The 144,179-nt window shown below is 40.3% G+C and overlaps 2 protein-coding genes and 1 long non-coding RNA gene across 7 annotated transcripts; 2 read left to right on the top strand and 1 right to left on the bottom strand.

The window, feature by feature from the left end:
• Positions 1–33,419: 33,419 nt before the first annotated feature.
• Positions 33,420–73,286, top strand: SBSPON (somatomedin B and thrombospondin type 1 domain containing). The gene is made up of 5 exons (XM_010588347.3): positions 33,420–33,743; positions 57,205–57,399; positions 66,128–66,218; positions 69,308–69,484; positions 71,818–73,286. The coding sequence occupies exons 1-5, from the start codon at positions 33,530–33,532 to the stop codon at positions 71,933–71,935; spliced, it is 795 nt and encodes a 264-aa protein (XP_010586649.1). The 5' UTR covers positions 33,420–33,529; the 3' UTR covers positions 71,936–73,286.
• Positions 73,287–73,533: 247 nt separating this feature from the next.
• TERF1 (telomeric repeat binding factor 1) lies at positions 73,534–132,264 on the bottom strand. Of its 5 annotated transcripts, XM_023545791.2 has the most exons (10): positions 131,785–132,158; positions 125,091–125,186; positions 119,082–119,203; positions 116,158–116,244; positions 113,549–113,698; positions 112,688–112,797; positions 109,136–109,195; positions 107,497–107,588; positions 97,668–97,774; positions 73,534–85,748 (listed from the first exon to the last, which is right to left on the bottom strand). In XM_023545791.2, the coding sequence occupies exons 1-10, from the start codon at positions 132,092–132,094 to the stop codon at positions 85,572–85,574; spliced, it is 1,311 nt and encodes a 436-aa protein (XP_023401559.2). In that variant the 5' UTR covers positions 132,095–132,158; the 3' UTR covers positions 73,534–85,571. The 5 variants fall into 5 exon arrangements, with proteins under 5 accessions (XP_023401559.2, XP_023401561.2, XP_010586835.3 ...); XM_023545793.2 differs by lacking the exon at positions 125,091–125,186 and having other exon boundaries at positions 131,785–132,163; XM_010588533.3 differs by lacking the exon at positions 109,136–109,195 and having other exon boundaries at positions 131,785–132,159.
• Positions 132,009–143,613, top strand: LOC135227614 (uncharacterized). Its single transcript, XR_010317782.1, has 3 exons — positions 132,009–132,527; positions 137,437–139,155; positions 141,852–143,613. It is a non-coding gene; the product is annotated as an uncharacterized LOC135227614 (long non-coding RNA).
• Positions 143,614–144,179: the final 566 nt, after the last annotated feature.

Raw genomic sequence — 144,179 nt, 5'->3', positions numbered from 1 at the left:
GACCCATGGATTTGAGACTTGTTAGCCTCCAGAACTGCATGGGTCATTTCTTTGAGATAAATCTCTCTCTCTCTCTATATTTATGCCCTTCACTGGTCTTGCTCCTCTAGGGAACCCAGCCTAAGACAAATACTATGACGCTCTCTTCTCTGTTGAAACCAATGACCAAGTGCCATGCTTGAAGTAGTATAACTTGATGTTTCTGTAGAGTCACAGCTTTGAAGGACTTCCTCAACACCCTTGAGAAGTAAATGCTGAATGAGGGCTCCAACCAGGCCCCCTGACTCATCAAAACCTTGAGTGTGGGGCCTGCCATTCAATAGGGTCATCATTCAGCCAACATTGATTGTCAGCCATGTACCAAAAAAAAAAAAAAAATGTACCAGGAGTTGGAAAATAAAGGTGAGAAAGACATAGTCCCTTCCACACAGGACGTCCCAGTCCAGAAGTGGAGACAGAATACTGAACAGTATTGCCTCACAATGTAGCATGCACTAAAACCAAGAAATAATAGTAATAAGAGCTAACACTTATGAAATTCTCACCAAGTGCATGTCATTGAGCTAGTATTGTACATAGTGCCCAGACAGCATGGAGAAAGGATAGGAGTTGTTAGAAAGATAGAACACTTCATTACATATGAAAACAAATGTAGGCTGTCCACCACGCCACCCCAAAAGGGGGATATATGATGGAAAAAATATGGTAATGTGGTACGGAGAAAGGGCCAAAGTGAGGCTGATTTAATGCCACTTTATTTTTATTACAAATAAAATCTAACATTATTTTATTTTTATTGCAAATAAAACCTAATATTATTTTATTACGAATAAAAACCACAGGTATTTCTGAGCCTGACTCCATCCCTCAGCCCACCCTTGAGTCTTACTCAGCTTTACTCTCACTCAAGCCATCAAAGAGGTGAGGGTCAGGAAGCGGTCAAAATGTTGCTGGTTTAGCACAAACACTGAGAGTTCAATGCTCTTTTTCTCCACAGCAAAATGTTCCAAATCAAATGAGTCTGGCATCACAGTGGATGTTAAAACAGCCTCATCAAAGACATGGTGTTAGAGCCTGTAGAAGTGGGCTTTAAATCCTGGCAGTGTGACCCTGGCTACATTACCTAATTGAGTCTGTTTCCTCATCTGTGAAATCAAACTCAGACTACCGAACCTCCAGGGCTGCTGTAAGGATTAAATGAGAGATTAATAACGTGCAGTATCTGGCCCGCAGGATTTTAAATCCGTAGCTTTTATTATTGTCATTATTCCAGTCATGCTTTAGCCTCTAGATGACAGTCAAACACATTGAAACCCAGGACCCAGACTCAGATTCCTGAATTTACCCTGCGTGTGTGTGTGTGTGTGTGTGTGAGAGAGAGAGAGTGTGTGAGTGTGCGCATGTGTGTGGAAGTGCCTGTATGTGTATGAGTGTATGTATGTGTGTGAGTGTTAGTGTGTTTGAGAGTGTATATATGTGTGAGAGTGTGTGTGTGTGAGTGTATGTGTGTTACAGTGTGTATGAGTGTGTGTGAGTGTGTGTGAGACTGTATGTGTATTAGAGTGTGTATGACTATGTGTATGAGTGTGTGTGTGAAGGTATATATCTGTGTGTGCACGTGTATCCTGGGGCATGGAGCACAAGGGAAGGGGAATGACAGGTGAGCCTACACCAGGGTTTCTCAGCCTCAGCACCACTGCCATTTTGGGCTGGGTCATTCTTTGTTGTTGGGGTCTCTACTCTGTATTACAGGATGGCTAGCAGCAATCCTACCCTTTGCCCACTAGATGCCAATAGCATCCACCTCTCCAGCTGTGAAAACCAAAACTGTCTCCAGATGTTGACAAATGTCCCCTCGGGGGCAAAATTGCCCCCAGTTGGGAACCATTGCTCCACTCGTCACCATTTCACTCCTCCTGGTACCAACCAAACCAACTGTAAAGACTGGAATAACACTTCATTGAGCCCAAGTGGATGAACGTTGTTCTGGGGATTAAAGGTCTCTCATGTTCTATATAGGTTCCTGGGTGATACAAATGGTTTGCACTCAATACCACAGACTACCAGAGGAATGAACAAATCTGTGCTGAAACAAGTACAGCCAGAATGCTCCTTAGAAGCAAAGATGGCAAGACTACGTCTCACATACTTCGAACATGTTATGAGGAGAGATCAGTCCCTGGAGGAGGATATTATGCTTGGTAGAGTAGAGGATTAGTGAAAAAGCGGAAGATCTCAACGAAATGGATTTGACACGGTGGCTGCAACAACGGGCTCAAGCATAACAACTGTGAGGATGGTGCAGGACCGGGCAGTGTTTTGTTCTGTTATGCATAGGGTTGGTATGAGTCGGACCCGACTCGACGGCACCTAACAACAACAACAAACCTAAAGACTGGTGGTTTGAACCCACAAAGTAGTGCCACTGAAGAAAGGCCTGGTGATCTGTTTCCACAAACATTACAGCCAAGAAAACCCTACGGAGCACGGTTTCACTCTGTAATATACGAGGTTGCCATGAGTCCGGATCGACTGAAAAGCAATGGGTTTTTAACATTCTACGTAGATGGTACCCCTGTCTTCCACCTCACCTGCCAAACAAAGCAAGTCAAAACAAAAACTTGCTTCTACGGACAGACCTTGCCACTGCTCACCAGCAGATTTTCACTCATGCCCTTACTAGCACAGCCCTCCCATTTTTCAAGGTCATTTGCTGCTTCCAGAACAATCTCTCTCCAGGCTTTCTGACCCAAGTCCTCCTCTCTTTCCTCCGCACAAGTCAGCTCCCTTCCTCTGCACCTATGCCCAGTGACACTGTGGCATTCTTGTCCTGTTCACCTCAGTGGGCTCTTCTTTCTCATTTCTTTTCAGACATGCTCTTGACCTCTTCCTTGTTCTTCAGGATGTCTCCGCTCCTTCCAGCCCAGCTGAAAGAGCCTCCCACATCCTTCCTGCCTGATCACCTGGTCTCTTCCTTACAGAGCCCTTTCCAAGTCCTATTCCCCAGGGACATCTTTCCTAACACTGTCTAGTAATCTCTCTCCCGCCAGCAACTTTCCCACGACCATTCTTATTTACCCCTCGGTGGAACAGAATCTGAAGAGATAATTCTTTGATAACATGCTTAGTGGAGTGACAAGTAATTTCATTAAACGCAGGGAGACACTTCTTTGCTCTCTGCTGCTCTTTCTGAGCTGCGTTTGCACAGCAGTTGTGGTCAATTTCTTAGGAGTCATTGGGTGGTGCAAATGGCTCAACTACTGGCTGAAAGGTTGTTGGTCTGAACCCACCCAGAGGTGCCTCAGAAGACAGGCCTGGCGATCTGCTTCCAAAAGGTCACAGCCTTGAAAGCCCTATGGCACAGTCCTACTGTGTATACCTGGGGTCACCTTGAGTAGAAATTGACTCGATGGCAACTAACAACAACTTTGATACTTACTTTGGTCTGATATTTCTAGGTCTACTAATATTTCAAAAATTAATGTCTACGATGTCCATAAAGTAGATGACTGGCTGTTCACAAAACCTGTTTACTATCAGATGTGAACCCCAGAATTAAACCTGTGCCCATGGGCACTTTGCTCTCTCTCTGCTTTGCTCCAAAGCATTTTGTTTTCCAAATTCCTCCATTTTTACGGCATTTAGCTCTCCTATTTATAACGGTTTCTTATAGGCCTCAATTCTTGCTATGAAGTTATAAGTAACTTTTAGTGAAGGAAAAAGACTTAAAGGAATAAGAAGCAATCGAATGGCTGGGAGTGGGATGGAGAAATGAAGGTTTGGGGGAATAGGGTGTGTCTCATGTTCATGACACAGTTAGGTTAAAATAAATGAATGTTTTTAGGCTTGTGATTGCATTTCAGCAGGCCATTAACACCTCCATAGACTACTCAGCACACCTTTAGGGAGAAATTTGGGCACATTCTGTGCTTAATGAATCTAGTAATTTAAAAAAAAAAAAGCTTACTCAGTGTAATTAGAATAGCTTTTTGTTCTGAGTTAAAATATAGAATAGACCACTGAGCTTTCGTTTAAAAAAAAAAAAAAAAAAACCTAGTGAGCAAATTTTGGTATTCTGGTTTCATTAAGATTACATCTGGTGATGTTTCTGCTAGCTGTTTAGCACATACCCCCATTTTCCTAATAAAGGAAAATGGATGGTCATAGGTTCTCTTTTTATTATTATTATATTTTAATTTTATTTGTCTATAATTTCAGTGAAAATATACACCACAAAACCAAAAAAAAACCCCAGTGCTGTGGAGTCGATTCCGACTCATAGCGACCCTATAGGACAGAGTAGAACTGCCCCATAGAGTTTCCAAGGAGCGCCTGGCGGATTTGAACTGCCAACCCTTTGGTTAGCAGCCGTAGCACTTAACCACTATGCCACCAGGGTTTCCATCCACCACAAGGTTACACCATTTCAACAAATTCTACACATGTACAATTCAGTGACATTGTTTACATGCTTCAAGTTATGTCAGCATTCTCACCATCCTTTTATTGGAAATAAATTTTCCAATTTATTCTACCACCATTAACAGAAACTCCCTGCCCCCTAAACTTCTCATCTAACCCTTTTGAGATGCTATTGTCAATTTGATCCCACATAGAATATTCTTTGAATGGTCACAATGCTCAAGGCAGACATATTTTTATAATTAAGCTAAACTGTTTGGTTCAAAGCAGACTTCAGGGAATAGCTTCGGTCTGAGGTTTAAGGCTGACAGATTATCTCAGGGCAATATTTTTGGGTGTTTATCCAACCTCAATGGCTCCAGACAGTCTGGATTCCACAAAGGACCTTTCCCGAGCTCTTGCTTTTAGTACTCGTAAGGCTTGTACTCCTATTCCTCCCGTCTTCTTCATCATTGATCCCATTCATAGTGGAAATTCATACTGTTTTTCAGGGAAACTTGTCCATTTCACTCTTTAAAAAACCTGTTGCTGTTAACACAGTTTATGAAGAAAATGTTCTATATTCTACTTTGGTGAGTAGCATCCGGGATCTTAAAAGTTTGTGAGTGGCCATCTAAGACACTCCACTGGTCTCACCCTATCTGGAGCAAGGGAGAATGAAGAAAACCAAAGACACAAGCAAAAGATTAGTTCAAAGGACTAATGGGTCACAAGTACTACCACTGCCACCAGAGTGAGTACAGCGCAACTAGATGGTACCCAGCTACCACTACTGACTGCTCTGACAGAAATCACAATAGACGGTCCTGAACAGAGCTGGAGAAAAATGTAGAACAAAATTCTAACTCACACACACACACACACACACACACACACACACACAACAGACTTACTGGCCTGACAGAGACTGGAGAAACCCCCAGAGTGTGGCGCCGACCACCTTTTTGGGTCAATAATGAAGTCACTCCTGAAGTTCACCCTTCAGCCAAAGATTAGACAGGCCCATAAAACAAAACAAGACTAAATGGGCACACCAGTCCGGGGGCAAGGACTACAAGGCAGGAGGGGACAGGAAAGCTGGTAAGAGGGAACCCAAGTCAAGAAGGGGAGAAGGTTGACATCTCATGGGGTTGGCAACCAAAGTCACAAAACAATATGTGTACTAATTGTTTAATGAGAAGCTAGTTTGTTCTATAAAACTTCCAGTACAATTAAAAAAAAAAAGTTAGCAAAAAAAAAAAAACACTGTTGCCAATGAGTTGATTCGGACTCATGGCAACCTCATGTGTTACAGAATAGAACTGTGCTCTATAGGGTTTTCCCGGCTGTAATCTTCATGCAAGCAAATCACCAGGCCTTTCTTCTGCGGTACTGCAGGGTGGGCTTGAACTGCCAGCTTTTATGTTAGTTGGCAAGCGCAAAACATTTGTACCACCTAGAGACATCACTCTTAGGGGTGCTTATTTTTGTCAACACATTTTCTTTTTGCACACTTTTTTTTCAAGACCCTTAACATGCTTGCCGCTCTCAGGAGAACATGTTAGTTCTGCATATAGCAGTTCCTGTCCCTGTCCTAATAGTTACAGAACTCCGGAGTATAAGTTGACTTGAAAACCACCTTTTAGAGATGATTTACAGGGCAAAAATTTGTGTTGAGAATTCCCATAATCCCAATCTTATTTTATCTCTACTGAAGCTTCTTCAAATTGAGTTCAAATCCCAGCTCCACCACTTTTTTTCTAGCTCTGCTCTTTGGGACAAGTTACTGACTGCCTTTGTGTCTCGTTTTTTGTCTCTGTGAAATGTATGTCACAGGGTTCTCATAAGGATTAAATGAGTTAAGACAAGTAAAAATACATAATACATGAAGCAGTGGCTAGCACATAATAAGCACTCCATAAATGTTAGTTCTATTATTATCTGGGATTGTGATCGGAGAAGAGCTTCAAAGGGAAGCTCTTAGCACATCTCTTGGATTGGAGTCAGGGTGAGAGATATAAAATAATAAGTCAGGATGCTGAAACTGTAAGCCCGAAAAGTTAGAAAATGCCAGCTATGGTTTCTCGAAGCAATAAACATCACATTGTGAAGTGAAATTACTCACTAGCCAGCAAGAGTGATTTTGGGAGGCATTTAGTACTTAGTGGAAATGGAAGGTATATTTTCTTTCCTAAGATATTTCAGTAAACCTAAGGGAATTTTCGGAGCCCTGGTGGCACCAGTGGTTAATTGTTTGGCTGCTAACTGAAAGCCTGGCAGTTCAAATCCACCAGCCACCCCTTGGAAACTCTACGGGGCAGCTGTACGGTGTCCTATAGGGTCGTTATGGGTCAGAATTGACTCGATGGCAATGGGCTTGGTTTTCTGGTTTTTAAGGGAATTTTGAGAAGCAAAATCCCAGAACAAAACTGGTGTTATACTCTGGACTTCGAATTGCCTTGACATGATAGTGCAACTTGGTGAGTATATGTGTTCTTTCTTGTTGCTGGAGCTGTCATAGTGTTGACAGCCCAGGCTGAGGTGTCAACCAGGTGGGTGGGTGTGCACATCCCCCTAATATTGCATATGTCATAAGACATGCTTTATGGAAGAGGAAAACATAACCCAGAAGAGGAAGACTGTTACCATCCTTCGGTCCAAGGAAAATAACTGGCTCTCTTGCTAGAACCTTCAACATGCCTTCAAGGTGCACATTATAATAGACACCTCTGGTGCAAACACTTAAGCACTAGGCTACTAACCAAAAAGGATGGCGTTCAAACCCACCTAGAAGTACCTTGAATGAAAGGCCTGGCGATTTAAAAGCTCACAGCTATGAAAACCCTGCAGAGTGCAGTTCTACTCTGCAGTACATGATGTGTCATACTCCACTTAATAGAAACTGATTTTTTTTTTTTTTCCAGTTTAGCACTTTAATCCAGAAAAGTAACTAACGGGAGGAATTTAAAGCACAATGGCTGGGCAGTAGATAAAAAGAAAGATATTTGTAAGAGCAGAGGTTTCCTCTTATTACAGATCAAAAATGCAGTCACTTATCATGTCCACGGGTACAGTCGGCTTTATTGGAATAGGACTGATTTCAGAATAACCGTTTAGCTGTTCCGAGTGCCCTCTTTCAATTTCAACGTAGAACCTATGAGAGATAGTGGAATCTGTGGTTTTAATCCTCAAAGCCTCCCACTCCCACGGGCCACTTAACTTTCCCCACTATGTCCCATCTCCTACTCATGTGTCACTTCAGTTTAGCTGCCCTTGCCCACATTGTGACTCCACGTGGCTTCTCATTTTCTATCTCCAAGGTTTCTGAGACTGGTTTTTTAATTTGCATGTTTGCTGTCTAGCTTTTTTATCTCACTACAGGCCCAAATACTCTGGTAGTGACTAAATATTCTTTTTCTCCATTATTTGCCCAGCTCAATGAAACCAAATTCCCTTGAGTCTGGCTTTGATGCCAGTTGGCTGGCTTCTTTCCAAGTGTTCACTATTGAGGAACTCATCTTACTATTTAATATTAATTACTTTGTTCAGGCTTCAGTAGAAAGAAATGTCCAGTAATGGAATGTGAGATTGGAAACAGGTCTAAATTCTGAATAGCCTTCCCACCAGACCAGGGTGGGTCGAGCTTTTTAACCTTGGGTAGAACAAAGCAATGCTCAAGGGTACCTTTAGCAGACTTAAAATATGGGAAAGCCAAAAAAGGAAAATGGGAACAGTAAGATGAGTGGGATCAAGGAGAGTGGATGGGTGTGAAGGACACAGGAAGGCAGAGCAATAAATACTCAGCAACTCTTGGTACACCACTGCTAACCATCCTTAATATTAACAAGGTCCACGAACGGCCACTTTTCAAGTAACTGCTCCTGGGAGGCTGTGTTAGTCATCTAGTGCTGCTACAACAGAAATACCACAAGTGCATGGCTCTAACAAAGAAAAATTTATTTCCTCACGGTAAACTAAGCAAAAAGGCCAAATTCAGGGCGTCAGCTCCAGGGAAAGGTTATCTCTCCCTTTTGGCCTTCTCATTAATCTTCCCCCCGACTAGGAGCTTCTCCATGCAGTGACCCCAGGTCCAAAGGACATGCTGTGTTCCCAGCACTGCATTCCTAGGGGTATGAGACTACCCTGTCTCTCTGCTCACTTCTCTCTTTTATATCTCAAAAGAGATCGCCTCAAGACACAATCCATTCTTGTAGATGGAAACCTGCCTCACTAACACAACTGCCACCCATTCTCCCCCTTTAACATCATAGAGACAGAGGATTTACAACCTATAGGTAAGTCACACAATACTGGGAATCATGGCCAACCACTGATATACACATTTTGGGGGGGACATAATTCAATCCATAACACCAGCTAACTTATTCAAAGGTCTGTTTCAAACAAAATTTTGTTTTTTTGTGCTCAGTAAGCATTTATAAAAAATTTTAGTATGTATGTGTTGTTTTGATCACGTGAATCCTAATACTTGCTAACTCAATCCAAAATACATCTTTTTAACACTTACACCCTTAGAAATATAAACATGTGAATTTACATGCATATTTTTATTATAGAAAATTATGATAGGGTTGTTAATTAAAAAAACTTTCAAGTGCAAAGAGATAATAGAACAAAATTCTGTGGGAGAAGTGGAATGGAAAGTTCAAAAGGAAAAGGAACATTGTAAACTTGTCCTGGGGGCTTTTCTTTATTTTATTTTTTTCCGTTTTCTTCTTTTTGCTTTTCTTCATTTCTCAGTTTCTCATTTCTCTCTACTTTCCTTCTTTTCTTGTCTCCTGAATACCTGGTGCTGTGTGCCATCTCTGCCCCTTCTAGATGGGCTATGCTTAAGGCCTGAGATCCACTTCCCCAGCTGCTGGTGGGATCTCTGGAGGCATTTCTTTCTTTAAAAATATTTATTTATTTATCCTTTTCTTTTTTTCGTTTTTGTTTTTCTTCATTTCCTGGTTTCTCGTCTCTCCACTCCAATAGCAGGTTACCTCAGCACTTTTTATTTTCTGGCTCCTGTTTCTCTTTCTTCTTTCCCATACCCAACTTAGCTCCACACATCACTATGTCCCCCCTCCCTCCTTCCTACCTGTACTGTGCACTGAACACCAAACCCCTGACCAGCATAGGTATGACCTACTGGAACCTGTCCTGCACTGACCCCTAGCCCATTCTCTTGGCCCCAGTGCATGCTACGAACTACCCCTCCTAACCCCTCCCCTTAAGCTGGACTGCCCTGCTGCACCACAGCTAAGGAACTGGCCCTGCCCATTTAAAAAGGAGGTGAGAAGTATCATGCCCACAGATGAGCAAATAACAAAGAATGCACAGCCTACCTGCTCAGACATAACCAAATAAAACAAAAAAGCAGGATGAAACAAACAAAGCTACAATCAATAAATGAAGAAAATAACTACTGAATGTCTCTAAGACAGCAGACAATATCAAAACATAAAAAAAAAAAAAGGACAGGATGGTTCCAGAAGTCATCCAAAATAAAACACCAGATGACTTTCCAGTAGAAGAAAAGGCACTGGAACTACCTGATAGGGAATTCAAATCTCTAATATTCAGAGCTACCCAAGGGTTGAAGCAAAAAACAGACAAAAATGAGGACAAATAGATAAATTTATGGAAAAGGCAAAAAATTATGGAAAATACATTTTTAAAAGGAAGAATCCAGGAAAATAATAAGGAACAAAATGTCAAAATAAATTCACAACTAAAAATCATATAAAAACAACAATTAGAACTCCAAAAGATAAAAACAAGATTTCAGAAATGGACAGTGCCATAGAAGCCCTGAGGAGCAGGTTTGAAACAATGGAAGATAGGATTAGTGAAATTGAAGACAAACGCTTGGTTACCACTTTGTTTGAGGAAAAATCAGAAAAAAGAATGAAGAAAAATGAAGAAACCCTGAGAATTATGTGGGAAAAAATCAAAAGCAAAAATTTTCGAGCAATCAGAGTTCCAGAACAGGGGGAGAAAATGGAAACCACAGAGAGAATCATTGAAGAATTTCTGACAGAAAACTTCCCTAATATCATGGAAAATGAAAAGCTGACCTTCCAAGAAGCTCAACGAACCCATATAGGATAGACCCTAAAAGAAAGTCACCAAGGTATATCATAATCACACTCCTAAAACCAAAGACAAAGAATCCTGAGAGCAGCTTGAGAAAAATGAAAAGTCACATACAGAGGGAAAACAATAAGACTATGCTCTGATTACTCAGCAGAAACCATGCAGGCAAGAAGGCAATGGGATGACATGTATAAAATCTTGAAAAAGAAAAATTGCTAACCAAGAATAATATATCCTTCAAAAATGATGGTAAAATTAGGACATTTCCAGATAAACAGAAATTAAGGAATCTGTAAAAACCAAACCAAACTTACAAGAATTATTAAAGGGAGTCCTTCGGTTTGAGAACAAACAACATCAGACCACAGCCTGAATCTAGGATGCAAGATCGAACCAGCCAGATACCATCGTAGGAAATGAACCCTCAAGGACTATCCAAAACTAAAAGATTTACAACAGGGAACCAGAGAGGTTCGTCTGTAAATGACAACAACGTCAGAACAATAAAAGAGGGAATAAACAGTGTAGGTATAGAACTTTCCAATGGAGAGGAAGACAAAATAATATCAAGTAATAAAAGACTGGTTCAAACCTAGGAAGATAAGGTTAAATTTCAAGGTAACCACAAAGAAAGTTAACAAACCTACTCATCAAAGTAAAGAAGAAAAACATAAAGTTTCAGTAAAAAACAAAATCTACAAAAACAAAAAAAATGAAAAAAAAAATCCACAAACAAAAGGAATTCACAATAGGAGTGTAAGAGGAACAAAGAAAACGACAGCACCACACACACAAAAAAATGGAAATACAAAATGACAGCAATAAACTCATTCCTGTCAATAATTTCACTGAATGTAAATGCCCTAAATGCATGATAAAGAGACAGAGAGTGACAGAAGGATAAAAAAAAAAAAAAAAAGGATCCATCAATATGCTGTCTACAAGAGCTACACCTTAGAAACAAAGAAACAAAGATGTAAATTTATTAAAAACCAATGGATGCAAAAATACATTTCAAGCAAACAGCTACCAAAAAGGGCAGGATTGGTAATATTAATCTCAGATAGAATACACTTTAAAACAAAATCCACCAAAAAAGACAAAGAAGGGCATTATATAATGACTAAAGGGATGATCCATCATAAAGGCATAACCATAATAAATATCTATATGCCCAATGATACAGCTCCAAAATACAGAAAACTCTAACAGCATTGAAAAGAGAAACTGCCAGTTCCACAATAATAGTAGGAGACTTCAACACACGACTCTTCGTAAAGGTTAGAACATCTAGAAAGAAGCTCAACAAAGACACAGAAGATCTAAAGGCCACAATCAGAGAACTCGAACTCATAGACATATATAGAACACTCCACCCAACAGCTGCAAAGTACACATTCTCTTCCAACACACATGGAACATTCTCCAGAATAGATCACATCTTAGGCCACAAAACAACCCTCAAAACACTGAGATAATACAAAGTATCTTCTCTGATCACAACGCCATCAAAGTAGAAATTAATAACAAGAAGAGTAAGGAAAAAAAATCAATTACATGAAAACTGAATACCACCCTGCTTAAAAACCACTGGATAATAGAAGAAATCAGAGATGGAATAAAAAAATTCCTAGAATCAAATGAGAGTGAAAACACATCATACCAAAACATTTGGGACACAGCAAAGGCAGTGGTCAGAGGTCAATTTATAACAATAGATGCACACATCAAAAAAGGAGACACAACCAAATAAAAAAATTAGCTATACAACTCAAACAAATAGAAAGAAAACAGCAAAAGAAGCCCACAGTGACCAGAAGAAAGGAAATAATAAAGATCAGAGCAAAAATCAGTGAAATAGAAAAACAATAAAAAGAATTAACAAAACCAAAAGTTGGTTATTTGAAAGGATCAATAAAATTGACAAACCACTGGCCAAACTGACAAAAGAAAAACAAGAGAGGACACAAATAACCCAAATAAGAAATGAAATGGAAGACATTACAACAGACTCAACAGAAATAAAAAGGATCAAAACAGAGTATTACAAAAGACTATACTCCAATGAATTTGAAAACCTAGAGGAAATGCACAAATTTCTAGAAACACACTACCTACCAAACTAAGACAAAATGATGCTGAAAATCTGAACAGACTCAGAGCAAAAGAGACTGAAAACTCCCAACAGCAACAAAATCCCTGGCCCAGAGGGCTCCACTGGAGAATTCTACAAAGCATTCAGAGAAGAGCTTACACTGGTATTGCTCAAAATGTTTCAGAACACAGAAAAGGAAGGGAGCCTTCCAAATTCATTCTATGAAGCCAGCATAATGCTGATGCCAAAACCAGGCAAAGATACCACAAAAAAATAAATAAATAAAATAAAAATTACAGACTAATATCTCTAATGAATATAGATGCAAAAATTCTCAACAAAATTCTAGCCAATAGAATTGAGCATCATACCAAAAAAATAATACACCATGACCAAGTAGGATTCATACCAGGTATGCAAGGATGGTTCATTATTAGAAAATCAATCAACAAAATCCACCACATAAATAAAAGAATCACATGATCATCTCAATCGACACAGAAAAGGCATTTGACAAAGTCCAACAGCCATTCCTGATAAAAACTCTCAATAAAATAGGTCCATAAGGGAAATTCCTCAACATCTATACAAAACTAACAGCCTACATCATTCTTAATGGAGAGAGACTGAAAACATTCCTCCTGAGAACAGGAACAAGACAGGGATGCCTTTTATCACCACTCCTATTTAACACTATGCTGGAAGTCCTAGCTAGAGTAATAAATAAGGCAAGAAAAAAAGCCAAAGGGCATCTGAATTGGTAATGAAGAAGTAAAACTGTCCCTATTTGCAGATGATATGATACTATACATAGAAAACTCAAAAGACTCCATGAGTAAACTACTAGAACTAATAGAAAGTTTCAGTAGATTAGCAGGATACTAGATAAGCATACAAAAATCAGTTGGATTCCTATACACCAATGAAGAGAAGAATGAAAAGGAAATCAGAACAACAATACCATTTACAATAACCCCTAAAAAATAAAGTACTTAGGAATAAATCTAACCAGTGATATAAAAGACCTACACAAAAAAAACCCCTACAAAACAGTACGGTAAATAACCAAAAGAGATCTACATAAATAGAAAAACATACCATACTCATGGATAGGTATGCTCAACATCGTGAAAATAACAATTCTACCCAAAGCAATCCATGAATACAATGCAATCCTGATGCAGATACCAACAACATTCTTTAAAGAGATGGAAAAACTAATTATTAACTTTATATGGAAAGGGAAGAGGCCCCAAATAAGTAAAGCACTACTGAAGAAGAAGAATAAAGTAAGAGGACTTGCACTACCTGACCTCAGAACCTGCTATACAGCTATGGTAGTCAAAACAGCCTGGACTGGTACGACGACAAATACATTGACCAATGGAACAGAATTGAGAACCCAGATGTAAACCTACCCACCTATGGTCACCTGATCTTCAACAAGGGCCCAAAGTCCATCAAATGGGGAAAAGATAGTCTTTCTAACCAATGGTGCTGGCAAAACTGGATGTCCATCCGCAAAGAAATGAAATAGGACCCAAACCTCCCACCATACACAAAAACTAATTCAAAATGTATCAAAGACCGAAATATAAAACCCAAAACTATAAAGATCATAGAAGAAAAAACAGGATCAACACTACAGGCCCTAATATATGACATTAATAAGATACAAACCTTAACGAATAACACACAAACTCCAGAAGATAAGTTAGATAACTGGGATTTTCTAAAAGATAAACACTTACGTTCACCAAGAGGCTTCACCAAAACAGTGAAAAGAGAACCTACAATCTGAGAAAAAAATTTGGGGCTTTGAGAAAGGTCTAATCTGTAAAATCTACAAGAAAATCCAACATCTCTACAACAAAAAGATAAATAATCCAATTAAAAAGTGGGCAAAGGAAATGAACGGACACAAAAAACAAACAAACAAAAGAAGATATAAAAGTGGCTAATAGACACATGAGGAAATGCTCAAGATCACTAGCCATTAGAGAAAAGCAAATCAAAACCACAATGAGATATCATCTCACCCTGGCATTACTGACACAAATAAAAAAAACAAAAGACAAATGTTGGAGAGGTTGTGGGGAGATTGGAACTCTTATGCACACCTAGTGGGAATGCAAAATGGTATAACCATTGGGGAAAAAATATGGTGCTTCCTGAGAAAGCTAGAAATAGAAATACCATAATACAGCAATCCCACTCCTAGGAATACATCCTAGTGAAATAAGAGGTGTCACTCAAATAGACATATGCACACTCATGTTCATTGTAGCATTGTTCACAAAAGCATAAAGATGGAAACAAAGATGCCCATTAAGAGATGAATAAATAAACTATGGTATATACACACAACGGAGTACTACGCAACATTAAAGAACAATGATGAATCTGCGAAGCATCTCACAACATGGATGAATCTGGAGGGCATTATGCTGAGTGAAACATGTCAGTCGTGAAGGGACGAATATAGTACGTGACCACTACTATTAAAACTCATGCAAAGGTTTACACACAAAAAGAAACCAGCTTTGGTGGTTACATGGGAGGAGAGGTGTGGGGAAGAAAAAACACTAAATAGACAATAGATAAGTGGTAATTTTGGTGAAGGGTAAAACAGTACACAGTACTGGGGAAGCCAGCACAACTTGTACAAGGCAATGTCATGAAAGCTCCATAGATACATCCAAACTCACTGAGGGACCAAATTACTGGGCTGAGGGCTGTGGGGACCATAGTCTCGGGGGTATCTAGCTCAACTGGCATAGCATAGTTTATAAAGAATATGTTCTACATTCTACGTTGGTGAGTAGCATCTGGGGTCTTAAAAGCCTGTGAGCGGCCATCTAAGATACAACACTTGTCTCACCCCTTCAGGAACAAGGGAGAATGAAGAAAACTAAAGACACAACGGAAACATTAGTTCAAAGGACTAAAGGACCACAACTACCATGGCCTCCACCAGATGGAGTCCAGTACAGCTAGATGGTGCCTGGCTCCCACCACTGACTGCTCTGACAGGGATCACAATAGACGGTCCCAGACAGAGCTGGAGAAAAATGTAGAAAAAAATTCTAACTCACAAAAAAGACCAGACTTAACTGATCTGACAGAGACTGGAGAAACCCCGAGACTATGGCCCCTGGCTACCCTTTTAGCTCACTAATGAAGTCACTTCTGATGTTCATCCTTTAGCCAAAGATTAGACAGGCCCATAAAACAAAATGAGACTAAAGGGGCACACTAGCCCAGGGGCAGCGACGAGGAGGCAGGAGGGGACAGGAAAGCTGGTAATAGGGAACCCAAGGTTGAGAAGGGAGAGTGTTGAAAAGTGGTGGGGTTGTTAACCAAAGTCATAAGACAATGTTTACTGTTTAATGAGAAGATAGTTTGTTCTGTAAACTTTCATCTAAAACACAATTTAAAAAAAAGGAGAAAAAAACTACAAATGTTAATGACTGCTATTATTAAGGATGAAAATGTCCTTTTTGAAATGTTGGCCTCAGAGACTCGGAATTTAAATTGCACTTCAATAATTACAAAGCTTGTTTAATCTGACCTGCTTGGTATCACTTTATCAGGATCCAAGACATTAAAATAAATTTATATTTCAAAAGAAAAACATAACGACCCTAAGGGATCTTTGAAGTCGTCAGAGAAATAAAATTAAAAGGATTCTTACAAGTCTAAATTATTCAGTGTTGACCCTTGTGAGAAGTCAGCTGTGCCTTAGCTCCCAGCTAGGGACAGGAACTCAGCAAAAAGAAACCAAAAACTAGTCCAATAGGAATGAATTTGTGAATCACTGACTCACACCCCTTGTGCCCACACAACCAGGCAGCTTCTGGTCTTAAGGACTTTTCTTTCCTGTCTCTTGGAAAAACAAAAAAGAGAGAAATAAATCTCTAAAGAGTAAATAAACAGATACAAGGAAATAAGCAAGCGAGGGAAGAAGGGAAAAGAACGAGACAAAGCTGCTCCGTGTTTGAAGTCTCCTCATCTTGATCCCATCAGTTCGATCCCCAGAGAGAGCGGAGCTCGCTCTGCGTGTTTGTGCAGTCCCACCCTGGGTGGGTCACAGTGTGGAGGTGGAGGTGGGGTGTGCTCTCCGGTGACACATCATACTCTCAGCTCCACTTTGAAGTTGACCTGAACGCTCCTTTCATCGAGGTTTCAATATTGCCGTAGCTATAATTTAAACTTGAAACAGGAACAAAGTGTTTTGACTGTTAGTCAGTCAATCCGCGGTGAGAAGAGCAAGTGGCCCTGTGCAGATGGCTTCTCTCTGTTCTCAGTGGTTGGACTGGGCTTCCACAGCTCACACGCCAAGTCTGGGAAGCCATCACACTGGGGATTCAAGTCAACAACCACACACCAAACTGATGGCAGGTGGGAAGGTCTAGACAACGATAGAACAATTGCTAAAAATATTCTTTCTCCCTCCCGCTCTCCCATCCGTCTTTTCTTGCTTCCCCCTCTTCTTTCTTTCTTGGAAAAATGATTTGTATTCTTTCGTTTTCTTATGAATCTAATGCAGTACTATGCAAATATAATTTACTATGCAAATGTAATGTTCATTACAAAACATTAAGAAAAACACAGATAAGGCAAAACAAATCAAAACAAAAGCACGTAAGTCACTTCATCCAGAGATAATCTCGGTTAACATTCCGGTGGAAAGTCTTCCAGGCCATCCATCTGCCTGTTTCTCTCTCTCTCTCACTGTGTGTGTGTGTGTGTGTGCAGGGATGAATTACCCAATAAGCAAGGTAAAAAAGTGCTTACTTGTGCTTACTTACTAATCTGTAATGCACCATTTCACCTGTTTTTCACCATATCATTGACATGGTAAAACCCATGTGAAATTGTGCGCTATAGTAAGTAAACACAATTAAGCCCGTGCATGCCTTGCTTACTGGTTGATCCACCCCTATGTGTGTGTATTCACACATTAAGGGTCATCGTACTAGAAATAAACGTTACTGAGAGTGAGGACTTTCACTCTCTTCAATTTGGCATAATTCTGAATAGAATCTTCCACTTGTTATCCTCAATAGAGATATTTTAGTTTTACCACAAGGAGCTAAATCTTGGATCATATAATACAGCGTGATTTTCAGGTGACAGTTACCTGAGAAAGCCAATACTAAAATTTCTCTTCATGAGAGTGATTAGGGGTTAAAATTTAAGGGGACTGAGTAGATCCAAAATCAGAGCTTTCTAGACAGGGTTATCGGATAAAGCTCTACCCACATGGTGGGGATGAAAAATATGAAGTAAGGCAGCCCTCCAACATGGCAGTTAGAAATAACACCCCCCTCTCCTGGCCCAATCTCTCTGGTCCCTACACCTTCCAACAACCATAATCGTTTTGGCTGCAGGACCTGTGGAAAAATTCTCAAATGGAAATGTGCCTGCTTACAGATATCAAACCCTTTGCAGGCACTTAATAACACGCTAACTTGGATTAGATCGTAAGTTCCTGGAAAGAGAAGAAGACCTTGACAAAGATATGGGGTGGGGTGTTAGGAGTGGGGGAGGACTTAAGGAAAGAGTCTGAGCCTACGGATTTTCTCCAACATAATGGGTGTTCTGATCAGTTAGTTTGTTTGCAAGGACCAGAAATCCATTTAACCTATCATGTGTATGTGAGTGCATGTACATATACACTCGGAGGGAGAAATGAAGGAGTATTATAAAGACCCAAGTTTCCTTGAAATTACAGGGAGAGGATATGACACATAGCAGGTCTTAGACAGTTGGAAATTTAGGCACAGAGGTCCCTCTTTCCCTTCTCTGCCTTGCTCACAGTGTCTTCAGTTCCTCTACCCCTCAAGCACTTTCTTCTACTCCCTCATTTGGCATTTGGCCCAAAAGGGTCTCAAGCCCCCCAGCACCATGACAACTCTGCTCCAGTACTCAACACAGCTGACAACTGGTTCTGTGTCTCTTATTTCAAATTCCCCAGACTGGTACATCCAGAACATGGCTGATCACTGAAAACTCTTCGAGCTTTAAAGTAATACAGATTCTTGGACTCTGATCCCAAATGAACTCAGACAGAATCTCTGGAGAAAGGGTATTAGACTGGTACATCTCTAGTTGAGCAGATTCAGTCATAGATGCTGATTGGTTGCCCTTGGGTCAAGTGCCCACTCCAGGACGGTGAGCTGTGGCCTGGGTGGGTGCTGTTTCAAGTGGCACATGGGGCCCTCTTCCAGGTTAGTGATCAGGGTAAGCACCATAAGACACATTTATTACAGTGCTCGCTTCAATCCATTCTCTCCTTGCCACTGGGGAGTTCTTTTCCAAAATGTAAGTCAGGTTGAGCCCACCTAGGCTTAAAATCCTTGAGTGGATCCCCTATCTTTTAAGATAAAGAGCAAGTACTTAACATGGCTCCCACAGAGAGAGCTAAAACAGAAAAAAAAGATATACCACTTTGAGTTGGAATTGACAGCAGTAGGTTTGATTTATATATATATGTATGTGTGTGTGTGTATATATATATATATGTATGTATATGGAGCCCTGGTGGCGTAGTGGTTAAGAGCTTGGCTGCTAACCAAACGGTTGGCAGTTTGAATCCACCAGCCAGTCCTTAAAAATCCTATGGGGCAGTTCTACTCTATCCTGTAGGGTCACTATGAGTTGGAATCAACTCAACGCCAATGTGTTTTTTTTAAGATACATATGTATGTTTATATATATATATATATATATGAAGCCCTGGCAGTGCAGTGATTAAGAGCTCAACTGCTAACCAAAAAAGTCGGCAGTTTGAATCCAACAGCCATTCCTTGGAAACCCTCTGGGGAAGTTCTACTCTATCCTATAGGGTCACTATGAGTTGGAATTGACTTGACGGTCTGGTTTTTTGGTTATATGTATCAGTTGTCAAGGATTTCATTTTACTTGCCCATGGAAGCAGCAGTCAAAAAATCAAATGACGAATTGCACTGGGCAAATCTGCTCCAAAAGACCTCTTTAAAGTGTTTAAAAGCAAAGATGTCATTTTGAGGACTAAGGTGCCCCTGACCCAAGCCATGGTGTTTTCAATTGCCTCATATGCATGCGAAAGCTGGACAATGAAAAAGGAAGACCAAAGAAGAATTGATGCTTTTGAATTATGATGTTGGCATAGAATATTGAATTATGGGCATGTTATCAGGAGGGACCAGTCCCTAGGGAAGCACATCATGCTTGGTAAACTAAAAAAAAAGAAAGTTCTTCTGGTTATCAAAAAAGAAGAAGACCCTCAATAAGATGGATTGACACAGTGGCTGCAACAATGCACTTGAGGATAACAACGATTGTGAGGATGGTTCAAGATCATTCTCTTATACATACGGTCACTATGAGTTGGAACCGACTTGATGGCACCTAACAACAACAACATACATATAAGTTTTGCTCTTAGTGCTTCCTTATTCTATATATATATATATATATATATATATATATATAAAACCAAAGAGCAAAAAGGAGCATCTAGGTGCCTAGATTCTGGTTCAGATTCTGCATAATCTTGTCAGACCTGTTAACTTCTCCCAGCCTCAGTTTCCTTGATATGAAAATACAGTTGAGTCTTGTTATTCACAATAGTTACGTTGTATGTCATCTTCGTGAACACTGAGTTAGCGAGTACTGAACCACTGCTCCTAGGGAAAATACAGGGTTAGGTTCCGGTGAACCTATGGTCACAACATTTTCACCAACCAACCAACACATACCCTTGCTTTATGTGTGTTTCTGTTTTAAACATATATTATTTAATCTATATTGATGATTCATTAACATTGAATTTATGGCCAACAGCACTATAACGCATGCCTGAGCAAAGCATTAAAGTTTCTCTGTAAGGCTCATCCCAGCCTTCTCGTGCTTAGGAACAACAGACTAAGTTTGGGGGCCATTTCGAACAGCGAAATCACCAACACTAAGCATGAAAATGCAAAAAATGTGACACTAAATAGACAGTGAAAAGAACACTTGTTCGCAGTATGAAAGCTGAAACAAGAAGACAGAGGATCGTCTTGTTTGACCTCAGCTGGGAGCGTGTTGTCAGGCAACTCAGATTTTTTGCTGCTCTGTACATGAAAATAAATGACTGTGAAAGTGCCCCTACTATTGATTTTAGGGTTACATTTTAGCAGGTAGGCGAACTCATAAATATAGAATCTGTAAATAATGAGGATCTACTGTATGTCGTTGAATTAAGATGGTCTCTAATGCACTCAGCTTTGACTTTCTGAGATTTCTTGGTTCTGCACCCAATTTTGGGAACAGGAAGCCATTGCAGGGCAGAGGGTAGGATTTGCTAGCAGCAACAGGGAGCTTGAATACATTTTACTCATGAGAAGTAAGAGTGAGAAATCAGTGGTAACTGGGGACTCCGCATATAAGATCCTAACCAAACCTTGGAGTTATAGACAATGAACACACAGATGTATTCTTTCTGTATTCTGATGACACAATCAAATGGATCAAGTGAAAACAGAGATTCGGAGACTGTTTCTTTCAAAAGAATAATTCTAAAGCCTACTTATGAGCACATCCAGGTTTTAGCTTGGGAAGTACTGAAATGATTCATCAAAAACAAATTGTGAGAATCGGTGCAAGCGGAAATGATGTGAAACTAACTACCAAGAGAAAATTGAAAGTCTCTGTGGATGACTGGCCACATTGCAGCTTATAATGGTCATCCTGTAGGGTAGGTGAAATAGTGAGTCAACAATTCATTGGTTGGATGATTATAATGACTCTGTTAAGCTGATGAATAGCCCTTGAATTGTAACTTTTTTTTAGGCAAGTTCAGAAATAATTCTTTCATTTTCACTGGGCAATGTGCACATCCCTGAGGTCAAAGATGGCATCCATCACTTTCACACACTTGAGGCATCAGCAAATTCAAACTAACCCCTAGCAGTAGACAGAGGCCAGTGGTTGGATGGAAGACTGCTCAAAGACCCTTTCGTGTGATACTCCACTCACTTCCCATCAGGGGCAAATTATCCAGTAAGCAAGGTAAGCACGGGCTTACTTGTGTTTACTTACATATGCTTACTTAATGTGTGAAACCCGTGTGAAATTATGCACTACAGGTTTGTAAGTAAGCACAAGTAAGCCCATGCTTACCCTGCCTACTGGGTAATCCACCCCTGTCAGGGATTGTAAATTTGAAAAGAAGCTGTGATTCTGTAGGAAGGTGCTGTGGGGTTGGGATAGGGAAAAAATGCCAGCCATATCTAGAAGGAGAATCTTTGATGTGGTGAAAAAATGTGAAATTGTTCACTACAGATAATCTAGTAAGCAAGGGAAGCTTACTGTCAACTTTCCAGTTCACCCCGCCTCCCCCCCCCAAAAAGCACACCGGTTGCTGTCGAGTCTATTCCAATCCATAGGGACCCTATAGGACAGAGTGGAACTGCCTCATAGGGTTTCAACGAGTGCCGGGTGGATTCAAATTGCCAACCTCTTGGTCAGCAGCCGTAGGTCTTAACCACTACGCCACCAGAGTTTCCTAGTTTACCCCCAGTGTGCCACCATGCCCTTCTCTTCCACAGGCCAGGCTCTCTCTCTTATCATTCAACTAAGAATGCTAGGAAATTTTACTTTTACCAAGAAAACTGTCTTTTATTGAACCGATAGGGGCTGATGATTTCTAGTCCCTAATGCTTATTCAATCACTCCATACTCTGTGCTGCCATATTACCTTGTAAATATCATGATTATAAGACTTATCGTATTAGTTGTGTCTGTCTGCCCCTAGACTGCATGTTTCTACATAACAGGCATCATGACTCACTTACCTTTGTATCTCCCGCATTTACCACAGTGTCCAGCTTATAGCTGATACTTGATAAATATTTTAAAATAAAACAAAACAAACCCAGCTGCTATTGAGTTGATTCTGACTTATGGTGACCCCATGCATTACAGACTAGAACTGCTCCACAGGGTTTTCAGTGGCTATGATCTTTTGGAAGTAGATTGCCAGGTCTTTCTTCTGAGGCACCTCCGGGTGGACTCAAAACAGCATTTTCAGTTCATAGCCAAGCGCTTAACTATTTTCATCACCCAGAGACTCCTGATAAGTACTTAGAGAATAAGAACTGTAGTGTTGGCTGGGGGCGGGGGGGCAGGGGGTTGAGATAGTTACTATATCATAAGGACTTTATCCGAATTTATTTTATAACAGTTATTATTATACCACACATTGACAATGAAAATAACAGAACACAATACTATTTGAATATTAGTGATTAAAACAAGAAAATGCTGTGCAGGAAATAAATGTCTTGAATGATTGTACTTGAGGGGAAAAACTGGTTTAAATAGAATGAGGAAGTAGGGCCTTCTGAGAACCCCTGAGTGATTTTAGGGTTGCTCACACCTCTATTTTTTTCACACCTCTATTCAGGTCCCATTACATTCCAAAGCACGTGGCTTTCCTTTTCCTAGACATGCCCATTCTTAACACTGCTGTTGTGTATTTCCATCATATTTAGGATAATTTAAGGAGTTTGGGTGGTGCAAGCAATTTGTGATTGGCTGCTAACCCAAAGGTTGGTGGTTCAAACATACCCAGCGGCTCCTCGGAAGGAATGGCCTTGCAATCTGCTCCCATAAAGATTAAAAAAAAAGAACCAAGAAAATCCTATGGGGCAGTTCTACTCTATAACAGATGGGGTCACTATCAGTAGGGGGCTGATTCAACAACAGCTAACAACAAGAACATAGGATAATCTAGAAGTTGGCACGATAGGAAACAGAAGAAGAAAGAATGGGAATAAAAGCCTCCCTGAGCAAGTTGGACGAAGGAAAGAGGAAAGGAGTGAAAGAGAACGTGTGTGTATGTGTAAAAGAAAGACGTCCTGAGATGGAATTGCAGGACTGTGAACAGTGAAATATAGAGACGTGGAAAGGAGAGCTGATGCGAGACAGTTCTGAGGAAGAAAGGAGGTGAAAGAACAGACACTAAGTCAGTTGTGGGAGCCAGCCAGCAGATGGGGCTGTTTATTGGAACAGCTGGGTTGGGGGGGAAAGCATAGAACAGAGTGGGTCTTCCCAGTTTGTGGAGTAGCATGATTTAGTAACTGTTGGACATGCAGACTACTGCTAAGCCATATTCCATTATCTCCTGGGGTTCTTGTCAGGCTATGAAAGCACGGGCTTGTGGGAGATATTTCTGGTGATCATAATCTAGATGGGTGTGCAGGTACAGAGTGAGTATGTGGGCAAGGAATTTAAACTATTGCTACATCTGACTAAAATGCAAACTCCCTGGGGCTTTGTGACTATGGCTATGTCATTCTCTTGGCAGATATCTTACATGAAGTTAGAAAATGCTTTTTTCTTCATGATAAAATTTTATCTTTTTAACCTTACTTAAGAGAGACACATTTTTCTTAAAAGTCACATTCGTACATAGCCTTCATTACAGCTAACTAAATATTTGATGCCTTGTAATACACATACTTGTGGTTTACTTCTTAGACTATTATTAGCTCACATTTTAATATTTAAGAAAAAATATTTGACATCAAGAAAATAAATGAATAAATAAAAAGAATCCAACAGTAACCAGGAACTAATAATGATAAAGCATTTTAAAAGCACTTTCACCTATACTATTTTACTTGATCCTCACAAAAACCTTGTGATTTTATCAGGTTAGATCTTACTGTCCCCATTTTTCAGATAAGAAAAACTGACGCTCAGTGTGTAATTCACACAAATAAGTATCAAAAATAAAACTAGAACTGAGTTCTTCTGACCCCCAATTCAGCATTCTCTATCATTAATTAAATATTTAAGAAATTAAGAAGCTGTGAATAGAAAATAATACCGCATGGTTTAATGTCTTCGGTATTTTAATGGCCTAACTTTGACCTAGTTTTCAAGATATTTATCATACACAGTCTATGACATTTTAATAAAAATCCAGTGGTTGATTAATTAGTTTTCAGAACAGAAGAATTGTGGGTTCTTGAAATCACACAGAGCTGGCCTGAGTATCTCTAGTTTGGGCAAATTATTTAATAACATCAAACTTCGACTCCCTCAACTGTGAAAAATAAATATTAATACTTGCTTTCTAAGCTTCAGTGAGACAAGAGACATTAAGCTTGTAATATATAGTTCCTCCTGATGGTGCAGTAGTTAGAGGGCTCCTTCACCCACCAAAACGTTGGCAGTTCAAACTCACCAGCCCTGTCCCACAGGAGAAAGATGTGGTAGTCTGCTTCTGTTAAGATTACAGCCTTGGAAACCCTATGGGGCAGTTCTCCTCTGTCCTGTATGGTCACTATGAGTCGGGGTCGACTCCATGGCAAAGAGTTTGGTTTACCCAAGAGGCCTTAATATATGGTCGCTCCATATCCTGTAAGGAGCCCCAGTGGCGCAGTGGTTAAGAGCTTGGCTGCTAACCAAAAGGTCTGCAGGGTCGCTATGAGTCGGAACCGACTGGATGGCAACGAGTTTGGTTTATTCCCTATAAGTAAGAAAGCCTTTGGAGGGTTAGTCTGCAAAGAACATGTTTTCTCTGGAACAAATGTTTAGGAGCAAGGTCAGAGTCATATGCAGCCGTGGATGCATTCACACCCATACAGAGCTGCCGGGTGCGTCAGGGAGCACCCTTCCCACTTACTTCTTAGAACTCAAGGGGGTATGAACATTCCTCTCCCTTGGAGGGACACATTTCTCTCTAACTTGTCCAGCCGCGGGCATTTCTTAGGGCTTTGTGCCCTCGTTTCCCTTGGGGCCCTTCCCCTGCCATAGCAGGAGCTTTGCACGTAGGATGAGAGAATAATTTGCTATAAAGATTCCTGTTGTGGTTCAGAGATGGCTATTTTCCCCTAAAAGGAGCAAATTATATGACTTCTTTAATATCATCCAGATGATTTTCTCCTTTTCATTTTTTAAGCTTTACTTATAATTACATGAGCACAGGATTAATTTTGGCACTATCCACGGTTACCCATTGTAAAAAATGTTTGCAAGGCATGTGTTTTCTGGATGTGCCCCTTTAATTTCAGAATTCCATTTTATACTAACCCCTTACATATGGATGAATGCTATATAGTTTACAAGGTGTTTAATGTATATTACTTCACAGAATTCTAGAGCTGGATGCATTGATTAGTGGTCGGCAAACTTTTTCTATAAACATCCAGGTAGTGAATGTTTTAGGCTTTGGAAGCCACGGGTCTCTGTCTGTGCTGCGAACTACTCAACTCTGCCATGGTGGTGTGGAAAGCAGCCATAGACTATATGTAAACAAAAGGGAACGGATGTGTTCCAATAAAACTTTATTTATGGTCACTGAAATTTGAAATCCATTTAATTTTCACATGGCACAAAGTATGTTTTTCTTTCGATTTTCCCAACACCATTTAAAAAATGTAAAAAAAAAAAAAATTCTTAGCACACAGGCTGTACAAAAATAAGTGTAATTTGGCTACCCCAGAGCTAGAGGATTAAACTCATAGAATCAGTGCTGGATCTGTCAGAGACCTTATAGAGCATCTCACAGCCCTTCATTTTATAGCTGAGATTCTGGAGCACAAAGAAATCAAATAGTTTCCCCCAAAGTCATATAGCTAGTAAGTTATGGAGCGAAAACTATAATCCCCATTTCCTGATTCCTGATTCCTAAACCAGTGTTTTTTTACATCGTCATTGCTTCAATGATCCCAATGACTTACAGAAGTCTATGCAAGCATCAATGACGAACTTGCGCTTACTTTATGGAAAAAAATGTCTATCTGTCTCTGAATTAGCTCTCTCACCTCAACCTGGAAAGACTTGGTCTCTGTGTAAATTGACTGACTCAGCTGTGTTACTTGCAGCCTACTACTAGGGTAAAAAGAAAGTCATGTGAGACCTCTCTCTCCATAGCTTAACTACTAAAATTGAATGTTAGAATTTTAAAGCTGAAAGGGCCCTTGGCTCACACCATCAAGTTATGTGGGGAAACTGAGGCCCATAAAGCCTAAATGAATTGTACAAAATCACTCAGTTTCAGGGTCAGGACTAGAAACCAGGTCTTTGGACTCCCAGAGCTCCTTCAATTGCACACTATAGCCTGATACAAAAAAACAGCAGTATATTAAAGAGAATTTTATTACTTATAACTAAAGCATGGCTTTTGCATTAAAGTCCAGAGCACAAATAATATACTTACCATTTACCAACTCATTCTTAAGTAGCAGGAGCTATTCTAGACATGAACAAATTATGGAATTTAATCCTTATATTATAATCTCCATTATACAGATTACAGAACTGAGGCTTGAGGAGTTTATAATATTTTTTTTCCTGTTATACAGCTAGTAAGTGGTAGAGCGCAGTTCAAATCCACTTTTCTCTTTAAAACTCAAGGTCTTTTCATTTTCCGTATCACCTCTGTTGGATGATTTTTTTAAAAAATTGTACTTTAGATGAAGGTTAACAGAAGAAACTAGTTTCTCATTAAACAGTTAGTACACATATTGTTTTATGACATTGGTTAACAACCCTACAACATGTTAGCACTCTTCTATTGGGTGCTTTTGTTGCAAATCACACTGGAAATCTCAACTGGAAGTATAAGATGGACTTATTGGAGTAGGGGATTGAGAAGCAAAAAGTGTGACTTCAAGTGTCATCCAATCGGAGCTCCGTGATTCCCTGGCTCTGCCTTCCCTGGTTTGAGATCTCAGGCTGGTTTCACATGAGCCCCACGCATCCTCATTCACATCCAAAAAACAAACAAACCAACCCAGTGCCGTTGAGCCAATTCTGACTCATGACAACTTCATATGTTACATAGTAGATCTGCTCCATAGGATTTTCTCGGCTGTAATCTTCATGGAAGCAAACACCAGGCTTTTCTTCTCAGGTGCCTCTGAGTGGGTTTGAACCACCAACCTGGAGGTTAGTTGTTGAGCAAAAATCACTTGAGCCACCCAGGGACCTTCTGTTCACATCGCATTCAGTAAGGGCAAAAGATGAGGCAGAATCACCCACTGAAGAAGTGTCCCTACTCTGGGGCTCTGAGTGGGCCAGTACCTGGACTAGTCCATAGACTGAGGATGGAATTAACCCTCAGGCTCCATCATATTATGTGCAGAAGCTGAGGCCAGAGAGCCTAAAAGAACTGTACAAAATCACTCAGTGTCAGGGTCAGGACTAGAAGCCAGGTCTTTGGACTCCCAGAGGTCCTTCAATTGCACCCTATAGCGTGATACAGCAGTATATTAAAGAGAATTTTATTTTATTAGGGGTGAGATCAATCCTACCCAAAATGAACTGCTGTCACGTAATGGAGCAAAGAGGTGCTCCCCAAAGGAAAATTGGGGGCTGTTGAAAAAGAATGGAAGAATGGACATTTTGTAGGCAGCCAGTAAACTTACATTACTACTTCCATATTCATTACACATTTTTTAAGTTGATAGGGTCAAAAATACAAAATTAGCAGCATAAACCTTCATGGTGATATTCTTGACTGCTTGCCATAAGGTGATAGAGGAAGAATTGCTCTAAGTATACTATGCACGCCAACCTTAAACAAGCATCTTTGAATACTTGCCTGTGCATTTTGGCATTATTAAAAAATAGGCACCAACCTATCAAGGCCGGACCTTCCCAAAAGTTGCTTCTCCTGGTGGCAGTCTGCACTTTACAGTAAGAAGGTAAGAAACCAAACCAAACCCATTGCCATAGAGTCGATCCCAACTTTTAACGACCCTACAGACAGAGTAGAACTGCCCCATAGGGTTTCCAAGGAGCAGTTGGTGGATTCAAACTCGCATCCTTTTGGTTAGCAGCCTAAGCTCTTAACCACTGTGCCACCAGGGCTCCAAGAAAATAAAGAGACTACACAATTAAAGGTCCCAGTTAGAATGGGGGAGAAAAATGTAGAACGAAACTCAAATTCATAAAAAAACCATTTACTGGACTGATAGAGACTAGAGGAACCTCCAAGACTATTGCCCTAAGAAAGATACCCTTTTAACCTGGAACTGAAGCTACTCCTAGAGGTCACCTTCAGCCAAATAATAGACTGGCCTATAAAATAAAAAATCACACCCATGAGGAATGTGCTCCTTTAAACAATCACCTCTACAAGACTAAATGGTCAACATTTACACAAAAGCATAGATGAGAAGGAACTGATCACAACATGCGATGATGACTGCATGTCTGGCTCACCCATTAGACTTCAGCATCCTTAGGGAAGAACCATTTTTACCTGTCTTTGATTCTCAGCCTGGAGGGGCTTCTCGTTCATAGGAAGCAAATAACTGCAGCCAAATGAGCAGAGATGACTCTGAAGAAAGGGCCTGGGCTTGAGCCCATTAGACACTGGACAGGTCATTGAGTTCCTGTGAACCTCCCCAACAAAATGGGAAAATTAACAAGCTCTGCCTCATAGGATTATTTGAAAAGTATGTTTTAAAAGGTAAAGTGATGAAACTGTTTTTGTTTTGATATTTCATTGATTCTAAGATGTGTTTCCCCATATTTTAACACCACTGGGATGCATCCTACAATTCCTTTGTAAGTGTGTGTCTTAGTTACCTAGTGCTGCCATAACAAAAATACCACAATGGTGGCTTTAAACAACAGGAATTTCTTGTCTCAGAGTTTGGGAGACTAGGAGTCCAAATTCAGGGCATTGGTAGGGCTTTGTTCTGTCCACTCTAGGGGAAGATCCTTTCTTTTCTCTTTCAGCTTCTGGAAGCCCCAGGCATTTCTCGGCCTTCCTTGGCTTGTAGAGAAATTCCCTCATTCTGTAGTCTCTCCATATCTATTCTGCAGACATCACTCGGAAGAGATTAGGTTTAGGACCTACCCTACCCTGGGTGGATATGTTCTGTTATGTTCTTATCAACATAACAGAAGAAAAATCTAATTTCCAAACAAGGTCATATTCATAGGTACAGGAGTTAGGGCTTCAACATTTCTTTTTGGGAGACATAATCCGATCCACAACAGTATGCATCATAGTTTAATAGGTAGTTGTTTTTTTTTCTTAGTAGTACCAAAAAAAAAAAAAAAAAAGATGCTGCATCTTACAATCAAAAATGTCTAATATTCAATAAAATATGATGTGATCAATGTCCACACAGAATTCTGCAAACATACAAAAAACTGCATAAGGATCCACTGGCCTGTCTGTCCATCTGCAAAAATTCCCTTTACATTGCTGGGTGCCTTTAATAACTCTTTATCCATCTTCCAGGAACCTGGGTGTTGCAAAAGCTTTGCACTTAGCTACTAATCTAAAGGTTGGCGGTTTGAACACATCCAGTGGCGCCAAGGGAGAAAGGCCTAACTATTTGCTTCTGTAAAGGTTACGGCCAAGAAAACCTTATGGAGCAGATTTACAGCATAACATGTGGGGTTGCCATGAGTTGGAATCCATTCGACAGCATCGGTTTGAGGTTTTTTGGATCCATCTTCCGTTTTAAGTGTACCTAAACTTTTCTGGAAATTATTTGTATTTTAATTTCCACATGTACCAGTTGCAATGTTTGCTGCAGCTCTTAATCTTACTTGTCCTTAGCTCTACTTTCCATTACCACCCCTCTCCCTCAAGCTTTAAGTCATGGGAAGAATTTGGAGTGTTCTGGAAAGAATAATTTTAGTCTTAGTCTGTTCTGTCACTAATTAGCTATATGCCTAATCATCTGTCATCTGTAAAATGGGAGTGCTAACATTTTGCTCACAGTTATGCAAGGTTGAATTGAATAAGATCATATATGCGGACGTCCTTTAAAAAGTACTGCATTCTGGAATCTGGCAAACAGGTAGGCCTCCGTGCCCCTCTGTAATTTTATCAATCTTGGACAGCTTCCAAAGACAATGATTTAGAAGAAAGGATGTCTTTTAAAGGCACATTTGATTACTTCCTATACTCACCCACGTGATCACTGGGGTGGTTTCTATTCTCCCAACATCTACAAAGCATGGAAAACAAAGCAACTAATTGTTACATTTGGCTGTGCCCAGTTTTCAGTAAGGACATGAACTCCATTGCCTTAACTGTCAGTTGTCCTCCTGATTTTGCCCGTTCCTGCAGAAACTGCCTCCTGTGCTAGGGCCTGCTAGGGGAGGCTTATCTTGATGTTTTCAAGACAGTACAAGCTTTAACTTGAGTTTATGAGTTTCTTTTAGGGCTACTTACCAGAGACAAGTTCTGTTTTATGTTTGTCATTAAAGTAGTAATCATTTATTGGTAGGTTTGTTTTTTAAACTCTGGGCACACTATTAAAAAAAAAAAAAAAAGTTGCCCTCAAGTCAGTTCCAACTCATGATGACCCCATGTGTTGCAGAGTAAAACTGTACTTCGTAGGGTTTTCAAGGGTGTGAGCTTTTGGAAGCAGGTTGCCAGGCCTTTCTTCCAAGGTGCCTCTGGGTGGGTCCAAACCTTTTGGTTAGTAGCAGAGACTTCATACTCTTTAAAACAGTCCATTTTTCTTTTCACTTAGTTTAGGCTTAAAGTATGGCCTGTGAGTGGGGTGGGCATTAGGACACTAATATGTATTTAGCACCCACTTCATGCTCAATTTGGAGTTCTGGTGGCACAGTGGTTAAAAGCTCAGCTGCTAACCATAAGGTTGGCAGTCTGAATCCACCAGCTCCTTGGAAACCATATGGGGCAGTTCTACTCTGTCCTACAGGGTAGCTAAGAGTCAGAATCTACTCGACAGTAATGGGCTCGGTTTGTTTCCATTTGTGTTCAATCTATACAGATCACTGCATTTCTGCAGGGATCTTACAGCAATCCTAAAAGGTTTAGTACTCTCTGTTTTCAGATGAGCATACTGAGGCCTGATTTGAGAAAGTAAGTGATTGGACAGGGATTGCAGAGGCAGAGCTGGAACAAAGTTCTAATTCTAAAGCCCAAGCCTGCCAAGCATAGACCCCAGGCTTTTTGTTTTTGACTCTGGGTTTTGGTTTCGTCAGAGTATAAGGAAAACGGGAGTGAAAAGCATGATGTTTGAGCAGGCATTTGGAGCAAAATAATATACATTATATTTTTAATTCTCCTAATTTTGGAGCCCATCTTCTTTCACTTTTCTGCATCCCTTCATGTTTCATTCCTGAAAATAAACTTGTCAGTAGATCATTTTCCTTTACATCTTTCTGGAATGATTCCAGATTCTTATGGAGTTACAGAACAGTATCTACCCAAAGGCATTTCACAAAGCAGACAACCTTAGAGAAGGTGTGGAGGGTAAATTACATGGACGGGTTAGTACAAAGTCAGGAATGAAGCCAGTAACACGGGTAAAAGGAAGAGGGTGTAATTTGCTGGCAAAAATTATTTACTTTCAACTACCAACAACTAAAAGAAAAAAATTTTTAAAGTAAAATAGAGGAAAACAGTATTTTTTAACCCTGAGGATTTATTTGTGTTGACTCACAATGAAAGGATTCTGTTTGATTTTTGAGCAATTTTCCTTGTGCAATGAAATAAGATCACCTTCTACACTAGTTGAACTTTATCTCTGATTAGAGTTTATCAGATACAATTTTATAATGTATTGAATTTTTCATTTGACATCTTTTTGACAGTTTATTTTTTATATTTGATTTTTTTGTTCGCTTTACAACTTTGTGGCTTTTCTGTCTGAAGAATAAAGGAAATTCCTCTATGAGAAACAAAACAATTAGTCTCCGAAATTAATTCATTTTCTCAGATTCACAGATGCAGAAAACTTTCTACTCTTAGTTTCTCCCAAAACCCACAAAAGTTGAAATGATTTCAGAACATAAAATGACATCTCCATGATAATTTTTGATTAACAAAAAGAGTGAGATGCAGAAGATAAATTTGGAGAGAAAGGGAGAAGAAAATGTATATAAAAACTTAGAAAACTTAGGCACGCACTTTATTAATGCAGATGTTACTTCTAAAATATCATTAAACGGAGCTTCTTAGGGGAAATTGGCTTTAAGAGAAAGCAAAGAGCACCGTTTAGTTTATATTGATCCCCTCATTAGCATTATGAGTCCTGGTGGTGCAGCGGTAAAGAACTTTGCTGCTAATCAATAGGTCAGCAGTTAGAATTCACCAGCCCCTCCTTGGAAGCCCTGTGGGGCAGTTCTACCCCGTCTTATAGAGTCCCTGAGTGGAATCCACTCAACAGTGACTTTTTTTTTTTTTTAATGCATTCATTAATTGCCTATTTAGTGAAGCCAAGTGGCATTTCCCCGGAGCAGGAAAATCCCATTATAAAATGCAACAGATAAAAAGAACGGCCCTTTGGTCTTATCTCCTTCCCTCTCTGAAGCCTCACTGGCCCACGAGAACTCTGAGGGGTGGCAAATGTGGTGTGTCGGAAAAAATGCAGTGTGGGTCTCCGGGGCGAATTCGGCGTGACCCGCACGCGTTATGCTGGTGATACCCGTCTTGCTACATACACATCAAACGCTATTAGTCTCATAGTTTTATAGTGAAAATACCTTCTCACTAACTGGCCCCCAGACGTTAGGAATTGGAAACAGGAAATGTAGCCACTCTGGCCGGGCTCTGCCGCTGGGATCCGGGTGCACCTGTTTTTTCCGCTCTCGGGGCGGTTCCTGCCGGGTGGGGGTGTTCAGGAGAGTTCGCAGCGGGGAAGGGACTGGTGCCTGCAGGGCTGAAGGGTGTAGGGCGCGTCCTGCGAAGGCTGCGGCCTCCGGGGAGAGGCACCCTCCCCACCTCGACGGGGGCAGCCGCACCTAACCTTCCGGCGCCCCGACGGGCGCGCCGCCAGGGCTGGCTGGCGAGGGGCGGGCCGGGAGGGCGTGGGCCTGGGTGAGCGGCAGGGCCGGGCTGCGCCTCTCCGGCCTCTCGGGCAGCTCCCGGGCCGCCCGCCCTCCGAGGAGCGGAGCACTTACCCCGCCGGGGCCCGTCGCGTCGCAGGTGCACCGGGAGCGCTCGCCATGAGGACCCTGTGGCTGGCGCTGTGCGCGCTGGCTCGGCTATGGCCCGGGGCCCTGGCTGGCTGCGCCGAGGCTGGGCGCTGCTGCCCAGGCAGAGACCCCGCCTGCTTCACCCATGGCTGGAGGCTGGACAGGGTCTACGGGACGTGCTTCTGCGACCAAGCCTGCATCCTCACCGGGGACTGCTGTTTCGACTACTCCAGGGCGTGCCCAGGTGGGTGGCCGGGCCGAGGGTGGGGCGTGGGCCGTTCGCCCTCAGCCAAGGGGCACAGGGCACCGCGCCAAGTGCCGCAACCCGCCTCCATCCAAGGTTATTCCAGCCCCTTCTATCCAGCAGTGCCACAGGCCTCTCCATCCAAAAGCACCCCAGACTCTCCATCTGGATGCACTGCAGCCCCGTCCATCCAGGCCTCCTCAGCCCGCTCTATCCAGCGCACCCCAGTCCCTTTTAAACACCCTTTCCCAGCCTTCTCCACCCAGGGGCACCCCATATTCTCCATCCAGATACACCACAACCCTTTCCATCCATGCACACCCAGACTCTCCATCCAGACATTCCCAAGCCTCCTCCATGTGGGATCTCCCAGCCCTCTCCGTCTAGGCTACTGCTCCAAAGCACACCTTCCCGCCAGAGCCGCTGGAGACGCCTCTTCTCCTGGACGGGTGTGGGCCCCTCTGCCGGATGAAATCTCTGATGTGACTCAGGAACTCTGGCTGGGAGGACCACCCCCTGCCTGGAGAGAGGCACTGACAGGTCTAGGGACACAACCCCGGGCCAGGCGCTGCCACTTTCATTATGTTAATCCTTGTGGATCTCTAGGGCCCCGCGTGTGGGGTGATGAGGGAAGGAAGATGTGATTATCCTGCTTGGTGTCTAGGGCTTGCGCTGGGAGGGCCCTTTCATTTAGAGAGCAAGTTCTTTGAGGTCTGCAGATGTCCTCCCCTCTGAACCCCAGCACAAAGCAAAGCCCCCTCATAGTAAGTGTTCCCTATGTGCATTGAATTCAATTTCATCTCTACAGCATGGTTAGGATTTTTATCTCAGGCTTCCTACTATGTTTTAATCCTGCTGGTTTTTCTTTAGACCAAACCCAAACCCATTTCCATTTAGTCAATTCTGACTCATAGGACCCTACCCAATCAGCCTTTTTTTTTTTTTTTTTTTTATCTTTAAACCTCCCAAGAATCTCATGGTTCCTTGCCCCTGATAAGGGTTCAGGAAATGTTCATTTAACTGATTTAAAAGGTAAAGGAAGAAACTGAGTATAGTCCTGGAGAAGACATTACATCTGAGAGAAGCCAGCTCTGGAAATAAAAGTTTCCTGGCTCTGTTAATCGCATCATCCCCAAAGCCATACCTGTGTTAGGGTTTGATCTCAAGGATCCCAGCATTGTCTGAGTCTCAGCATATTCCTGGGAAGGTCCCCATAGGCTGTATCTTTACCTGGAGAACCTGATGCCCACGAGAGAGCAGCCCCCTCTGCCTCTTGGCTGCTTGAAGAAGCTGGGGTGGGGCAAGAGCCAGAGAGCAGGCCAGCCACCCAGGCCTAATGCTGAAAGAACACAGTTGAAAAATATTAAGATTTTTTGACCATGGTCATAAGCTAATGATTAACCTATGAATACTGATACTGTTTTTGATAAGCTTATTTCCTTTTCTTCTCCAGCATCAGGGTATTTTACTACTTGTATTAGCTTCCTCGGGCTGCTGTAACAAAATACCACAAATCGGATGGCTTATAAGAGCAGAAATTTATTGTCTCAGTTCTGCAAGCTTGTAGTCCGAATTCAGGGTATTGGCAGGGCCATATTCCCTCCGTCTGTCTCTCTGTGTTTATTCTTCTTATAAGGACACCACTCAGATTGGATTACAACCCATCCTATTCTGGTAGGACCTCATATTAACTGATAACATCTTCAAAATCCCTATCCCGGAACAAGGGCAAGGTCACAGGCATGAGGGGATAGGACTTCAATGTAAAATTTTCAGAGGACACACTCTAATCCATAATACTACTAAATGGCAGGAGGAAGAGTTAGTTATTTAGGAAATGCAGTGCCCTCAAGCCAGGAGCCAGGGGTCCTCAGGCCTCTCCTTGAAGCTTCCTAAACTCATTTGCCTCAGTTGCCTGGAAACTCCAGCAAAGCCTGTCTCACTATGGCAGAATCACTGTCTCTTGAGGGGTTTGCCTACACGTTAAAGGTAATCACAGAATTCATTTAGCCTAGGTAATATGCCCAGATCTGTGGTAAGCACAGGGATGCAAAGATGATTAAGACACAATCTCTGCTCTCTAGGAGTTCATAGCTAGCTGGCAAACACACATGCAAAGCACTCACAACATGCTTAGTGGGAGGTTAGGGTAAGAAAAACTAAAAAGGGAGACTTCCCACAGGAAGTAATGGACAAGTCCATAGTTCTGGTGAGTGAGCAAGAGGTCTCCAGATGGCATTTCCTCAAAATGTTAAACATGAAATTATCATATGACCCAGCAATTCTACTCCAAGGTTTATACCCAAAAGACTTGAAAGCTGGGACTCAAACAGATGTTTGAACACCAGTGTTCATTGTAGCACTATTCACAATAGCCAAATAGTGGAAATAACCCAAGTCTCCATCAGCAGGTGAATGGAGAAACAAAATGTAGTATCTACATACAATGGAATATTATTCAACCTTAATGAGAAATCAACAGTCACCGGATCATGCAAACAGTTAACGCAGGAGGCTATTAACAAAAGGTTGGGGGTTCGAATTCACCCAGAGGTACCTTGGAAGGAAGGCCTGGTGATCTACTTCTGAAAAATCAGCCATCGAACATCCTATGGAGCACAGTTCTACTTTGACACACATGGGTTGCCGTGAGTCGGAATTGACTGGTACTGTTACTAAAGAGAAATGAAGCTCTGATACATGCCACAACATGCATGAACCTTGAAAACATGCTAAATGAAATAAATCAGATACAAAAGGACGAATATCATATGATCCCACTTATATGAAATATCTAGAATAGGCAAATGCATAGAGACCAAAATAGGTTAGAGGTTACCACAGGCTAGGGGAAGGAAGGAATGGGGAGTTATTGTTTAAGGGGTACGGAATTTCTGTTGGAGTCCTGGTGGCAAAGCAGTTAAGAGCTTGGCTGCAAACCAAAAGGTTGGCAGTTCAAATTCACCAGCAGTTCCTTGGAAACCTTAAGGGGCCGTTCTACTCTGTCCTGTAGGATCGCTATGAGTCGGAATTGACTCAATGGCAACAGTTCATGGGAGTTTTTGTTTGGGGTGATGGAAAAGTTTTGGAAATAGATGGTGGTAATGGTTGCACAACATTGTGAATGAAATTAATGTCACTGAACTGTATATTTAAAAATGATAAAAATGGCAAATTTTATTTTATATATAGTTTACCACAATAAAATTGAAAAAAAAAAAAGAAAAGAGGTCTCCAGGAGAAGGGGAAAGAAAGGAGAATTCTAGATGGGAAGTGTATCACCCCTGGTTCAGCACTTCCTGTGAATGTCAGCTTGTCTGCACCAGGCACTGTGCTGGGCCCTGAGGCTAAGTGGTGACCAGGGCAGGCAGTGAACACAGCTTGGTGTGGAGAAATTCAAGACACACAAGTGGGATGGGGAAAGACCCAGTGAAAGTCGTGAGAAAAACTTGAATTTTGCTTTCCAGTGAGGGCCAAGCCTAATAGTGCCAAACATTAGCAAAATTCTCCAAGTCTTTATTTGGTCAAAAACAAATCCTTTGCTTAAGTCTAGAAGATAGAAATACTAAAACAAAAAGCCTACCATTTTGCAGGGGATTTATCAGATAAGTCATAGAAAAGATCAGATGACTTGACCATCTTGTGAAGAACTCAGAAAGAATCATAGCAACTACGTGCCTGGGAGAAGAACTGTGAGTGGTGGACAAAGGAACCAAAACCAGAAAAGGAAATGGTATCTGACAGAATTATTAAAATGAGCATATTCAGGAGCCTTAAATGCCCTTTCCCAGGGAGTCCATGGAGGACCTTGCAGGCCTAGAGGAAATCAGGCACCTGGCTGAGAAGGCTGCTCATTGCTAGATTCTCTGCACTTCAGAGTTTCTGGTGAAGGGAGAAAGAAAATAAAGATAATTGGAAGTTGGCCCACTTGGCAAGCCTGAGCCTGTACTGCTGTCAGAGCGGAGGGTGAGAGTGAAGGGCACGGTCTAGCTGAGATGCTCAGTCTCCTCAGCCCTAGACACACGTCACAACTCTGGGCTCCCAGTAGAGACACCACAGACTGCATCTTAGAGTCTGTTTTCTCTGGCCCAGAGCTGACAGCATCTAGGAGCTGGTTGACGGGCAACTCCTGGGACACAGCCTACCCTTATCACAAAGTCTGCTCCCCTCCCAGTTATTTACCTATTTGCATTTTTTTTTTTTTCCAGAAATAACCCATTTTGCCTCTAAAGTCAGAGAATCCTGGGTTCAATCTTGACGCTGTTTTGTGACTTAGGAAAACTCATATTAACCTCTTGGAGCCTAAGATGCCTCATTTTTAAAGGGGGGTTGACAAAGCCACCATGCAGGACTGTTGAGTGGGTGGATTGAGATAATGCCTGGAAAGGTCATCACATAGTACCTGGAATGTGGCAGGAGGCCCTTAGCAGCAAATGTACTGTCAGTCGGCTCTATCGCTGTGGACACTGGTGAACAGTTCATATTTTTTTCTTAAATATTTGTACGATAATTTTATAGTAACATATTGCAGTAATTTGTGCAAGTTAACATTAAATCATTGATACCTTTTATAAAACTGCTACTGTGTGCCAGGTGGATTAAGTCATGTTAATGAGAATTAGGGTGGGATGCAACACCTTTACTCCAATCATAGCCCTGATCCATGTAAGAGGATTTTCCCTGGGTTGTGGCCTGCATCACCTTTTACCTTATAAGAGATAAAAGGAGAGAGAGAGGGAGGGACCTCACTACCACCAAGAAACAAGAGTCGGGAGTGGAGCACATCCATTGGATCTGGGGTCACTGCACTGAGAACCTCCTAGACTCAGGGGAAGACTGATGCCAAGCACATGGAGATCTCCAAGGAATGCCAGGCCCACAGTTACTGAAAGGAGATAAAGACCTTCCCCCAGAGCTGACAGAAAAAGCCTTCCTCTGGAGCTGGCACCCTGATTTTGGACTTCTAGCACCTTAACTGTGAGAAAATATATTTTTGCTTGCTAAAACCTTCCACTTGTGGTACTTCTGTTATAGCAGCACTAGGTAACTTTCTCACTTTAAATTAAAAGCTAGAAATGATCAAGCTTAGTGAGGAAGGCATGTCAAAAGCCAAGATAGGCCAAAAGCTAGGCCTCTTGTGCCGAACAGTTAGCCAAGTTGTGAATGCAAAGGAGAAGCTCTTGGAGGAAATTAAAAGTGCTACTCCAGTGAACACACAAATGAAAAGAAAGCAAAACAGCTTTATTGCTGATATGGAGAAAGTTTTAATGGTCTGGATAGAAGATGAAACTGGCCACAACATTCCCTTAAGCCAAAGCCTAATCCAGAGCAAGGCCCTAACTTTCTTCAATTTTATGAAGGCTGAGAGAGGTGAGGGAGCTGCAGAAGAAAAATTTGAAGCTAGTAGAGGCTGGTTCATGAGGTTTAAGGAAAGAAGTTATTTCCACAACATAAAAGCGCAAGGTGGAGCAGCAAGTGGTGATGTAAAAGCTGCAGCAAGTTATCCAAAGATCTAGCTGAGATAACTGATGAAGGGGGCCACACTAAACAACAGATTTTCAGTGTAGACAAAACAGCTTTATATTGGAAGAAGGTGCCATCAAGCTAGAGAGAAGTCGATGCCTGACTTCAAAGCTTCAAAGGCCAGGCGGACTCTCTTGTGAGGGGCAAATGCAGCTGGTGATTTTAAGTTGAAGCCAGTGCTCATTTACCATTCTGAAAATCCTAGGGCCCTTAAGAATTATACTAAATCTGCTCTGCCTGTACTCTATAAATGGCCCAACAAAGCCTGGATGACAGCACATCTGTTTACAACATGGTTTACTGAATATTTTAAGCCCACTGTTGAGACCTACTGCTCAGAAAAAAAGATTCCTTTCAAAATATTACTGCTCATTGACAATGTGCGTGGTCACTGGAGAGCTCTGACTGAGATGTACAAGGAGATCAATGTTGTTTTCGTGCCTGCTAACACAATATCCATGCTGCAGCCCATGGATCAAGTAATAATTTCAACTTTCAAGTCTTATTAAAGAAACACATTTCTCAAAGCTATAGCTCCATAGATAGTGATTCCTCTGATATATCTGGGCAAAGTAAATTGAAAACCTTCTGGAAAGGATTCACCATTCTAGATGACATTAAAAACATTCATGATTTATGGGAGGAGGTCAAAATATCAAGATTAACAGGAGTTTTAAAGAAGTTGATTCCAGCCCTTATGGATGACTTTGAAGCGTTCAAGACTTCAGTGGAGGAAGCAATGCAGATGAGATGAAAATAGCAAGAGAGCTAGAATTAGAAGTGGAGCCTGAATTGCTACAATCTTATGATAAAACTTTAATGGATGAGGAGTTGCTTCTTATGGATGACAAAGAAAGTGGTTTCTTGAGATGGAGTCTACTCCTAGTAAAGATGCTGTGAACATTGTTGAAATGACAACAAATGATTTAGAATATTATATAAACTTAGTTGATAAATCAGTGGCATGGTTTGAGAAGATTGACTCCAATTTTGAAGAAGTTCTACTGTGGGTGAAATGCTATCAAACAGTGTTGTATGCTACAGAGAAATCTTTTGTGAAAGGAAGAGTCAATCAATGTGGCAAACTTCACTGTTGTCTCATTTTAAAAAATTGCCACAACCATCCCAACCTTCAGCAACCGCCACCTTGGTCACTCAGTAGCCATCTATATTGAGAAAAGACCCTCCACTGGCAAAAAGGTTATGACCCACTAAAGGCTCAGATGATGGTTAGCATTTTTTTTTTTTATCAATAAAGTATTTTTTAAGTTAAGGTATGTAAATTGTTTTTTTTTTTAGACATAATGCTATTGCACACTTAATAGATTACAGTATAGTGTAAAAGTAACTTTTATATGCACTGGGAAACCAAAAAATTTGTGTGACTCTCTTTATTGTGATATTGGCTTTACTGCAGTAGTCTGGAACCAAACCCGCGGTATCTCCGAGGTATGCCTGCAAATAGAACCATTCTGCCTCTTAGAATCTTTCCCCTTCTCGTGTATGTTATATTTTCGATTATGTTATATGACCTATTGGTGTTGTCTGTCTTAGTTATCTAATGCTGCTATAACAGAAATACCATAAGTGGATGATTTTAGCAAACAAAAATATATTCTGTCACAGTTTAGGAGCTAGAAGTTTGAAATTAGGGCACCAGCTTTAGAGGAAGGCTTTTTCTGTCAGCTCTGGGGGAAGGTTCTCATCTCCTTTCAATAACTGTGGGCCTGGTGTTCCTTGGGGTTCTGCATGTGTCTTGGCATCAGTCTTCCCCTGAGTCTAGGAGGTTCTCAGTACAGGGACCCCAGGCCCAAAGGATGTACTCCATTCCAAACTCTTGTTTCTTGGTGGTAATGAGGTTCCTCTCTGCTCACTTCTCTCTCCTTTTATCTCTTTTAAGACAAAAGGGGGTGCAGGCCACATCCCAGGGAAACTCCCCTTACATGAATCAGGGCTGTGATTGGAGTAAGGATGTTGCATCCTACCCTAATCCTCATCAATATGACCTATTCCTGCTTCGTTAACATAATGGACAGCTCACTCCCAAATGGGACCATAAACACAGGCATAGAGGCTAGGATTTATAATACATCATGAAATGGAGGATAATCAGATCAGAAAATGAAGGAAAACCACACAATACTGGAAATCATGGCCTGGCCAAGTTGACACATACTTTTACGGGGACACAATTCTATCCATGATACTGACCAAAGTCTTTGACTCAAATTACATTAATTTTTAGTGGAAAATATAATGGTGTCAAAAAAACTGAACACACTTTATCTTAGAAGCATACCTTCTGATGTTTTCATCTTGATGCAGGCATTTTTTTTGGTGTGGCTAAGAAATGAAGTACTGGAATTTCTTTTTATAAATAGAAAGTTATTTTTTTTCTTTTTACTTAGGCAAAAATAAAAATGAGTTATTCGATCTGTGGAACCATTAGACTGCCAAGGACATCTGTTTAGAAATTAATCTTTTCAGAAAATCTCATAATGATGATGGCATGGGTTTTGAAATATTCCATTTCAACATTAATAATGTAGCTTCACACCTCCCCCTCAAAATAAAGTATGAAAATTCTCCATTGGCTGTGTCTGATCAGGGATGGGGAGAAGTAAAGAGGGGTAACAGACCCAAGTTACCCTGCCCTGGAAGAACTTCTTAGGAGACTTGCTTATCAGGCTTACACTACCCCAGTCTCTAATAAATTGGCTGGGTTCCTTGAGCCTTGAATCCTGAGATCATAGAAACAGTAGATTGCATTAGAACATTGATGAGTAACTTAAGGAAAGAGTGACAATTAACCAAAGTGAAGCATGAAAAAAATCGAATGGCCAGTATCTTCTCCTAGATTTATGGAGAGACTAGAAACAAACTGGCCAAGATCTGATGACATCACACCTGAAGAAGGAAGGGCAACATGCTTGAAAACAGGGGCTCCGAAACTCAGCCAGAGGAGCAATGTCACAGTCTAGCATGATTTGGAAGTTGAGACTTTAACAAAGCTGGAACAGTCCGAGAGATGGCATGTGTTTTCCCCTGCTTTTGTCTTGGCAGAAAAATGAGCAGACCATGGGGTCACTATTAAAAATGACTTGAGTTAGCAGGATTTGGCTGTAGCCCTCAGGTGCAGTCAATGAGCATGTCTTAGTTTCTTAGTGCTGGTATAACAGAAATACCACAAATGGGTGGCCTTAAAGAACAGAAGTAAAATACCTGAACAGAAGACTTCAAAGGGTGCCTCAAGAAGACAAAGTATTATAATGACGTGTGCAAAGAGCTGGAGATAGAAAACCAAAAGGGAAGAACACACACATGGCATTTCTCAAGCTGAAAAAACTGAAGAAAAAATTCAAGCCTTGAGTTGCAATAGTGAAGGGTTCTATGGGGAAAATATTAAATGACGCAGGGGCATCAAAAGAAGATGGAAGGAATACAGAGTCATTATACGAAAAAGAATTAGTTGACGTTCAACCATTTCAAGAGATAGCAGATAATCAGGAACCACTGGTACTGAAGGAAGAAGTCCAAACTGCACTGGAGGCATTGGCGAAAAACAAGGCTCCAGGAATTGATGGAATATCAATTGAGATGTTTCAACAAACATGCAGTGCTGGAGGTGCTCACTCGTCAATGCCAAGAAACTTGGAAGACAGCTTCTTGGCCAACTGACTGGAAAGGACCCATATTTATGCCTATTCCCAAGAAAGGTGATACAACGAAATGGGGAAATTATCAAACAATATCATTAATATTATACATAAACAAAATTTTGCTGAAGATCATTCAAAAGCGGCTGCAGCAGTATATCGACAGGGAACTGCCAGAAATTCAAGCTGGATTCAGAAGAGGACCTGGAACCAGGAATATCATTGCCGATGTCAGATCCATCCTGGCTGAAAGCAGAGAAACCAGAAGGATGTTTTATTGACTATGCTAAGGTATTCAACTGTGTGAATCATAACAAACTATGGATAACATTGTGAAGAATGGGAATTCCAGAACACTTAATTGTGCTCGTGAGAAACCTATACATAGATCAAGAGGCAGTTGTTCGGACAGAACAAGGGGATACTGAGTGGTTTAAAGTCGGGAAATGTGTATGTTAGGGTTGTATCCTTTCAGCATACCTATTCAATCTGTATGCTGAGCAAATATAGCTGGACTATATGAAGAAGAACGGGGCATGAGGATTGGAGGAAGACTCACTAACAGCCTGAATTATGCAAATGCACAACCTTGCTTGCTGAAAGTGAAGAGAACTTGAAGCACTTACTAATGAAGATCAAAGACCACAGCCTTCAGTATGGATTGCACTTCAACATAAAGAAAACAAAAATCCTCACAACTGGACCAATGAGCAACATTATGATAAAACGGTGAAAAGATTGAAGTTGTCAAGGATTTCATTTTACTTGGATCCACAATCAACAGCCATGGAAGCAGCAGTCAAGAAATCAAATGATGCATTGCATTGGGTAAATCTGCTGCAAAGGACCTCTTTAAAATTTTGAAAAGCAAAGATGTCACCTTGAAGACTAAGGTGCACCTGACCCAAGCCATCATATGCATGTGAAAGCTGGGCAATAAATAAGGAAGACCAAAGAAGAATTGACACCTTTGAATTGTGGTGTTGGTGAAGAATATCGAATGTACCATGGACTGCCAAAAGAACCAGCAAATCTGTCTTGGAAGAAGTACAACCAGAATGCTTGTTAGAGGCAAGGATGGCAAGACTGCATCTTACATACTTTAGACATGTTGTCAGGAGAGATCATTCCCTGGAGAAGGACATCATGCTTGGTAAAGTACAAGGTCAGCAGAAAAGAGGAAAACGCTTAAGGAGATGGATTGACACAGTGGCTGCAACAATGGGCTCAAGCATAGCAGCGATGTGAGCATGGTGCAGGACTGGGCACTGCTTTGTTCTGTGGTACATATGATCGCTATGAGTCGGAACTGACTCAACGGTACCTAACAACAACAGCAACAAAAGAACAGAAATTTATTTTCTGACATTACAGGAGACTGAAAGTCTAAATCAGGGTGTCCACTGTGTCGATTCCTTCCATGTCAGTAGCCCTGGGTGTTCCTTGGTTCCTTGGCTGGTAGACAGTCCTTGCATGGCATCTGTCTTCCCTGTTTTGTGCTGGAATCTTGTCTAATCTGCTCTTTTTAAGACTCAGAAGTGATTAGGTTTAGGACACACCCTATACTGATAAGGCCTCATTGACATAACAAAGAATGCCATATTTCCAAATAGGATTTCCTCCACAAGTATAGGAGTTATGATTCCAACACATGTTTTGGGGGGATACAATTCAATCCATAACAGAGGGCAGTCAGTAACACTAGCCTAGCATTTGCTCATGGAGTTCCAGGTTGATGCAAACGGTTAAGTACCCAATTACTAGCCAAAAGGCTAGCTATTTGAACCTACTCAGAGGTGCTTTGGAAGACAGGCCTGGTGATCTGCTTCAGAAAGGTCACGACCTTGAAAACCATTTGGAACTGTTCTACTCTACACACATGGAATTGCCATGAGTTGGAATCTACTTGACAGCAGCTAACAACAACAGCAAAGAATTTGCTCTGTGCCAGACACTCTTCTAAGCGCTTTATGGCTCTTAACTTACTTTGGTCTCACCACCTGCTGAGGTTATGCCTCATTTTAGTCTCATTTTACACACAAGGTAACTGAGGCACAGAGGTTAAGTAACTTGTCCAAAGTGATAGAGCTAGATTTGAACTCAGGACATCTGGATCCAGAGCCCACATTTTAAAATACTGTGTTTTGCTGTCCCAGAGAAATGAGGTTATATGAGAAGCTTTGTACTTTGCAGGGCCAGCCCCAAATAAATACTGGCAGCGTCATCTCTCTCCATCAATTGTGTGTTCCTTGAGGGCAAAGAGCGTGTCTTGCTCCTCTTTGTAACCCTCCAGTAGCTATCTTAGCTTCCCTGGGTGGCACGAATGGTTAGGTGCTGAAAGGTTAGTGGTCCTAACCACCCAGAGGGGCCTTGGAAGACAGGTCTGGAGATCTGATTCTGAAAGGTCACAACCTTGAAAACCCTGAGGGGCAGTTCTACTCTGCCCACGTGGGGTCGCCATGAGTAGCAGTCAACTAGAAGGCAATTAACAACAACAGTGGCTATCACATGCCACTTAATAATGTTTGTTAAAATGGAACTTGTTGAAATGGTATGCCTTTTGTTGTGTATATTTTCACAACAAAATAAAATTTTTCCTTTGGGGGAAAAAAAGATAATGAGCCTTTCATCCCAGCAGATATTACCTGTGACTTCCAAGGACACTGCCATTTGGGGTATATCTACATTTCCTATTTAAAACAACATTTTCCTTCCTTGACTACAAAATATATTGATGCAAAAACTTTGGAAAATGTAGAAATACACAAGAGAAGAAAACAAATCACCCAGAAACCTCCTACCCAGAAGTAAGCATCACTAAACTTTTTTATGTGTATCCTCTTTTTTTCTGGGCTTAGATGGTGGGTAAAATTTTATTTTTCTAACAAGGGAGCCCATGTCATCATCTTGCTGTCATTTCATGAACTTGTCCAGTTAATACCTCAAAAACAAACAAGCAATCAACCAATCAGTTGGGGGCCAGATGACATGATTTCTGCAAGAGGAAAAAAAAAAAAAAAACCTTTGATCATTTTATTGGTGTTTTTTATAGGAACTTGGGCAATGTACTCTTATGTGACTTTCACAGAAGTTTTGACAAGGTTCCACAGAAAAGGATAACATGTGAAAAGAGAAAAGAGCAGATGCTATACATTTAAACATGTGTCACTGTAAGATGTATATATATGTGTGTATTAGGGAATAAAGTGACTATTTTATTTTTCTTCCATAGAATGTCAAGGAACAGAAGTTATATATAAATGGATATCCCTGTGAGTAAAGTGTAAAAAGAATTATTTCCTCAGGAATGATTAGGGCTATTTGGACTGAACAACTCGTGGGAGAAAATGCTTGATTGTGGGTGACCTTAAACTCTTAGGCGGCAAAGAGCCAAGCGGGCAGGGCTAGATCACAAAGGAGAATGCTTGAGTCTCTGTGATTAACCAAAGAGACAGTGCTACATGTTAATAAGAACGAGGCAATATATTACAGAAGAAATAATCAAAACTATCTGGAAAAAATGAAGTGACTCTGAATGCAAAATGGTGGAGTAGCAAGTTCTAAGGGTCAGTCGCTCCGCCAAAGCAAAACTGGAGAAAGCAACGGGAATCAACTATTTTGGAACTCTGGAACCTGACCAGGCATCTATAAAAACTAGGGGAGTGTCTTATGAATATAGAGGCTGCCGATCTTTCCTAAGTGAGGAACAGGTGCAAACCAGTCACTATCCCTTCTTCCACCTTGGTGGGAAAGATAGAAGCCAGTGTTCCTGGAGTGGCTGGCCGGTACCCAGGTGAGCAGTGGGGATCTTGTCCTCCAAGAACTTGGGGTTGTGCACTTGGTTGTTCTGGCAGTACCCTGAAGGACCCATGTAGATGCCTGCTTTGGTTTTGCCCCTCTCAGCAGCAGGGTCTTCTCCCAGCAGCATCTATTGGAAGATTTAAAGGGACAGTGTTGTTGTTATTGTTGTGTGTCATTTTTGACACTTAGCAAGCCCACGCGACAGAGCAGAACTACCACATAGGGTTTTCATGGCTGTAATATTTATGGAAGCAGATTTCCAGATCTTTCTCCCGAGGAACAGCTAAGAGAGTTCAAACCTCCAACCTTTCAGTTAATAACAGAGCGCTTAACCATTTTTACCACGAGGGCTCGTTTAAAAGGCCAGTTACCCTCTGCTCCTTTTAAATGGTGAAATCTATGTCAGGTCCCTGGCTTATCACAGAGGTAATGGAACAGAAATTTCAGTAACCATATACAACTGGGAATACATTCTTTGCAAAAACAGCCTGGAAAAGTCACTAAATAAACGGATAACTGCAGTTTTCATCAAAAAACAACAGCAACCCTTGAGGACTGGAATAATCAGACTTCCAGAGCTACCACATTATAATACTCAGAATGTCCAGTTCAGACTAGGCTGTTATAAAGTTAAGATGCTGATTATAACCCCCAAGGTAACCATTAAGAAAATATCTAAAAATCCTACAAAAAAGAAAAGAAAGGAATCAAAGCCTTTGTTGTTAGATGCTGTCGAGTCGGTTCCAACTCATAGCAACTCTGTGTACAACAGAATGAAACAGTCCCTGGTTCTGTGCCATAATACTCACAATTGTTGCTATGTTTGAGCCCATCATTGCAGCCAGTGCTTCAACCCATCTCGTCAAGGGTCTTCTTCTTTTTTGCTGACCCTCTGCTTTACCAAGCATGATCTCTTTCTTCAGGAATGGTCCCTCCTGACAACATGTCCTAAGTATGTGAGATGAAGTCTTGCCATCCTTGCTTCTAAGGAGCATTCTGGCTGTACTTCTTCCAAGACAGTCTTGTTTGTTCTTCTGACTGTCCATGGTATATTCAATATTCTTCACCAATACCATAATTGAAAGGCATCAATTCTTCTTTGATCTTCCTTATTCATTTTCAGTTTTCTCATGCATAGGAGACCGGTGAAAATACCATGGCTTGGATCAGGCACACCTTACTCCTTAAAGTGATATCTTTGCTTTTTAACACTTGAAAGAAGTCTTTTGCAGCAGATTTGTGCAATGCAATATGTCATTTGGTTTCTTGACTGCTGCTCCCATGGGGATTGATTGTGGATCCAAGTAAAATGAAATCCTCGACAATTCAATATTTTCTCTGTTTATCATGATATTGCTTATTGGTGTAGTTGTGAGGATTTTTTTTCTTTATGTTGAGGTGTAATCCATACTGAAGGCTGTATTCTGATCCTCATCAGTAAGTGCTTCAACTCCTCTTCACTTTTAACAAGGAAGGTTGTGTTATCTCCATATCACAGGTTGTTTTTAAGTCTTCCTCCAAAATTCAGCTAAAAACAACAAAAAGGCAGTAATGGAGGAATCGAGGAACAAAAAATATATATGACATACAGAAAAAAATAGCTAAATGAGAAAAGTAAATCCTTGCTTATCAGTAATTACTTTAAATGTAAATGGATTAAACTCTCTTACTAAATGGCAGAGATTGGCAGATTGGATTAAAAAAAAAAAAGATCCACTGGTATATTGTCTGCAAGTGACTTACTTTGTATACAAAGACATAAAGAGGTTGAAAGTAAAAGGATGGAAAAAGATACTCCATGCAAAAATAATAACCAAAAGACACCCGGGGTGGCTCTATTACTGTCAGACAAAATAGACTTTAAGTCAAAAATTGGATATTTATATATGGATAAAAAAATCAAACCAGCAAGAAGATATAAAAATTATAAACATATATGCACATAACAATAGCGCCTCAAAGCAATGAAGCAAAAATTCACAGAACTGAAGGGAAGAATAGTTCTACATATATAATAGTTGGAGACTTGAACACTCCACTTTGAATAATGGACAGAACAACCAGACAGAAGGTCAATAAGCAAATAGAGAACTTAAACAACACTATAAACCAATAGGCCTAACAGACATTTACAGAACACTGCTCCCAATGGTATTAGAATACACAATCTTTTCAAGTGCACATGGAACGTTCTCCAGAATAGACCATATCTTAGGCCACAAAACAAACCTTAATAAACTTAAAAAGGTTGAAGTCATACAAAGTATCTTTTTTGATCACAATGGAATGAAACTAGAAATCAATAACAAAAAAAAAACTGGAAAATTCACAAATAAAGTGCACATTAAACAATACAGTCTTAACCCATATAATGGAATATTATTCTGCTATAAAGAGAAATGAAGTTCTGATACACGCTACGATATTAATGAACCTTGAAAACATTATGCTAAGTGAAATAAATCAGACGCAAAAGGACAAATATTGTATGATTCCACTGATATGACGTATTTAAAATAGGCAATTCATAGAGACAGAAAGAAGATTAGAGATTGCCAGGAGTTGGGGGGAGGAGGGAATAGGGAGCTTTCGTTAAAGGATACTGAGCTTTTGTTTGGGATGATAAAAAAGTTCTGGAAATAGATAATGGTTCTGGTTACCATTTGTGTGTGTGTACATATTGTGATGTACATAATGCCACTGAACTGTATGCTTAAAAATGGCTAAAATGGAAAGTTTTGTGTTATGTATATTTTACTATTAAAAAAAAAAGAAGACAGTTGCCAAAGAGTTAAATGTCACCTACCGGTTCCTCTGGTCAATGTAGGCAGTCTCTGTGTGAGCAGTCAGAAGAGAAAAATGAGAGTGACTCAAAAGATCACAGATTCAATTATATTTTAGGAGCCATGGTGGTGCAATGGTTAAGCGCTAAGCTGCTAACTAGAGGGTTGACCGTTTGAACCTACCACCTGCTCCATGGGAGAAAATACTTGGTTATTTGCTCCCATAAAACAGCCTAGGAAACCCTACGGAGCAGTTCTGCTTTGTGCTATAGGGTTGCTATGAGTCTAAATCAGCTTGGTGGCATACAACGACAACAACAAATGCAGTTAGAGTATTTTTATTTTCATTAACTAAAATAATCCAGACACATAGCATATTGGTTCTTGCTGTTTAACGTATCTTTCATAATAGCAACTGTGGTAAGAGTTTTACATGAGAAGTTTCACAAGTAGAAACATTTGAAACTCAAGGTTTGTATCTATGTAACAAGGGGTCAGTATCCTCTGATTATAAGGTTAATATTATTTGCCATTATAAAATTTGGTTAATAAAAAGCCAAAAAAAAAAAAAAAAAGAAGGGACTCTTGTTATCAGGTCAATTTGTTGCTCTGTGTACGTGCATATTTGGCATCAAGAAAAGCATTAGAAAAAAATTTTTTTTCTTAAATTACAGCTTTATACCTAAAAACTGAGAATAACGTGTCTAGTTCTGGTTGCCACAACTCACCAACGGTATGCGTGGAAAGTCTAATGGTAACTCAGACCATGGGTGCATGGCAAGATTGGAAATATCTACAGAAAGATAGGCCAAATGGCTGGAGTCTTAACCTGAAAAGGTCTGTGGTTAGGGGGAGAGAGACCTGCTGAAACAGTAAGACTATAAGTGGTACTGATAAGGTAAACAGATTTTTTTTTTTTTTAAATCATGTTCTTAAATTCTTGGATGACGAACAGTTGAATGAGAGAAATTTGGGTAAAATGAAAGGAAATACCACTTCACACCTCAGATAGTAAAATTAAGGAAGTGTGTTACTTTCAAAACATAGTACTGGCAGGAAATATAAATGGATTAAAAAGGATTTGAAGGACCGGTGGCTGCCAGGAGAACTGGGGACTCCTAATTGTAAGGCAGAGAAAGCAATGTTCCTACCAATAGCACACCCCATGGGGCCACTGTTGCCAGGAGAACAGGGACAACTCTGACCCAGGTTAGGAATTTCTGTGTTTTTGATTTTGTTCCTGTCTTTTCCTCTCTGGGGCCTCCTCCAGTGCTTTGGCCTCTAACTAATGATGTGGACAGACCAGAATCTGTTTCAGTATAGAACATTACTAGGGAGGAAAAGGAGGAGGAACTTGCCTAATGCCATTTCATTCATTCATTCGTTCAATATTTATTGAGCACCAACCATGTGTCAAGAGCTAGGGATAAAATAATGACAAACTATCATGGTCCCTATGGGTGACAACAATAAACAGAACAATAAATATGTAATTACAAATTATGGAGGTGCTAGAAGGTCCTACAGTGGCTAACAACAACATCGATAGAAGGCAAGAAACCCTGAGCTCCAAGAGGAAGTAATTGTGTGGGAAGCAAGTAGTAAGGGGCAAGGGGGCTGTTAGACTACATAGATAAGCTGGCCAGAGAAGGACTCCCTGAAAAAGAAACAGTTCAGGTGGGAAGAACATCCCCAGCAGAGAGAATACATGTACAAAGTTTGTACTTTTTGGTGGTGAGAGCTTGGTGCGTTCGAGGAATAAAGAAGACAACATGGTTGGAGCTTAGGGCGGAAGTAGGGTAGGCAACTCTGGAGGGAGTGAAGGGACAGCGGAGGCAGGTCACAAAGGACCTTGTAGGCCTCAGCAGAGAGTTTGGGTTTTATTCCAAACTCAATGGGAAGCCACTGAGGAAGATCTGTGGTACCTCTTTTAAGGTTATCGTATGTGGCTGTGACTGTATATCCCTGTTAGAACATATGAAAATATACCCTTCTCTTGTGTGCAGATTTGGTCATGAAGTTTATGTTACTCTTTGTTTTTATGCCTTTTTCCTGGTGGCTGTGGTAGGGATATCTGATAATCACAAAGCTCTTGAGGAAGGGGGGCTAGCTGGTAAATCAGAAAGCACTTGGTTATTCCTTGAACTCTGGGTTTATCCATTATCTCACACCACAGTGAGGAGGGCCAGAAGTGCCCACTGGGCCTGAAATAGGAACTTAGATGTTGACTTATGGGAAGGGATTCTGAAAGGAAGAGACAAAAACTTCTGTTGTCTGTGAAAAGCACTTGGGGTAGTTTTCCCACCATTAATATTCAAACGGTGACCCATTGCCAGAAGAAGAAGCTGAGCTCCACCAAAGGCGGAGCTGGCCTTCACTATAACCATGGCTACCATTCAGGGTTGGTTACCATTCCTCGAGCACTGAGCCCACTCACATCCCCTGCTCCCACTGCTTCCTACAGGCCAGGGGTTTTTCTGCTACAAGTACCGTGACTCCACCTGAGGCTTTTTTCTGCCCTAACAGGGCAGACTGGAATGCCAGGGTTAATTGCCAAAGGAGCAGCCCTCTACCACTGACAGGAAGGAGATGGTGGGAAAATACCCTAGTTTCCATGTCTTAGGGTGGGACAACTCTGAGATGGGTTCTACAGAGTCTCCTAGAGGTCCCCAGTAGGATTGAGGCCCAATGGTCAGCTGTTCACTAACACACTCTTATCGGCTTCCTTCTCTTCTTTCTGTCTCTGTTTTCCACTCCATTTTGGTGCTGCCAGGAGTCACCTCCCAAATAAATTACTTTCATTCAAATCCACATCTTTGGGGAAATCCAACAAGAATATTACGCTAAATCACCTCTCACAACACAGATGACTCTGGAGAACATTATGCTGAGTGAAATAAGTCATCAAAAAGGACAAATATTGTATAAGACCACTATTATAAAAAGTCCAAGAATAGGCTTACACACAGAAAAAAACAGTTCTTTGATGACCAGGGATAGGAGCGTGAGGGAGGGAGAATCACTAAATAGATTGTAGATAAATGTGATTTCTGGTGAAGGGAAAGGCAACACGCAACATGGGGGAAGTCAGCATAACACGACCAAGGCAAAGGAAGACACTGAGAGGTACACAAGAATAAAAAGCAAGTATGGTAAATGCTATAACATATACAATCCTGCAACAACAGTAATAACAAACAATAATTTGTGAGGGGATACATAGGTAGGTATGTACACTAAATAGGTGTGGAGGCCATATGGGAGTACACGCACATGCATCTATACATATGGTTGTGGATAGTTCTACACACATAATTGTATGTGCTGCATGTATATTGATATATATAGTAGAGCACATAGGGGCACAGGTATGGAAACTTTGTAGATATAACCAAACACCTCATGGAACTGAACTACTAGGCTTGAAGGTTAAGGACAATTGTCTTGGGGGACATCTAGGTCAGTTGGCATAACATAGTTCCTAAAGATGATGTTCTGCATCCTAGTTTGCTGAGTAGTGTCTGGGGTCTTAAAAGCTTGCGAGCAGCCATCTAAAATAAAACTATTGGTCTCCTCCTGTCTGGAGCAAAGGATAGTGAAGAAAACCAATGACTCAAGAAAACAATTAGTCCAAAAGACTAATGGCTGACATGAACCACAGCCTCCTCTAGTCTGAGGCCAGAAGAACTAGATGGTGCCTGGCTACTACTACTGACCTTTCTCACCAGAAACAGAACAGAAGGTCCCAGTTAGAATGGGTGAAAAATGTAGACCAAAATTCAAATTCATAAAAAAGATCAGACTTACTGGTCTGATAGAGACTGGTAGAACTCTTGAAACTATTTCCTAAGATAACCTTCTAACTTGGGAATGAAGCCACACCTGGAGGCCACCTTTCAGCCAAATAATAGACTTTCCTATAAAATAAACAATAGTACCCGTAAGGACTGTGCTCCTTAGAACAATCAACTATAGGAAATCAAAAGGGCAACATTTGCCCAAAAGCAAAAACGAGAAGGCAGGGAGGGGCAGGGAAACTGGATGAATTGGAAACAGGGAACCCAGGGTGTAAGTGAGAGTGCTGACACATTGAAGGGATTGCAACCAATGTCACAGAACAATTTGTGTATGAATTATTGACTGGAAAACTAATTTACTGTGTAAACTTTCACCTAAAGCACAATAAAATGTTAAAAAAGAAATCAGTTGCCATTGAGTCGATTCTGACTCTTGGTGACTCCATGTGTTGCAGAGTAGAACTGCTCCATAGGGTCTTCAAAGGTGGTGACCTTTTGGGAGCAGATCACCAGGCCCTTCTTCTTAGGTGCCTCTGGGTGGATTCAAACCATGCACCTTTTGGTTAGTCACTGAGTACTTAACCATTTGCACCACCCAGACAAGATGAATGTTAGCTTGAGTCTAAACAAAAAGAAGAAAGAGCTTATTGAACTTCCTGGCTGCCATTCACTCTAGGCTTCATTCCCCTAAAAGGGGTGGGGTGATGTCCTCAGGTCCTGACTGATTATGAAGAAACTGGGAGGCTGTGACAAGACTGGAGTCAAAAGAGATTATGCTGCTCACTAGGTAACAGTCTGCCAGGCTCAATTAATAACTAGTGAAGCTAAAAAGTGAAGAGTGAGGAGGTCGGATTGTAAGAAAGGGTATTCTGATAGGCTGTATATAGATTTGAATTAGATTGAACAGAAAGAGCTTTAATGGGAAAGGGGACAAGAATTCTAAGGGAATAGTTCAAAAGGAAATTTGTGTCATGCAGCTGTGCTATAAGACTTGAGGCAATAAATCAGTCAGAAGTTCCCTGTACTTCCCCTAACCTTCGAGACCAAAGGCCTCTTGTCATCTACGATGAATTGCAATCCAAATAATCAAAGGTTCACAAATGGGTCAAGAGTAGAACCTTTGGTGCAGAGTACGAAGAAACATCTCTGATAAATCTTCCAATTCAAAATATTTTGTAGAACACCTTTTTATTCATATCATTTTATGTGAACTTTTTTTCATTTTGCCTTGCAATTAAGTTGTCGAGATGTGTTGCTCAGGGTCCTAGAACTTTCTGAAGCCCTTTATGAGGATTTTAAAGTCATGGATTGGAGAAATAGGAAATACCATTTTTCCAAGGACAGACCTGAACCAATAGGAAAAATTGATTCATGACTCTGTAAGTTGAGGACTTTAACTGTGGAACCAAACTAAATACCATAACAAACGTTGGATACAACATAAATATCCATAGACACGGGTGTTGACGAAATACTGAGAGACTAAATTCAGTTAGAAGACTATCCCCAATGTAATTTTTTACCATATGGATAGAGTCTAACCAAAGGCCACATCACTCAATTTTGAATTAATGCCATGGCAAAATTTTATTTATTATAATGCCCAAATACTGATCTCTAAAATAAGTTTTTTTTTTTTTAAGTGTATTATTAAGCAGTGTTCAAGTCTAATCTGCCAGGGAGCAGTCCTCAGGTGGTACAAAAGGTTAACATGCTTGGCTGCTAGACAAAAACTTAGAGAAACCCTGGTGGCGTAGTGGTTAAGAGCTACAGCTGCTTACCCAAAGGTTGGCAGTTTGAATCCACTAGGCGCTCCTTGGAAACTCTATGAGGCAGTTCTACTCTGTCCTATAGGGTCACTATAAGTCAGAATCAACTCAACAGCAACAGGTTTGGTTTGGTAGAGGTGCCCTGGAAGAAAGACCAGGCAATCTGTTCTGAAAAATGAGCCATTGAAGGTCTATGGAACACAACTCCACTGCGACACACAAAGGGTAGCCGTAAGTCAGAAGCACCTTGATGGCAACTGGTTACTGGTAACACATCACGGCAGAACTAGCTAGACTCAGGGATGAAGAGGGGTTGGGGGAGGAAGAGAGGCATTGAAAGAAATAAAGACAGAAGACCTTCTCAACCAGCTCCCAGTCAGAGTGGGATCTTTTTTTAAATGCCTGTAGTTCTATAGACCAGTAACACCATGGGATCATTGAAATAAAAGGGTGGGGCTGGGTGGTGGGGAGGTCAACAAGAGATGACAAGAACAGGAAGTGATCTGTTACTGATTTTCCAAAGGTTGTGTACATGGCGGATATTGGGAATGAACTCCGACGTGGCCTGTTCTTAATTCCGTAGGTAATTGCCATGTGATACCTAGGGATTTTTAGATGATTAATGAAAGCATGCTTTAAAACAGTATTAAAATCTTTGAATTACTGACAGATGTTTATATTGTTTGTGACCCTTTTCACATCAGGGGTAGTTATGTGCTGCCAAATACCGCTTCTTCCAATTGCCATGAACCCTAAACTAGAGTGCGCTGAGAGGCAAAATAAGTTTTCAAGTACAAGCTGTCAAAAGTTCAAATCAAGGTTTCAGAGAAGTCAGGGTGCTTTGTTGTTGAAACCCTATAAACTTGAAAGCATGAGGGTGATAGGGAAAGTGGGTCACACTTTGTAGAAAAAAAGACTTTTGGCACCCAGATGAGAGGCATGTCTTCTGCCTTCTTGTTCTTCCCTTCCTCTTTTTTTACTTCCATTTTCAAGTCATGAAATAATTCAATTTAAAAATGCATTACAGTCCTTTGAAAAGACTCATTAGGATTTTAAGCTGGAAAGTTAAATGCAAACCCACATTGATTTTACAGTCGTGCCCAGGATATTGAGTTTTTAGTTCCATCTTCAGATTTGGTATGCGAACTTCACAGCCAAAGAGGGGAACAGCTTCTGGCTGGACCTCAGATGATGCTGGCCTCCAGGGGCAGCCTAGCTCAAGGCTGGCTCCCGAGAGAACAGCTGGGCTCCCAGGCCTGGCTAATGTGTAGCGGGGCAGCGAGCAATAGAAAGAAACGGATGCCAGAACCACATTCTCATCTTGACTCTGCCTCTTCATGCGAGACCATGAGGACCATTTACCTCTCTGAGCCCTGGTTGCTCATCCCTAAACTCCATCTCTCATATTCTATGAGTCTACCAGCCAGGGAAGATGAGAACAGACCATTCATGAGAAGCTAAAAATGTAGAGGCTCCTTGGTGTGGCCCTAAGCCTTTGGAAAATCAGTAACAGATCACTTCCTGTTCTTGTCATCTCTTGTTGACCTCCCCACCACCCAGCCCCACCCTTTTATTTCAATGATCCCATGATGTTACTGGTCTATAGAACTACAGGCATTTAAAAAAAGATCCCACTCTGACTGGAGACACCCTTGCTGATAAGATTTGACCTGGGGTGATGGGCTTATTAGTGCTTGAAGTATATTCTTTTTCTCTATACTTTTTTTCCTTCACATTTTCTACAGTGAATACATATTACTGTTACAATAAAAAAATGTATGGGCAGGAAAGAATAAAGTTCACAGTGAAGAAAAAGCAAAGAAGGTCTGCTTTGGCCCCTGGGAGGATGGGGAAGTGCCCTGGAGGCCAGGCATCTGTCTCCTTAACTTGGGTGGGTCTCTGGCTCATACCCATCTTCAGGATGCAGACAGACCCGCCTGCCTCTTAGAGGTACCTGATCAGCAGTTAACCATCAGGGTGGGATGGGCCAATGTCAGCTGGGATGGCTGTGGCTTTGTGCATTTCTCCTGATAAAGGGCCCCCATCAAAGCTAATCTTGACTGTTTATGTTGGCAGGAGCACCTGGCATGTGGCTGGTGTACTCAGGTGAGGTCTGTCGTGCTGTTTTCCAGCTCGCCCGTGCATCGTGGGGGAGTGGAGCCCCTGGAGCGGCTGTGCAGACCAGTGCAAGCCCACTGCTCGCATTCGGCGGCGCCCAGTGCGGCAGGAGCCTCAGAACGGCGGGGCACCCTGTCCACCCCTGGAAGAGAGGGCTGGCTGCCTGGAGTACTCAACGCCACAGGGCCAGGACTGCGGGCATGCCTTCGGTACTGCTGCTGTCGTGTTTCCACCTGTGTTATCTCTGCTGACTCGGCCACTTCACCCCATAAAAGGCCAGGGGCTGTGGAGGGAAAGTTCCATGCACTGCAGGGAGTGGGATAGGCAGGTCTGCCCAAAGGAGATAGGGAGCTCAGGAAATGTTTAATGAATGAATGAACGGCCAGCTGCACAAATGCCTCCCTTCCGGGCTGGCCTCATTGTGTTTTCTAACCGATGACTCAGAGTGCGCACAGACGAGGGGAATAAAGAACCAGTGCCCTGCAGTGTTGAGGGAACTCAGTCAATCTGTCTGGCAATACAGGACTTAGGGTGATATGTCACAGGATAGTAAGTGTCCAATAGGAGCTCTAAAGAGCTCTGGTGGCACTATGAGCTGGGCTGCTAACCAAAGGCAGGCGGCTGGAACCCACCCAGTGGCTCCTCAGGAGAAAAGACCTGGTGACCTGCTCTGACAAGGATCATAGCCTAGAAAACACTATGGGGCAGCTGTACTCTGTTACATGGGCACCTGTGAGTCAAAATCGACTCGAAGGCACCTAACCAGGATAGCTCTATTTTGCCTTCCACTGTAATTTTTTTTTTTTTTTTTAAAAAAACAAACCAAATCTGTTGCCATCTAATCAATTCCAACTCATAGTGACCCTACAGGACAGAGTAGAAGTGCCCCATGAGATTTCCAAGGAGCAGCTGGTGAATTCAAACTGCCAATCTTTTTTGGTTAGCAGACAAACTCTTAACCACACTTCCACAGTCACACATGTTCAGAAAGTACTTTTTTTTTTTTTTAATACTTCTTTGTTTCCTATACATTTTCTACAGTGAATATGTACTGTTAGCTGCTGTTGAGTTGGCTGTAGTAAAAAAAATTCTAAATTCCTCCCCAACGGTAGAATTTTTTCTCTTAAAACACCCGCCTGTCTCCTCAAGCAGATGGAATTGGGGCTGATATGATCAGATCTGTGATTTGAGAAGATCACCCTGGTTGTGGAGTGTTGAACGGAGTCAGCTCGTTAATGAGCCAGGAGCCATCCTGAGCTCACAAATAAATAAGCAAAAAGGCCAATGCCGATTTATTGATCTGGACTGAGGCAGATAGGGCAAAATACTGACTTCTCGAGATAGCAAAATCTTCTGTTTTTCATAGATTTCAATTGCAATTTCAAGCCCACACGATCATCATCAAGCCATTGTATTCATTCTTTTATTCCACACACAAATACTGATTGAGAGACTGGTGCTTGGGCTGGTGTGGGAGTTATAATGGTGAGAAAAGTTGAAGTGGAACCTGCTGTCACGTAGGTCACAGTCTAGTGGGAGAGCGGGATGTTCATCAGATATTAATATCAGGAAATTACTCCTGGAAAATTCCAGCTATGGTCCGTGTACAACTGGTACCAAGCAAGTGAGAGGTGCTTGGAGCTATGAGTGGTCTAATAAGGTGATTTCCCCCGGCCTTGAGGGAGAGCGAAGGGGGGAAGAAGACTTTCCTGAGGAAGCAGTGACTGGGCTGAGATCCAAGCTTGGAAAGTGTAGGACTGCCCAGGCAGAGGTACCCACATGGTCAACCTGAGGGCTAGGAGCACAAGACCCCTTTAAGAAGCTGAAAGAAGCCAGAGAGCAAGGCCGGCGGTGAGAGGGGACACTGGAGCAGGTGAGGGGCCTGGCTGTGCCGGGCCTCAGAGTGTCTGTTTAGGATTCTGATCTTTATCTTCAGAGCTCTGGAAAGCCATTGGAGTGTTTTCTGCAAGAGCTGTCGTGTTCAGATTTGTGATTTGAAAAGATCACTCTGGCACTGGAGTGCTGAATGGAGGGGCCTGGGGGAGGCCTATAGGTCTGCAGTCACATTAAGCTCACAGGGAAATAATTTAGTGCTTTGAAAGTGGTTGCTCACAAAAATGGTCATAGAACCAAAGCCCATTTGGTGTGCGGACTCTGCAGAAACACCACAGGAAAGGCCCAGGGAGGAAGTCACTTTAGGACATTATTGATTTTTTTGATGGCTCATAAGACCTATAGTCAATCTATCAATGAAAGCAACTGCTGCTCTTGTGCAGTGTTGAGCTGCTAGAAAGTATTTCTTCAGCACATTTGACTCCTCAGAGCAGCACCAGGCTGCTGCAGACTCCTCCCAGCCCTGGGATTGTTTACAGTACACCACTGCAGACGGAGGACTGGGGACAGGAAGGGTCAGTGAAGGGGATGCTGTGGACCATGGGCCAAGGGAACCAGGGAGCATGATGGTCACTGGCACCAGGGAGAGTTGTGGTCCTGGGGAAATCTGACCCCTTGGGTCATGTTCTCTGCCTGGACCTGTACCCTCTTCTGTCCTCTGACAGGGCACGGCCCACAGGCCTGCCCTTCTCCAAAAGTCCTCCTGTTCCCAAAGTACTGCCCTTTTCCACTGCTCCCACCAAACTCCATTAAGAGGATTTTAAGAAGCAAGCACTTCTTATCAGACTGTCATAACAAAATACCACAAAGTGGGTGTTATTAAGGAACAGAATTTTATTTTCTCACAGTTTTGGAGGTTAGATGTTCAAATCACGACATGGCTCTAGGGGAGGGTCCTTTCTTGTGAGTAGCCCCAGGCCTTACTGGGCATTTCTTGGCTCGTAGATGATTCCTTACGTGGCCTTTTTTTCCGTGTGTGTCTGTGTGTGTCTGTCTTCCTTTTTTATAAGACACTATTCAGAAGGGATTAGGTCTAGGACCCATTGTACTTCAATGAGGCCTCATTAACATAACAAAAAAAAATCCAGATTTCCAAACAGGGTCACATTCGCAGGCAGGTACAGGGGTTAGGATTCCAACATATGTTTTGAAGGGCACAATTCTATCCATAAAAGATGTGAAAATTAAGAAATTCACTGCCAGGAAATACTGCTCTAGAGAAAAAAGTGAGCATGTGGCTATACAACTTTTTACTAATACCTCAGAAGGTTGGAGGTAACTAATTGCCACAAACTTAGAGGCTTACACAAAAGAAACTTGTTATCTTACAGTTCTGTAGGTTAGAAGTTCAAGACAGGTCTCACTGGGCTAAAATCAGGCTATCAGCAGGGCTGTGTTCCTCTCCAGAGACTCTAGGAAATAACCAGTTCCTTACCTTTTCCATCTGCTAGAGAGCACCCACATTCCTTGCCTTGTGGCCGTGGGTTCAAGCCAGTTCATTCTGTTTTGACCCCTTGCTGAGAATTTTCATTTCCACCCCAGATATACTGAATCAGAATCTACATTTAACAAGATCCCTGGGGTAATTCTTGTTTATATGAGGGGAACTTGTTGACATGGTAAGAATCACCTGGGAATCTTATTAAAATGAAGATTCTGATTCAGTATACCTAGGTCAGAAATGCAAAGTCTCAGCAAGGGGTTGAACCAGAACCAACCAGTTTGACACCCTGCTCGTGGCTTCCTCCTCCATCTTCAAGCCAGCAACATCGCAACCCTATGAGCCTTTCTACAGTCACACTCCCTCTGATTGACTCTTTTACTGATTACATTGGTCCCACTTACGGAATCTGGGGATACTGTTCTGTATTAAGGTCATCTGTGTAGCAACCTTAATTTTACCTGCCACCGTAATGCCTGTTTGTGACTAGGATGTGGATCTCTCTGGGAGGGTCACTATTCTGCCTACCACAGGGAGGTAGGACAGGGTTCTGATCCTTGGTTAACAGATGAGGACAATGGAATTCAGAGAGGTGACAGTGCTGTGAAGCAGTACGGGAACTTAAACCTGGATCTTTTGGTTCTGAGATCAATGGGGCTTCTCCCCTCAGTATTTCTTCGCTGCTAACCATCATCATTAGAGCCAAAATTGTGATTACAGATTCTGGTAGCTGAGTAGAAATATCAAGCCACTGTGAGGCCAGTGAATGAAACATGACCACTGAAGCTTTTTTTATATTCATGATCAAGTAGCTACTGTATTTTTCTGTTTCATTTAATCCACGCCGTGATGATATTTTAATCATAAAGACAAATTTAAAAAAACATATTATTGAGTTTGTAGCCTATTACTGACAGTTGTTTATATGCCTTGTCCTCCTACAAGGAGGACAACTTGATGCTTCCAAGTCACTGTTACTTGTCAAATTTTCGCTCTCTTCTCATCACCATATTATCTACAGACCAGTGATTCTACGCCTGCTTTCGTAACACTCCATTGTGTCAGGGCGTGTTATGAAATTCTGAAAGGAAATTTAATTTACTTTAATCTTCAAAGTAAGTATGTGCGGTGCCATGTGGAACTGTGGTAAAATCAAACAATGGTGGGCTGACAGAACGCCAGAAGTTGGCAAACAGCCCATTAATGAAGAATACACTACATTTGACCATAGCCACCAGGGAGGGGAAGGGAAAGGAAACAAACATTTATTAAGAGCCTTTGTCCTGGGCACCAGGCTACGTGCATCCACACAAAAGCAGAAGTGGAACTGAGGCAAAAATAATTTCTAAATTATTAACCATTCTTCTGTAAAGAAAATTAAATTTGTGAGGAATATTAAAAAGGAATGCTGGTTCAGAGACCTCAGGCGATCTGGCATCTGGTCTGATTAACTGAAGATTCTGGAGAGGGGAGGGAGCCCTCCCACTAGGATATGTCACCAACCAAGCACTATGTGGGGTGGCGTGGGATGGGAGACAAGGTCCAAGGCTACCAGCTTGTTTTTATTATTATTAGGCTTGAAACTGAACATGGATCCAAACCAGTTGCCATGAAGTCAGCTCGGACTCATGGCAACCCCATGTGTGTCACAGTAGAACTGTGGATCTGTAGGGCTTTCAATGGCTAGTTTTTCAGAAGCAGATCACCAGACCTTTCTTTCGAGGCACCTCTGGGTGGGCTCAAACTCCAACCTTTTGATTAGCAGCCAAGTTCGTTAACCACATGCACTACCCAGGGACTCCTGAACGTAGATGGTGGGTCTTATTAACAGAAAATATCTCCTGTGTTGGAGCCCTTGCTCAGTCACTCCCTGTTCATTTTCCCTGCATTTATCCTCTCCAAGTCCCAGTTTCCTGAGGAGTAAGATTGGTATAACACCTCTTTACAAAGTTTTTGTGAAGGTTAGCAATTTATCATATGAAAGTACTTTGCTAATGAACCAAAAAAAAAAAAAAACCCAAACCCATTGCCATCGAGTTGATTCCGACTCATAGTGACCCTATGGGACAGAGTAGAACTGCCTCATAGAGTTTCCAAGGAGCAATCCTGGTGGATCTGAACTGCCGACCTTTTGGTTAGCAGCCGTAGCTCTTAACCACTACACCACCAGCGTTTCCTTGCTAATGAAGCAGGCTATAAAAATATAAGGTGTGTCATACTATAACCGTTAATCTGTGCCTGCTGTCAGCACCCCCCTTCCTGTGGCTCCCACTCCCGCCTGCATCTTCCAACTCTCTTGCATGGCTTGAGGGGACTCAGATTATATGGACTAAAACTTTACCCTTTCTTCTTCTAAATCTGATTTCACGCTAAGGACTGTGATTACGGACATAAAGAAAAATAAAACAAAATTTTAAATATTTCTGGGAAATAGGCTGCATAAAATAGTGGAGCTTTTTTAATAATTTATTTTATTTTTGTGGCTGTGTTGAGAGTATAGAAAGCAGAACATACACCAATTCAACAGTTTCTACGGGTACAATTTAGTGACATTCATTACATTCTCCAAGTTGTACAAACATTCTCACCCTCTTTTCCTGAATTGTTCCTCCCCCATTAATATAAACTCATTGCCCCCTAAGTTTCCTATCTAATGTTTCTAGATGTTGTCGATTTGATCCCGTATAGACAGATCTTGAAAGAGCATAATGCTCAAAGCAGATTTTTTTTTTTTACTAGTTAAGCTAAACTATTGTCTGGTTTTAAGAAGACTTCAGGATATATTTTTGGTTTAAGGTTTAAAGATTATCTCAGGGCAATAGCTTCAGGGGCTTATCCAGCCTCCATGGCTCCAGAAAGTCTGAATTCCATGAGAGTATGAAATTCTGTTCTGCATATCCCCCTTTTGATTAGGATTCTTTTATAGAATGGTGGAAGTTTTTAATCTGCAATATTATAGAGGCAGGAAAGCATGACAAGGAGTCCCTGGGTGTTGCAAATGGTTAAGTGCTCAACCACTAGATGAAAAGTTGTGGGTTCCAACCCACCCAGAGGCACCTTAGAAGGCAGACCTGGTGATCTGCTTCTGGAAGGCCACAGCTTTGAAAACGCTATGGAGCACAGTTCTACTCTACATAAATGGGGTGGCCTTGAGTCAGAATCAACACAATGGCGACTAACAATAACAGAGTGTGGCAATGAAGAACATGGGTTGGAGACAGATTGCCCAGCTCTGGCCCATTCTAGATGTGTTCCTTGAACACATTTCTTAACCTTTCTGTGCCACAGTTTCCTCACCTGTAAAATGGGAAAATAATAGAATCTATTTCAGAGATTCGTTATGAGAATCAAATGAGTTAATACATGAAAAGTCCTTGGCGATGTGCCTGGCAATGTACAAGTGCATAATTATTAATTTCTATTACTATTATAGAACTTTTTCTAAGGATTTTATATGAGAAACTATAGTCATACACTTCCCCACTACTCCCTAACCTCATTTTTTTCTGAGCTATAGATTAAGCAGGAATCCCTTGTGGTGCAAATGGTGACGTGCTCAGCTACTAACTGAAAGATTATAGGTTCAAATTCACCCAGAGATGCCTTGGAAGAAAGTCCTGGTGACCTATTTCCCAAAGATCACAGGCATTGAAAACCCAATGGGACACAGTTCTACCCCGACACATGCGGGGTCGCCAGAAGTCGGGATGTGCTCAACGGCAACTGGGTATTTATTTATTTTATAGATTAAGTCCGTTATCCTTGAACTTTTGTGATAATATATGCAATATGAATTAGGAGAGTAAATAAATGTTTTGAGTTAAAGAAATGTATCCTGAAAATTTTATAGCTTGGATTGTATAGTGCTGTGTGGATTTAGCAGTGAATGTATTCGTCACTTAGTAAATAAACATGTAAGTGAGTTAGAAAAACAGAAATGGAAATAAAATACTGGAAACTAAATTCCTTTAGATGTTTGTATTTCTGATTATGAGGTCTAGGAGAAACAGAGAAGGCTTCTTACTTGTTCTTTTTGATTCTGTCTGCAGATTTTAGAAATCCAGAAGCTACAATCACACTTAGAAAACATGAAATGCTGTATTTGTAAAACAACCAAGGATGTTAGAGCCATAAGGAAGACCCACATAAGGAGGAATTGTAGGGTCTACTCTAGATGTGGATAATTTTCATACTAGAGAGTTTGGGCACCAAACCACGTGAGACAAGAACTTCACCTGCAATTCTTAGAAGCATGTGGCTAGCTGATATTAGGTCACTCTTATATTCCCTCGTAATATAAAAATGACTCCTCATTAAGGAAATCTAAACAAGAATTAAGGCCTGCCATCTTTTGGCGCTAAGGAGCTAGGTAGATTGAAAACGTTGAAGCATCTACTTTGCAGTTGGTATCCTCATGCCATTTTGCTCACATTGATGATGGCTTTGGTGTCCACAAGCCAACATCAGCTTGTACCTACCTTCTTGGGATGGTTCAGTTTCTGAAACAAAAGATGGGATCGATTGTTGAGCCATCTCAGTTGCAGGGCTCAGTATAGGAACAGAAGACCACAGGGAAGCAGGACATGTGCACATTGGTGGCATCCCATTACTTCATTCATTCACTTACTGATCCATTATCTGTTGCATATTTTTGTGTAAATGTGTGAGGGTTACAGTGATGGACAAGGCAAAACCCTGCCTTCCTCAAGTTGATGGCAGAGTGGAATCAAGAGGGTACCTCCGGGTGCTATAGTAACAGATGCTTCCCTAGACTGAGGGATGAAATAGGGAGGATACAGGCAAACAAAGTAAGAGAGAGCAGAGGTGGGAGCAAAGAATCCCTGGCTCCTTTCCTTTTCTCCTACCCAGAGCCTCAGACTTGGATAGAGTTGAGAAAGGAGTGGAAACAGGAGAGAACCACTTGTAACTTTCTTTCCCTGAGGTTGGCATGAGGAAAATGCTGTGCCTGGTGGGCACTGGGCAGTCTCATTGCTGGTTCTGCATGGTGGGTGAAGCTTCCAGACTGTGGTTTCCAGAAGGCTTGCAGAACACTTCACACTTCCCTCCTTTGCTTCTTCTGTTCTTCGCTGTCCCCATTTCCTGGTTGTCTTTTCTTTCTTCTTCCACCCCCTTTTATCTTCTCTCTTTTCTTCTTCATCTTGCTCTCTTCTATTTTTTACTTTATTCTTCTTGTTATCTTTCCTTTTTCTTCTCTTTATCTCACTTCCTTTCATTACTTTATATTCTTCTCTCTTTCTCTTCATGATCTCCATCACCTGACTTTTTTTCTTATTTTCCCTCTATTTCTTTTTGGTTTTTCTTCTGTTTCCTCTGCTTCCTTTTCCCACAAGTTTAATTGCTGTAGACAAATGTGCTTGTCAAAGGCCTGCAGTTCCCTTCTTCACCATCTGCATGCACACACATCTTTATCAAATTTGATTCTCTGGACACGGTAACTTAGCCTCCTTCCCCTCTTTGATGTCCTGCCACAGACCTCTGAACTCAGAAATGGAGGACTTTCTGTAGGTGTGTAACCAACTTTGGGAAATGTTGCTGTGAGTACTTTAGTCTCCAGGTGTTCAACGTAATTCTCCCTTTTCTAGTCCCTGCCTTCATAACTACCTCTGCATTCAACAAGGAGAGAACAAGACAAGCCGCTTCTCCACAGTGGTCTACAGACACACAGGATCCTGGGTAACTTTTTTTTTTTTTTTAAATAATTTTTATTGAGCTTTAAGTGAATGTTTATAAATCAAGTCAGTCTGTCACATATAAGCTTATATACACCTTACTCCACACTCCCACTTACTCTCCCCCTAATGAGTCAGCCCTTCCAGTCTCTCCTTTCATGACCATTTTGCCAGTTTCTAACCCTCTCTACCCTCCCATCTCCCCTCCAGACAGGAGATGCCAACACCTGATACAAGTAGCTCACTCTTCATCCGCATTTCTCTCCTACCCATTGTCCAGTCCCTTCCATGTCTGATGAGTTGTCTTCAGGAATGGTTCCTGTCCTGGGCCAACAGAAGGTTTGGGGACCATGACCGCCGGGATTCCTCTAGTCTCAGTCAGACCGTTAAGTCTGGTCTTTTTATGAGAATTTGGGGTCTGCATCTCACTGATCTCCTGCTCCCTCAGTAACTTGTTTTTTTGACTTATGTGTTTCTAATCATGTGGTCAGGTCAGTGCAAAAGGGTCAATTTGGTTTGACGATGTTTTCCTCTGTTACTTTTCATTGACTTTGGATAAGACATGACTCCTGATCACAGAGTTGTAAAAATAACTTGTCCCTTCCCTGTTTTTTGTGGGACTATAAAGATTTATCTGTCTATGAGGTCTGATCTCAAAGAAGAAAATTCACATGCTATTTAAAAATGAGAAGAAATCCATTTAGCAGTCATGTTAAGGATGTTCCTCTTACAGTCTTTGTGGGACCACCAACTTCAGCATCACCTCTGTTTGGTGAGTTTTCAAGTGAAGCACACATCAGCGCTGAGGATTTCTTACCAAAACCTAATGCCACAGGCTGGCAGGAACCTCCCCCGCTCACCTGCAGTCCAGTCCTCTGCTGTCAAATAAGCAACAACAGACTGATGCAGTTTAGATTCCCACACTGCCCCTCACTAACCATGACCTTGGATAAATTGTCCCTCTTCAGCTTTTCTTCTTAAAAAAATGGGGATATTAATACCTAACACATGGGGTTGTTGTGAGAATTCAATGAGAAAATATCATTGAAGAGGAGATTTCTGAAGTTGATTCAAGCTGCATCATAAAATTTCCTACCCCAGCACCTAAAAAACAAAAAACCCAAACCTATTGCAACTGAGTCAGTTCTGACTCACAGAGACCCTATAGGACAGAGTAGAACTGCCCCATAGGGTTTCCAAAGAGCAGCTGATGGATTCAAACTGCCTACCTTTTGGTTAGCAGCTGAACACTTAACCACTGTGTCACCAGGGCTCCGCCAGTACCTAAAAAAAAAAGGTACCTAATAAATAAGGAGCCCTGGTGGCACGGTGGTGAAGCGCTTGGCTGCTAACCTAAAGGTCGGTGGTTTGAACCCACCAACTGCTTCGTGGTAGAATGATGTGGCAGTCTGCTTCTGTAAAGATTACAGCCTTGGAAATCCTATGGGGCAGTTCTCCTCTGTCCTGTAGGGTCACTATGAGTTGGAATCAACTCTGTGGCAACAGTTTTTTTTTTTTTTTAACCTAATGAATGGCACCTACCATTGTTCCTGGGTGGTGTAAATGGTTTATGTGGTTGACTGCTAACCAAAAGGTTAGAGGTTCGAGTCCACCCAGAGGTGCCTCGAAATGAAGACCTGACTACTTCTGAAAAATCAGCCTTTGAAAACATTAAGGAGCCTGGTCCTACTCTGACACACATGGGTCACCATGAGTCAGAATCGACTCCGTGGCAACTGGTACTGGTACCATTGTTAAAGATGGTCTTTGAAAGCAGACTCTCCGAACACGTTCCATTTAACCTATTACAACTCATCATTCTTATGGGTAAACAATCCATTGTAGCTTAGTTAGAAACAAAAGTACAAGTCTCGTCAGGAACATTCCAGGATTTTTCTATGTTTTGTTTCCCCAGAGAATTGTAAAATTTGTTACTTTAAAGCAGAAAATGCTAAAACTTTCACCTATATCTGGATGTGCTCTTGAGGCCTTCAGAGTTTAGTCACACCCAGAATGTTAGAGTTTCTCACAGCTCAGTATAAGGTGACACTAAGTTTTGCCACACAAAAATGTCTCAGCTTCCCATTTCTGCTTTTATCTCTGATGCTTGACTTCAAGTCACAGCTCATTATCATTACCTATGTCATACATGGGAGCTGGGTGGGGAATGTGGGTAACGCCCTGGGAATATCTGTGGGGCAGAGCAGTACCAAGGACCTGCCTTCCTCCTGCGGCTCAGATTTAAGGGCTCTCAGACCATTGTTTGTTCAAATTATCTAGTTCTTTAAAATAGAAGCAAGAGCTATTTTTCCACTGAAACATGCTTTTATACACAATTTAGTGGTATGATTAGTCAGGATACAGGATATCCAAATTTCTTCAAATTCATCATGTTAACTAGACTATTTAATCATAGACTGAAGAAGAGAGAAAAGAATCATTTTAGTTGTCAATCATAATTCAGTGGATGAGACTTCACAAGGCAGTCCGTGAAAAGGCATTCCACTACCTTCTCTAGCCGGCCAAATAACCTTGGGGACAACAGGATTCCTAAGACTTTCTACTATATAAATAGACACATAGCTGTCATCAAGTCGATTTCAACTCACCGTGACCTTATGTACAACAGAACAAAATGTTGCTCAGTTTGGCATTATCCTCACAATTGCTAGCATGTTCAAGTCCATCATTTCAACTACTGTGCCAATCCATCTCACCAAGGGTCTGCTTTATCCTTGCTGGCTGTCTACTTCACCAAATATGATGTCCTCTTCCAGCGATTGATCTATCTTGATGACATGTCCAAAGTAAGCCAGCCAGAAAATGTTCTGTTGTGATCTATAAGGTTTTCATCAGTTAATTTTCAGAAGTAGATTGCCAGGCCTTTTTCCTAGTGTATCTTAGACTGGAAGCTCCACTGAAACCCATCTACCATGGGTGACCCTGCTGGTGTTTGGAATACTGGTGGCTTAGCTTCCAGTATCATAGCAACACACAAGCCACAACATTTGGATAAGTGATAGATGAGTGGTGGTTCTATAGTATAGGATCTCAAATGACAATGAGTTAAATTATTACTTACCTTTTCTCTAGATACTGTATGGAATTCAAGACAGAGTCACTGACTCATCACTGTGCAATGGAGAACCGACCTCTGACTCGATGGATGCAGTATCTCCGAGAGGGATACACGGTGTGTGTAGATTGTCAGCCTCCAGCTATGAACTCCGTGAGCCTGCGTTGTTCAGGAGATGGCCTGGACACTGATGGGTAAGGGACGGAAATTGATTGAAGAACTTTCTTGTGACTCATTCTTAGACATCTGTCCTCTCCAGGTCCAGAACAGCTGACCAGTATGTGACATATCAAGGCATGATTTGGGGAGTCAAAACAGTAAGTGAAGAGAATCTTTTGAGTAATTCCAGGCTCCAGGGCTCCCGTTCATACCAGGGGACTCAGATGCTCCATGCATCAGAGATGAATGGGTCAGTCTGGTTATTTCAGGTTATCCCTGCCTCCCAAATGATCACCCAAAACCTGATATTCCAAATTTCAGTTCTGAAGGCTACTTGAATCAGAATCTTGGGGGATAGTGGTTTGAAGTCTGTAGATTCCTGAAGCCCACTTCAGGCCAACTGAATCAGAATCTTTAGGGGTATGTTTTTTTAACAGTTTCTTAGGTCAGGGGACAGAAAACTTTTTCTGTAAAGGGCCAGATAGCAGATATTTTCAGCTTTGTGGACGAATGGTCTGTCACAGCTACTCACCTCTGCCATTATAGCATGAAAGCATCCAGATACTGTAAAAACAAATGAGCCTGGCTTTGTTCCTGTAAAACTTTATTTATGATGCTAAGATTGGAATTTCATATCATCTTCATGTACATGAAATATTCTTTTTAATTTTTTTCCAACCATTTAAAAATGCATAAAACATTTCCAGCTCTCAGTGTCTCCATATACAAGCAGAAGGTGAATCTGATTTGGCCCAGGGGCCATAGTTTGCAGACTCCTGCTCAGGTGATTCATACAGCAAAGTTTGAGACCCACTGCTCAATGGAGTAGTCATAAAACCATGACTGAGAATAGTGACAGGCTCTGCTCTGCACGGTCATAAACCTAGAAATCTGTAGATTTTCCAAAAGAATTGACCTGGAAAACATTTTACCTTCCTTCAAGTCTATCCGAGTCCTGTAACTGATTTATCAGTTAAATTGAATAACACTACTAATAGCTAAGTGTAGACTTCATGCTGGGAAGCTATTGGACAAAGACCAGTTTAGATCATACATGGATTAAGGTTTTAAATATGTCAGGTGGAACTGGTAAAAAGGCAGATTAAAAAGTCAAATATGAACCTTTCCAGTTAATCATTATTCCCACAGTATGTTTTAATATTTAATAACTTGAATTTCTGTTTACTAGTCACTTGTGCCTAAAGGCCTCTGTATTGAGTACACTGTATGAACAGTAAAATGGGTAAGGAACTCATATCAAACAGAAACTTAATATTTAGATTTAATATTTTTCTGAATACCTCATCCGTATTTTGATTTTAAATAAATTTATAATTTAATTTGTACCCATAAAGTACCTTAAATCCTGGCTGAGGTACCAGTGACCTTAAAAATAATATTTTTAATAATTTGGCTTTGCTCCTTCTACTTCTCAAGTTTTTTTTTTTTTCATTATGGAATCAAAGAGTTGGAAAGGATTACAAGAGATCATTTGGTTCAGACTCCTTTAATTTAAACATACATCAATAGTCAGCCGTTTTCCTTTTTGTAGCACATCATATACAGAGATCAACTTGGAGGAACAAATACTGTAACCCTAAACCTCATGTGACATCACACAGCAGAACTTGCTATATAGGAACATTTTTTGAAGTGTCAAGTGATGGACAAGTGTTTAGTAGCTATGTGCACATTTATGGGACAGAGGGAAAGCAACTGTCCTACTTTCATGGAGTCTATGGCCCAAGGGAAAGGAAGAGACATGAAAAGCTAAATAAAAGTCCTAAACAAGCACCTTAAGAGAAAAATGGAAGGGATCTCTTAAAGCAGCATTTGATTAATGGCAAAAATATATACATATATATGTATATATAGACAATGACTATTTTGAGAGTTAAGAGGATTACCATAGCTTTATGCTTTCATTCACATATGCTTTAGTATCTATCTATATTCTATATTCATACAGAATACCCTCAATTCTATCCTAGTCCCCTTATCCTTATCACCTATCCCTGGATGATGCAAATGGTTAACATGGTTGGCTGCTAACCCAAAGGTTGGAGGTTCAAGTCAACTCGGAAGAAAGGGCTGGCTATCTACTTTCAAAAAAGAACAGCCATTGAAAACCCCCTTGGAGCACAGCTCTACTCTGACACACATGTAATCACATGAATCATAGTTGACTTGACAGCAAATGGTTTTCAACAGAACCCAGATGAGCTTCTGTTCCTTGTAACCCAAGAAGGAAAACTCAGTGTGTGATCATTGTCTTCAAAAATAAAAAGTCGATTTATAATGCACTTGAAATTCAAATTTTCTTAGGTTTGCTTTTAGTATAGCTAACATTTTCAAAATATCGTTTCAGAAATCAAACTCTCCATTGGCAAGCCATTGGGAATCCTCGATGTCAAGGAACTTGGAAAAAAGTTCGGCGAGTAGATCAGTGTTCTTGTCCAGCTGTCCACAGCTTTATTTTTATATAGACTGTGAAGTACGTATTTTCAAATGTGTTTGTAAGCATGTTAAATATTATTAAGTCAAATTCAACGCTTCATAAACTGTCAAAAACCGGCCAAAGTCCCTGGACACATGCCATGGTTACCCTCTGATGTAGAGAAAGAAAATTTAGGGACCAGTTCTCAAGAAACACTATACCTTTATTTTCATTTTTACTAAGTTGGGGACCCACCCTAAAGACTTCTTTGGTCTTATATATTTGACCTTCCATTTTGAGGTCATCCAACAGGTAGCCTGTGGCACAGAATACATGACTGCTTGCCCTAATATTACCATAATGTGATCCATTTATTGTAAGTTGTCATTTAAGGGTATCCACCCTTTGAATCTTGCATTCTTTCTTTCTATTCTGTAATCTCGTAAAAGCTTCTCACTTAAAAAAATGTATACAGATATTTGTACACTCTCACACATATAATTTGCATATGTTAGTCCATAAGTTCTGAATTAAATAATATCGAGCAAACTGTCACAAATGATTTTTCCACAGGACAAGTTGTTTAAGATTTCAGTAAGCATTTTGTAATGAAAAACCAGCAGCTTTCCTAAAAATACTTTTTTTTTTTAAAGAAGCAATCTTCTCAGGTTGGTTGAAAAGGTCAATCGCTCTTGCTCAATAGGAGTTCTTTTAAATGTTATTCTCATAAAGAGAAATTTTGGACCTAATTAATGAAATGATTGCTTAATTGTGAAAATTCTATCATCATCATCTAAGATTATTTCTGAGGCTAGCAAGCCTGGAGTTGACTAAAAACAATCTTTCAGGGCCCAACGTCAGGTATGTTTTGTTCCACAGCATTGATTTTCTTGTGTTGGGTCCTGGTTCCTGAGAGCCGGGGATAGAAGACAGAGGCATCGATATAGAGGCATGAATTTTATTACAAATATTATGATCTGTCACACACAGAGACATATTAGTCCCCTTACTGTGTGGTTGGAAAGTTAATGAATCAAAGACATAAAATAATATTAACAAATTTTTACTAAATTGCATATTTCTTGGTACTTATCACGTAATGACAGAATGCCCACGGCGAGCTTAATAGGGATAGAAACATTCCCGACATTTAATGCTGTGAGTGTCAGTGTTTCTGACTATACATGGATTGAAATGTCAAAGTTGTTTTTGTAATTCCTCAGAAACTGACAACAAAAAATCTGAGTCTCATCAAGACTGAGAACTTTGTAATTCCAGCATTAACATTTTAAGGCTATTCTAACATTTACAAAGCGAGATTTTTAAAGACATTCCTGGGTAACTTTTAATTTTACTTAAGATTTGTATACCAGTAAATAAAATTTCTGTTTATACTTTAAAAATTGCTCTATTTTTTGACTAGAAAATAACCTAAATTTCCTGGACTTGTCAGAGACTGAACAAAATTTATCAAAACAAAACAAAAAGCTTCAGAATTGATACATAGAGGTACGGTGACTATCAGCAATAAAGCTATATTTATCATTCCAATATGTACTATATAACATTTAACATATTTGAGTTGTATAAAATCAGGTTTCCACCTTATGCATTTAATTTTTGGTTCATGGCCACTAATTAAATTTCATATTGCAGTTATACTTTTGTTACTTCTATTTTTGAGAATTTCATAGGCTAAAGTCCATTAAACAATGTTTTTTGAAAAACTCATTAATTCTAGCAAAGCCCAAGGATAGTTTAGAACTGAAATATGTAGTCCTAAGTGACTAACGAAGGACCAAAAGTTTTTATTTTAAAAGTTAAAGATCAAAGTATTTAAGACCTCCTAGGCATTCCTTTTTACTTAAAACATTCTTTTTTCCTTAAAGCTTTAGAATTAGGGTCCTTTCCACAGGCACTCTACCAATGATTTACCGACTCTAGAATTACCAGTTTTCAAAAATGCCTGTGGAAAGTAATTTGAACAAAGAAATAAATATATCCGCCCATGAAAGAAGGGGAAAAGAATTAGGGACAGTGATCTTTAAGAGTAGGGTAATAAAAGAGAAGGGGAAAAAGAGTAGAAAAGGAACAAGATGAAATATAATCCAAAGAGACTGTCATTCAAACAGCACAAGGGGATACTGTGTGGTTTAAAGTCAAGAAAGGTGTGTGTCAGGGTTGTATCCTTTCACCAGATAATCCCAGAAGCTGGACTACATGAAGAGCAGGGCATCAGGACTGGAGGGAGATTCATTAACAACCTATGCAGATGACACAACCTTGCTTGCTGAAAGTGAACAGGACTGGAACCACTTACTGATGAAGATCAAAGACCACAGCCTTCAGTATGGACTACATCTCAACATAAAGAAAACAAAAACCTGAAGAAAAGATTGAAATTGTCAAGGATTTCATTTTACTTGGATCCACAAACAACGCCCATGGAAGCAGCAGTCAAGAAATCAAACAACGCATTGCATTGGGCAAATCTATTGCAAAAGACCTCTTTAAAGTGTTAAAAAGAAAAATATCACTTTAAGGATTTAAGGTGCGCCTGACCCCAGCCAAGATGTTTTCAATCACCTCATATGCATGTGAAAGCTGGACAGTGAATAAGGAAGACCAAAGAAGAACTGATGCTTTTGAATTATGGTATTGGCGAAGAATATTGAATGTATCATGGACTTCCAGAAGAACACAGGAGCCCTGGTGGCGCAGTGCTTAAGAGCTACGGCTATTCACTAAAAGATTGGCAGTTCAAATCCACCAGCTGCTCCTTGGAAACCCTGTGGGGCATTTCCACTCTGTCCTATAGGGACGCTATGAGTCAGAACCAACTTGATGGCAACAGGCCAGAAGAACAAACAAATCTTTCTTGAAAGAAGTACAGCCAGAATGGCCCTTAGACGCAAGGATGGCAAGACTTTGTCTCACATACTTTGGATATGTTATCAGGAAGGAATAACCTCTAGAGAAGGACAACATGTTTGGCAAAGTAGAGGGTCAGCAAAAAAGGGAAAGACCCTCAAGGAAATGGATTGACACAGTGGCTCCAACAATGGGCTCAAGCATAAGAATAATTGTGAAGATGGTGCAGAACCGGGCAGTGTTTCGTTCTGTTGTACATAGGGTTGCTATGAGTTGGAATCGACTCGACTGCACCTAACAAAAATAACAACAATCTTTTCAGGGTCTTGGTCGGGACATTTTTATTCGAGAATGTTTTAGTTAAACACAGAAGCCCTTGGGTGCTGTAGTTAAGTGCTTGACTAGTAGTCAAAAGATTGGCATTTCAGACCCACCTAGAAGCACTACGAAAGACAGGCTTGTCCATCTGCTCCCCAAAGCTCACAGCCTTGAAAACCCTATGGAGCAGTTCCACTCAGCACACATGAGGTTGCCATGATGTGGAATTGACTCGATGGCAACTAACAGCAACAACATAGTTAAGCATGTTATCATTGTTGTTTCCTGACTTTAAACCACGAATTATCCCCTTGTTCTGTTCGAACGACTGCCTCTTGGTCTATATACAGGTTCCACATGAACACAATTAAGCGTTCTGGAATTCCCATTCTTTGCAGTGTTATCCATAATTTATTATGATCCACACAGTCAAATGCCTTTGCATAGTCAATAAAATACAGGTAAACATCTTTCTGATATTCTCTGCTTTCAGCCAAGATCCATCTGACATCAACAATGGTATCCTTCATTCTGTGTCCACTTCTGAATCCAGCTTGAATTTCTGGCAGTTTCCTGTTGATGTACTGTTGCAATCGTTTTTGAATTATCTTCAGCATAGTTTTACTTGTCTGTGATATTAATGATACTCTTCAATAATTTCTGTATTCTATTGGATCACCTTTCTTTGGAATGGGAACGAATATGGATCTTTTCTAGTCAGTTGGCGACGTAGCTGTCTTCCAAATTTCTTGACATAGATGAGTGAGCACCTCCCGTATTGCATCCTTCTGTTTAAACATCTTAACTAGTACTCTGTCAATTCCTGGGGCCTTGTTTTTCGCTAATGCCTTTGGTGCATCTTGGACTTCTTCCTTCAGTACCATCGGTTCTTGCTCATATGCTACTTCCTGAAATGGTTGAACATCAACTAATTCTTTGGTACAGTGACTCTGTATTCCTTCAATCTTTTTTTTGATGCTTCTTGCATCATTCAATTTTTTTTTTGCCCATAGAATCCTTCAAAATTGCAACTTGAAGCTTGAATTTTTTTCTTCAGTTCTTTCAGCTTGAGAAATGCCAAGTGTTTTCTTCCGTAACTCCAAGTCTTTGCACTTTTCATTATAATATTTTACTTTGTCTTCAGCCAATCTTTGAAATCTTCTGTACAGCTCTTTTACTTCATATTTTCTTCCTTTTGCTTTAGCTACTCTGTATTCAAGAGCAAGTTTCAGAATCTTCTCTGACATCCATTTTGGTCTTTTCTTTCCTGTCTTTTTAATGACTTTATGCTTTCTTCATGTATGATGTCCTTGATGTCATCACACAACGTATCTGGTCTTTGGTCATTAGTATTCAGTGCATCAAATCTATTCTTGAGTTGCTCTCCAAATTCAGGTGGGATATACTCAAGGTTGTACTTTGGCTCTCATGGACTTGATTGAATTTTCTTCAGCTTCAACTTGAACTTACATATGAGCAATTGATGGTCTGCTCTGCAGTCAGTCCCTGGCCTTGTTCTTTCTCCTGATAGTGAGCTTCTCTATTGTCTCTTTCCACAGATGCAGTCAATTTGATTCCTGTGTATTCCCTTTGGTGAGGTCCACATGCATAGTTGCTGTTTATGTTGTTGAACAAGGTATTTGTGGTTAATAAGTCGTTGGTCTTGCAAAATTCTATCATGTGCTCTCCGAAGTCGTTTTGTTTCTATCTCCTAGGCCATATTTTCCAACTACAGATCCTTCTTTGTTTCCACTTTCACATTCTAATCACCAATAGTTATCAATGCATCTTGATTGCGTATTTGATCAATTTCAGACTGCAGAATTTGGTAAAAATCTTCAATTTCTTCATCTTTGGCATTAGTGGTTGGTGCATAAATTTGAATAACAGTCGTATTAACTGATCTTCTTTGTAGGCATATGGCTATTGTTCTTATCATTGTCAGTGTTGTACTTCAGAATAAATTTTGAAGTGTTCTTTTTGATGATGAATGTGATGCCATTCCTCTTTAATCTGTTATTCCCAACATAGCAGACCATATTATTGTCTGATTCAAAATGGCCAATACTAGTCCATTTCAGCTCACTAATGCCTAGGATCTTTATGTGTTCCATTTCATTCTCGATAACTTCAAATTTTCCTTGGTTCATACTTCATACATTCCACATTCTGATTACTAATGGATGTTTGCAGCTGATTCTTCACATTTTGAGTCATGCCACATCAGCAGATGAAGGTCCCAAAAGCTTGACTCCATCCATGTCTTTAAGGTTGATTCTACTTTGAGGTGGCAGCTCTTCCCGTCATATTTTGAGTTCTTTCCAACCTGAGGGGCTCATCTTCCGGCACTATATCAGATGATGCTCCGTTGCTATCCGTAAGGTTTTCACTGGCCAATTTTTTCAGAAGTAGATCTCCAGGTCCTTCTTCCCAGTCTGTCTTACTCTGGAAGCTCTGCTGAAATCTGTCCACCATAGGTGACCCTGCTGGTATTTGAAATACTGATGGCATAACTTCCAGAATCACAGCAACACGTAAGCCACCACAGTACGACCAACTGACAGAGGACTGGTGGTAGTTAAGCATAAATAGCAATAGTTTAACACTATTCTGGCATCAAAATTTTACTTAGTCATCTTTTCTGTCATGCATGTATAAAAATGAGGCAAAATAAATATGGTTTCTGCCATGTTAGAATCAAAGGTCCATACAAATAACTCTGGAAGTTAAAGAATAAAGTCTTGGACGTTATGAGGTATATGCAATCCTATATGCAGGGAAGAAACATCATTCTCAGACTACCATCGATGATCTCATCTTTTCTCCTCTAAGCTGATCAATAAGAGATAGATATAACGGATTTAGGCTTTAGGATAGCTATTAAAAGGGGTGTTTCTTGATGAGCCAGACAAGGTAAGACATTCCATGCAAGGTAATCATATTAAAAGATAAGTGAGTCTTCTAGGTCAAGGTGGCAGATGGATACACATGTCTACCCTCTTTCATCCCAAAATTCCATTGAGATTACAGAATCCATAAAAAGTGATAAGTTCGTAGCATAGTTAAGAAAGTGGAGGGGTGCATTGCCCAGAGATTTTGAAGAATTGTTTCGAAGATTGAAAGCAAATGGGATTTTGATGCTAGAAAAATCAGAGTGGAGGGAGCCCTGCCCTTTCAAAGATGTAAAAAAGATGGTGAAATCAGAGGTGAGAGACATTCTTCCTGGGATGAGGCGGTCCCACTGAGCACCAGACAAGATGAATAAAAAAGACCCCACCTCTGAAGACAAATTTGTGAAATTTCAAAGCAAGGATAAAGAAAATAAATCTTGGAGAGAGAAAAACAGATTGCCTACAAAGAAACAAGAATTTCTAGAAGACAGTAGTCTTCTCATCAGCGTGAGTGAATGTCTGAGGTCTGATACAATAATGCCTCCACTTCTAAGAGATGTAATTTTTAAACTAGCATTCTATACCAGCCGAGTGACTAATCAAGTGTGAAGGCAAGAAACAGAAATGCAAAGATTCAGAAACTTAATTAAACAAAAAAACCAGTTGCCACTGAGTTGATTCCAACTCATGGCGACCCCATGTGTGTCAAAGTAGAAGAGTGCTTCAAAGGATTTTCAAGGCTGTGATCTTTTGGAAGTAGATCACCAGGCATTTCTTCTGAGGCACCTCTGGGTGAGTTCAAACTGCCAATTTAGTTAGTAGCAGAGTGCTTAACCATTTGTGGCACCCAGGGACTCCTAGAAGTCTTATTAAAACCCTTTGTCATCAAGTCAATTCTGACTCATTGTGACTTTATATGACAGAGTAGAGCTGCCCCATAGGGTTTCCAAGGCTGTAATCTTTATGCAAGCAGATTGCCCCATCTTTCTCCCTTGGAGCCACTTGTGGGTTGGAAACACCAACCTTTTGGGTCGCAGCTGAGTGCTTTAACCACTGCGCCACCAGGACTCCTTAGGATTCTTAATAGAGGATTCTAAATAGGACATTTCTTTCAATTAAATATGACAGGCTGAACACACATAGTTACATCCTTTGTCCCCCAATTCCCAGCAAAATGACAGACAGTTAAGGAATTTGAAAAGGCAAATATACATAACCATAAGGAGATGGAGAGAGAAAAAGGTGCAGAGAGTGAAGGTCCCGAAACCTCAGGGGCAGAAAAGCCGACGGCCGAGAGGTAAGTGTCTTAGGAGAGAAAACCAAATGCGCAGAGGTGAAGCTATGTCGTTGGTTAAAGCAGAAGCTGTGATCTAACGTCTCTCTACACTGGGAAGTAGGGGAGGAGAAGCACAGCCATGGGGAGAATGTGTATGTTCTGGGTGCAGGACACATCGACGATATAATCCCTACCTAAGACTGAAAAGTAACAAACAGTTGCCTTTAGGGAGTGATGAAAGGCGGTGAAGGGGAATGACATTTCCGTTTTAAGCCATGTAGAAAAATTTTACTTTTAAAATTTTCATTCCATATGAATGAAAATAAAAACTTTAGGAAGCCAATCCCAAACCAAATACCAACAACATTCTTTAAAGAGATGGAAAAACTAATCACTGACTTTATATGAAAAGGGACGAGGCCACGGATAAGTACAGCACTACTGAGGAAGAAGAATACTACCTGACCTCAGAACCTACTGTACAACTATGACAGTCCAAACAGCCTGGTACTGGTACAATGACAGATACATTGACCAATGGAACAGAATTGAGAACCCAGGTGTAAATCCATCCACCTACGGTCACCTGATCTTTGACAAGGGCCCAAAGTCCATTAAATGGGGAAAAGTCAGTCTTTTTAATAAATAGTGCTGGGAAAACTAGATGTCCATCAGCAAAAAAATGAAACAGGACTCATACCTCATATCATGCACAAAAACTAATTCAAAAATGGATCAAAGACCTAAATATAAAATCAAAACTTATACAGATCAGGGAAGAAAAAATAGGATCAACGCTACAGGTCCTAATATATGGCATTAACAGGATACAAAACATAACAACATACAAACTCCAGAAGATAAGCTAGATAACTGGAATCTTCTAAAAATTCAACACTGATCATCATCAAAAGACTTCACCAAGAGTAAAAAAAGAACCTACAGACTGGGAAAAAAATTTTGGCCATGACAAATCTGACAAAGGTCTAATCTCTAAAATCTACAGGAAAATCCAACACCTCTAAAACAAAAAGACAATTCAATTAAAAAATAAGCAAAGGAAATGAACAGATACTTCACCAAAGAAGACATTCAGGAGGCTAACAGACACATGAAGAAACACTCGAGATCACTAGCCATTAGAAAAATGCAAGTCAAAACCATAATGAGATACCATCTCACCCCCCACATTACTGGCACAAATCAAAAAAACGGAAAATAACAAATGTTGGAGAGGCTGCTGGGAGACTGGAACTCTTATGCACTGCTGGTGGGAATGCAAAATGGTACAACCATTTTGGAAAATGATATGGCGCTTCTTTAAAAAGCTAGAAATAGAAATACCATCCCTAGGAATTTTTTATCCCTAGGAATATAGCCTAGAGAAATAAAGAGTCATCACACGAGTGGACACATGCACACCCATGTTCATTGCAGCACTGTTCACAATAGCAAAAAGATGGAACCAACCTAGATGCCCATCAACAGATTAATGGGTAAACTATGGTACATACACACAATGGAGTATTACACAATGATGAAGACCAGTGATGAATCTGCGAAGCGTCTCACAACACGGGTGAATCTTGAGGGCATTGAGTGTAATAAGTCGTCAATTACAAAAGGACAAATATTGTATGAGACCACTGCAGTAAAAACTCATGAAAAGGTTTACACACAAAAAGAAGCAATCTTTGATGGTTACAAGTGAGGGGAGGGGTAGGGATGGAAAAACACTAAACAGACAACAGATAAGTGGTAACTTAGGTGAAAGGTTAAGACAGTACACAATACTGGGGACGCCCGGACAACTTGTCCAAGGCAGGGTCATGGAAGCTCCATAGACACATCCAAACTCCCTGAGAGACCGAATTACTGGGCTGAGGGCTGTGGGGGCCATGGTTGTAGGGAACATCTAGCTCAGTTAACATAATATAGTTTATAATGAAAATGTTCTATATTCTAGTTTGGTAAGTAGCATCTGGGGTCTTGCTTGTGAGCAGGCATCTAAGATACTCCAGTGGTCTCACCCCTTCAGGAGCAAGGGAGAATGGAGAAAACTAAAGACATGAGGGAAAGATTAGTCCAAGGGACTAATGGACCACAACTACCACAGCTTCCACCAGACTGAGTCCAGTACAACTAGATGGTGCCCAGCTACCACCAGTGACTGCCCTGACAGGGATCACAACAGAGGGTCCTGGACAGAGCTGGAGAAAAATATAGAACAAAATTTTAACTCAAAAAAAAAAAACCAGACTTACTAGCCTGGCAGAGACTAGAGAAACCCCGAGAGTATGGCCCCCGGACACCGTTTTAGCTCCATCATGAAGTCACTCCTGAAGTTCACCTTTCAGCCAAAGATTAGACAGGCCCATAAAAAAGAGACTAAAAGGGCTCACCAGCCCAGGGGCAAGGACTGGAAGGCAAGAGGAGACAAGAAAGCTGGTAATAGGGAACTCAAGGTAGAGAAGGGAATATTGACATGTTGTGGGGTTGGTAACCAATGTCACAAAACAATATGTGTACTAATTGTTTAATGAGAAGCTAGTTTGTTCTGTAAACCTTCATCTAAAATACAAAAAAAAAAAAAACCTTCAGGAAGAAACTGAAAATGAAAATATGATCAAATTATGAATCAAGCTAAAAGGTGGCACGATTTTGAGTCGCTGTGGATTCCCTTGTTTATGTGGGAACCATTTAAATCACTTATTCCTGTTGTCTTTTCCCCAGGCCTTTTGGGTTGTTTGCTGCTTCTCCTCCACCATCCCTCGCCCCAGATGGCTGCAGCCAGTATATATCTTTAAGTGCTTTTGACAAATGCTTCCCATGTGGCCACTCCAGCCCATTTCAGGGAGCAGAACAAAGGCCAAGTCTATGTGTCAATCCAACGGGAAACTCCCAGACAGGTCCAAACATACAATTCTTTGAAAGCAAATTCCATATTGCCCACTCTAGCACCAACAGTAAACCATACCAGTAAAGTGGGATGCCATGCTCAAGACCATCACCAAGCTGGGGAGTGGGGGATGGCAGTCAGGTAAGCAAAAATGTCAGAACAGCCTCTTACTGAAACTCAACACCCTCTTTTATTAAACATTCTCCTGGTTGTTTTAAGCTTATTAGAGTCCAGAGTTCTGGAAAAAAAAAAAAAAGATTCTGACCACTTTTTGACAGCTTAACGGTTACCTCAGTGGAAGGACAGATCCTCGAAGCTCCCTACTCCACCATTTCTGGTGATGTCACTCTGTATGCCACTTTTGTCATTCTGAAATGACAAAAGTTTAGAAATGGAGGACAGATTAGTAGCTGCCACGGGTTAGGATGTGGCACAGGAGAGAGATGTGTGGTTATAAAAGGGCAACACAAGGGACCCTTGGTGGTGTTGGAACCACTCAATATCTTGACTTGTGGTGGTGAATATATGAGCCTCTGCAGGTGATAAAATCGTTTAGAACTTACTACATACACACACGTAACACTAGGGAAATCTGAGTAATATTGATGGGTTATCAATATCTTGGTGGTGGTATTTTTGTTCTGCAAAATGTTACCACTGGGGAAAATGGACAAAGTGTAAAAGGGATATAGCTGTATTATTTCTTACAACTGGATGTGAATCTGAAATTATCTCAATTAAAATTTCAATTAAAAAAAGTAATTCAAGACAGTGCCTAGCTACCATTACTGAATGTTTTGATCAAAGATGCTATAGACGAATACTGATCAAAAGGGGGAAAATGCAGAACTTCAAATTCTCATGGGATCTAGTTTTTCTAGAACCATCAAAGCTGGGTGAGCTCTCAAAACTATTGCCAAGATAATCTTCAAACCTTAATCCAAAAATATCTCCTGAAGTCTTCTTTAAATCAAACAATAGTTTATCTTAATTACTAATGTCTGCCTTGAGCACTGTGCTCCTTTAAGAACTATATGGGATCCAACTGACAACAGCAATTTGAAAGATCAGCTAGGAAGCTTAGGGGGCAGAGAGTTTATGTGAATGGGGGAGGAGCAATTCAGAAAAGGAGGGTGAGAATGGTTGTACAACTTGAAGAATGTAATCGATGTTGCTGAATTGTACATGCAGAAACTGTTGAATTCTTTATGCTGTATTGTGTGTATTTTCAAAATAAAAAAAAATTAAAAAAAAAGTAATTCAGAAGAGTCAGACTATGAAGATGAGAAAATTGTAGGTATACATTATACCACTTATTTTGCTCTTAATTTTCTTTTTATGTATCCACAAGTTGTATAATAAAAATCCAGGTACAAACAAAGCTAAAATAGCTTTTAGTAAGTAAAATGCTAAATAAGAAACCACCACGCTTTAACTGATAGTGATTTTTCATTTTTAGTAATACATAAAATGACAAAGCATCTTACAATTAATGACAATGTAGACTTGATGACTTCTGGTACATGTCTGGAATGAAAGGCAGGTGACTTAGAAGTTCACCTTGACTCATGATGCCAGCTTTGGCTCTAATCATCCAAATGCCTGTGATAAACAGTGACGGTAGCTAGTGGTGTAACAGAACAGTGAGCCAGGGAGCATATAATTATCCACATTTCTGTTTAGTATACATGTAATACCATACAAATTTAGAGACAATGGGCAATACATAAAACTTTAATAGAAAATGAAAGTTTATAAAATATTACCTTTCTTTTTTTATATAACTACTTCAAGACTAAAGTACAGATATTTACTCACTTGTTAAAATAAAGCACATGTCACTAGAAACGCTGGATAATTCTGACTGAATCCTCTAAAGAATAAAATGTTGGTGAAAACTCAATATTGCCTACTAAGTTATGTATGACCTTGTTTATTCAGTATTTATCTGCATTTGACTGCTAATCAAAAGGTCAGCAGTTGAAATCCACTGGCCACTCCTTGGAAACCCTATAGGGCACTTCTACTCTATCCTACAGGGTCGCTATGAGTTGGAATCGACTCGACAGCAACAGGTTTAACAGGCACAGGTGTGCTAAATTATAATTGCCCTCTCACTGTCTCCCTAGCTGCCAGTGGACATACCTGCTAATGGACATAAAGTATGTGGCTTAGGGGGAGATGATTGTCCTCTGAAGAAAGAAGGAAGGGCTGTTCTCTGGCACCAGTAAATTTAGACTAGCCTGAATGGGGCAATAAATGATGTCCATTGCCTACGGATGGCCTTCTACTTTTATTACCCACCCTTTATCGTTTTTTGCCCCCTCTTACTGCCCCTTACCCTACCTATTCTCTACACATGCTGTTTGGCATGTAGACATGGCTGTCCGATTAATGTTTAATACTGGGACAGAACACAGGCGTTCTCCCCAGACATGAACTGGGGCATGTTTGGATGCGATCTAACACTGTCGACAGGAGCCTAACTTCGGGGAACCTAGGCTGCTAATGATGTGTGCTGTTTTACTCATCCCTGTCCTGTTCAGTCTGTAATAAACGCCTGTTGATCACGCCACTAGAAGTGTCTGGTCTGTGCTCGGCTCCAAATGGTCCTTCACTAAGAACTTGTGAATACAGTTGGTATTGCATTATCATAGATGTTAAAGTGATAATGGTTAATGCCAATTTAAGCATTTATAGACTAATTCATATAAGCCCAATATTAGTATATTCAATGAAAATATCAGAGAACCTGGTTTATGGCATCAGGTTATAAAGCAGCTTTATTCAAAACCTTTTTTGTTAAACTTTAAACACTGGAACAAAAGTCAAATGTACTAAATACGACGTGAAGCTCGTGTTGCCAATAGTACAAATTTTGTCCTATGGGTATTATTATTTTCAAATTTTTCTATTTATATGAAAACTTGGTATAACTAATATATTACTTTGTACATTTATCATTCTATAAAACAAAAGCCTTGATAATTAAGTAGCATATTAAGGCCATAAATCAAGTCATGACCTCTATGTCAAAGGCTTATTATTCAGTGATTGGGAAAGTTCATTTTTATGTGTGTTATGGGGTTGAGGTCAGTATACAGAAAGAGAATACGTTAATAGAAATTTTTTTTTTTGAATCAGGTTTTCATTTTTTTTTTTTTTAATTGGAGTAGGATTTGGGAGTGGACACTGAATGAACCAGGGTTCAAAAATTTTACATTTTATCAAAGTAAAAAGTCCTAAGAATATAATGATGGCATATAATTTATAGCACAATCCTTAAATGAATTAAATGACTGTTTCACAGAAAAATACTATAATGCTTTAAATAAAAAATTTAAGATACAACAGTGACCAGTAAAGTCACAACAAATGCAGCGATCAAAATATTTAACTGTCCTCCTTTTATCACACTTTTCAAACATACTCAGTCTTCACTGTCCGAGCAAATCAGTTTTAGTTTCTTCATGGTCCTCCATCTGTCTTTTAACATGACGCTTGTTCGGTTGTTGAACTTATAATGTAATAGTATTTTAGTCCAGTTTCCCTCTCCATATTTCCTTACGCCACATCTCAGATTCTTGTCTTCTTCCCAAAGCCATGCCTTTTGATAAAAAGCAGAATTATTATTCACAGAAACAATTCTTTAAAAAGAGTACACCAAGTATAAATATAACTATTTTTAAGTATTTTCAATTCATTAAAATACTGTTAAAATGATACAGTTTCTTAAGGATGAATAAATTCCTGTATACATTTCTTAGATATATTTACCATGATAATATTTTTAAAGGTTCTTACTATGATTGGCCATTTTACATGTAAACATACTATGGCTCCGCTGCCTAAGAGCAGACAGTGAGAAAGTGACAGAGCTAAGCACCAGCCCAATTTCTCTGACTTCAAGCCCATACTGTCTCTTAAGGTGCTTTTCTACACTCATAATAGATTGGTATTTATTATTCAGTAATTCCTTAACTTCTTGTATATAATTGGACATATTGTTAAGATGGCTAGCTGGTTTTAGGTTCAGTGTTTATCAAAACTAACACTCCACAAGGGATCTGAACCTATGATGTCTTTAACACAGTATTCTATTCAAGTGAATCAGAAAATCTCAGAAAAATGGATGACACCACAGGTCAAATCCATTAGGTTAAGATTCTCAATGGTGGGATAAAATGTAACTTAATACAGAAAGCTTTTGATTTTGGCACCAATGAATGCATATCTCTAAACAGAATCTGAGTGTTTAATACTTTATTAATGAACTCGGCAAAAACCCTGTTCTGCCCACGCCAGGGAAGTGCACACATGCACAGACACACACACTCTCAAATCATCTCTATAAGTTTTTCTAAAACACAAGTAATTAAAAATACAATTTTATTTTGAGTGAAAATCATTTTTCAAAAAAAAAAAAAGGAAAATTTAATATCATATAAGTGAGACACTGGAATTTGCTACAGGTGACCAAATAATTATTCCTTCTACTGTCATGCTAAAGGAGCAATAGAACTATCTGAGTCACTGCTTATTGTGACTAGAGTATGAGTAACTCCCGTGGAGGACTTTTACATTGTCTTTAAAAATTCCAGTTTGGTTGTGTGAAGCAATGAAAAAAACTCAAGGTGTCCTGAAGAAGACAAACAGATGAGAACTGTCTCCATACATGGCTCAATCCCATAAAAACTGGCAGTGACCAGAAATAAACTCTTTGTAGAAGTCTGTTTGAGCTGCCTTATGCCTGATTCCTCTGCTATTGCTATCTCCTGTTTTGTGACTTGAACCCAAGATTCCTGGACTCTTCCAGATCTGCTTCTAATATTGTCTATGAACACCTCTCAGCCACTGTGTTACCCAGAAGCGACCTCTAGACAGGCTGGTACCCTCCCAGGATTTCTGTTACTGTCTGCCCCTGCCCAGTTCCCTCAGCAGTCACCTCTCCTACAAAGCTTGCTACACTGACAGCCGTTAACTTCAGCAGCAAATTACTCTCCTCCAAGCTCATATAAACCTTTGAAAATGTGATGAAAGCTATGGATTCCCACTACAGAAAATACAACTTTCTAAAATTCTATACATAATTTTAAGGAATCCATAAACCAAAAAACCAAACCCATTACCACTGAGTTGATTCCAACTCAAAGTGACCCCATAGGACAAAGCAGACCTGCTCCATAGGGTTCACAAGGCCGTGATCCCTACAGAAGCAGACTGCCAAATCTTTCTCTGGAGGACCCGACCTTTAGGTTAGAGGCTGAGCACTTAACCACTGCGCGACTAAGGCCCATAAAAACTCCCCTTAAAAATCCTAGCCCATCTGTAAATTAAAAATTTCTGTTGCATAAGAATGTCACAGATTTAATCAGCTTTACAAGTAGTCTTCGGTTTATATAAATTCTATACACACATCACTGTTTTCTTGTTTTTACCTAAGTTTATTGTTGTGGACTGAACTTCGTCCCCCAGAATATATGTTGTAAATCCTAACCCCTACACATGCCGTTATAATTCCATTTGGGAATGTTCTTTTTTGTTATGTTAATGAGGCAGTATCAGTGTAGGTGTGTCTTAAATCAATCTCTTTTGAGATATAATAAAACAGCAGGTTAAGCAAACAAGAAAGGACAAATGGAGGGGAATATACAAGCCACATGGCTGCCCAGGAACCCAGGATTAGAAGCTGAAAAGAGACAAGGACCTCCCCACAAAGTAGAAAGACACAGAGCCTTCCCCTAGAGCCACTGCCCTGAATCTGGACTTTTAGCCTCCTGAACTGTGAGAAAATAAATTTTATGTCATTAAAGCCACCCACTTGTGGTATTTCTGTTATAGTAGCACTAGACAACCAAGACAGGTATATTACTTTTTTTTTTCTACAGAGAGAACACAGGTGATATTTGATATAACACAAAAACCCATTTCTCTCAAGAAATAATACTCTCTACTTGAATCCTATTTAGGTTTCTGGGTACAACAAGTTTAAGCTGTATTTTCCAGTGGGTCATCCATAGCAGGGGTTGGCAAGCTACTGCCAAACTCCAGGCCATGGTTATTTTTGTACAGCCCAGGAGTTAAAATGTTTTTTACACTTTAAAGGGCTGTTGGAAACCCCTGGTGGCATAGTGGTTAAGTGCTACGGCTGCTAGGCTGCTAACCAAGGGGTCGGCAGTTCGAATTCACTAGGCGCTCCTTGGAAACTCTATGGGGCAGTTCTACTCTGTCCTATAGGGTTGCTATGAGTCGGAATCGACTCGACGGCACTGGGCCTGGGTAAAGGGCTGTTTAATTAAAAAAAAAAAAAAAAAAAGTGACAAAGTGTATATGGCCCCAAGAACCTAAAATATTCACTGTTTGGCCCTTTACAGAAAAAAGTTTGCTGACCTCTAACCTAGAGGAAAGTTGTAATTCTGTCAGTAAAGATTAACTGAACAACCACTGTTTAGCAGTAAGTATTCCATTTTCTCTTTTTTGGGGAAAAAAAAAAACCTTTAACTTGATATAGTTACTTAATGATTATGCTGGAATTATTCTGGATGATCTGAATGTTTTCATAGCTTTTGCTCAATTTTATCTACGACTGAAAAGTTGAAAGCGCCTTGGAAACTTACGACACAAGCAGCTATATGACAAATAACAGCAACTATAATGTCATGGATAATTTTATGTGCCAACTTGGCCAGGCTATCAGGCCCAGTTTTTGGTCAAACACTGGTCTAGATGTTGCTTTGAAAGTATTTTGTACATGGGATTAACATTTACAATCAGTTGATTTTAAGGAGATCACTCTTGTTAACGTGGATAGGCCTCATTTACTCAGTGAAGGCCTTAAGAGCAAAAACTGAGGTTTCCCAGAGAATTGTGTAAGACTGTAACAAGAAATTCTGCCTGAGTTTCCAACCTACCCTACAGATTTCAGACTCACCAGACCCCATAATAGCATGAGACAATTCCTTAAATTTAAATTCAATCAGTTGCCGTCTGTCTCATTCTCACACACACACAGATATATACATATCTCCTCTATTGTTTCTGTTTCTCTGGAGAACCCTGACTGATGTATGTAATATTACAAAGTTTAGACTTAAAGAAGCCTAATGGTGATTGGAGGGAGCCCAGGAGGCACAGTGGTTAAGCACTCGGCTACTAACTGAAAGGTCAGTGGTTTGAACCCACCAGTAGCTCTGCTGGAGAAAGATGTGGCAGTCTGCTTCCATGAAGATTACTAACAGCCTTGGAAACTTGATGGGAAATTCAACTCTGTCCTATAGGGTCACTGAGTCGGAACCAATTCAACGGCAACGGGTTTAGTGGTGATTGAGATCAATTCATACTTGCTACAGATGGAGTTAAATGAATGATACTATTAGACTATCAACATCAGGTGGGAAAGAAAACCTGTTTCCTAACTCTGGGAAGTACAATTTCAGAAAGTCTGCTTAAAACTTTTCATTCTTCATGTTATACATGTGACTTATTGTACTGGACTCCACTAATGGAACATAATTAAGAATTCAAGATGAAATATTTCAGGATACAATACGAATAAAAGCTATGTCTTTTGTTCTATTATCTTTTGTTTAACTGAAAAATTAAAAATAAAACCCATAAGTAAATATAACAACCTCAGCCATACCTATAATCTGAAAAGACACAGAGAACACATAAAAAATTAAAACACACCAATCTTTTTCTTTCCTAAGTCTAGAGAGTTTACATAATTTATATTTGAAACTTGCATGTCACTCCTGTTTTTAGATAAAGGTTTACAGAACTAGCTTCTTATTGAACAGTTAGTACACATATTGTTTTATGACATTGGTTAACAACCCCACAACATGTCAACACCCTCCCTTTTCAACCCTGGGTTCCCTATTACCAGCTTTCCTGTCCCCTCCTGCCTTCTAGTCCTTGCTCCTAGGCTGGTGTGCCCCTTTAGTCTCCTTTGTTTTATGGACCTGTCTAATCTTTGGCTGAAGGGTGAACCTCAGGAGTGACTTCATTACTGAGCTAAAAGGGTATCCGGGGGCCATACTCTCAGGGTTTCTCCAGCCTCTGTCAGGCCAGTAAGTCTAGTCTTTTTTTTGTGCGTTAGAATTTTGTTCTACATTTTTCTCCAGCTCTATTCGGGACCCTCTATTTTATCTCTGCTAGGGCAGTCAGTGCTAGTAGCCGGGCACCATCTAGTTGTACTGGAGCCAGCCTGGTAGAGGCTGTGGTAGTTGTGGTCCATTAGTCCTTTGGACTAATCTTTCCCTTACATCTTTTTCTTCTCTCCCTTGCTTTCGAAGGGGTGAGACCAGTGCAGTACAAGATGGCAGCTCATAGGCTTTTAAGACCCCAGATGCTACTCACCAAAGTAGAACGCAGAACATTTTCTTTATAAACTCTGTTATGCCAACTGAGCTAGATGTTCCCGGAGACCATGGTCCCCGCAGCCGTCAGCTCAGTAGTTCGGTCCCTCAGAGGGTTTGGATGTGTCTATGGAAGTTCCATGACCTTGCCTTGGACAAACTGTGCTGGATTTCCCTAAAATTGCCCCACTTTAGCTGTCTGGAGGCAGTTTCCAGGCCACAAAGTTACCACTTATCTATTGTCTATTTAGTATTTTTCTACTCCCATCCATCCCCTCCCTCGTCACCATCAGAGATTGTTTCTTTTTGTGTGTAAACCTTTTCATGAGTTTTTATAGTAGTGGTCTCATACAATATTTGTCCTTTTGTGATTGACTTCCTTCACTCAGCATAATGCCCTTGAGATTCATCCACGTTGTGAGATGTTTCACAGATCCATCATTGGTCTTTATCATTGTGTAGTACTACACTGTATGCATGCACCATACTTTGTTTACCCATTCATCTGTTGATGGGCATCTAGGTTGGTTCCATCTTTTTGCTATGTTCGGTATTACAATGAACATAGGTGTGCGTATGTCTACTCGTGCGAGGACTCTTATTTCTCTAGGATATACTCCTAGGAGTGGGATTGCTGGAGCATATGGTATTTCTATTTCTAGCTTTTTAAGGAAGCGCCATATCGTTTTCCAAAATGGTTGTACCATTTTGCATTCCCACCAGCACTGCACAGGAGTTCCAGTCTCCCAGCAGCCTCTCCAACATGTTATTTTCCGTTTTTTTGATTCGTGCCAGTAATGTGGGGGGTGAGATGGTATCTCATTGTGGTTTTGATTTGCATTTCTCTAATGGCTAGTAATCTTGAGCGTTTCTTCATGTGTCTGTTAGGCACCTGAATATCTTCTCTGGTGAAGTATCTGTTCATTTCCTTTGCCCGTTTTTTAAATTGGATTATTTGTCTTTTTGTTTTAGAGGTGTTGGATTTTCCTGTAGATTTTAGAGATTAGACCTTTGTCTGATGTCATAGCCAGAAAGTTTTTCCCAGTCTGCAGGTTCTCTTTTTACTCTTTTGATGAGGCATTGAAGTGTTGAATTTTTAGAAGATTCCAGTTATCTAGCTTATCTTCTGGAGTTTGTTGTGCTGTTAGTTATGGTTTGTATTCTGTTAACGCCGTGTATTAGGGCCTCCAGCATTGCTGGTTTTTCTTCTATGACCTTTATAGTTTTTGGCTTTATATTTAGGTCTTTGGTCCATTTTGGATCAGTTTCTGTGTATGGTGGGAGGTACGGGTCCCGGTTCATTTTTTTTTGCAGCTGGACATCTAGTTTTGCCAGCACCATTTATTGAAAAGACGCCTTTTCCCCACTTGATGGACGACTTTGGGCCCTTGCCCTAATGGCTTTTAGAGGGGGAAAATAACCCTTTAAAAATAACAACATTTATAGTTGGGAAAACATTGTTATAGTAATTCCAGTGTCTTTATTTTTGTATTTATTGTGCTTTATATGAAAGTTTACAAACCAAGTCAGTCTCTCATATAAAAACTTACACATACCTTGCGACGTACTCCTAGCTGTTCTCCCCCTCATGAGACAGCACACTCCTCCTCTCCGTCCTGTATTCCCCATGTCCATTCAATCAACTCCTGTCCCCCTCTGCTACATAGTCTTTATTAATTGGGAAAAATGTCCTTCTGGTTGTAAGACATTTTCTTTTTGAATGAAATAAATGTATAAAAGGCTCTTTTTAGTTGTGATGAGGCAGGCAGAAAAACTGTCCAATTAGGAGTCTGGGTATCATAATAAAAAATCTTAAAGAACCAAAGACCTCAAAAACCAAAATTAAATGAAATCTGTCACTCATCTTCCGAAACAAGCCATCCCAACAAAAAGCCAACAGTGGAAAAGTAAAAAAAACCAGGTACTTTAGTGACCTTTTTTATTGGTATAGGAAACAGTGATAGGTTATACCATCTATATTCTAGAAATTATATTCCTGATAGCCTACATTTTATTTAGAACACAGACAGACTATTTTCTTGATACACATTTATAAATAACATCTACAATACCATTTGGAAGAACAACAGGGAAACAACTAAAAATACATATGACTTCTGGTTGGATACGGTAGCAACATTTCCCCCTTTTCTTTGAGAAATCATCCAGAAGCGGTAAGAAAAGAAATAAAAATCAAAACTCTGATAAAATTAGGAGACACCTACAACCTGAAGCATACTATATGTGGAAGGGATATATAATCCGTGGAAACTGAGAAAGGGTATGCACAGAAGCAGAGCACAGCCACTTTGCCTACAGATCTCAAAATGCCTTCTATAGGATGATCTTCTACTTATGACCATGAGCGAGTAACAGTGACCAGATTTATTTCACCTGCTGTAAACAACTAGAAAACCAAACAAGATACACGACACAATGGTTTTCAGACATCGGACAGAAAGCAGAGGACTGTAATTACTCAGAAGGGAAAAAAAATGAAGGGAGCCCCCTAAAATTGTCCCACCATAGCTGTCCAGAGGCAATTTCCAGTCCACAGTGTAGGAGAGAGGAACCCAAAGTGAGTCTACTAGTCCCACTCAATTAAACAGAGATCAGAGTTTGGGGAGATCAAGAAAACTAAAATTTGCAGGGCAGAATACCGCTCTCTAAAGCAAGGAGATACACAAAGAGAGCTCCAGAGACTTACAAAGATGTCCCCTGAATCTTTGGTTGAATACTGATCTGAGCATGTATGAGAGGGAACCACGCAAGGATAGGAGAAACCAACCACTGGAGAGCAGTGGGACAGACAACTCGTGGCGCTCACACAAGACTAGGGATAATTCACATCTCACCAGCTACAGAGAGATCTTGTAACACATAGAGTACCGGGCAGGGTTGTCAGGTGTTGACAACCCTTTTAAAGGATGCTCTGGTTCTTTTTTTTTTTTTTGGTTCATCCCAAGAGGTGTAAAATTAATCTAATAAAAAATTACCAGGCATGCACAGAATCAAGAACTTATGATGCAAATAGAAAGAAAAAAATATCAATAGAGAAAGACCTAGACACAGAATTACCATATAGGGATGTCAATAATTCTGTTCCATATGTATAAGGGGGTAAAGAAAGACATAACAACTAGACAAACTGAATCACAAAGAGAAAAAAAAAATGGGGGAAATAAACAGAGATCAGTGACCTGTGGTAGTCTGACAAAATGGGGTGGGAGTCGAAGCCAAATAAAAATAATGGCTGAAATTTTGATGAAGACTATAAACCCACAGATCCAAGAGGGTCGATAAGCTCCAAGCAGAACACACACACACACACACAAATCACATAACATGCATAATCGAATTGCTGAAAAATAATGATAAAAAGGAAATCTTAAAAGCAATCAGAAGAAAAAATTACATATAGAGGAATAAACCAATGTAAGTCAGGAGACAAAGGAGAACCTTTGCAAGAAAAAAATGTTAACCTAGTATTCAGCAAAAACATCTTTGAAAAATACTTATCTCATTTTACCCCACAATATAAACTGCTGAGTTGTTAGAACTATGCTTAGAATAATAAAATAGCATACTATTTCTAAAAGGACTTCAGAGATTATTTTGTAGTTGTACCTTTACATAAATTCAATTTTAGGCATGTGTAAGATGACCATAAAACAATCGTGGTAATCTAAATGTTTGATAGTTAATGTTATGTGTCAACTTGGCTAGGCTATGATTCTCAGTGATTTGGCAGACACCAAATCACTGAGTGGCGCAGTGGTTAAAGCACTCTGCTGCTAACTGAAAAGTCCTCAGTTTGAGCCCACCAGCCGCTCTGTGGGAGAGTGATGTGGTAGTCTGCTTCTGTATACATTTATAGCCTTGGAAACCCTACGGGGCAGTTCTACTCTGTCCTATAGGGTCACTATCAGTCGGCATCGACTTGATGCCAGTTGAGATTGGTTTTGGTTTTGGATGTAATCACCTTCCATTTTGTGATCTGATGTAAGAAATCAACCACTTGAAAGGGGAGTTTCCTCAGGGGTGTGGCCTGCCTCCAGTATATAAATGGATGTTCTGGTAAAACTTGTTCTCTCTTTACCGTCTACTCTTCTTGTCCCCTGACCTCCGGTTCTTGGAACTTAAGCCTGCAGAATTTTTCAGCCTGCCACCTGATCTACAGATTTTGAATTTGTCAGCAATCCGCAACCCTGTGAATCAGCCTCTGCAACTATGTGACCCAGCAGAGGTCTTCAACCTGCAAACTAACCCACGGATTTAGGACTTGCCAGCCTCCACAATTACACGAATCATCTCCTTGAAGTAAATCTGTCTATATATATTTATATACGCTTCACTGGTTTTGCTTCTCTAGAGAACCCAGACTAGGACAAAATAGAATTGGCAAGTTAAGTACAATACAGATCTAGTAACTAAACCAAGGTCACACAATAAATTGGAAGCAACGCCTGGGTTAGAGAAGCAATGTTTTTAATATGCCATCTGTGATGTGCTGATTGCTTTTGTGTGGCCTTTCTAGCCATAGTCTTATAACTCCCACCCAGGTGACTCGGCCAGCCTGTGCAGATAGGATATTGTGGCTCACCAAGGGGATTGGTCAGTTTTACTTTAAGAGACTTAATTCTAGACAGAAAGAAAACACCCCATCACCACCAAGGAAGGAGACCAGCAGTGGGGAGATGGCAAAGTGGGCTTCCAGCCCCACAGAGGGAGAAAGCTGAGTGCCTTTGGGCAGAGACTAAGGGCCAGGAAGAGGCATGTCTTAGATAGAGCAAAGGTGGGAAAAGGCTGTCCTGATGAAGAACTGTATCCTTGAGTATTTCTGAGCCTGAAATGTAACCTGTTAACTCCCTAATAAACCCCATAATCATGAGTATTGTCTGTGAGTTCTGTGTGGCCACTGCAATGAATACCGAATCCAGTGGAAAAGTAGAGAATGCTGTGGGAGGGATGGTTGGTGTGATGGTTAAGATTGTGTGTCAACTTGACTGGGCCATGATTCTCAGTGTTTTGGCAGTTGTATAACGTTGTGATCATTTCCCTGTTGAAATCTGATACATGATGATGGAATCTGCTGCTGAGTGGTACCGGTGGGGGTAGGACCTGTGGTGGCTCACCACCCCCTAGCCTCCATTTCTCCGCCTTCTGCTGCCTACTGGCTTCCTGCTCGCCTGGCAAAGGTCATTGGCTTGTTCTGGATGCAGCAGCTGTCTCTTGTCTGACCTCTGGTTCTTGGGACTTGAGCTAGCAGCTTACCTGTCCATCTTGGGATTTGTTGATCTTCACGGCCTATGAGCAAGAGTCCTGCTCTCTGACCTGCCTATCTTGGGTTGGCCAGCCCCTGCAGCTACGTGACTTCGGAGAAACCTTGTGGTCTTGCTGCCAAACTTGGGGATTCCTTGACTGTCACAGCTCCAACCTGCTCATCTTGGGTTCACCGGCTTTTGCGGCTCTGTGAATTGGGAAAGGCTTCTATCTTGATCCAAGAACTTGCGACGTTCCAACCCCTACAATCGTGTGAGCTGTTTCCCTGATATAAATCTCTCTCTATATATTTATACACTTCACTGGTTTTGCTTCTCTAGAGAACCCAGCCTAAGACAGTTGGTGTCAGAATTGGTAAAGACTGCAGAAAGAGGAGGCTTGTCTGGCCTCCACCTCATGGAGTCGGCCTTGCACTGTTGATCTTGGTTCTCTTCCCCTCTTGTGGGGTTGGAGGAGGTCAGACACCACCCCCACACTGTTTTTACACTATCTTTCAAATGCATAATGAATTAAATATGCTTTGGTAATCCTTACCAACATTCGTAACATTCTCTCTAAAGGAAAGCCTTTATGAACTTCCTAAATACTGTTACAATGAATTTTTAGAACATGACTTTTTTATTAAGTTGGCTCCCTGCCTATAATTTCTTCAAGTTTTATATTTGTTTTACTTTCCTTTTATTCAAAATACTAAGTAAAAGAATATTTCTAAATAATTGCAATTATGTAGAATTACTTCTAAGTTCTTAATAAAAAAACCAAAAACCAAATTCAGTGCCGTTGAGTCAATTCCGACTCATAGCGACCCTATAGGACAAAGTAGAACTGCCCCATAGAATTTCCAAGGAGCACCTGGCAGATTCAAACTGCCAACCCTTTGGTTACCTGCTGTCACACTTAACCACTACGCCACCAGGGTTTCCAAGTTGTTAATAACGTGGAAATATTCCCTTCTCACTTTACAAGTATGGTGATTTTCATTTTTATAGTGCAGCCTTGTCAAATTTTCACTGGGTAACAACAATAAAAGATATCCTCTAAAGCAATCAATTACTAAATAATTACCAATGACACAATAAGGTATTATAACCTTATGCATTTTTCAAACATTCTCTAGTGTTTTAAAATTGTATTTTATTGCAGTTACACAACCAAAAAGTCACTTTTACCAAGTTATTGTACTTCATGAATCAGAAGTCTGAATACTTATCTGTTAAAGGGAAAATATAAAATGCTATGTATGTTGTTGTTAGTTACTGTTGAGTAGATTCTGATTCATGGTGACCCAGGGTGTGCAGAATAGAGCTGTACGTAAGGTTTTTATGGCTACGACCTTTTGGAATCAGATCTCCAGGCGTATCTTCCAAGGGGCCTTTGAGTGGATTCTAACCACCAACCTTTTGGCTAGCAGTCAAGTGTTTAAACATCTGTGCCACCCAGTTAGTGATCTGCTAGTAGTTTTATGATGTTACCAAAAACAATTTCTAAATTAAAAAATTCCATATCAAATGGTATCTTTTAATTTTTTTTTTTGTACAGAAGAATCTTATTTAAATTGGTTCCCTGGTAGGAAGACTTGACTATAAAGGCTTATAATGTGGATTTAACTCCTACCTTATATCCAATGAGCAGACTTTACGGTAGTATCACAATAATTTTAAAAAGATGTTGGTATCAATGCCTGACTTAAGACTATTTTACTATTTTAAAATGCAGGTGAAGTGTTTTCTTGATACTATAAATAGGCATATTAGGCAGTTAACCAAAGATGGCAAAGTGCAAATATTTTATACTCAAATCTTTTCGAGTTGAAGAGAAATAATTTGAAATAGTTATGACTTTTCATATCCATAAGACTATTCCATTTAATAAGAAACAAATACCTGTTTTTTCCGAGATCGATGTTTTTCAGAAGTTGCTGGCTGATTGTTTAAAACATCTCTTGTCTTGCGTTTACTGGATCTTCTACAGTCATCGTTCTTTCTTCTAACTGAAAGTGGAATATTATCATCGAATATTATTAATTCACATTAATGGAAAACAGGAGTTCTATTTTTAAAGGTTACAATGAAATTCCTATTCATTTTCTAGCTGTTTCTAAAGAAAAATAACTCTAATTGTTTAATTTTTGTGTTCTTTAAATCTGGAAGCAGTTTGGTATGGCACAAATATCACACACACACACAAAAAAAAAACCAAACCCATTGCCATTGAGTCAGTTCCAACTTACACCGACTCTATAGGACAAAGCAGAACTGGATTTGAACTCCCAATCTTTTTGGTTAGCAGTCGTGCTGTTTAATCACTACCCCACCAGGGCCCCACAAATATCACAGTCTTTAAAAACCAGAAGGACTATGTTTGAATATTGCTTCTCTTGAATGTCTTTCAACAAGTTCTCTCACCACCCTGAGTCTGCCTTTTCACCATCTGCTAATAAAAATAATATTTACTTATAGATATGTTAAGGAGTAGTTCATGGAATTTAAGGAGCATAACCCTTTCCTCATTCCCTCTATCTTACTCAGTTTAGTAAGAAAAGAAACAAAACTGTAATTACTGAAAGGTAACTGCTCATACAGAAAACTCAAAAGAATCTACAAAGAGAATTAAAAAGGGTTTAGGAAAATGGCTGGATGTAAGATTAACACATTTCAACAATAAATAAAACACTTAATTAAAACTTAAAGATACTATATATACTGGTGGTGGTGCTGTCAGGTGCCGTTGAGATGGTTCCGACTCTTAGCGACCCTATGCACGACAGAACAAGACACTGCCTGGTCTGCGCCATCCTTACAATCGTTCTACTTCAGCTCACTGTTGCAGCCACTGTGACAATTCACCTCGTTGAAGGTCTTCCTCTTTTCTGCTGACCCTGTATTTTGCCAAGCATGATGTCCTTCTCCAGGGACTGATCCCTCCTAACATGTCCAAAGTATGTAAGACACAGTCTCGCCATCCTTGGTTCTAAGGAGCATTCTGGTTGCACTTCTCAGACAGATTTGTTTGTTCCTTTGGCAGTTCATGGTATATTCAACATTCCTCGCCAACACCACAATTCAAAGGTGTCAATTTTTCTTCGGTCTTCCTCATTCACTGTCCAGCTTTCACATGCATATGATGCCACTGAAAATACCATGGCTTGGGTCAGGCGCATCTTAGTCCTCAAGGTGACATCTTTGCTTTTCAACACTTTAAAAAGGTCCTTTACAGCAGATTTACCCAATGCAACGCATGTTTTGATTTCTTGACTGCTGCTTCTATGGCTGTTGATTGTGGATCCAAGGAAAACGAAATCCTTGACAACTTCAATCCTTTCTCCTTTTATCCTGATGTTGCTCATTGGTCCAGATGTGAGGATTTTTGTTTTCTTTATGTTGAGGTACAATCCATACTGATGGCTGTGGTCTTTGATCTTCATTAGTAAGTGCTTCAAGTCCTTTTCACTTTCAGCAAGCAAGGTTGTGTCATCTGCATAACACAGGTTGTTAATGAGTCTTCCCCCAATCCTGATGCCCTGTTCTTCTTCATATAGTCCAGCTTCTCAGATTATGTGCTCAGCATACAGACTGAATAGGTATGGTGAAAGAATACAACCCTGATGCACATCTTTCCTGACTTTAAACCAATCAGTATCCCCTTGTTCTGTCCGAACAACTGCCTCTGGATCTATGTAAAGGTTCCTCACGAACACAATTAAGTGTTCTGGAATTCCCATTCTTCGCAGTGTTATCTATAATTTGTTACGATCCAGATAGCTGAATGCCTTTGCACAGTCAATAAAACATAGGTTAACATCTTTCTGGTACTGTCTGTTTTCAGCCAGGATCCATCTGACATCAGCAATGATATCCCTGGTTCCATGTCCTCTTCTGAAACTGGCCTGAATTTCTGGCAGTTCCCTGTCGATACACTGCTGTAGCCGTTTTTGAATTATCTGCCACAAAATTTTGCTTGCGTGTGGTATTAATGATATTGTTCAATAATTTCCACATTCGGCTGGATCACCTTTCTTGGGAATAGGCGTAAATATGGATCTCTTCCAGTCGGTTGGCCAGGAAGCTGTCTTCCATATTTCTTGGCATAGTGAGCACTTCCAGCGCTGCATCCATTTGTTGAAACATCTCAGTTGATATTCCATCAATTCCTGGAGCCTTGTTTTTTGCCAATGCCTTCAGAGCAGCTTGGATTTCTTCCTTCGGTACCATCGGTTCCTGATCACATGCTACCTCTTGAAATGGTTGAACATTGACTAATTCTTTTTGGTATAATGACTGTATTCCTTCCATCTTCTTTTGATGCTTCCTGCCTCATTTAATATTTTCACCACAGAATCCTTCACTATTGCAACTCGGGGCTTGAATTTTTTCTTTACTTCTTTCAGCTTGAGAAACACTGAGCATGTTCTTCCCTTTTGGTTTTCCATCTCCAGCTCTTTGCACATGTCATTATAATACTTTACTTTGTCTCTTCGAGAGGCCCTTTGAAATCTTCTGTTCAGTTCTTTTACTTCATCAATTCTTCCTTTTGCTTTAGCTGCATGATGTTCGAGAGCAAGTTTCAGAGTCTCCTCTGACATCCATCTTGGTCTTTTCTTTCTTTCCTGTCTTTTCAATGACCTCTTGCTTTCTTCATGTATGACGTCCTTGATGTCATTCCACAACTCGCCTAGTCTTTGGTCACTAGTGTTCTATGTGTCAAATCTGTTCTTCAGATGGTCTCTAACTTCAGGTGGGATATAGTCGAGGTCATATTTTTGCTCTTGTGGACTTGCTCTGATTTTCTTCAGTTTCAGCTTGAACTTGCATATGAGCAACTGATGGTCTGTTCCACAGACGGCCCCTGGCCTTGTTCTGACTGATAACATTGAGCTTTTCCATCATCTCTTTCTACATATGTAGTCAATTTGATTCCTGTGTGTTCCATCTGGCGAGGTCCATGTGTATAGTTGCCGTTTACATTGGTGAAAGAAGGTATTTGCAATGAAGTCATTGGTCTTGCAAAATTCTATCATTCCATCTCTGGCATTGTTTCTATCACCAAAGCCATATTTTCCAACTACTGATCCTTCTTCTTTGTTTCCAACTTTTGCATTCCAATCACCAGTAATTATCATCATCTTGACTGCATGTTCGATTAATTTCACACTGCAGAAGCTGATAAAAATCTTCTGTTTCCTCATCTTTGGTCCTAGTGGTTGGTGCGTAAATTTGAATAATAGTCGTATTAACTGGTCTTCCTTGTAGACATATGAATATTATCCTATCACTGACAGGGTTGTACTTCAGGATAGATCTTGAAATGTTCTTTTGGACGATGAATGCAACACCATTCCTCTTCGAGTTGTCATTCCCAGCATAATAGGCTATATGATTGTCTGATTCAAAATGGCCAATACCAGTCCCTTTTAGCTCACTAATGCCTAGGATATCGATGTTTATGCGTTCCATTTCATTTCTGATGATTTCCAATTTTCCTAGATTCATACTTCATACATTCCAGGTTCCTATTATTAATGGATGTTTGTAGCTATTTCTTCTCATTTTGAGTCATGCCACATCAGCAAATGAAGGTCCCGAAAGCTTTACTCCATCCACATCATTAAGGGTGACTCTACTTCGAGGAGGCAACTGTTCCCCAGACAACTTCTGTCTTCCAACCTGAGGGGCTCACCTTCCAGCACTATATCAGACAATGTTCTGCTGCTATTCAGAAGGTTTTCACTGGCTAATGCTTTTCAGAAGTAGACTGCCGGGTCCTTCTTCCTAGTCTGTCTTAGTCTGGAAGCTCAGCTGAAACCTGTTCTCCATGGGTGACCCTGCTGGTATCTGAATACCAGTGGCATAGCTTCCAGCACCACAGCAATACGCAAGCCCCCACAGTACGACAAACTGACAGACACGTGAGGGCGATATATACTAGCATACATGTAAAATTAGAAAAGTGGTACAAGGCCTATATGGAATAAATTATAAAGCTTTATGTATATGTGTGTGTGTAAAACATGTTATAGGAAAACTTAATATAATTCTTTCAGTTCTCTCCAATATGATTTAGTGTTTCAATGTAATTTCAATTAAAATTCCAACAGGGTTTTTTTGTAGAACTTAACAAGATTATTCTAGAATTATGTGTTGGGAAAGGTAGTCTGCCATGGGTCCTGAGCACCCCTCCGGCTCTTGCTGAATGTACAAGGCTTATCCCTCTTTTAATACTAAGCAGTTTCTGTTGCCAGTCACATAGGCACTTAAGTCGGTCAGGGCACCACAGCATGACTACCTTGTAGGTGTTCTTTTGAGGGCTGGGGACCAACTTTTTTGCTGCTTGCTATAGTGTTTCGCTGTTTATTCAGTAAGTGCTGGGCCCTTGGCCCCGGGCTCTTCAGCTGCCATACTGTCTGAATAGCACCCATCTTAGCCCAGTGTATTACCCATGGGACTTGGAACAGGGGAATCAGCACAACTACACTGATCCTCATGCTGTCTGCTAACCTAATAAACTATCTTACTCTGACCCAGTCTTTTGGCACCTATGGAATATTGGAAAGTTTACTCCTTGCCATTCTCTTGAGGCTGGTGTTCTCCCTGATATTGTATAAGCCAAAAACATCAAGAATAGCCAAGAAAGTTGAAGAAAAGTAAGATGAAAGAAACTGATCCACCACATATTCCATCACTGTAAAACTACAGTAATTCAGACACTATGGTATCATCAAAGGAATAGACCAAGATACCTAAATATACATGGAAGCTTGATATATGTCTTGGCTGGGCTGTAGCCAGGAAAATGGAAGCCACATTAGTTATGAACAGAAAATTTTAAGGTAGGGAATATTTACTACAGGTCTACTATGTGCCTAATATCAAGATGGTACCTTATTAGCATTGAGAAACTCGATTTCATTGTCAGTCTGTTGTACTGTGGTCGTTTGCATGTTGGTATGAATTTGGGAGCTACGCCACCAATATTTCAAATACTAGCAGGGTCACCCACTGGGGACAGATTTGGGCAGCTTCCAGACTAAGACAAAGAAGAAAGGCTTGGTGATCTACTTCCAAAAATAGCCAATGAAAATCTCACCCATCACAACAGAACATTGTCCAATACAGTGCTGGAAGATGAGACCCTCAGGTTGGAAGGCACCCAAAACACAACTGGGGAAAAACTGCCTTTTCAAAGCCGCATTGATCTTAATTATACCAATGGAGTAAATCCTTCAGGATCTTCATTTGCTGATGTGGCATGACTGAAAATGAGAAGTAACAGTTGCAAACATCCATTAGTAATCAGAATATGGAATGTATGAAGTATGAATCAAGAAAAATTGGCAATTGTCAGAAATGAAATGGAATGCTTGAAAACTGATAGCCGAGGCATTAGTGAGCTATAAGGAACTAGTACTGGCCATTTTGACCCTGACAATCATATGCTCTACTATGGTGGAACAACAAGTTGAAGAGGAACGACACTGCATTCACTGTTAAAAAGAACACCCTGCGCTCTATCCTGAAGAATAACGAGGATCCAAAACCCAGCGACAGGTTAATAACTACACACCTACAATGCTGTATTTTCCAATTACTACTCATTCTTTGTTTCCAACTTTTGCATTCCAATCACCGGTAATTATCAATGCATCTTGATTGGACAGTAAATCAATTTCAGCAGGTCAGAAATATGGCCTTGGTGACAGAAATGATACCGAGATCACATAACAGAGTTCTGTAAGACCATGGACTTATTCATCAAGAATACCTTTTTTTCAACGACACAATTGACAATTATACATGGACCTCCCTAGATGAACTGATTACACAGGAATCAAATTGACTATATCTGTGGAAAGAGACAATGGAGAAGCTCAGTATCAAAAGTCGAGTCATAGCCAGGTGCTGACTGAAAAACAGACTATCAACTGCTCAAGTACAAGCTAACAGCGAAGCTGAAGAAAATCAAAGCAAGTCCACAAGAGTCAAAGTATGACCTTGAATACATTCTGCCTGACTTTACAGACTATCTGGATAATAGATTTGATGCACCAAACACTAATGATTGAAGATCAGAAAAGTTGCAGACAAATACTGTCACGGATTGAATTGTGTCCCCCCAGAATATCCGTCAACTTGGCTAGGCCATGAGTTCCAGTATTGTGTGATTGCCCATTTTGTCAACTGATGTGATTTTTCTGTCTGTTGTAAATCCCATCACTATGATGTTAATGAAATGGGATTATCAGCAGTTATGTTAATCAGGCAGGACTCAAACTACAAGATTAGGTTGTATCTTAAGCCAATCTCTTTGGAGATATAAAATGGAGAAGTGAGCAGATAGAAACACATGGGGATCTCACAACACCAAGAAACAAGAGCTAGGAGAAAAGCCGGCTCTTTGGACTCAAGGTCCCTATACTGAGCAGCTCTTCAACCAAGGAAGATTGATGACAAGGATCCTCCTCCAGAGCCAACAAGGAGAGAAAGCCTTCCTCTTGAGCTGACGCCCTGAATTTGGACTTGTAGCCTACTAAACTGTGAGAATAAATTTCTCTTTGTTAAAGCTGTCCACTTGTGGTATTTCTTTCATAGTAACACTACATGACTAAGACAGACATCAAGGACAACATACATAAAGTAAAAGGTCATTCAAAAGACAAGAAATAAGAAAAAAAAATGGACACCAGAAGGGACTCTGAAACTTGCTCTTGACATGGAGTGGCTAAAGTGAATAGGAGAAATGATGATGTAAAAGCTGAACAAACGATTTATCAAAGGGCAGTTCGAGAAGACAAAGTATCATGAGGAAATGTGCAAAGACCTGGAGTTAGAAAACCGAAAGAAAAGAATACAGTTAGCATTTCTCAAGATAAAAGAACTGAAGAGAAAATTCAAGCCCCGAGTTGCATTACTGAAGGAGGACTCTATGGGAAAAAATTAAATGATACTGTAAGTATAAAAAAAGATGGAAGAAATACACAGTCACTGTATCAAAAAGAGTTGGTTGACACTCGACCATTTCAGGAGGTGGCATATGATCAAGAACTGCTGGTACTGAAAGAAGAGGTCCAAGCTGCACTGCAGACACTGGTGAAGAACAAGGCTGCAGGAACTGACGGAATACCAGCTGAGATGCTTCAACAAACGGATGCAGTGTCAGAAGCATTTACTCATCTATGTCAAGAAGTCTGGAAGACAGCCACCTGACCAAGTGACTGGAAAAGGTCCATGTTCGTACCCATTACAAAGAAAGGTCATCACAAAGAATGCAAAAATTATCGAACAATATCATTACTAACTATCACATGCGAGCAAAATTTTGCTGAAGGTATTTCAAAAACAATTGCAACCATATATCAACAAGGAACTGCCATGAAGTTCCAGCCAGGGTCAGAAGAGGATGTAGAATGAGGGAGACCACTGCTGATGTCAGATGGATTTTGGCTGAAAGCAGAGAATATCAGAAAGATGCTTACCTGTGTTTTATTAACTACACGAAAGCATTCGACTATATGGATCATAACAAATTACATACAACATCACAAAGAATTTCAGAACACTTTATTGTTCTCATGGGGAAGCTGTATATGGATCAAGGGGCAGTTGTTTGAATAGAACAAGGTGATACTGCATGGTTCAGAATTGGAAAAGGTGTGCAGAAGGGTTGGATTCTTTCACCTTACTTGTTCAATCTGTTCGCTGACTAAATAATTCAAGAAGTTTAACTATATGAAGAATATGGCATCAAGACTGGAGGAAGACTAATTTACAAACTGTAACATGCAGATGACACAACTTTGTTTGCCGAAAACGAAGACTACATGAAACAATTACTGATTCAGGTCAAAGGCTACGGTCTTTAGTATGGATCACACCTGACTATGGAGAAAATGAAAATCCTCCAACTGGACCCATAAACAACATCATGATAAATGAAGAACTTGAAGTTGTCAATGATTTCATGCAACTTGGATCAACAATCAACATCCATAAAAGCAGCAGTCAGGAGATAAAATGTCATATTGCATTGAGCAAATCTGCTGCAAAAGCCCTCTTTAAAGTTGTAAAAAGCAAAAATGTCACTTTCATGACAACGATGCATCACCTGACCCAACCCACGGTCTTTTAATCAACTCATATGCATGCAAAACCTGGACAATGATAAAGGAAGACAGAAGTAGAATTAACAGAAGTCAAAAGTTCAAACTGTAGTGCTGGCAAAGAATACTGAATATACCTTGGACTGCCAGAAGAATGAACAAATCAGTCTTAGAAGAAATACAACTGGAATGGCTCCTTCGAAGCAAGGACGGTGAGACCTTGTCGTGCTCACTTTGGACAAGTAAGGAAAGACCAATTGCTAGAAAAGGACATCTTAGACTTCACGGCTGATAAAGTACAGGGTCAGGGAAAATGAGGGAAACCCTCAATGAGATGGATTGACACAAATAGCGAAAATAATGGACTACAGCATACCAATGACGATGAAGATGACGTTAAGACTTGGCAAAGGTTTCATTCTGTTATATATAAAGTTGCCATGACTCAGGGTCAACTTGACGGCAACTAACAACAATTATTTTTATATTAATAAGTATTTGGATTTGAATGTGTAAGATTTAACAATCTCTGCATTAACTACAACTACCACAGCCTCCACCAGACTGAGTCTAGCACAACTAAATGGTGCCCAGCTACCACCACCAACTGCTCTGACAGGGATCACAATAGAGGGTCTCAGTAAGATGTAGAACAAAATTCAAACTCACAGAGGATCAGACTTACCAATCTGACATTGACTGGAGAAATCTCAAGAGTATGGCTGCTGGACACCCTTTTTACTCACTACTGAAGTCACTCCTGAGATTTACCTTTCATCCAAAGATTAGATAGGCCCATAAAACAATACACGTAGCCCAGAGGCACAGATGAGAAGGCAAGAAAGCAGGAGGGAATACGAAAGCTGGGCAAATGGAAATGGGGCACCCAAGGTCAACACTTGGTGTTGACGACCTGTCAAAACCAAGTGTTGACAGGTTGTCAACCAATGTCAGAAAACAATACATGTATTAATTGTTTAATAAGAAACTAATCTGCTCTGAAGCCTTCACCTAAAGCACAATTAAAAAAAAAAATAAAAAAAGATTACAGCCTAGGAAATCCTATGGGGCAGTTCTACTCTGCCCTATAGGATCACTATGAGTCAGAACCAGCTCAATGGCACTCAACAACAACAACAAAATCTCTGCATTAGTACGGTACTTGGAACATTCTTTTGTGGAATGAATATGTATCTAGAAGGAAATTACAATTAAATTATAATTGGAAATAATTTTGAACAGTTTTAAGAAGCTTTTATGATTATTGTTGTGTCTTTTAAATCCAGCAATGCCTTTCACAAGGATAATAAATTATAAATACATTAAAGAAGGTAGACAGAAAACATTCTACTCATTTGTTTCAGAAAAGTTATTACTTGAAGTTCATGCTGAATATAGTTAAGGTAGAAAAGCAGAGTATTACAGTAACAAAAGTACTCTCAGCTAAGCAGTCAAAATAACTTTCTAAGCACCACCTCTAATTAACCCTATAATTTAATGTATTTAACCTCTTTGTGCTTCTGAAGTGTGTATTTGTGAGTGGCGGTGGGTCAATGGTTGGAGGGCTTTTAAGCACACACCCAATTCTATACTTCTAAAATAGTATCAAAAGTACTCACTTTGAAGAGTTTCTATTCTTTCCTCTGTCTCACCAGGATCTTGTAGTTGGCATCCATGGTTAAACTTAGATAAGAAGAGATTCTTGTGAGACCTGAATAAAATGAGAAAGCTTGTGATAGGTTCCAGAAAGACTAGCAAAGCTATAGAAAAAAGGTAAGTGATTTGTTTTAACGTCTGCTCTAGGGTCTTCTTTTACGCTGGTCTGCTTCCTTTGGTGCTGTCCTTGCTTAGAGCCGATCTTAACCTTTGGCCTCTTAAGATACGTTGCCAGACTTCCCTTTCCCCCATAACAAACTTATTTCTTATATCTAATCCACTCAGAAATCAAGATTCCTTTGGTTTTCCAATTAGAGCAAGAGTCCTCAAGACTATGAAGTACTGTGTTTCATACTCTCCTATGGCTTATAAATTACTCCCAAGAGAGGAATTCCAAAATTCCTTTACATGACAGCAGATATCATTCGATTACCTTTATAGCTTCAAAAAGGGGCCTTATTTATTTATTTTTTTGCAAGGTAAGGCTGTTTGGAAATACATGATGTCAAACACACTTGTCTGACAGCCCTGCAAATCTGGGCAGCTATTATATCGCCACCCAAAATGCTGGCCTATTTATCTATATGCTCATCCCAGAAAAGCACTAAGTAGCCTGTTAATCCTTTCCCAAACTCCCAAAGCTTTCTACAGTGTTCTCTGGGATGCCATTCTCTACCCCTTCACCAGTCCCTCTACTTCCTTGCCTTGTCTGAAATCTAGCTCTCCCCTGGGGATAATGTTTCCCTCCTTTGTGGCTCTCTCAATTACAGGTTGATTTAATCTATTTCCCTCCATGAACCACAAGGTCCAAGAGGTAGGTTTCTATTGTTTTTATTGCCCACTAAATGCCACTTTCAGGAGCCTACTTCCATAGAAACCTCAGCCCTTTGAGGATTTATGCTGCTGAGGTGTATTACCTTCTACCACTCTTCATATTCACTCACAAGCACATTCACAGGTCTTTCTTTGTTCTCAAGTGCTGCTATTATCAGGAAGTATTTCGGCGTTCTAATGGACACCCCATATAACGTCCTGGCCTCTCAACTCTCCATCTCCAATAACCTCCTTCACACCAAGTCAGCCAGGCCGCCCTCCCACGGTTCCAGAAATTCAGCATCCCAAGCTGCTCCATCTCTAAAATCCTTCCTGCAGACTTTCTGCTCTCTGAAAATGTTACATTGTGTGTCATAGCATTACTAGTAGATCAAACACCGTTTTTCAGGTAATTCCATAAAATTGGAATTTTGGGACATTCATCAGAAATGTAACCCCTACTCTCTTCCTGCCCCAGCATCATTATCCTTGTTTCTATGACAGAGTAAGAGTTTACCAAACATCTGCTTTCAAGGACTACCTATACGTGTATTGTACTAATGGCCTTGTAGAAACAAAATTAAACAACTCAGGATCCCAGAGACAGGTCTCTACAGATTGGAATTTCTAGACAGTTAGGAGTGTCATGCCACTGGAACTATCTATTATCTGAGACATTTGCTAAATCATGTGATTTAAATGGTTGTTATTACAACATATTTAGGTCTGCATGAATTATTTCAATTAAAGATTTTAAAAATAAAGAAGAAAAATGTCAATTTACTTCACCTCAATAAGGATACTGTACCCTCTGAGGATTCAGTTTCCGCAGACTGTTTGTCACTAACACTTTAAAAGAAGAAAAAAAAAATCGTAAGATGTAAACAAATAAACACCTTTTCCTAAGGCTAATACTTTCCACACAGTAAAGTTATATTTCAATTTATAAAAAAATCTTTGGAAAGAAACCCTGGTAATATTATGACAACATGGCTAATTTTGTCCAGATGTGCTTACAAGAGGTATTCAATCAAGCTTCCCCAAACATAAATTAAGCTTAGTTAGTGCTGTACTCTAGCATTCATAATGTTATTCTTTCAAAAAATCTTCCATAGCTCTTTATTTCCATCCATTCAAGTTTAATTTCTTGGCCTCCTCAATATCCTCCAACTGAATTTTTAAACACATCTCTCTTCCCCTGGTTGTAGGCAAGTCTGCCTCCACAAATACAGCATGACCATTTAAACCTCCATACATTCACTGGTACAATTCCTCTCTCCTGACATGACATTTACTCTTCTATCTACCTCCAAAAATCTCAGGCATTTTTGAAGGCCTTGCTCAACACCACTCTGTGAAGCTTTCTCTGTCAACATTTGCAGCATTTAAGTCTATCTATAAGACTTTAACACCAAATTATATAACATGTGCTACTATTTGTTTTGAGTCCCAGAATGGTACAAACATTTAAGTACTTGACTATTAGCTGGAAAGCTGGTGGTTCAAACCCACCCAGAGGTGCCTCGGAAGACAGGCCTGGCAATCTGCTTTCAAAACGTTACAACCTTGAACAATCCTATGGAGTTCTACTCTGTACACATGGAGTCGCCATGAGTCAGGGTGGACTTGACAGTAATTAACAATTTGTTTCACATCCTAATTCTTATTGTCTCAAATAATTATAAACTTTATCAGAGCAAAATGCTTATCCTTGATTTCATCTAGTCTTGATTATATAGGAGGGTTCCACACATTCCAGTAGTTGTCTGATCTCAGCAGTCACAATTCTGTTTTTATGGTTGCTTTACTTGAATCCTGATTCCTGTCCTGATACTGGCAAATCTGACACTTCACTTGCCCCAATTCTATTTGTTTCCAGGATGGTTTTGATACCTGCCTGATTCTGGATCTTTAACCTGTCCCAAATTTTGGTTTTAGAGAGAGCCCTGATAGCGCATTGGTTAAGCGTTCAGCTGCTACCTCAAAGGTCAGCAGTTTGAACCCACCAGTGGCTCCATGGGAGAAAAGACTTAGCGATCTACTCCAGTAAAGATTACAGCCTAGAAAACCCTATGGGCAGTTCTACTCTGTCATATAGGGTTGTAATGAGTCGGAATCGACTCAATGACACACAACAATAATTTTGGTTTTGCTCCCTGTGTCTAGGGCACCATAAATTCTATGTATGCCAGATAATGAACTAGGCACCAGGGCAAAAAGCTAATGAATGTATTTCAAACCTAACTGAGGCTCTTCCAAGAGTTCTCAATCTAATGAGAGTTACAGAGAGACAAACAGATAAGTTACTATACAAATCCTCTTATAGTGGTGTGACTTGGTCTTACAGTGGTGTGACTTGGTCCTACAGGGGCACATAAGTGACAACTAATCGGAGGGCTGGGAAAGACTTCGCAGAGGTGATCTTTGAGATAGGCCTTAAATGGCTCAAGTATGAGCTTGTCTTGGAGAGAACAGAGGTGAATACAAAACAGAAGAAACTAAGTAAGAGTAGACAGGCATGAAAGATCTAACATTTGAAAATCAGAGAGAAGTTCTATGTTGCTAGAAAGTAGCAAATACACAGGCACAGAGGGAGTAATGCTCAGAGATGCGATGGATGAAAAAATATAAAAAGGGGCTATGCAAAGCTTTGTAAGTCATGCCAATAAATTTTGATTCATCTAGTAGGAAAAACGAAACCAGCAGAGGTTTTTAAGCCAAGAAATTATTTACTTAAACAGATTTATTTTTGTGGGAATCTAACTCTGGGAGTCATGTCAAAGGTGGACTGGTGTGGTACAAAGCTATGTAGTAATCTAGAATAAAAATGATAAGAATTAGAGGCATTTCTGAGATAGGATCCTTAAGACTCGGGGAGACAACTGAATATAAGAGGTAAAGGAGGGTACAGAGAAGGAGAAAAGAACATTAAGAATATCATTTCAGGCACAATGATTGAACTGTGTCCAGGATAGCATCTGAAATAAGCAGGTGGTGGTGCAAATGGTTAATGTGCTCGGTTGCTAACAGAAAGGAGTAGGTTCGAGTCCATCCAAAGGAACCTCAGTAGAAAAGCTTGGCGATCTGCTTCCACACAATCAGCTATTGACAACCCTATGGAGTATATAGTTCTACTCTGACACACATGGGGTTGCCAGGAGGCAGAATCACTTGGCAGCAAACAGTGATACTGTATGAGGAAAGGAGCACGCATATGGAATTTGTTCTTTATCTGCAAGAACCGTAAGTTTTCATTTAACCTAATTTTATTTAAAGCAGCAATATTATACTGGTCAGGAAGGCTAAGCCAAAATGTTGTGGGTCTTAGTATTTATTCAACTTCGATTTTCTAAACAAAATGAAATAATTGTGCCAATAGTAAGAAAAACTCTACTTCTCATAACAGTCTTAGAAATAAGACTTCAACAGAGCCTTGGGAGATGAAACGAGAACCGGGTCACGTTGTGATACACAGAAACAACAGGAGGGACCACTATATCCAAGCCTCAGTCCTGAGCTGGGACCAATGCAGTGTACATCTGACTTGGGCTCCAATCCTCACCCCCAAATAAATAGCTAAGATAGGGGTCCCTGCAACCATCAAGTCATGGTCTCAAGAGAAAACATAACATTACATCCCTTGTCAAACAGATCTATCCAGAGAACCACAGGGATCTGATTATCTGGCCTTTGGATAAGGGTGGAAAGATACAGGGAATGAACCATGGGTTCGGCAGAAAAGAAAGTCTTTAATGATAAGAGCTGTACCTTCCTCAGCAAAGTTAGTTTTTAAAGTAAGGGTAAAAGGTAAAAATCAATTCTATAAAAATCACCACTGGAAAATACCCAAAAAAGAAATAGCTTGAGACTGAACTACTGTGTCTCATATGTATGACTGACACAGCCCGTTTTCCTCCAGCACTGGAGCAAATCACTATTTCTTCAGTTGACACCAGATGAAGTGATTAGCTTGCCCTTAGGGAAGATGTATAAAAACACCTTTACATGCTAGAATAACCCTCAGTACAGTGAGAAAGTCACATAGTGAGGGCATGTGGGATCAAAGAGCCACCTCATTCCAGAGCATATACTCTCCAAAAACAGTAAGTGAAATTATATTATTTAAAGGGTAGTTTTTTCACTTTTGTATCTGCTTAGCATATACAGCAGAATTTGTACAAGGAGTGAAGTAACTGCAGAGTATTCCAAGTATCTAAATGTTAGTTATCAATAAGATAACCATTAATGAATCATTTATAGTAACAGCTCATTAGCATCACTTCTACATAAACATAGTACACTGACAACCCAAAACCAAAAATCAATTAATGATTTACTAACCTTTCTCCTACATCCAAATTAGCCGGAGTTTCCATTTCACTATCATTATTATTAGGTTTATCTTGAGAACTTGTTCTTGCTCTTTTACTTTCCACTACTTTTGTTGCTGCCTTAAAAAGGAGGATGGGAGTAGGCAGGAATTAACTAAGCCAGTTTATTTTATTTTTTAAATTTAGCCATTTTAAATAAAGAGTATAAATTAAATTTTCTAATTTTTGAAGACAGTTCTATCTAAAATATCTGTTCACAGGCCAATCAAGGTACTTCCTTGTTATCTTATCTAGTAACTGTGAACTATCAAATTGCCAGCAGCTACTTTAGCTACCTCCTTGGTTTACATGCAGTACGGAGGGGGTCTTTCCCTGTGAGGTGTATTTGATGACACAATGCTCTCTAACCAACGTTAAAAGATAATAGGGTACTGTAAACAATTAACAAAAATCCCAGATATTTTAAAACAAAATTACCTCGTACCAATCAAGATGTTCCACTATAACTACACATAAACTTAAAACTTTGGAGGCCAAGATGACAGAAAATGTTATAAACTTTTTTTAAAAGATCCTTCAATCCCATTTCACTTCTAAAAATGTCTTTAAATTTTACCTAAATTAAAAATGTTTTTTATTAGAATTTTAATTAAAAAAAAAAAACTCAACTTTGAAAAGTTATAAAAATAACTACAAAGAGCACCTATATACTCTTAAATTAGATTGACCAATTGTAACATTTTGTTACATTCTTCTACAAAACCATAACAATAAAATTCTGGTTAGTTTTAAAACATTTCTATTCCAAATATTCTGTTATTGCAGCAATTTTTCCTAACCACAGTTAGCCTCTCTGAAATAGTATCTATACCTTCATTAGAAAAGTCGATGATTTTTCTTTTAGCACATAATTCACATATCTCTTAATTTTCTCCATCATGTGGCTGTAGCTGAAGTGTTGAAAAATGGAATGGAATGCATCTTTCTGAGAGATTATTGTAAGCAATTTTCTTTTTAAAGGCTAAGGAAAACACAGTAAATACATTAACACAAAAAGCACGCAATATATTAGAAATGTCATATTATTTACTGAAAAAGAATTCAAATTTTACTAAAAATATAAACACAAAGAGACCCAATTAAGAGCTTTTAAAAATTCTCCTTTGTTTTAAATGGTCCACTGACGTATTTTTCCTTACTGATTTTTTATTGGCGCCAATTTTTTTTTTAATATTTATATTTCAGACACATACAAATGGATAAAAACAATATTATGATCCTGAGTGTCCATTACCCATGTTAAGAAATACAACATTATCAATATGGTTGAAGCCCATTGACTATCATCATCTGACTGCAGCCTTTCTTAATTATCTAGTGCTACTAAAACAAATACGACGAATGGATGGCTTTAACAAAAAGAAATTATTCTCTCACAGTTTAGGAGGCTAGGAGTCCAAATTCAGGGCACCAGCTCTGGCGGAAGGTCCTTGTTTCCCTTCAACATTTGTGGGCCTGGCTTTCCTTGGAAATCTGTATGCATCAACCTTTCTTCCCCTGGGTCTAGGAGATTCTCAATGCAGGGGCCCCTGGTCCAAAGGACGTGCTCTGCTCCCAGCTCTTCTTTCTTGGTGGTAGTAGGTTCCTCCCTTTCTGCTCACTTCTCTCTCCTTTTATCTCTTGTAAGATAAACGGTGGTGCAGGACACATCCCAGGGGAACTCCTCTTACATGGATCAATGCTGTGACCTGAGTAAAGGTGTTGCAGCCCATCTTATCCTTATTAACATGACCCAATCTTGCCTCATTAACATAATGGACAGCTCACTCCCAAATGGCACAGATGCCAGGATTTGCAACACATCACAAAATGGAGGATAATCAGATCACAAAATAGAGGAAAACCACACAATACCAAGAAACATAGTCTAGTCAAGTTGACACATATTTTTAGGGGACACGATTCAATCCATGACACACTCCTTTGCTCTCCTCAAGGTAATCATGATCCTGAATTTAGAATTTACCATTACAAGGCATTCCTTTATGCTGGTACTACATATATGTATATCCACAAATATGTGGTTTTGGTTAGCATCTTTTAATTTTATACAAATGGTGTCATACTATGTGTGTTCTTCTGAATTTGCTATCTTTTGCTCAACTCTATATTTATGAGATTTATCCCTGCTGATTTATATGTGTTGAAGTAGTGATTTTCACTGCTATCTATTCCACGGAAAAAAATAATTTATTCACCCATTCTTCCAGCCTATTTGTTACTACTGAAATGCTATTCTAAACATTTTTCTTCAGATTTTCTTGTGTACAGTACAAGTCTTTCCTGGACAATACTTCTTTCAGTGATGGCTGCACAATAGAAGGTATAGCACTTTAAAAAAATTCTACTTCTCAGGCTCCATCTCAGACCAATCAAATAATCTCAGTGGGGCCGGAATTTTTTTTTAAGCTTTGTGGCTTTAAAATGTGCAGTTAAAGTGACAAGAGCTAATTTAGGGTATTGGAAGTGGAATTACTGGAATATCTGCTTTTAGATTTTTGTTGAATATTTAAAAAATGAAATTCCACTGGTGGTGCAGTGGTTAAAGTGCTGAGCTGCTAACAGAAAGGTCAACAGTTCAAACCCTTAAGCCTGCTCCGCTGGGGAAAGATGTGGCAGTCTGCTTCTGTAAAGACTGAAAGCCTTGGAAACCCTATGGGGCAGTTCTATTTTGTCCTATAGGGTCACTACAAGCCAGAATTGACTTGATGGCAATGAGTACGGTTTGGCTTGTCTGTCGTTAACATTCACCACAAAAGATATTACAATTGATCACATAAGAAACTTCTTAGAAAAATAAGTAAGTTATCACACCTTCTTCTATTCCTGTGTTGTCAAATAGGGTAGCCACTAGCCATATAAGCCCTTGAAATGTAGCTAGTCTGAATTTAGATGTACTGAAACCCTGGTGGAGCAGTGATTAAGTGCTCCGGCTGCTAACCAAAAGGTCAGCAGTTCACATTCACCAGCCACTCCTTGGAAACTCTATGGGGCAGTTCTACTCTGTCCTATAGGGTTGCTGTGAGTCAGAATTGACTCGATGGTAAAGAGTTTGGTTTGGTTTACAGCTAAGTATAAAATACACGGGATTTTGAAGACTTAGTATAAAAAAAAGGGAATGTAAAGTACCTCATCAACAATTTTCATATTGATTGTTAAGGATAATGTTTTTGGATCTTTTAGGGTAAAAAAAAATTATTAAAATTTAATTTCAACAATAAAATTAATTTCACCTGTTTTTTTTTTAATGTGCTACTAGAAAATTTAAAATCACTTGTGACTGCCATTATATTTCTATTGACAACACTTTTCTATACGGTTTTAAAGACAAAGCATTCATTTTTTTCACAATTTAACTTCAATTTTCCTCATTCCATATAAACAGTTCTAAAATGTTATGATTCTAATTTAAACAATTACCGTATAAGAATTTGGGTCATCAAATATTCTTTCAAAGACTTCTTCAGCTTCCTTAAAATTGCCACTTTCCATACAAACAGCTATAGCCTAAAAGATAGGATGACAGATACATGCCTTAGCTTGCTTATTTTTTATATCTAATAGTTGTTTAATTTTGAAGAAAGTCAGCTAAGCCCAAAATGTTGTTGTTGTTAGCGACTGCCAAATTGACCCCAGTCCCATGGCACAATGAAATGAAATACTGCCTGTTATTCTGTCATCCCCATGATCAGTTACGGATTGGACTGTTGTGATCCATAGGGTTTTCACTGCTGATTTTCACAAGTAGGTAGCCTGGTCTTTCTACCTAGTCCGTCTTAGTCTGGAAACTTCACTGAAACTGTTTAGCATCATAGCAACACACAAGCTTCCACTGACGGGGTCACAGCTGCGCATGAGGTTAACTGGCTGAGTATCAAACCTGGGACTCCCACATGGAAGGCAAGAATTCTACCACCAATGCCTCAAGTCTAAAACACTTCATTTAAATATTTTAACTTAGCTTAATAATTTTGTATTGATAAACGACAAATTTAAAAAAATGATAAAATACTTTTTTAAAGTACGACTTGAAAAGACCTGAAAATTTTGGTCCCGTGAATGTTTACTAATAAATGTCCAGCATTCTCTCTCTTCCTATAGGCCAAATTACAGGCAAGCATTTCTAAATTAGAAGCTACAGTACGTCCAATTCACATGCTCCTAAATATTAATTTTGAACAAAAGGGAAATGAAAAAGGAGGTAGGCAATGTTGTTTGTGAGGATTAGGATATATAAAACTGGCTAGTTCAAAAAATTTTGCTAGCTAGGATATTTGTAAAATCTCTAATACAAACCCAGGAAGCCAGAAGCTTCTGAATAATCATTTTACACACTGGACTACCAGCTGGGTAGCTATCCCACCTGGCGCAAAGGAGAATGAAGAAAACCAAAGACACAAGGTTAATTATGAGCCCAAGAGACAGAACCAAACCAAAACCACTGCTGTGGAGTTGATTCTGACTCATAGTGACCCTATAGGACAGAGTAGAACTGCCCCATAGAGTTTCCAAGGAGCGCCTGGCAGATTCAAACTGCTGACTCTTTGGTTAGCAGCTGTAGCACTTAACCACTATGCCATCAGGGTTTCCAAGAGACAGAAAGGGCTGCATAAACCAGAGACTACATCAGCCTGAGACCAGAAGAGCTAGATGGTGCCCGGCTACAACTGATGACTGCCCTGACAGGGAACACAACAAAGAACCCAAGGAGCAGGAGAGCAGTGGGAGGCGGGCCTCAAATTCTCATAAAAAGACCACACTTAATGGCCTGACTGAGACTAGAAGGACCATGGAGGTCACGGTCCCCAGACCTTCTGCTAGCCCAAGACAGGAACCATTCTCAAAGCCAACTCTTCAGACAGGGATTGGACTGAACTATGGGATAGAAAATGATACTGGTGAGGAGGGAGCTTCTTGGATCAAGCAGACACATGAGACTGTGTGGGAAGCTCCTGTCTGGGAGATGAGAGGGCAGAGAGGGTCAGAAGCTGGCTGAATGGACACGAAAATAGAGAGTGGAGAGAAGGAGTGTGCTGTCTCATTAGGGGGAGAGCAACTACGAATATATAGCAAGGTGTATATAAATTTTTGTATGAGAGGCTGACTTGATTTGTAAACAATCACTTAAAGCACAATAAAAATTAAAAAAAAAAAAAAAAGATCAGACTTGCTGGCCTCACAGAGATTGGAGAAACCCTGAGAGTATGGCCCCTGGACACCCTTTCAGCTCAGTAATGAGGCCACTCCTGAGGTTCACCCTTCAGCCAAGATTGAACAGGCCCATGGAACCAAACAAGACTAAAGGGGCACATCAACTCTGGGGCAGGGACCAGAAGGCAGGAGAGAACAGGAAAGCTGCTAATAGGGAATCCAGGGTTGAGAAGGGAGAGTGTTGACATGTCATGGGATTGTTAACCAATGTCATACAACAATGTGTTAACTAATTGTTTGATGAGAAACTAGTTCTGTAAACCTTCACCTAAAGTTCAGTAAATAAAAGAAAATTAAAAAAAAAAAACAATTTATATATGTAAAGTGCTTAGAAGAGTGCCTGGCAAATAATAAACACTATATTGTTTCCTATATCCTCTGTTGTTAATCACTCAATTTATACTAGAGTATTAACAAAGGCCAGCTTATTCTAGAGCCCCAAAAGATTACGATAAAGTGACACATCTCTTCCCTATGGATTGAAATTCTTAAAAGCAGTCACATTTCAGCCCATTCTTTTCTCTCAGGTCCTAATTCTACTTGACAGTCACACTATCAATAACTCATTCTTGGGAAGATGGGAGCCACCAGGATTTTTTCTCCTGCCCAACCTGTAAAAATAATCAAAAGATTGAACATGGAAAAATTTGTTTAACTAAGAATGTCCCTAATATGTATTTAGTCTGTTAGCAAAACATGTTTTCCCTGCTTGTTTACCTGTATCTTTGAATAACCATCTTGACTTTTCATGTTTTAAGAGTTTACTCCTAAAATTATCTTTATATAGTTAAAATTTTATATTCTCTTGGTCACAAAAATCCGTCCATTTATTATCAATAAAAACTATTTTTTTTTTTCCTCATACTTATAATCTTTAAATAGAAATTGGGAGAGTACAAACCACTGTATTTTTCTGCTTGATGATTTTTAAAATAGATTGGGTATGTTTCCTGAGGTGGGGCAACATATACTTTGGGTAGGAAACATTAAGTCCCAACTCTCAGTGTTCATGTCAAGACTACAGAGGTCAAATTTCTGAAGAAAAAGATTATATTAAATTTTATTTCTTGCAGATATTAAGTATATTTTTTCCTAGCCAAATAATAATTATAAGCTCAAAGTGACGCTCATACCTGAATTTTAATTAAATTCTGTATTTCTTCATGAAGTTTGTCATGCTCCTTTTCAATTGAATCCCAAATTATCAGGGCTGATTCCAAGGGTGTAATTCGTTCATCACTTTCAAACTGTGCATCTTAAAAAGAGAACAAAATAAGTAACTTACAAAGTTAAGCAGAGCTATACTTTCATAAGTTTTTAAATAATTCATTCCTTAATTTAATAAATGTATACTATGTCAGACACTGTTCTAGCACATACCAGTCTAGGGAATTGATTTGATTTTCTAAGTTAATCTTCTCAATGAAAATAATTTTAAAGTACAGTAAGGTAGATGATACTACAAAACGTTTGAAGCTTTTCTTTTTTACTCAAGTATTGATTTAAGGGCTAAAATCTGAAACAAACTATTCAACATAAAGTATCACAGTAGAAGAATTCTTAAACAGTTCTTAAGTCTGCCTTGTAACAAACCTATACAGCACAAAACTAGTGTGTTTATACTGATATCTGAGTTTTAGCGTATACTACTATGGCATTCAAGACCGTCTCTGTATGCCTTATACCTGTATTTATTGAATAAATGAATAAATAAATGCAAGGAACTAATTCTGAACTTAGAAGGAAAAGGACTTGTTACTGGATTAGATGTGGAGCACGAGGAAAAAAGTGGAACCAAGGAGAACTCTTGGGTTTTAGCAACTAGGTAAATAGTGCTGCTGTTTACTGACGTAGGAAACCTGGGTAAGGAGGGGCTCTTGGGAGTTAAGAACGGGAATAAAGAGCTCTACAATCTATGTAAACTATATTTTATTCTTTAAATAATGTTTTTGTCTGGAGTACCATTTCACATTCTCATTCTGACGAAACATATCAATCCTTCCAGGCACACCTCAAATTCTACCTCCTTCTTGAATGTTTGTGAAACACTGCTGGGCACTTTGTAATAGTTTACCACATTTAACCTAAAAAACAATCCTTCTAACAACAATGCTGTTAACCTATAGTCTGCATGGTCTGGAATTATCCAGTTGTGTCCACATCAGCCTGTTTTCTTCTTCAGAAACAGGCCCAGACCAACCTACAGTTCTACCTCTTCCCTATCTACTCTGGCTCTTGTTCTGTCCAGTTATACTCCTAGCACCAACTCCACACCTAATCTTACCCCAACACAAAGCAGGCTACAGGGGCCAGAGAACTAGATGAGTGAGTGGCATGAGAGTTGTACTTAATAAGCTGGAATTTCATATAATACATGTTTAAAAGTAAGCATTTCCATATAAGTACTGCCTATCACTCAGGATGGTTTGGAAAGTATTGTGTAACCTGCAAAAATCAATAAGATATATAATTATTTGCATCAAAGGGTTATTTAAATAACCATGTTACAATGTTGTAAATATCTGCCATTGGTGTTATTTTTGTATACAAAAACATACTGTCGAGTTGATCCCAACTCATAGTGACCCTATAAGACAGAGTAGAAATGCCCCATACGGTTTAAAAACCCATTGCCTTAGAGTCAATTTTGACTCATAGTGACCCTATCGGACAGAGTAGAACTGTCCCATAGGAGCAGCTGGTGGATTCAAACTCCCAACCATTCAGTTCTTAACTGTTGTCCCATCAGGGCTCCTTCATCAGCTATTAGTACTTTGTAAAGCAAATTGAACCAGGCTTGCCCATTACAATCAAAAATGAACTACAGGGACAAGAGGGAGATATTATAGATATAAGCCATATTCTCTTAAATAAGTGCTGACATTAAGTTCAACCAAGAAGCTTCCAATATCATACTTGCCACTAAAAACTGTAATGTATATGATAATAAGAGTCACCACAAAGTTACCATATACAGCCATTCCTCACTAATATGGTTAGGTTTCAAACATCAGTCATTATGCAAAAATTGGCATTATGCAAAACGGATGACCAGGGAACACAAAATATTATGAGGGACACGTAAGTCCATCTGGACCTGAGAGGCAGAAAATATAGGTGGACGCTATATGTCTCAATGGTCATGAAAGTATGTTGTTAATGCACAAAAGAGTCATTTAGTAGATTTTTTACTATTGTCAGAAATGCAAAATGTCAGATGAGATAGTCAATACATGAGGAGTAGGAGTCAAATTTAAACTGAAATATCCAAGACAGTGGCTTACGAAGTCGGTTCCCTAATATCAGTATCAGAATTACCTGGGAACTTATTAAAAATGTAAATTCCAGGGTTCCACATCCATCCTACCCAATCAGAAACTCTGGGAATGAAACCCAGCACTTCTCTGTTTTAACAAGCCCTCTAGGTAATTCAGGAGCTCTGGTGGCACAGTGGTTAAACACTAAGCTGCTCATCAAAGGTTAGTGGTTATGAACCCATTAGCTGCTCTGCAGGTAGGATGTGGCAGATGTGTAGTCTGCTACCCTAAGTAGTGTAATCTGCTTCTGTAAAGATTACAGCCTTGGAAACCCTATGGGGCACTTCTACTCTGTCCTATGTGGTAGCTATTAGTCGCAATCAACTTGACAGCAACTAGTTTGGTTCTGGATTTTGGTCTAAGTAATTCTGATACAGGCTAGAATTTGAGAACCACTGCTCTCAAAAGATAGGGGCTGTATTTCTTTACCTTCCTTTAGAAACACATAGACAGCTAAAGGAAGTGTATATATATATATAAACACACATACATATGTATTCTCACACACACACACACACACACAAACCCCTACCCACCACTCATCTGTCATACTGTGGTAGCTTGCATGTGATGCTGGAAGCTATGCCACCGGTATTTCAAATGCCAGCAGAGTCACCCATGGTAGACAGATTCCAGTGGAGCTTCCAGACTAAGAGACTAGGAAGAAGGACCTGGCAGTCTACTCCCAAAAAATTGGCCAGTGAAAACCTTATGAATAGCAGCAGAACATCGTCTGATAAAATGCCAGAAGATGAGCCCCTCAGGTTGAAAGGCACTCAAAATATGACTAAGGAAGAGCTGCCTCCTCAAAGTAGAGTTGACTTTAATGACCTGGATGGAATCAAGCTTTCAAAACCTTCATTTGCTGATGTGGCATGACTCTGTGAGAAGAAACAGCTGCAAACATCCATTAATAATAGAAATGTGGAATATAGGAAGTATGAATATAGAAAAATTGGAAGGTGTCAAAAATGAAATGGAACACATAAAGATTGATATCCTAGGTGTTAGTGAGTTGAAATTTTAAATCAGACAATCATATGGTCCAGTACAGCAAGAATGACAAATTGAAAAGGAATGGCATTGCATTCACCATCAAAAGGAACATCTCAAGATCTGTCCTGAGGCACCACACTGTTAGTGATAGGACAATAGCCATACACTTCCAAGGAAGACAAGTTTAATTATTATTCAAATTTACACACCAACCACTAATGCCGAAAATGAAGAAACTGGAAATTTTTACCAACTTCTGCAGTCTGAAATAGATCAAACACACAATCAAGATGCATTGAAAACTGGTGAGCGGAATGCAAAAGTTGAAAACAAAGGAGATTAGGTAGTTAGAAATTACGAACTAAGTGACAAAAATAATGCTGGAGATCACATGATAGAATTTTCCAAGATGAACGACTTATTCATTGCAAATACCTTTTTCAACAACATAAATGGTGACTATAGACGTGCACCTGACCAGATGGAATACACAGGAATCAAATTGACTACATCTGTGGAAAGAGGCCATGAAGAAGCTCAATATCATCCCTCAGAACAAGGCCAGCGGCTGATTGGAACAGACCATCAGTTGCTCATATGCAAGTTCGAGATGAAGCTGAAAAAAATTAAAACAAGCCCATGAAAGCCAAAATACAACCTTAAGTATATCCCACCTGAATCTGAAGACCATTTCAAGAATAGATTTGACACACTGAACACTAATGATCAAAGACCACACGAGTTGTGGGATGACATGAAGGTATCATACTTGAAGAAAGCAAGGAAAGATATTTAAAAAATAGGAAAGAAAGAAAAGTCCAAAATATGTGTCAGAAGAAACTCTGAAACTTGCTCTTGAATGTAGAGTAGCTAAAGCAAATGTAGTAATGATGAAGTAAAAGAGCTGCAGAGAAGATTTCAAAGGGCAGCTTGATAAGACAAAATAAAGTATTATAGTGAAATGAGCAAAAACTTAGTTACGAAACCAAAAGAGAAGAACACGCTGGGTATTTCTCAAGCTGAAGGAGCCGAAGAAAAAAGCCAAGCCTCAAGTTGCAATTTTGAAGGATTATATGGAAAGCATCAAAAGATGATGAAAGGAATAGAGTCGCTGTACTAAAAAGAATTGGTTGACTTTCAACCATTCCAGGAGGTACCATATGATCAAGAATAGATGGTACTGAAGGAAGAAGTCCAAGCTACACTGAAGGCATTGGCGAAAAACAAGGCTCCAGCAACTGACGAAATACCCACTGAGATGTTTCAACAAACGGATACATCACTGGAAGCACTCACTCATCAATGCCAAAAAATTTGGAATACAGCTACTTGGCCAACTGATTGGAAGACATCTGTATTTGTGCCCATTCCAAAGAAAGGTGATCCAACAGAATGTGGAAATTATCAAATAATATCATTAACATCACAGGCAAGTATAATTTTGCTGGAGGTAATTCAAAAAGGGTTGCAGCAATACTTCGACAGGGAACTGCCAGAAAGTCAAGCCAGATTCAGAAGAGGACGTGGAATGAGGGTTATCACTGCTAATATCAGATGGATCTTGGCTAAAAGCAGAGAATACCACAAAGATGTTTACCTGTGTTTTATTGTCTGTGCAAAGGCATTTGACTGTGCGGATCATAACAAATTATAGATAACACTGAGAAGAATGGAAACTCCAGAACACTTAATTGTGCTCATGAGGAACCTGTACATAGACCAAGAGGCAGTTGTTTGAACAGAACAAGGGGATACTGCTTGGTTTAAAATCAAGAAAATGTGTGTCAGGGTTGTATCTTTTCACCATACTTATTCAATCTGTATATCGAGCTTATAATCCGAGAAGCTGGAGTACTTGAAGAAGAATGTGGCATCAGGATAAGTGGAAGACTCATTAACAACCTGCAATATGCAGAAGACACAACCTTGCTTGCTGAAAGGGAAGAGGGCTTGAAGCATTTACTGATGAAGATCAAAGATTACATTCTTCAGTAAAGACTACATTTCAACGTAAAACAAACATCCTCACAACAGGACCAAAAAGCAACATCACGATAAACACAGAAAAGATTGATGCTGTCAAAGATTTCATTTTGCTTGGATCCACAGTCAATGCCCATGGAAGTCAAGAAATAAAATGGTCTACTGCACTGGGCAAACATGCTGCAAAAGACCTCTTTAAAGTGTTAAAAAGCAAAGATGTCACTCTGAGGACTAAGGTGCACCTGACCCAAGCTATGGTATTTTCAGTTGTTTCATATGCATGCCAGAGGTAGACAATAAATAAGGAAGACTGATGAAGAATTGACACCTTTAGATTATGGTGTTGGCGAATAATACTGAATATCCCATGGACTGCCAGAAGAATAAACAAGTCTATCTCGGAAGAAGTATAGCAAGAGTGCTCCTAAGAAGCAAGGATGGTAAGATGTCATCTCACATACTTTGGAGATGTTACCAGGAGGGACCAGTCCCTAGAGAAGGACAACACACTTGGTAAGGTAGCAGGTCAGTGAAAAAGGGGATGGCCCTTGATGAGATGGACTGACACAGTGGTTGCAATAATGGACTCAAACACAACAACGATTGTGAGGACTGCACAGCATCGGGCAGTGTTCTGCTTCCTTGTACGTGGGGTTGCTGTGAGTTGGAAGCTACGTGACAGCACTTAACAACCATATACATGTACGTGTGCGCGCTCATGCATGCATGAATGCCAGATACATGTGAGCAAGCTTGGAAAACAAACGACAGCTCCCATCTGTTTCTTCTTCTCTTTGGCTTACCTTTAGATGTAGACTGAAATACAAGATAAAAACATGTATTTACCAAGGGTTTTTCCAGCTGCAATTCTTGTCAAAAACTGACATATGTATACAGTTCTCAATTGGTAAGCTGTTAGGCTGGACAGTCCATGAATAATAGCTGAAAAGGAAAAGTGAATTTCATTAAAAAAAAAAAAAAAATCAAACATGAGCCAGCAGTGCCACTGTGTGGTTTGCTGAGTAATAGGTTACTATCATCTTGTAAAAATTATCCTACATTTAGGACTCTATGTTTTAATTATTTATAGGTAATTTTAAAAATAGGAACAAAAAGGCTAACAATAAATACCTTTCTTGTAAGACAAAAGTGACGCTTCACCTGTAGGGTACTAAGTATTGACAGTCACTTTCACAAGTAGCACTTTAACAAAAAAAGGTTTAGATACATAAAACGCAAGAAACCACTAGCTGGAAGCTTATTTTAAACTTTAAAATTCTTAATATTATAGGAAATAGTTTACATTATTTCTGATAAGGTTTCAGTTAAGTGAGTTTTACAAAGCCTCACCGTCACTCAGATGCTGTACTAGGCAGTGAGTACACTCAGGGGTGACAAGCCATAGTCCCAGCCCTCAGTGAGCTTATTCCCACATACCAACGAGGACAAAGGATTGAATAACTAAAGTAAAAATGTGGTGAAAACTGAAAAAAGACAAGTACAGAAAGCTGGGGATGCATATAGAAAAGAAACTTTGTTAAGTACTTTTTATGAGGAAAGCAGGCATCAGGGAAGGCTTCTTTGAGGAAATAACATTTAAGCTAAGATTTAAGGGTACCACTGATAGCATTATACTTCACCCAGGGCTTGGTTGATGTATATAAAAAGGCTACTTAAATAACCAGGCAACTAAAAAGGAGTCCTGCAGCCACTAAGCAGTTAATACATGGATTTACTCCATTTCTTCAGTTTTTTTAAGATGCCATTAATCTTATGCTACATCAGAAATTATCAGGAACAAATATAGTCATAATAGAAATAAGATTTAAAGAGGGCACAAAATTTGTATAAAATTTGAATACAGAATCATTAATAAGAAATATTTACTAAATGTCTACTGCTAGCTTGTTAGGTGCTTATGACTCAGACATAAACAAGACAGCCAGCCCCTGCTCCTCATGAAGATTTTAGATTGACCAAGAAGGTACAAATGAAAACAAAAATTATGCAAATAGATAATTAAAATTTTAATCGGTGCCATCAAGGATAAGTACAGCATAGTATGTGTCTTAGTCATCTGGTGCTGCTAGAACAGAACTAACACAAGTGGGTGGCTTCAACAAAGAGAGATTCACTCTTTCAAAGAGTCCAGAAGGCAAGAAGTCCAAATTCAGAGTGCCAGCTCCAGGGGAAGTCTTTCTCTCTCTCTCTATTGGCTCTGAGGGAAGGTCCTTGTCATCAATCTTCTCCTGGTCCAAGAAACTCTCAGCACCTCGGGTCCAAATGACACACTCTGCTCCTGGAGTTGCTTTCTTGGTAGAATGAGGTCCTCATGTCTCTCTGCTTGCTTCTCTCTTTCATATCTCAAAAGAGACTGGTTTAAGACACAACCTAATCTTGTGGCTTGAGTCCTGGCTGATTAACATAACTGCCACTAATCCTGCCTCATTAACATCATAGAAACAGGATTTACAAAACAAAGGAAAATCACATCAGATGACAAAATGGTGAATAATCACACAATACTGGGAATCATGGCCTAGCCAAGTTGATAACACATATTTTTGGGGAGACACAATTCAATTCATGACAATATGGAAACAAAACACAAAGAAGACCTAATTGATTCTAGGTAGGAAGTCAGATCCCTCCTATCTCACTTCTCTCTGTATTCAAGTTAGTCTACTATGTAGTACTTACAGATAACCTACACACCATTGCCTTTCTGTTCTTTGTATCTGCTGGGCAAGAAAAAAAAAATTACCCTGGTTGAACCTGAGTGTCTGCTTGTTCCATAACTGAGCACTCCTGGCAGAAAAGCATATCAGTGAGCACATTAGTGAGGATCAACTGGCTAATAAAAATAAAAGCAGCTGTATTTGACCCCTTACTACAGGCCAAGCACTGATTTAAGCACTTTTGTCAGCAGTTCTCAATGGGGGCCAATTTTGTCCCCCCAAGGGACATTTGACAATGTCTGGAGACATTTTAATTGTCATGAATGAGAGAGGGGTGCTGCCGGCATCTAGATGACAGAAAACAAGGATGCTGCTAAACATCCTACAAGGGCAAACCCCCACAACGAAGAATTGTTGTTGTTAGGTGCCGTCGAGTCGGTTCCGACTCATAGCGACCCTATGCACAACAGAACGAAACACTGCCTGGTCCTGTACCATCCTTACAATGGTTGTTATGCTTGAGCTCATTGTTGCAGCCACTGTGTCACTCCACCAAAGAATTAAGTGGCCCCAAATGTTAATGTTCCACTGCTATTCATAAGGTATTTACTGGCCAATTTTTTTAGAAGTAGTTTGCAGGCCCTTCTTCCTAGTTTTAGTCTGGAAGATATGCTGAATCCTGTCCACCATGGGTAACCCTGCTGGTGTTTGAAATACCAGTGGCATAGCTTCCAGCATCACATCAAAATGCAAGCCACCACAGTAGACAAACTGACAGAACAAGGGCATACTGCATGGTTTAAAATCAGGAAAGGTTTGCACCAGGGTTGTATTCTTTCACCATACTTACTCAGTCTGTATGCTGAGCAAATAATCCAGCTTTGAATATAGAACCTGGCATCAGGATTGGAGGAAGACTTGTTTAACAACCTGCGATATGCAGATGATACAACCTTGCTGGCTGAAAGCAAAGAGGACTTGAAGCACTTACTGATGAAGATCAAAGACTACAGCCTTAGTATGAATTACACCTCAACATGAAACAAAAATTCTCACAACTGAACCACCACAACCAGGCCAATAAGCAACATCATGACAAATGGAGAAAATATTGACGTTGCTGAGTATTTCATTTTACTTGGATCCACAATCAATGCCCACAGAAGCAGCAGCCAAAAATCAAACAGCATATTATATTGGACAAATCTGCTGCAAAAGACTTCTTTAAAGTGCTAAAAGGCAAAGATGTCACCTTGAGGAGTAAGGTGTGCCTGACCCAAGCCAAGGCATTTTCAGTCACCTCACACGCATGAGAAAGCTGGGCGAGGAATAAGGAGACTGCAGAAGAACTGATGCCTTTGCATTACAGTGTTGGTGAGGAATACGGAATATACCGCGGACTGCTGGAAGAACAAACAAGTCTTAAATTCTTTTAAATTTACAAATTAATGCGAAGATAGTCTTGGAAAAAGCACAGTCAGGGTACTCCTTGGAAACCAAGATGGCGAGACTCCGTCTCACATACTTTTTGCGTGTTATCAGGAGGGACCAGTCCCTGAAGAAGGACATCATGTTTGGTAAGGTACAGCATTAGCAAAAAAGAGACTACACTTGACAAGATGGATTGACAAAGTGGCAGCAATAATGGGATCAAGCATAACAATGACTTTTAGGGCGGTGTTTTATTCTGTTACACATACGGTCCCCCTGTGAGTCTGAACTGACTCCACGGCACCTAAGTGCAATGCAAACGTCAAAGGTTGAAAAGTCTTGCTTTATACATATGAATTCATTTGCTCCTCTCAACATCCCTGTGAGGTATATATTATTGCCATTTTAAAGATGAGGAAATTGAGGTACCAAGAAGGTAATTTGCTTTAAGTCTCAGTGCTATAAAGTAGCAGAGCCAGGAATCAAACTCAGAAAATTTACTCTGGAGCCCATGCTGCATGCTTCACGCTGCATCCCATGGCAGGCTAGTTCTAAGAACAGGTAGAGTGCAGGCAGTTTAGCAACACAGAATGGTAGGAAGCTAAGATCACAAGGTCAGAGTATATGAATTTTGCAGTTTCGGAGGGGTATGGTTCTGCAGTATGCTATATAGGACAATGAAGACAAAAAGTCAACGAACTGAGAAGTCGTATTATCAGTTGGGTTATCTACAGGGATGCTACAATCACCCAGGATGATGGAAAGTACTGGAATGGAGAAGCCAACTATAAGCTAGCTGTCTAAACCTACAATAAATAAAGAAGGATGTCTATATCAGTGGAAGATGGCAATAAGGGGAACAGAAGGTGGCAGAGCCAAACAGCACAAGCATCAAGTGAGCACAGTGAAGGAACAATAGTCTGCAAACGGCATTACCTTAGAAAGGTAGGTATGAGAACTATTCTGTATCTGAATGAAAGAGCTAAGACTTTTCTCAAAAGCACTGAGTTATATATTTTCCTCTGAGTTAAAAATGGAAATACAGAGACAACGCTATGTTCACAATTCGAATACCCATCACTAACTAGCAGTACAACTTGAAAAATAGTTTACTCTCCCTGGGAATTGTCTCCATTTCATTCCTTCCCTCAAGCTTAAAATAATAGAGGTAGCCTAGATTATTCCTCAAATCTTCTTGAGGCAGAACCTTGAAAGAGGTCTTTCTTTTTTTAACAATAAACTTTTATTTTATAGAACGGTTTTAAATTTACAAATTAATGTGAAGATAGTAGAGCGTTCCCACATACCCTGTACCCGGTTTCCCCTATTACTAACATCTTACATTAGTATGGTACATTTGTTCCAGTTAATGAACCAATATTGATATAGTATTATTAACTAAAGTCTACACTTACTCATACTTTCTTAGTTTTTACTTAACGTACTTTTTCTATTCTAGGATCCCATGTAGGGTGCCACATTGCATTTAGTTGCCACGTCTCTTTAGGTTCCTCTTGGCTGTGACTGCTGCTCAGACTTTACTTGTTTTTGATGGCCTTGATGGTTATGAGTACTGGTCAAGTATTTTGTAGAATGTCTCTCCATTGGGATTTGTCTGATGCTTTTGTTATGATTAGACTGGAGTTATGGGTTTTAGGGAGGAAGACCACAGAGGTAAAGTTCCATTTTCATCACATCATATCAGGCATACATACTACCAACAGGACTTATTACTGTTGATGTTGACCTTGATCACCTAGCTGAGATAGTGTTTGTCACTGTAAAGTTATTTTTTTTTTACTCTTTCCACACTGTACTTTTTGGAAGTCGCTACGTGCAGCCCACATTTAAGGAATGAAGAGTTAAGCTCCACCTCCTTTGAGGGCAGAATAGCTACATAAACTACTTGGAATTCTGCAGGGGATATTTATCGCTACTTACATTTATTTATTTATCCACTATTTATTTACATCAGTACGGATTCACCGGTATTTTATACTTTGGGGTATGATCCAATTCTACTTAATTTTCTTGTGCAAGCTGTTGCAGCTTTAGCCTTTGGGGGCTCTTTCAGTTGGCTCCTGTGTCCTTTTCACATGCCCCCGCCATTGTGTGTTTTTTGAAGAGCACTTCCTTAATTTCTGGCACAAGTTGTCTCAGGCTTATCTTTCCTGCCTAGGTCCTGGAATCAGTCATTCTTCAAGGAACACTGGTTCCTTTTATTGGAGAATGGTATTAGAAACCAAGATCTGGACTCTTGGTGTGCTTGTTGCTACTGGAGTTTCATTGCTTCTACACCCTCTCAGCTGACAGAACGAGTAAATATGTCTGTATACTAACCCATGACTAAACCAAAAAAAAAAAAAAACCAAACCCATGACTAGACACATATATTTTTATACCTAACCACCTGTACCCATATTAACCTAAACAGAAGTTCACACTGATGTCTCTAATTCATTACCATATAGATCATGATAGTTTCCTCCCCAAAGAGATCATTTTAATAATACTAATTATGATGAATTCGTTTCATTTCAGGACTTCCCTTTCAAAACGAATGGAAATTATCCATGGCTCCAGTGTTACCTGTGATATCGAAGAAATGCCCTTGAATTGGAAGATAAGGCCTGGTTTGGAACACCCTTTTTAACCTACCAGTAGCTTAGGCTGCTTAACTGGTTCACTCCTCTACCAACTATGAATATCATTGGCCTAATTCATGAAATATGTCAATATGGCTTTCCCAGAATTTTCTATTAAATGCTATCTTGGACACATCTGCATTCAGGTGCTATTAAGTTTAGTGCCAACTCTGGGAAGTAATATCAGAGCAACTCTCTCATCATCTTTCAAAAAGATACAGTAGTCTTCTCTATGAGGCTGTGTCTTTGTCCATCAATTACAGGCTGTGTAAGCAGATTTCATCGACAATTACTTTTACTCTGAGAACTATACTGAGCAAGTAGGCTAAATGAGGTTTAAAAGGCTTACAAATGCACAGAAAACACTGACGTCTGCATATCACCTGGAGGCCACAGTGGCCGCTGAATGCATCGCTACTAAAGGAATACCTGTGTAGAAGGAACAATCAAACACAAGCGCCAAAGAAGACAAAAGCTGGACACTAGATTAGATGCAATTGTATATATTCTACCTCATTTAATGCTTTATCGAAGCTAAACACGAGTATTATTACCCTCATTTTACCTAAGAGAAAAATAAGGCCATCCAGCTGATAACAGGCGGAACCGGAAATCGAATCCAGTCTCAATCAAGAGCCGGCCGGGGTCCCTCCGCTATTCCGCGGCAGCAGCCCCTCTCTTCCAACCCCACCGGGAACCGCGCTGGAAACCAGGCCTAGGCCGACCCCCGCGACTTCCACCTCCCCACGCGCCGCGGACCCCGGCCCCAGCGCCCCTCGCACTCACCCTCGGCGCTGTCGCGGGTCTGGTGGAAGTCCTCGGAGCGGCCGTCGCGGAAGGCCCGGCAAAGAGAGACGCAGAGGAAGTCGAGCATCCAGCCGGCAGCCACGGTCTCGGCCTCGGCCACCACGTCCGCGTCCTCCTCCTCCTCCTCGGGGTTCCCCATCTGCACCTGGCACTCCAGCAGCTCCTGACACTCGAACTGCTCCTGGTCGTCTCTTGCCGTTTCCGCCACCCGCTCCTCTGTAGCGTTGGCATCCTCCCCGTCCGCACAGCCCCGCGGACTCAGAGCCGCCGAGGCTGCAGGCGCCGCCATGCTGAATCGCTCGCGCGGCTTTTTCCCCCTTCAGGCTCCGACCGACGATTGGTTCCTACCGCGGGCGCGAGGCGACGCGGCGGGTCTCTTCCGGCAGGAAACGGCCAGTCACACCGCCAGGACGTGCGAGCGGCTCCAGCTGGGCTTTCTGATTGGCCGAGACCTGCTCTCTCTGGCCGTTGAAACTTCCCTCCAGCGGGAGCGGAGCTACCGGTAGAGCCGTGAGCGGGCTGCGCTTGCCTTGTTTTAGAGTGCTGGACTGTAGTGACTGCGCGGCTGGTTAAAATAAGAAATAGCATTTTAACCGTTGTTATGAGGTGCCAGAGGCTAACAACATCAATCGTTCTCCGTGTATCATAATGTTGTGAGAATTTTTCTTTTCTTTGGGTTGAGGTGTAATTCCTACCAAGGCGGTCGTGTTTGATCTTCCTCAGTAAGTGCTTCAACTTCTTCACTTTCAGTAAGGGGGATTGTGTCATCTGCATATTGCAGGTAGTTAATGAGTCGTCCTCCAGTCCTGATGCTCTGTTCTTCATATAGTCCAGTTTCTCAAATTATTTGCTCAGCATAAAATCCCAAAACCCAGTGCCCTCGAGTCGATTCCGACTCATAGCGACCCTGTAGGACGGAGTAGAACTGCCCATAGAGTTTCCAAGGAGCGCCTGGCGGATTCGAACTGCTGACCCTTTGGTGAGCAGCCATAGCACCTAACAGGATTGAATAAACACGGTGAAGGGATGCCATCCTCTTGCACACGTTTCGTGGTTTTAAGTCATGAAGTATCCCCTTGTTTGGTTCCAAAGATTGCCTCTTAGTCTATGTGCAGGTTCCTCATGAGCACAATTAAGTGTTCTGAATTCCCATTCTTCTCAACCTTACCCATAATTTGTTGTGATCCACACAGTTGAATGCCTTTCAAAGTCATTAAAACACAGGTAAATATCTTTCTAGTATTCTCTGCTTTCAGGGTGAAATAATATACATTGCTGGAGCCCTGGTGGCGAAGTGGTTAAGAGCTCAGCTGCTAACCAAAAGATGGCTACCAACCAAAAGTCAGCAGTTGGAGTCCACCAGCCGCTCCTTGGAAACGCTGTGGGGCAGTTCTGCTCACATGTGGGGTTGCTATGCGTCAGAATTGACTCAATAGCAATGGGTTTGGTTTTGGTTTTGTAATATACATTGCTGTATTTCTGCATTTATAAACATCAGAATCCAAACTACGTTTGTACTTTTCAAGCATCCTTTTTTATTGAGAACCTATTATGTGAAGGGCACTGTGTTAGAATAGTACATGATAAACATAAAGACACTGTTGTTCTCCTTGAATTATACTCCAGATCACTGCCTTAGTCATCTAGTGCTGCTATAACAGAATTGGCACAAGTGGATGGCTTTAACAAAGAGAAATTTATTCTCTGACAGTCTAATAGGTTACAAGTCCAAATTCAGGGCATCATTTCCAGGGGAAGGCTTTCTCAGTCGGCTCTGGAAGAAGGTCCTTGTCCTCAATCGTCCCATGATAGAGGAGCTTCTCAGGCACAGGGACCCAGTGTCTAAAGAACGCTCTCTGCTCACGGTTCTGCTTTCTTGCTGGTATGAGGTCAGCAACTCTCTGCTTACTTCCCTTTCCTTTGATCTCTTGAGAGAGAAAAAGTGTTACAGGCCGCACCCCAGGGAAACTCCCTTTACAGTGGATGAGGGAGGTGACCTGAGTAAGGGTGGTGTTACAATCCCACCCTAATCCTTTTAACAGAAAATTACAATCACAAAATGGAGGACAATCACAATACTGGGAATCATGGCCTAACCATGTTGACACATTTTTGGGGGGAACACAGTTCAATCCATGACAGTCACACATACTTACACGCAGTACATAATCATTAAATTAATGAGTGATGCTAGCTGTAACCCTAATGGGAGTTTCTGGATGGAAAGAGACTAAGCCAGGGAGATTCCAGTAAAAAGATAAAATTTGATCAGGAGTGCTTAGTATCTTCACAGGTGGAGGGGAGAGGAGATAGACATGGGTGTGAACTGATTTTTTATTTAAGTAAGTTTTAGACACTAGTTTGCTGTTCTCACCAATGGTTCTGAACCTTAGCTGTACATCAGAGTTTCTTTATCGTCTGAGGTAGACTTCGTATTCATTAGATCATATTTATCGTCTGAGGTAGATTCATATTCTACAAAGGCCTGAGCATTTCTGTTTTTCAGAATTCCCCAATATAGAGCCAGGGTTCATAGTTACTGAGCCACACAAATAAATGAACCCCAACAAAAACACCCAGTGAGTATGAAATTCCCACTTGACTTTGAGGCAGTTGTGGTTAGCTGCCATCAAGTCAGCCTCTGACTCTGGGGACCCTAATGACAACGGGATTAGACCATTGTGATTCACAGCTCTTTCATTGGCTGATTTTTTGGAAGTTGATTGCCAGGCCTTTCTTCCTAGTCTGTCTTGGCCTGGAAGCTCTGCTAAAATCTGTTCAGCATCATAGCAACATGCAAGCCTCCATTGATGGATGGATGGTGGCTGTGCATGAGGTACATTGGCCAGGAATCGAGACTGGGTCTCTCACATGGAAGCATAGAAGGCAAGAATTCTACCACTAAACCACCACTGCCCCCTCTTTGAGGCTGAGGTCACAGTATATAACAGGTAAAAGAAGCACCCTTCTACTTTTGAAGATTTTTTTCCTCTTTGGAATCAATAGATTAATACAGAGGACTGAAGAAATGTTTAGAATTAAAAGGAAGCAGGTTTTAGGGGGAAAAAAGTATTTTAGACAATTCTAATCTTATAGAGCTTTCAAATGCTTAAATGATCTTTGTAGCCACTTGAGATTTGTAAAAGACCTTTCATGATTTACAGGTTTAGTGAGCAGTTGGAGTGACAGAACACAGGCTTGGTAGGTGGTGCTAACTAGTTAAGGAAATGCAGTTGGTTGGAAGATGGAACTCAAGATTGACTCTCTGTGGCAATTTTATTACTTTATTTTTAAAAATACCTTCTGCTGTATACCTTAGGTAACCCTGGTGGCATAGTGGTTAAGAGGTTTGGCTGCTAACTCAAAGGTCAGCAGTTCAAATCCACCAGGTGCTCCTTGGAAACTCTGTGGGGGCAGTTCTGCTCTGTCCTATAGGGTTGCTATGAGTTGGAATTGACTCGATGGCAGTGAGTTGGTTGGTTTGTTTGTTTTTGGTGTATACCTTTAGCAAATCACTGATTAGCCAATATTTTTAATAAAATGCATCTGCCAGAACTGATGGCAATAACATTATATGGGAGTAAAGAAGGCCCAAGGGAAGAAGTTTTTTCCTATCTCTCCCCCCCCTGGAAATAAACCAACTCTAGATAAAACACTGCATCCTGGTGATTTTTTTTTTTTTCACTCCTTGTTATGGATTGAAGAAGCCCTGGTGGCGAAGTGGCTAAGCACTCGGCTGCTAACAGAAAGGTCAGAGGTTTGGACCCACCAGCCACTCTGTGGAAAAAAGATGTGACAGTCTGCTTCAGTAAAGATAAACAGCCTTGGAAACTGGGGGCTGTTCTGCTGTGCGCTATAGGGTCACTATGAGTCAGAATTGACTCAACAGCAAAGGGTGTTTAGGTTTGTTATGGATCAATACGTAGAAGTCCTAACGCTCCCTCCCCCACTGTCCCACCTCCACCCCACCCTCTCTACCTGTGAATGTAACTCGTTTGGAAATAGGATCTTTGAAGATGTTATCAGCTAAATTAACATGAGGTCATACTGGAGTAGTCTATCCTAATCCAGTCTGAGTGGTGTCCTTATAAAAGAGGGGAAGAAACACAGATACAGAGGGGAAGTCTTCCATGTGAAGATGGAGGCAGATATTGGAGTGACAAGTAATGCCGAGGTTCACATGCCATCACCAGAACCTAGGAGAGGCATGGAACAGATTCAACCTCAGAGCATCTAGAAGGACTCAACATGGCTGGCACCCTGATTTTGAAACTATGAGACAATAAATTTCTCTTGACAATGACAGCCCTAAAAAAATTAGTACTAGGGACAGTTTCTACTTACTAGAGCAATGCGTGAGCCACATAAACCAAAAAGCCAAATGAAATCCACTGCCGTCAAGCCGGTTCCGACTCATGTCGACCCTATAGGATAGAGTACAACTGCACCATAGGGGTTCCAAGGAGCAGCTGGTGGATTTGAACTGCCAACCTTTTTGGTTAGCAGCCCTGTCTCTTAACCACTGTGGCACCAGGGCTCCAAATGTAATTTTAAATTTTCTGGTAGTCACATTAAAAAAAATAAAAAGAAACGGGTGAAATTAATTTTAATAATATAGCTTATTTAACCCAGCATATCCAAAATAGTATCATTTCAACAGGTAATTAATATTTAAAAATTATTAATTAATGAGCAATTTACATTCCTTTCTATTTTTTTTTTAAATAAGTCTTCGGAATCCAGTGTGTATCTTACACCTACACATATCTCAATTTGGAGTAGCCATGTTTCAAAGTGCTCAAATAGCCAGATATGCATAGTGGCTGCTCTAGTGGACAACACAGGACCATGCAGTTAGGATTTCAGACCCTGAAGTCAGAGAAATCTGGGTTTGAATTTCTTTTTTCCACCAATGTCTAACTCTAAAAAAAAAAAAAAAAAAACCTTAGCAAATTGATTAAAGACACTTTACTCCTGTTTTCTCATTTGAATAATAATACCTACCTTAAAGAGTTGCTGGATGAATTAAGGACTTAATAAATGGTGGTGGTGTTATCATAACGTTACCTTTCTACTGTGCTGTGTAGAAACAGGATTTATCACAACCGTGTTTGAATCCAGTGTACCTCTTTCACTGAGTAGCTTATTGGATATTGGTCAAGATTCTTTATCTCTGTCTGGCTCTTTCTTTAGCTGTCACATAGGAAGTAATGGCTCCAAACTCATAGAATTGATGTCAGGGTGAAATGGAATAAAATATGTGGAAGTGCTCTACAAACCCTACCAACCATTTCCAAAGTGAAACTAGAGACATTAACAGATCACATTATTTGTGATTGAAAAACAGTTGGAATTGTGATGGTTATATGGCTATTTTTGAAACTCGTAGAACTGTACGCCTAAAATGGATTAAGTTTACTGTATGTAAATTATCCTCAATAAACCTGATTAAAAAAAATACGATTTGGAAAACTCCCAGTTTTAATAAAGTCGAAGCTACCTCCCACCCCCACCCCAGGTCTTCTCAGAGTGTTAGGTATGCTAATGTGGATTATGGATTTCTAAGAGTGAAGTGTAATATACGACACGTCCCATAATTAACCATTGCACTCTTTTACTCTTTTTTCACAGGACATCCTGTATAATTATTTTCCCAGCAAACACACTTTGGGAAATGCTGCTGTAAACTACTGTTAAAGAAAATGCTCCTACCCCCCAACTCATGTTTAAGCTTAACTCTTTCCAGAAACTAAGTATTTGTGATAAAGACAGTTCTGGGAAAAGTTTAAGTAATTAGATAAGCCATAGCTAGCCTATAGAATGCAGACAAGCAAACTGAATAAACCAACCCAAGCCGCCTCTGCTGATTAAATGAATGACATCCTTAGTTTCTTAGTGCTGCTATAACAGAGATTTATTTTCTCACGGTTTAGGAGGCTAGACGTCCAAATTCAGGGCACCCACTCTACGGGAAAGCTTTCTCTCTCTCTCTGCTCTGGAGGAAGGTCCTTGTCTCTTTTCAGCCTCTGTTCCTCGATTCTTTGATGATTTTCACATGGTGTGCATCTTACCTCCCGTGCATCTTCCCCTCTGTTTGTGCTAATCTTACTTTTCTGTGCTAATCTGCTCTTTTTATATGTCAAAAGTAATTGGCTTAAAGCATATGATCTCATTCACATAACAAAGAAAGTTCTCTTCCCAAAAGGTACCAAAACCCATTGCCAATGAGTCAGTTCCGACTCATAGCACCCCTATAAGACAGAGTAGAACTGCACCATAGGGATTCCAAAGAGCGGCTGGTGGATTCGAACAGCTGAACTTTTGGTTAGCAGCTGAGCTCTTAACTACTACACCGCCAGGGCTCTGTACTGTATATAAGCTGATCAAAATTGTAATGTGACCAGCTCATCTCTCTAGAGGCCTACTCCTTGCTCTTGAACATTTTTTTTTCTGCCCAATAAAACCTTTTAACTATAATTGACTTATTGATCAGATTTTTCTTTTGATACTACTATACAAATATGTACAGCTACCAGCTATTAAGTTTATTTTATTATGTCTAAGTCTGACAGAAAACTCAGCATCACTTGACACAATTGATCTCCTGGATACATTTTCTTCCTTTGACTGACAGGATTCCATCCTTTCCTGGTTGTTCTCACACCTTGCTAGCTATCTCTCAGCTTTCCTTGCTGGCTATTCCTCTTGTTGCTAAACTCTGAATATTGGAGTGTTCTGGACCACAGTACTCGAACCTCTTCTTTCTTTTGGATATATTCATTCCTGAGTTGATCCCTATGTTTAAAATCATTGTGGGATTTTATCTTAGAAAATTCACACAGAGATACTCAGGTTTGACATGCTTAAGTTTATTTAGTTTATTGCAAGGTAGTCATGGGAAAGCACAAAAGTTAAGACCTCACAACATTAATTTAGAACCAGAGAGTTAGAATTTACAATTATAGTATTAGTTAAATGTTTAGAGTCCAAATCTTTAGATTTCAGGCTTTTACTTTTAATGATAGGTCTCAGGTGGAAGGCTTGACTATGGCTAGAACTAAGCAAAACCCATTGTCATCGAGTTGATTCCGACTCATAGTGACCGAAGACCAGACAAGTTGTGGAATGACATCAAGGACATCATACATGAAGAAAGCAAAAGGTCATTGAACAGACAGGAAAGAAAGAAAAGACCAAGATGGATGTCAGAGGAGACTCTGAAACTTGCTCACGAAAGACGAGCAGCTAAAGCAAAAGGAAGAAATGATGAAGTAAAAGAGCTGAACAGAAGATTTCAAAGGTCCGTGTAGCCAGCAGAGTCCCAGCTCCACCTCTGCCTTCTCTTAGTGAGTGAGTAGAAATTTAAGAGTTTACATGTGAATCTGTCATCTTGGCTCCAGATAACAAGGGCCAATGTGACATCAAAGATGTCTTTTCTCCAGTGTTAGAGAACAGTTGAATGACACATCGTTCCTTCAAGGTTAGAGTTTAGGGAGGTTGTTTAGAGATTAACTTTGTTATATTTTCTTGTTTCACTGCAAGCTGGGTCAAAGTGACCTTAAAGGTTGTTTATGTTCTTTACATACTTCACCATAGGATTTCCAAGGCTATATATCGTTATGGAAGCAGACTGCCATATCTTTCTCCAATGGAGCAACTAGTGGGTTCAAACCACTGACCTTTTGGTTAGCAGCCAAGCATTTTAACGTCTGTGGCACCATGGCTTCTCTTGTAGGTCTAAGTTAAAAATTTCTAAATAACTTTCTAGCGACTTACAAGTTTCTAATGACTTACTTAGAGTTAATGTTAGAGAGACTCACAAAGGTAGATGTATTTCTATTTCTAAGTTCATATTAAGAGTGGCTATGCACATATGTTTTGAAAGCATAATAATGTCTTATACCTTATGGGATTTGAGATCATTATAGAAACATACAGAACATAAATAATCTAGATCCTGTTGAGACCCAAGCATAAATCTCCCTCTAACATTTCTGCTGAGCTACCCCACAGCTTTGCTTAAATAGTTAAGCATCTCAAAATTGACAAGTCCAAATATAATCCCCATCTCATCAAACCAGAACCTCAAGTTGTCTTTCCCATCTTAGTAAATGTCACTGCCATTTACTTAGCCAATTAATTGGGCCAAAAACCCATGTTTCATGCTTGGTTCCTTTCTTTATCTCACATATCACCTCCAGTCCTTCAAAGCTTTGGTCAGCTCTACCTTCAAAATAATCCAGAATCTGACTACTACTATCTTCTCTTTGCCAAAAGATTAAAGCCAAAAGCCCCCAAGCTATTCAATTTAGGCAAATAAATGGCTAGGTATATGACGACGGTAGGACTGCCAGCTTCACTCATTTAATGACTTCATTATTGAATGATATCATAGGATGGGTCTTCCTCACAACAAGATTATTGCACATGGAAACAGATAATATTTTAAAAGCAAATGAACTGATCCAGATGAATGATTATTTTTTGACTTATCTCAGATCAATGTTGCTGGAGTCAGAAACAAATCTTAGTTTTTTTCTTGCCAAGGAACCTCAAGCTTTTGCACAGAAGAGCCTACTCAAATTCTGTCTAGTGAAATCTCTGAATACATAGAAGAAGGCCTCTGTCAGTTCCCTTCTGGTCCTGGCTGGAGTCTCAAAAAGCCACAAGGAAGGAAGTTTCTAGAGTACAAGTGTGGCAGCATCAGTAGGTGATTGACTTAGCGGATGCTACATATGGTTCTCAGAATTCTTGATTGTTCCCCATCTATAGGTCATGGCCCAGAGGAGTCAGACTGAGATTGCAGCCTAGCTCTGCCACTTACCTGCTTTGTGAACCAAGGCAAACAAGATAAACTCTCCTGGCATTAGTTTCTTTATTCATAAAGTAGAGGTCACAATAGAATTTGTCTCAGAGTTCTTGTGAGAATTAAATGACTTAAAGAAAACACATAGGACCCAAACCAATCTGGTTGCGCTGGAGTCACCTGATCCACCCTGTAGAACACAATACAATGCTCCGTAGGGTTTCCAAGGCTGTAATCTTAACTGGAGCAAACTGCCACATCTGTCTCCTGTGGAGCGGCTTGTGAGTTCGAACAACCAACCTTTCGTTAGCAGTAGAGCACTTTAACTGCTGTGCCACTAGAGCTCCTTGCACATAGACCAGCACCTGGCATAGTTTAAGTGCTCAATCGTATTAGCTACTACTGGTTTTCTCCGTCTTGTTTTCAGTTATTTTGTGGCAACAAAATCTCTTATGCAGAGTCATGTTTTCCCCCTTAGCTTAATTAAATCTCAAGATTTTTGGAGGGTGGTGGGGAGGGAAGGGAAAGGATGATCTTAATAATAGACTGTTTCTACCTGTAGAAAAGTGTAAACCTGAAGGGGGACATTGTTAAAGAAAATACCCTCTCCCACCATTTAGACTTAACTCTTAACCCTTTGCAGAAACTAAAAAGACAGTTCTGGGAAAAGTTTAAATAATTACATAAGCCATAACTAGCCTATAGAATGTAGACACACACACTTAATAAACCAATCCAAGCCACCTCTGGCTGATTGAGTGAATGAAAGCCAATTATTTTAAATTTCCCTTTTGGGAAATCCCCTAAGAGTTTGCACTGTATATAAGCTCATCAACATTGTAATGTGACGAGCTTGTCTTATTCAAAAAAAAAAAAAAAAAAGCCCAGAAGGAAATACGGCAAAATGCTAAGATTTGATAAATTAGATACTTATTTTGTTAGCCCTGGTGATGACATTTATTCTGCCCAGTAGAGGTCACTATGTAATGAAATATTTGGTTAAGCAGTGAAATATATTGTGTAATTCCACCCCCCCATGCAAAGATTTTCAGTCATTTAAAAAAAAATCTCTGAAACTCTTTTTTCAAGTGAAAGTTCATGTATAAGCCCACTGTGCAAAAGAGCTAAACACGAGGTAGGGGTAGGGGCCAAAGAGTGCAGAAGTTGGTTTGAAAACTACTGCACAAATACCAAGTAACATTCATGAAAGTGGCTTACATGTTTACTCTTTTGGCCTTAGGAATTTCTTCTGATTTCAAGATCTGGGTTTCCTTTATCTGCTCTCCACAGAGCATCAACATGGTGCTCTAGGAAGCTGAGGAGAGGCTGCTGCCCAAGAAGCTCCTCTGAAAGCCAGTCAGGTAGAAGAGGTCAAAGAGGCACCCACTGACACCCTTTCCCAAATTGTTAGGTTGCAGGACTAGAAGGATCCTTTGAACACTCACTCTGCGCTGGACTTGCTGTTTTGCTTTTGGCACATTTTGTTTCTATCGTAGATAACCGTGGTATGATGGATCGCTTGCATGTGGCCGTCCTAGCCATGGTCTTGCAACTTCCATCCAAATGATTGGGCGGGATTGTGCAATAGGGTAATTGTGGCCCATCAAAGGGATTGGTCAGTTTTTGCCATCCTTCTGGGCTTGAAATGAGCCATGGCAGAGGCAGGAAAAAGACCCCACCACCACCAAGGAAGAATGGCTAGGAGCCAGCCCCTTCTTTGGACCTGGGATCCCAGTTCTGAGAAGCTCCTGGAACCAGGAGAAAAAGAGATGTAACACTGAAGGCAGAGACCTGGCAGCAAAGGCCCAGCAATAGGAGATGGCGTGGTGGGCTTCCCAGCTCATGGAGAGAGAAAGCTGAGTGCCTTTGGGCAGAGGCCTGGGGCCAGGAAGAGGCATGCTTGTGAGCATGACTGGAAAGAGCCAGTCCTGTTGGAAGAACTGTATCCTTGAGTGTTCCCGAGCCTGAATTGTAACTGCTGCTTCCCTAATAAACCCCATACTCATCAATATTGTCTGTGAGTTTTGTGTGGCCATTGCAATGAATTATCAAACCCAGCAGAAAAGTAGAGAGTTCTCTGGGAGGATTGGTTGGTGTCAGAATTGGTAAAGACAAAGAGAGAGGAGGCATGTCTGGCCTCTGCCTCATGGAAATCAGCCTTGTGTTATTGATCTTGGTTCTCCTTTCCCATTGTGGGTTTGGAGGAGGTCAGACAGTGCCCCCCATGGCATTTTTACCGTAATTTCTCTCTCTTCTTGGGTCATTCATTATGCTTTTGGCTGCAAATAACAGAAAACTCTATTAAAAATAGCTTATATTATAAGAAAAGTACACTATGTCATATAACAGGAAGGCTGAACGTGTATCAGTTCCAGGGCTGATCAATGTCACTCAACATCATCGTTAAGGACCCAGGGCCCTTTCATCTCTCTAACCTGCTCGGTGCATCCTCTTGCTCTTTTAGAATGGCTCACTCATGGTTTGCCTGTGGGTGGTGCGAACAGTTAACATGCTTGGCTGCTAACCCAAAGGTTGGAGCTTCGAGTCCACCCAAAGGCACCTCAGAAGAAAGTCCTGGAGATCTACTTCCAGAAAATCAGCCATTGAAAACCCTATGGAGCACAGTTCTACCCTGACACACATAGGGTTGCCGTGAGTAGGAGTCAACGCAACAGCAACTAATTTCCTTCCCAGTTGCAAGAAGGTTGCTGAGGCAACAATGGCCAGAGGGAGGAATTCTCTCTTGCATCCCGTAAAAGATCATTACAGTGCTGAACCCAGATCTCTTTCATCTTTTTTTTTTTTTTTTTAACCATTTTTGTGTGTTCCCTTCCCCACTTTTCCTTCTAACATCTAACACCCCTGGCTGTTCTTCGGAGAACTGTCTTTGGGCTACTGGAGGTAAGCAGAGAAGAAGTGCTTGGGAATTGTCTTCCCCCTGGCCTTTGCTGACCATGCAGGATTATGAAAGCACAGCACACTTGCCTGGGAAGGACAACTAACTCCATGGTAATCCTTAAATTCTAGAGTTCTCCTGCAGGATCAGGCTGAAGCAACTTTCTCGGTCTCCTCCGCCTCCCTGCCCTGCTTCCTCTACTCCCTCAGTGGTCACCTCTGGGAGCACTTCCTTTATAAACCATTTGCATGGGAGTTTCCATCTCAGCTCGTCTGTACAACCCTATCTATGTCACATGTCTCTTTAATTAGAAAAGAAGCTCTTGCAGAACCCTCAGCAAATTTCTCCTACTTCTCTTGGGCCAGGAAAGTCACGTGTTTATGCCTTAGCTAACTCTACCTCGAGGAGAATAGGCTTACCAAGACTGACGTAGTTGTCAATCATGATATACCCACGAATCTGCGGAGGCATTCAGAATACCCTGAAGCACATAATGGTGGATATCTGTGGAAAAACAAAAATCAGGTTTTGGCCTGCAAGAGACTTGAAGAGAAAGAAAATAAGCAACAGTGCCCTTTTTTTCCTGGGCCTGGTTCACATCTAAGAAAGCACACTGTGATGGAAGGACCTTTATTACTCTCTATGAGAAAATGAGTGTCATCGAGTTGATTC

This window comes from Loxodonta africana, chromosome 14 (assembly GCF_030014295.1).
Source record: "Loxodonta africana isolate mLoxAfr1 chromosome 14, mLoxAfr1.hap2, whole genome shotgun sequence".
In the NCBI taxonomy this organism is placed as follows: domain Eukaryota; kingdom Metazoa; phylum Chordata; class Mammalia; order Proboscidea; family Elephantidae; genus Loxodonta; species Loxodonta africana.
Note: the sequence above shows the minus strand (reverse complement) of the source record. Positions and strands in the feature narration are given on the sequence as shown.

Bases quoted from the DNA above. Each gene is read 5' to 3' on its own strand.
- TERF1 (XM_023545791.2), bottom strand. From the start codon at position 132,094: ATGGCGGCGCCTGCAGCCTCGGCGGCTCTGAGTCCGCGGGGCTGTGCG. The intron at 116,245-119,081 runs GTATGAGCGTCA...CCTATCTTTTAG, and splicing joins AGAATTTAATTAAAATTCAG to GCTATAGCTGTTTGTATGGA. The intron at 107,589-109,135 runs GTGAAGTAAATT...CATTTTATTCAG, and splicing joins GGTACAGTATCCTTATTGAG to GTCTCACAAGAATCTCTTCT.
- SBSPON (XM_010588347.3), top strand. From the start codon at position 33,530: ATGAGGACCCTGTGGCTGGCGCTGTGCGCGCTGGCTCGGCTATGGCCC. The intron at 33,744-57,204 runs GTGGGTGGCCGG...GCTGTTTTCCAG, and splicing joins CTACTCCAGGGCGTGCCCAG to CTCGCCCGTGCATCGTGGGG. The intron at 69,485-71,817 runs GTAAGGGACGGA...ATATCGTTTCAG, and splicing joins GATGGCCTGGACACTGATGG to AAATCAAACTCTCCATTGGC.